General features: G+C 40.7%; 2 protein-coding genes across 5 annotated transcripts; one reads left to right on the top strand and one right to left on the bottom strand.

Moving 5' to 3' along the window:
* Positions 1 to 22,525: 22,525 nt before the first annotated feature.
* KLHDC10 (kelch domain containing 10) lies at positions 22,526 to 79,883 on the bottom strand. Of its 3 annotated transcripts, XM_061198717.1 has the most exons (10): positions 79,585 to 79,883; positions 52,284 to 52,370; positions 37,497 to 37,718; positions 35,962 to 36,116; positions 34,663 to 34,811; positions 32,999 to 33,083; positions 32,088 to 32,154; positions 30,986 to 31,033; positions 29,036 to 29,175; positions 22,526 to 28,404 (listed from the first exon to the last, which is right to left on the bottom strand). In XM_061198717.1, exons 1-10 carry the CDS (start codon positions 79,760 to 79,762, stop codon positions 28,195 to 28,197), a joined length of 1,341 nt encoding a protein of 446 aa, XP_061054700.1. In that variant the 5' UTR covers positions 79,763 to 79,883; the 3' UTR covers positions 22,526 to 28,194. The 3 variants fall into 3 exon arrangements, with proteins under 3 accessions (XP_061054700.1, XP_061054701.1, XP_061054702.1); XM_061198718.1 differs by lacking the exon at positions 52,284 to 52,370; XM_061198719.1 differs by lacking the exon at positions 52,284 to 52,370 and having other exon boundaries at positions 79,681 to 79,883.
* Positions 79,884 to 99,412: 19,529 nt separating this feature from the next.
* On the top strand, positions 99,413 to 117,052 carry ZC3HC1 (zinc finger C3HC-type containing 1). 2 transcript variants are annotated; one of them, XM_061198050.1, is made up of 10 exons: positions 99,413 to 99,577; positions 101,091 to 101,202; positions 104,076 to 104,226; positions 104,783 to 104,866; positions 110,568 to 110,695; positions 111,700 to 111,857; positions 112,620 to 112,863; positions 113,479 to 113,691; positions 114,155 to 114,361; positions 116,601 to 117,052. In XM_061198050.1, the coding sequence occupies exons 1-10, from the start codon at positions 99,432 to 99,434 to the stop codon at positions 116,667 to 116,669; spliced, it is 1,512 nt and encodes a 503-aa protein (XP_061054033.1). In that variant the 5' UTR covers positions 99,413 to 99,431; the 3' UTR covers positions 116,670 to 117,052. The 2 variants fall into 2 exon arrangements, with proteins under 2 accessions (XP_061054033.1, XP_061054034.1); XM_061198051.1 differs by lacking the exon at positions 114,155 to 114,361.
* Positions 117,053 to 139,732: the final 22,680 nt, after the last annotated feature.

Below are 139,732 nucleotides of genomic sequence, written 5' to 3'. Positions count from 1 at the left end.
GGGTCCACTGTGAGGGGCCAGGAGAGTCTAGCTGGCCCACCCATCCATCCAGGTGGCTTCAGTGACAGCACTCCCCTGCTCGTAGGTAGGGCCAACGATACCTGAGGATAAGCAGCAGAGGGCTGGAGTCTCTGGCAAGAAGGCCTTGGGGAAGAATCCTTGGGGGGGTGGGGGGGGGCGGTAATCTGCCCACTTAGAGTGAGAGGGGTTTGCACATCAGCACCTGTGCTTCTTAGGCCCCAGTGACATTGCCACATCTCACTTTGTATGCCAGTGGCTCTGTGCTGAGCCTGCTGGATTGTTAGGCATTACCTCTGAGCCACATCTCTAATTTGACCCCTGAATGGTCATCAGTAATTCCATTTCCACACTGAATGAGCTGCACTGACCTGGAGGACAGGTTATGGATTCTACAGAGGGTGGCACCTCAGTTGGGGTTAGGGAGAAGAGTCCAATACAGCACGATGGGTATGAAGAACAGCCTCATGGGTGCCCAGAATTCTGTCCACCTAGGACAACAGTGACCCCAAAGATATTCCCTAGCAAAGTCACATGCAAACAATCCCAGGCACTGCTGTGGATGAAATGTAAAGCTATAACTAAATCCTTTCATGCCCCCGAAACAAATATTCCACAGTCAGTCTGGCTAGACGAGCCACTGGCCTGAATGGGCTGAGACTTTGGAGGACTGAGCTCTGTCACTCTTGGGGCAGGGCAATTAACATTTTACACTGTGATTTCTGGGTATAAAAAAGATACTATTCATACCTCAGAGATCATTGAGAAGCTGAATGAAAATAACAGATGACAGTGCTTTTGGGTAAGGAAAAAATGGCTTTAAAAAGTCTTTCAGAATAACATTAGGATAAAACCAGGAAATGACCCTTTTTAGCATTGTAAAGCAACTCTGTCATTCCTGGATCATGCTGAGATGTATACAGATCTTCATGCCTTGACACACTCACACCCGCCCCAACTGTCCTAGCCCAGCTGTATCTGCCTCTTGCTCCCTCTTTCCTTCCCCCACCCCAGACCTGGCCATTTCCCAATTAGAGACAGTACCGTCCTTGTATCTTGAAGGCTGGGCTTTCTGGTCTACCAAGAAAACACTGTCTCCTTCCTTTCCCATTTCTAAACTAGAAGGAAAAAAAATAACAATCCTGAATCAGACTGCTTTCATGAACTGCATCCCATAGGAGGAAAGTCAGAAGGTGGTGATCGGCTCTGTTGGGGGCAAAACTTGTTTTTTCAGGAGCTGCAGCCAGGCATGATTCTTCCTCAAACACATGGTACGTAGACTGGAATCAGGCAACTCTGTGATAGTTTTGGCCCAGAATACAGGCATTAGCTTACTGAGCTCCAACTCCAAAGAAAGGCCCCTTTTGTTCCTAATGGGGAGGGTATCATCCACTGGACAGCCTGAGGAGCAGACGAGTAGTCCTGCTAACTCGTGAAAGTGAGACTTGGCAGAATGAAGTCTGAACTAAAGCCATCAGCCCCAAAACCTGGTGGTTTGAAAAGGTGTTATATGGCTTCCATCTCAAGTTAGCTAACCACCCTTAAGAATAAATTAAGGGGCTTCCCTGGTGGTGCAGCGGTTGAGAGTCCGCCTGCCAATGCAGGGGACACGGGTTCGAGCCCTGGTCTGGGAAGATCCCACATGCCCGGAGCAACTGGGCCCGTGAGCCACAGCTGCTGAGCCTGCGCATCTGGAGCCCGTGATCCGCAACAAGAGAGGCCGCGATACTGAGAGGCCCGCGCACCGCGATGAAGAGAGGCCCCCGCTCGGCGCAACTAGAGAGGGCCCTCGCAGAGAAACGAGGACCCAACACAGCCAAAAATAAATAAATTTATAAAAAAATAAACTTTGCACTAAAAAATAAGCAATTTGGTTTAAAAATAAATAAATAAATTCAGTACAATGCTCTGCTTCCAGTTAAATGTTCTGCATGCACTCTTTAAAGTTTTTTTAATGCCATCTTGAAAATTCCTGGAGTTAACTACCTTAAAGCGGTGGTTAGACTCCACTTAGACCAAGTGCCTTGGATAGAACCCGGAGGCAAAGTCCATATCCTAGAATACAGTGTCTCTTAAATAAAACACATATTTTTTCTGTGTAGCCAGAGAAATGATCTTTCATTTAAACTACTGTATCTCTCTGAGTAAGTTGCTACTTTCTCCCACCACAACTCTATTTCACCACACATACCCCTCTCCACTCAACCACCCCGAGGCTGGCTTGCCCTCCTGACCCTATCCTGGCAGGGCCATGCTAGAACAAATACCCAAGGAAAACTGCAGGCCTCTCAGATGAACAGAACTCCTGTAAATGATGGAGCTTCCGTTAGACTGCGGCTTCCTTAAGGTCCTTGAGGGCAGGTGCATGTTAGGTATTCAGTAAATATTTGTTAAATTAATAATTGGGTTAAGTAGACAGAATTCACTTGAAAAGCAATCCTTTTCTTTTTTTGGACTGTAATTTTCGACGAGTGTGCTTTCCATGCTGAAGACCATGGAGAGCTCTCTGGCCGGTGAGTGGAAGCGTGGCAGAGAAGAAAAGAAGCAAGGAGCTGGCAACTGGCAGTGGATCTAAACTTGTAGAAGGAAAGGCCAGAGGGCCCGCTCTACATTTCCATGCATTCCTCTTTGTTGGGCTGTATGAAAATTGATTCAATAGTAAAGAGTGTGTACATGGCTGGGGGAGAAAACCCATCTAGATACGTATCTGCCATAGTTTCTCGGTAGAATGCAAAATTGGAGGCATCTTGCAATCTCTCACAGCTGGAGCTGTATTGGGGGTGGATGCAAGGTATAAGGGCTGGGAACACTCTGATCCAGTTATAGGATACCATTATCCTGTTTCCTAACACACTGTACAGTTTCTTCCAAGTTTATGTATAATCGGACTAGAGGGTGTGTTTTCTGAGCTGCTTCTCTGAAATCTGCTTTCTCTGATGAGGAAACCAAGATAGCTTCAATCTACTACACGGTCAGAGTCTGTGCTTCCTGGCCAGGACAATGTATACCCTAGTTATGTACACTTTTAACAAATGTACAAATGCACAAGCATTTACCAAGTGACAGCTAAGAACTGTGAACAAAAATGCAGTGATGTATCCCCTCAAGGAGCTTACAGGTGAGAAGCAGAGATGAGATTTGAAGACTTTGGGGTAAATGCCCACAAAGAGGCCACACTCCAGGGCTCATGAGGTTGTGGTGAATCTGCCATAGTCCTCCACTGCTGATGGCAGTGCAAATTGGTACAACCCTTTCGGAACACAACATGGGACTGACTACGTGTGTGTTTCAGTCACTCCTGCTGCACAAGTTGCCCCCAAAACAATAATCATTTAGTATCTCTCTCCATGGGTCAGGAATTCAGATAGGGTACAATGGGGATGGCTTCTCTCTGCTCCACAATGTGTGGGGCTGAACGACTGAATAATTTTAAGGCTGTTCATTCCCATGTCTAGTGGTTGATGCTGGCTATTGACTGGGGACCTAACTGGGAATGTGGGCAGAAGGCCCACATTTGGCCTCCACATGTGGCCTGGGCTTCCTCATAATATAGTGGCTGAATTCCAAGGGCAAGTATCTTGAGAAAGAGGGGGAGGTGGAGACAGAGCATATTACCTTTTATAACCTGGGCTTGAAAGTTCCATGTTTCTTCCACTGCATTCTGTTGAGCAGGACAGCTACAAAGAATTGACCAGGGGCTTCCCTGATGGCACAGTGGTTAAGAATCTGCCTGCCAATGCAGGAGACACGGGTTCGATCCCTGGTCCGGGAAGATCCCACATGCCGCGGACCAACTAAGCCCGTGCACCACAACTACTGAGCCTGCGCTCTAGAGCTCGTGAGCCACAACTACTGAAGCCCACGTGCCACAACTACTGAAGCCCACGCACCTAGAGCCTGTGCTCCACAACGAGAAGCCCGCGCAATGAGAAGCCTGCGCACCGCAACGAAGAGTAGCCCCCGCTTGCTGCAACTAGAGAAAGCCCAAGCACAGCAACGAAGACCCAACGGAGCCATAAATAAATAAATAAATAGATAAATAAATAAATAAATAATAAATAAAATTAAAAAAAAAAAAGAATTGACCAGTTTCAAAGGGAGAGAACATAGACCCCACCTCTCAATGGAGGGATGTCCCACATCACAGCACGTGGGATGGGACATATATTGATGTGGCCATTTTTGAAAAATACAATCTGCCACAATGTGCAAAGCCCACCAAAATGCTAATTTTTATATTAAAATATTAATATTTTATATAAAATATTAATGCTCTTTTAATACTCTTTGGCTAGGAAAATATTCATCAGGAAAAACGTTATGTCTAAGGATGTTCATTATGTGCATTTGTTCATTTATGTATCCATCCATCCAATAAATATTGATTGAAGTGTTTGCTAGGTGCTAGGAATACAGAGAAGGCTTAAGATATCCTTTTTTCTCTCAAATAACTTCTAGTCTATAATAGCTAGACTATAACAAAACCCATCAAATGTTCAGTGATAGATGGTCTAATAAATTATAGTACATCAACTCTGTGAGATACATCCTTGAATGAGACACTTATAGACTTATTTTGACCTTTTTAAAAAACTCCTACAACTTTGAAAAGACTGTGGAAAGATGGGGGAAATGTTGGGTGGAAGTAAAAACAAATCAAAGTTGTATGTCTACTATGATTACAGTTATGTAAAAATATGCATGAAGATCGCCAAGGACTAGAAAAACTATCAAATGGGAACTCACTTGTTGAAATAGGAATATGGATTGTTTTTCCATTTTCAACTCTTCTCAATGCTGTATTCCTTTTACACTTGAAAAGGTCCAGAAAGAAAAGTGATGCAAATAGGATTTTATAGGTTAAAGGACAGAAAGCTCTGCTGAGACGTAGAGAATGGACTTGAGGACACGGGGAGGGGGAAGGGTAAGCTGGGACGAAGTGAGAGAGTGGCGTGGACTTACATATAAATGTAAAATAGACAGCCAAATGTAAAATAGATAGCTAGTGGAAAGCAGCCGCATAGCACAGGGAGATCAGCTCGGTGCTTTGTGACCACCTAGAGGGGTGGGATAGGGAGGGTGGGAGGGAGACGCAAGAGGGAGGAGATATGGGGATATATGTATATATATAGCTGATTTACTTTGTTATAAAGCAGAAACTAATACACCACTGTAGAGCAATTATACTCCAATAAAGATGTTAAAAACAAAAAACAAAAAACTCTGCTGAGCAAGAAGCTGAGGAGAGACTTCATGGGAGAGGTGGCAATCAAATTTCAGTAGGAGGAGGAAGCAGCAGGAATCGACATGAAGACAGAAGAGGAAGAGCTGTCTTTGGAAAACTGCAAAGAATCCAAACCAAGATGTACTTGGAAGAGCATGGGAAGATGGGACCAGAAGGAAAGGTGGACCTTAGTTACTGGGCTAAGGATTGCAGACTTTATTTGTAGAGACTCTGAAGCTTTTTGAGCAGAGGAAGTCAAAGCAGTGCTTAAGGAAGATGACCGACCACAGTCCTGAAGACAGACAGAAGCTGGAGCAGCTGCAGGCATGGAGACCTGTGAGAAGGTTGCTGCAGTAATCCAGGGCCTGGACTCCAGAGGTGGCAGAAAAGACTGGAGAGCATTTGTAGAAGAAAAATGGTCATAACTTGGTAATTTGGTGCACACGACTCCAATGTTTCAGTCTAGGTCATTATGATATGAAGATAGTGGCACTAACAGAAATAGAGGAAGAGGAACTGGTTTGGAGCAGAAGAGAAATTTTAAACACGTTAGGTTTGAGCTCCTGTTGGGACATCCAGATGGAGATGACAACAGATAGTTGGAAATAAAAGTCTGAATCATAAGAGATCCCCACTTTTGGCAAAACAATTTGACTGTATCCCTCTTCCCTGAATGTTCTTCCCCCAGCTATCTGTAACAGGTCCTTCCTGTCTTCACCAAGCTCTCTGCTCAAACATCACCTCCTCGGACCCTTTCATGCTACCCTTAAAATGGCACCCCTGTCACTCACCATCCCCCATACCCCACCTGCTCAGTTCTTCTTCATTGCTCATGCCTGAGATTTTACTTATTACCTGCTCCCCTCACCAGCATCCCCTTTAGAGATGGGATGCTAGCCTCATCTTCCTGTTTGAAGAACTAAACATTAAAGGGTACCTATGTGTCAATTCACTCTTAAATAAATCTCTACAGTGAAATGGTAACAATAGCATATGTTTTTCTGACTCCATCAGATCCTAGTCTGAAGGTTTAAAACTCTTCTGCTATGTTATAGATCAAAAATACAACTCAGAAGAAAGGGCACACACCAATGGGGTGGTGGCAGACACTTCCAGGTACATCCCACTGGCCAGCAATTAATCACAAGGACACATCTAGCTGCAAAGGAACCTGGGAAAAGTTGTTTTCTGGGCCATGGCCAGCTAATAACCCTAGTACTACAGAAGAAGCAGAGAATGGATATTAGGCAACAGCAGTAGTATTTCCCTGCAGGACATGTCTGAATCAATCCGCAGAGCCCTGGATGTGCTTGACTCCAAGAGCAGTAACTGTGCACATAGGACTCCTAGTCCCCTTGAACAATTTAACTTTCACCAAGTGCTTCCATAATTGGCTCACCTTCTCCCCCTTCCCCAGGCACTGAAAATGAGGAAATGTTCAACATTTCTGTATTCCAGATGTCAAAATTCTATAGAGCAAAACACTGCAGACACATCCATGCTGCTTCTCCTTGACCAACATCCTAAGTACCTGTGGCCGGCACCAGCTTCACATCTGCAGGACCCAGTGCAAAATGAAGGTGTGGGGCCCTTGTGCAAAAATTATCAAGACTTTTAAGGCAGCCACAGCAGAGCAGTAAACCCAACACAGGGCCCTTCTAACCGTGGGGTTCTGTACGACTACCCAGCTCACAGGCCTGGGAAGCCCTTTCTGTATTTAGCCTTAAAAAAAAAAAAAAAAAAAGAAGGGAGCTGTTACATACCGTGAAACCCACAGGCAAGTAATGTTGGCTTTTCAGCCTGCTTCAGCTTCTAGGTGTGATCTTTTTTTTTCCTCGTCATGGCTCAGAAAACATAGAAGTGGTCTTGGGGATCAAACAGCTGGACTGTCTCATTTTACAGAAGACCTGGAAGCCCAGAGTGGGCCTGTGAGTGCCCAGGGTCTGGCTTGGTGCTGGTACCAGAGCCCACTCTAGAAGTCTGGCCTCTACACTGTGCCCCCTGGGAGCCCTGGCTGCACTGCAGGAGGGGGTCATTTTCCCCATCAGACAGGCTCCGTGATGTCAGGTCACAGTCATCCTAGACAGTCTTGGGACCTCCCATTGCTTACTCTGTCTAGACTCTTCTTCGGGCCTCTAGTCAAAGAAGAGACAAAACCAGAAGTCACCCTTTTCTTGGCTCCCTTTGGGGGAGGTGCCACTGGTCACGGAAAGGCTGAGTGGTGGCCTGAGAAGGAAGAGCTTGGCCACTGCGCTCTGATGCTCCCTCGTCCGATGCCTCCAGGCTACGGGTCTGTGCCCCTCTGTGTGCAGGTGAGCAGAGAGGTTACAGGACGGCTGCTGGACACAGCCTGCCTGCCAGGTGCCTGAGGCTCACCATGAGGAACACTTGCCGGAGTGAGGGATGGGCACACAGACAGTCATCCTGGCGGAGGTTGGAGCAGGAGGCAGCAGGCTGGGGAGTGCGGTGTGGGGCTTGCACAGAGCAGGGGCAGCGGCAAGGACAGGTAAATGCATCACCGGGAGCAGGCAGGCGAGGTGTCAGATGGGCACGCTTTTCCCCAGGGGAGGGAAGGCTGTGTGAGACGCGAGGCAGAGGAGAAGGGAGTGATTAGCAAGCAAGGAGTGAGTCGCATCCAGTCCCCAGGGCAGCGCGCGAGCGCGGGCTGCGGGCTCTCCTGGGTGCAGACGTGGTGGCAGGTGGCACAGCCGGCACCAGGAAAGGTGCCAGGCTTCCTGCGGGGGCCTCAGGAGGTGGGGTCGGGAGCCTGGGGTCTGATGGCCGCCTGCTCCCGGCTGGAATCCAGAGTTTGCGGGCATCTCTGCCTCTGGACCTCGCTGGCCTCAGACACCTTCCCGGCGAGCAGGCCTGACGTCCCCACCGCCCCGTGCCCTCCAGCCCTCCCCCCGTCCCCTCCCCCTCTCCCACCACACACGGAGGACTTAGGGTTTCTGAAGCGCCGGAGGGAAGCACAAGGCCCCCCAGTCTCCCTCCCAGCACCGCTCTCGCCCGGAGGACAGAACAGGGGCCCCGCAGGGAAGGAAAGGGCCCTGAGGCGCGGGCGGTCACGGCCACACCGCCGCGGGCTGTCCCTTCCTCTCCAGGACTCCTAGGCTGCTGCCCACTAGTTTTCTGGCGCCCTGGGGAGTTGTGGGCAAAAGAAACCCGACTGTTTCTCCTCCCCCGCCGTAGGCTGGAGAGCTGTGCGCGGCTCCCCGCGCCGCCGGGCCCTCGTCCCTCAGGCTCCTGGGTCCCCGCATCCCCGGAAGATGCACACCCTGCGGCCCCGTTTCTAGAAGACCCTTTTCAGAGCCGACGGCCCCGCGCTGTCCCTTCCCCTCGTGGCACCTCGTTGGCACCTCTTCCCTGGGCTCTGCTTCTCGGTGGCTCGTCAGCGCTGTGGCGGTGGGAGGCGGGACGGAGGGCCGAGGCCGGGGATGACCGGGAGCCCGCGGGAGGGACTGTTCAGAAAAGCAGGCCGGCGCCGCCCTTCTGCGGCCGCGGGAGGCCCAGCTCGAGCTGGGGCCCGGGGAGCTTCTGTCCCTGCATTCTGCCCTCCACTCGGGCCGTCGCTGCCGCCCGGCCCGGGCAGGGGGAGGGGGGAGGTCGGCAGCGGCCTCTCCCCCTCTCGGGGCCTGGAGTTATTCAAGCACCAGCTCCTCCCTGGATCCAGGAGGTCACCCGGCGGCCACGCGCCAGATGTTAGCCTTCCCACAGCTGTGCCAATGGCTCCCGAGGACGAGGGAGTTTTTCACACCCTGTGCTGGTCACTGATGCTTGCCCCTCTCCTGCCAGAAGCTTCTCTGCCCTAGCCGGGGGGTGGCGCGGACAGGCGTCCAGGAGGGGGAGGCCGCTCGGCTCCGGCCCTGGGCCGGACGAGGCCCAGGCTTGCCGGCCTCTGTCCCCCGCCCGACCCCGCACAAGGCCGTCAATGTCCTCTCCCTCCTCCCGTACCTCCGCGGAGGTATGGACGCTTCAGAGGCTCAGGGCCTCGCTGCTTTCGCCTTCCGATCACTTTCCTTCCCCGCCTCCATCTTCTCCGTCTGCAAAATGAGACCAATACCTCTCGGCGCTGAGGTAAGAGGCTCTCTCACCGCAGAGCTGGGGAGGGAACAATAGCCGGGACCTTCGCACCACCTCGAAGCCTGGTGAGGCGGTGACGCATTTTCTCTCGTCCTGCCGCCTCCCTGCGTCACCGCGTGGGCGGCCAACTCACCGTACCTCGCGTCACAGATTAGAGGCGCGTCACAGATTAGAGGCGCGGGACAGGGGTGAATGGCCCCTGGTATATTTTCCGGGTGTGCGTGCGTGCGTGTGGTATTTTGTGTGGTGTATGTGGGTGTGTGTGGTGTCTATGGGTGTGTGAGGTGTGTATTTTGTGTGGTGTATGTGTGTGTGGTGCATGTGTGTGTGGTGTATGTGTGTGTGGTGTGTATTTTGTGTGGTGTGTGTGTGGTGTGTATTTTGTGTGGTGTATGTGGGTGTGTGTGGTGTGTATTTTGTGTGGTGTGTGTGGGTGTGTGTGGTGTGTGGTATTTTGTGTGGTGTGTGTGTGGTGTATGTGGGTGTGTGTGGTGTGTATTTTGTGTGGTGTGGGTGTGTGTGTGTGGTGTATGTGGGTGTGTGAGGTGTGTATTTTGTGTGGTGTATGTGGGTGAGTGGTGTATGTGGGCATGTGTGGTGTGTATTTTGTGTGGTGTATGTGGGTGTGTGTGGTATTTTGTGTGATGTGTGTGGCTGTGGTGTATGTGGGTGTGTGTGGTGTGTATTTTGTGTGGTGTGTGTGGGTGTGTGTGTGGTGTATGTGGGTGTGTGTGGTGTGTATTTCGTGTGGTGTGTGGGTGTGTGTGGGTGGTGTGTGTGGGTGTGTGTGTGGTGTATGTGGGTGTGTGTGGTGTGTGTGGTGTGGTGTGTGACTTGTCTGTGATGTGGCGTGTGTGGCTTGTGTGCAGGGGGGGCGCAGCACTGGGGGTGAAGGCGCTGCGTGCAGAGGAGGCTTGAACAGAGGACAGGCCCTTAATGTTTCCTTCCACAGGCTGTTACAGGGAAGGGCCTCGGTTTGAGCTCCTAAAAGAGTGATTCTCAAAGTGTGGTTCACAGTGGATCCTACAGCGGACCCCCAATTTACTGAAGCAGAACCTCTAGGGTTGAGGCCTCATAATCTTCACTTTTTCACCAATCCTCAAATAATCCTTCAGGCCCGTCAAGCCTAAAAGCCGCTGATCCGGCCAGGAGGGGGCGCAGAACCCCAGCCTGCAGGCGGCGCTGGTGCGCAGGTTTCGTCCACGCCTGCGGGGCGCTGGCAGGTGTGGCCCATCCTTAGCATGGTAGCAAACATCTCCCTGGGTCGCAGTCATTCCCTGCGCACAAGCGTTCTTCAACTTTTTAAAAAGTCCTTCCGACTAGCCCCCTTGCCCCATCTTTTGAAACCTCCTGGTTTCGTAAGTATGCACTGCCCGTGGTTTGGTTTTGTTCTCAGGCCCTTCGGTGGGTAGATTTGTGTTTCTTGACCTAAATTAAAATATCCTTGAAAGCAGAGGCGTTTCTGTTTCTTTTGTTTCCTTTTTGCTCCCTGGGGTCTAATGTGGGGTTCTGTACACAGCTGGTGCTAAAAACCGTTTGTAAAATAAAATGGTGACAATGTAGAGAGGGTAGGAGAGACTCTAAGAGGCCGGTGGGAGTTACTGGGGTTTGGCAGGCACCTCTCTGCAAAGCCCTCTTCCCTGCAGCTGCCTCCTCAGCACCCTGGCCTGGCCGGCCCTCCCCCACCCGCTTCATTAGATGAACGTGGGGATGAGGCAACTCTTGGCAGACATAGAGCAGATATGGGTGCAGCTGGGACAGCGCAGCAGGTGGCCGTCCTTATCCAGCATCCTCTCAGTTGAGAGCTGGGTTGGGTGGGCTCGGGCCCTTCCAGCCCAGCAGGACTGGGAGTGCCCCGCTGCTGGTGGGCTGCTTCAAGCTCTTCTGCGGGGAGCAGGACCTGAAGCTGCACCCCACCATTAGTCCCCAGGCAGCAGGATCTGGGGGAGGGCGCAGCACATCCTCAATGCCCCCCTCCACGATTATATGCCAAGCAGCCCGGGGGTGGAGCAGGAGGAATTCCGGGCTTTCAGGGTCAAGTGTCTTGACAGACCTCTAAGCCTCCCACTCCCCAACGTGAGTCAAATTTTAATTGAAGCCTGTGAAGCGCAAAGTCCTACAGACACTATTGTGAGAGTTTTCTGGAAAATAGAGACTGACAACACTCCCTATAGGGAAGAAGATGAAAGTAATTCACGGCTCACCAAGCCCTCTGGGCAACGAGCCCCAGGGCACCCAGCAGACGGCTTCTCCATTTCTGTCCTATCCCAGTCCTCTCCCAGTCCTGATCTCATTAAAAGGAAACCAAAAGGGCAATATTACTTGGCTTCCATCTGGACTCTTGAGATTTAAGGACTTTAATCAGTAGAACGTTAAAGGATAAAATAACTCTACAATAACAAGAAAGCTGCCAGCTGGCCCTTCCAGTGACCTTGCCAGAGTGCATGGGAAATGGATCGCACCATCTGGGCTTGACTTCCCTCCGGGGGAAGAGTGAGTGATTACAACACTTTAGGATCCAAGTTTACCCAAATTAAGAAAAGCTGTGCCTGGAAACAGCTTATATCTAAAGTATCATCTGCTTCCTGCATCCCACTGCCTTCACCCCAACCCAGCCCTCCTCTGTGCCCTATTCCAGGTCCACAGTTCCAACACGGCATTTTCGGGAAGGGTTAACAGCACCACAGAAAGCTCCCAGGGAAGAAATGTGGAAAAGACTTAAAAAGCAGGAAATAAATGACACTGGTTGAAGAGACAAGAAAAGGTGTGGAATTCTTCCCTCAAGTCCAAGTCTAGGATTTCCCAGTCCTCTTCCCGAGGCCATCCGGCTCTCACCGGGGGAACTTACACCTCAATCTGGGAAGGAAAGCCAGAGCAAGCAAACTGCCCAGTGGTGACCGTCGAGGAGGGAGGGTGGAGGAGTATTGGCGGTTCATGCTGACCTTCCCTTTTTCGAGGAGACATTGAGAGGAAGCCTGAGTTTCTAGACTGGGAGGCAGCCCCTAAATTCCCACACACACCCCTCTGGCAATAGCTGACTAGCCCCACCTGATGTGTCCCTGGGAAAAAGAGGCTAAGAGAGCAGGAAGACTCCTCAGGAGGCAGGATTGAAAACTGGGGCTGAGGCTCGGGCTCTGCTCTCTGAAGTGCCACCATGAGGAAGGGGCTGGGCTCTTCTTCCCCAAAAGGGCTGTAGCAGATGAGGCCGTTCGGGGTAAATCTCCCCACTGAAGGACACACTGCAGCCCTGAGCCACTTGGCCAGCTCCCCCTCTCACCTCGCTGCCCCTCAGACTCCTTTCCACAACCTGTGGAAGCTTTGCCCCCCTTTGGCGGGTAGGACACCACAGGCAGGCCCCAGAGGTCATCGGCGTCTTGGCCACGGGTGCCCTTTCTGAAGGAATTGGCTGTCCGTCATCCTCCCAGGGAGCCCCCTGGGCTACAAAGGTTAGGGTGGCCAGACCATGGTGGGAAGAAGTGGTGGTGAAGAAGAGCTCACTTCCTGAAGCACGAGAAGCAAACCCTGGAGAGAGATCCTCGTGAGGTCAGCAAGGGCTTGAGGTGGGAATAGGGGCTGGTGGGTGGCACCTGGGTGGCTGGTGTGGATCCCAAGGCTGGGACCAGAGCTTCTCCCAGGCTGTAAAGTGTGACATCAATCACCCAGTAAGTATCGAATCAGACACCTACTGACATTCTGGCACTTTACAGGTCAGTCTGTTTTTCTTCTTGTGCTTGATCCTCACAACCTTCTGAGGGCAGTTTTTCTCATTTTAGAGAGGAGGAAAGCAAGGTCCAGAAGATCACATTCTAAATAGAATCACTGAGACTCAAAGCTATGTATTGTTTAAAGCTCATGTAACTAAACCTCCCGGCCTGGCCAGCTGAGTGCAGGTGCTTACAGGGCATCAGAGCCCACCCGCTCGCTGCCTTGTCCTGGGGCAGGCTCTCCCCAGACAGAAGTCACACGGCCCCAGGCTCAGAGCCACCAACCCCAGTAAAGAGAAGCTGAGTCTTATTTTTTAATCCTTCAAGCAAAAGTATAGAGAATATTCATACCTACTACTCAGATTTGTCTTATATCTACTACTCAGCCCTGAGCTGGTGTTAAAAAAAGGGATTTTTTTAAGAAAAAAATTAGAAATAGATAAACTGTAGTATATCCAGACAGTGGAATATTATTCAGCACTTAAAAGAAATGAACTGTCAAACCATGAAAAGACGTGGAGGAAACTAAGTGAAAGAAGCCAATCTGAAAAGGCCACATACTGCATGATCCCAACTATGACATTCTGGAAAAGGCAAAACCATGTAGACAGTAAAAAGATGAGTGGTTGCCAGGAGTCGAGGGGAGGAGAGATGAAAAGGCAAAGCACAGAGGATTTTTAGGACAGTGAAATTCTTCTGTATGATACCATAATGGTAGATACAGGTCATTAAACATTTGTCCAAAGTGTGAACCCTAAGGAAAAGTAGACTCTGCCTGCTTATGATGTGTCATCCATTGCAACAGATGTACCCCTCTGGTGGGGGACGCTGACAGTGGGAAGCTGTGCCTGTGTGGGAGCCAGGGGTACATGGAAACGCTGTCTGCCTGCCTCTCAATTTTGCTATGAACCTTAAACTGCTCTAAAAAAGACAATCTTGTAAAAAACAAAAAGTACAGGATCATTAAGAACAGTAACACCCAAGTCTCCATGATACCCCACAGAAATAGTTTCATAGGTCAGTCATAACAATGTACCTCAAACCACGTGGCTTGAACAACAGAAATATATTGTCACACAGCTCTGGAGGCTAAACATTCGAGATCAGGGTGTTGACTGGGTTCCATGCCTCTCTCCTAGCTCTGGTGGTTGGCTGGCAATCTTTGGTGTTCCTTAGCTTGCAGACGTATTGCCCTGATTGCTGCGTTCAGGTTCACATGCCGTTCTCTGTGTGTCCATGTGTGTGTTTGAATTTCCCCTTTTTATAAGCACACCAGTCATATTGGGTTAGGTAGGACCCATCCTAATGACCTCATTTTAATTTACCTCTGTAAAGGCCCTATCTCTGAATGAGGTCACCTTCTGAGGTACTAGAGGTTAGGACTGCAACATATCTTTTTTTCAGGAACACAGTGCAACCCGTAATGCCTGCTGGGGACATAGCCTTGCCCCAGCATGTGGCAGCTGATTGAGTGCTACGTTGCTACGGAACCATTCAGACTGTTTATAACCAGCCACGGCCGAGTTGATTTTATTCCATTTCGGAGTCTCACAGGTAATTTCACAAACGGACTACAACTCACCCCTGGCTCTCCCATCAGAGCAGCCTGTCAACCCGCAGCGCGGCTAGACACATTTTCCAGGTGTCACAGGACAGTTCAACGCGTGGCAGGCCAGCAGGCACTCAGCAGGTACAGACAGGTCTCCACCAGTCACATCCAAAGGATCTCAGGGAGACCTGGGCACTCCCAGAGCTTTTCTCTTTCTTATTTGTCTCTGTGCCACAGAACCCATGCCAGACATTCCACCAGCGAGAATTTTCTCAAGATCTGGTGCCCAAAACATACTTACTGTCTGACACAAGTCATTTTTGTACCTTTTAGAGTCCCTTTTCGCACTGCTGACTGCAAGAAAGCTAATTAATTATTTTAGACACCACCATTAAATTGACAAAGTGATTAATCTGATAATCCTTTTTATGAAATTACCTCTGAAACGCTAACTTCTCATCTTCTGAAACTCACTGTGTAAAGTACTCTGAAGATTACATTGTACCGGATTTTGGCTCTGTAAATCTTAATGGCAGGGGGTTTTTTTGCCAAAAGCAATAAAAGCTGTCCTGAATTTATCAGGTCAATCAGGAAAGAGGCAGGCAGCAGGAAATTGAAGGTGACTCACACTGCAAGTGGGGTTTGACTGACATTGTTAGACCCTGCTGTTGCCAGTTAGCTACAGGGGACTTTGCGTCAGTGAGCGGTACAGTGGTAGCCTTATGAAGCAGAGGGGCATGCGGAGCCTGCAGTTGCAGGTGTCAGGGCTCCCTGCCTGAGAGAAGAACTAGTGTGGTTCTGAGTGGTCCCTCCCCCCACCCCTTCCACCGCCTTTCCTGCATCTTCTCTCTGGTAGAGACCTCCCAGCGTGTCCCATTTGGGCTCAAAGCCCACAGAGAGCTGCTTCATGGCTGCCCACCCTGAGCAATCCCCAAAAGTCCTTGGCATGGGGTAGGGGCAGGGAGCACACCTTGGCTATTGCCCTCCACTACACTTTACTCCACCCAGTGGGCAGGCTCCTGGACTCCAGTCTCAGGCTCTACCCATGCTATCATCGCTGTCCCACAGAAGGAATCTTAAAGCCTGCAGAGGCTACCAGGTCTGGTAGAAATAGCAGAGTCCATCTTCATTCTTTTTTTTTTAAAGCTAGTTTTCTTTCTTTTTCTTTTTAACAGTAAGTCCTGTGCATCCCACGTGTGCCTTACCAAGAGAGTGTTAGGTCACTTTGCCAGCATCTTCTTAGGCTGCATGCAGAACACCTTTTACTTGTTTTGAGAACAGGTGAAAGACAAAACCTATTGAACCCGTGGCCTCATTTATCCATCCACCAGCCCATCCATCCATCTATCCCTCCACGCCTCCACCCATCCATCCATCCATCCATTCAGCAGTGTATATTGAGCAACCTACTGTGTGTCAGGCTCTGTTCTAGGCTCTGGGGGAAAACAGAACAAGAACATGGCAGAGATGATTCCTGCCCTCGTGATACTGCCATTCTAATAGAGAAGTTGGACAATAAATAGGATAAATACTAAATGAGATGGTGTTCCATGCTTTGGGAAGAGGATAGGGACGCCTAGTGGGGGTGGCAGTCTACAGTTGTAAATAGAGGGGTCAGGGAAGGCTGAGTTGCCTCACTCACCGCACTCTATCCCTGGCTCTGCCTCATGGAGAAGATGACATTTGAATAAAGAACAGAAGGAGGTGAGAGATTGAGCCGTGTGGATGCTGGAGGAAGAGCCTTCCAGGCAGAGGGAACAGCCAGTGCCAAGGCCCTGACACAGGAGCATGACTGACTGGTCAAGGAACAGCGAGGAGGTGCTGTGGCCGGAAGAGAGTGGCGGGAGTTGAGGTCAAAGAAGTTTGGAATCCACGGGCCATGGAAAGAGCTGAGTAAACTTGACACTTCTGGGTGCTCTGCAAGGGAAGAGAGCATCTCTGTGCCTTGTTCCTGTGCTCCCCTGGCGTTCCCTTGTACCCCAGTTCTGTCCTGAAGGTGTCTATCCCCCAAGGCAGACCACAGCCTGAGGGCCCAGGCTAAGAGAAGGGTGTGGGCTGGCGAGCATGTGGGTGAGCATTTCCTGGGCTCTGAAGCCCCACTGCCAGGATTCTCTACACGGCCTGGGGAAACTGAGGTTAGAGGGCACCTCCCTCCAGCTTCCCCTGTAGTGTCACTGCAGCCGCTTCTCCTCTGAGCAGGTTCCTTCTGCTTCGCTGGGGCAGGAAGTTTACCGCCTACAAGCTCCCTCTGTTCCAGATTTTCTCCCCTCCCTGCGCACACAGGTGAGATAAACGAGAGAAAGGCCCTTCCCAGGAGCTGCTGGGCCGATTCCTCCGGTGGAACGAGTTTCTGATGAATCTAACATGAAGCCTTGAAACCAGAAGCGGTTAATGATGCCCTCACGTCGCTCCTGAGGGAAGACCGCAGTGCGAAAGAGGGCTCCAGTCAGCAGCTGGAGAGTGGCACGGTGAAAAAGAGACAGTCCTTGTCCTCTGGAGGACTGAGGGGGACACTCCTCTGTGACCCTACACCCAAAATCCTGTGTGGAAGTTAGTCTATTTCATCACACTCCCCCCTTCAGCAAAAGGATGACTTTTCCATAGTCATGATGCCACATTGAGGTGTCAGCCTTCCAGGGGTCTAAAGGAGGTACAGGAAGAGCCCAGGAGGCCCCTGAGGGGAGCATAGACGGGACAGCGGTGTCCCCTAGCTCACCCGCAGTTGTTTGTTTCAGACAAACCCTGTGTTTGGGCCTGGGGCTCTGGATCTAATCTGTGACTGCCCCTCCGCTGAGCTGCCCCACGAAAAAATTTTCTGTAAAGGGACAGCCAGGTGTGAGTTTGGGGAGGCTCTGAGAGCTCTGGCATCTCTGTTTTTTGCTTCCTGGGTGTGAGGATGAGTGACAGGTCGATAGATGTCACAATAGCACTTTGGTGTGTCCCCAGCCCTCCGGCTCATCTGCCACTCCACCGCGAGTGCCTGACTCCTGCCTCCTCTCCTCCCCTCCTCCAGGCCCACATCATGTTCCAGAACAACCCCCCACCGTGTGCGTGGGGAGCGGCCTTACTCCCTGTTGCTTTTGTAATGAGCCTTTTCTTCCTCCTGAAGCCATACTCACACACCCGAGAGCGCCATATCGACTGCCCTCTGGGTTGCCATGGAAACAGAGCATTCTTCCCTCCTCCCTCCTCTCTGTTTACCTTGGTCAGGGACTGCGGCAAAACCCAGCCTGTCGCGGAAGGAGAGGAAGGACGGAAAGCCATCCGCTCTAAACCAGATCATTCCGGTTCAGAGTGGTGCCCCCGCCCCTTTCCAATCCTGAGAGCCGCTCCGCTAGGCGTGGTGGGCTGCACTGGGCGGCTCTGGGCCCTGGGGCGGACAGGGTCCGGGGCTCCTCTCTCCGGCCTACCCCTCCTCTTCCCTGCGGGGCTGAGTGTTAGCAAAGTCTTTGCGGTGCTGGCCCAGGTTGCTGGGCCTCTGCCCAGAGTTGGGCAGTTGTTCACTGCACAAGGGCGCCCTGCTGGGGGTGAAGAGGAATGAGAGCTGAAATCCAGCCCTGCCCGCTGCCCCGGCCCAAAGCATCCTCACCCTGCCTGGACCACTGCCATGTCCTCCTAACAGAGTCCTGCTTCCTCTTGCACCCTCCCTGCGGCAGCCAGAAGCATCCTTTTGTGTTCTCCTTGCCTTAAAGCTTCCTACTGCTCTTAAAATAAAAGCCGAACTATCTGCCCAGCTCGTCATGAGCTGCCTGGCCTGCCTCTCCTTTCTCGCCTCCAGCACCTCTTCTTCCGGGTTCCCCTTTCTCCTTCCTTCTAGAAGACTCCAGGAGGTGGGTTTGGTCCGTTACAATAACATTCTTCCTCATGGCGCTTTCTAGCTCTTCCTGCACATTCACTGGGTTCTTAAAAGGGCTTTATCTAACTTTTCTGTGTAAAACGTAAAATAGTTCGTATTCACATTAGCCCCCCACCCCGACCCCCAGATGGAAGCTCCCTGAAGGCAGGGCCATATTCCCTGCTGCATCCCCAGCACCCGGCACTGCGCTCGGCACGTAGTAGGTAGGTGCTCAGTTAGGAACCGACCCAGAGGTAGTGAGCGCCGGACCCCCTCCACCACCACCACTTCTTTCCGGGTCCGGCTGGGTGGCGGTTGCCCGCTCCGGGCGGAGCTCCGCCGGCTCTATTCCTGCTAGGGGGAGGCAGGGGAGCCACCGGGACGGCTCTTCGCGACGCTTGACTGCAGCACCGGGCAATCTTGCTGCGGACGGAGAAACTCGACTCTTGACTGCCCCGCCGTGTGTCCACGGCCCAACCGGGCAAAAGCCGGGGCGGCAGGGCGGCGGGGGTCTCACTGCAGGAGTGGAGGTGGCGCGTCGGGGATCCGGCGTCCCTGAAGCCGTAACCCCAGCGCACCCCGAAGTCCTGACAGCACGGCCCTCCCTGCCCCAGCCCAGGGCTTCACAGCCCGGAACAGCCCACCCCCGGTAGGCTGGGGTGGGCGGATGTGGTTCTCCAGACGCCCTTCGATAAGGGTTTTTTCGGTAACGACTTGCTGCCTGCAGCCAGGCCCCGCCCGGCGGGTGACAGTTATTACAGAAAACCTCTCGGAATTGCAGGCAGGGCGCCCCTTTTCTGGGCTTTGCGGGTCAGGCTAGCTCTCGTGGCAAATCACCTGACTTGGCTTGTCTTGGCTTCGCAATCTGTGAAATGGGGTAAGACCTCCCCATCCTTTGAACCACCCAATCATTTACAGCCAGACTTGGTCAGAAGGGACCCAGATTTACGGTATCCTGAAGAAGAACTAAATTGAAAGAGCTGTGAAATTCTGCTTTATAAAGGAGAAAAAAGGAAAAAAACAAAAACCAAGAACACACTTGAAAAAACAGCAGCCCCTGCTGCAGCTCTTCTTACCTCCCAACCTTACAACTGTCAGCTCTTTTGTTTTTCCTTGGATACCTTTACATCTCTAATTAATGTGCTTTCCTGGTTATTTGAGACATTCTGTATTTTTCCTTCCTGGTATGGAAGATGAGGATTTATCTCACTTCCATCACTCCATCTCTCCTGCCTCATCCTCTTATATTTAGTTTCTTTATTGGTTATTTTTATAATTTTAGTAAGTAAAAGTACTTCACCTTTATTTCTTGTTCCATCAACTCCAGAGAGCAACCTAATAATGCTTACTATGTGCCAAACATCGTTCTGAGCACTTTACATGTATCTACTCATTTAAGGCACACAATAATGTCAAGAGACAGGTTATAGTTATTAGCCCCATTTTAGGGAAAAGAAAACTAAGGCCATTTTACTATTATTACTAGTGGTTTTCCAAGGGGGAGAGGAGGGGAACGTGGGTGGCCAGTCTGCCATCTTCACACTGAGTTCTAACAGAGCAAGTTTTGGGAAGCACTTATTCTGGCCTTTGCTCTAGTTCCCTGTTGGGCAATGAAGTGTGACAGTGACAAGTAAGGTAGGGAGGTCTCCTGGTCATCTCAGCCAGTACCAGACAGTTAGCTCAGATGTGGGACAAGGATTCCCAAATGTTGCAAACCAGCTAAATTATAATCAACTTAAGAGTATGTTAAAATAACTCACCTACAAGAACAGAATCTTTGGGATTTGGGCCCGGGAATCTGTTTTTCACAAGCATGCCTCGTGCTTGGAAACCAGTGGGTCATAGGTGAGTCTGGCAGCTGGCCTTGTTCTATTCCATACTCCATTTTCAGCACTCTTCCTCGGAGCCTGCAATGAGCAAGTGGGTACCCTTTACTGTGGCACTCACTAAGGAACTACCTGGCTTTTGCAGTAGACCTCCTATCAAAGCAGGATCAACGATTTTAATATGAAGATCAAGGTGAAGAGCTAATGCAAGTCCAGTCTTAGTGTTGATGCTCACGTATGATGTTCACCATTATGCTCCAGGCCTTTGGTCACAATCACAGAATATTAGATCTGAAAGGGACCTTGGAAATTATCTAGCCAAACTCCTCATTTGACAGATGAGTAAACCAAGGCCCAAAGGAAAGCAAATTGCATACAGAACTATTATGGACTGAGCCAAGAGTCAAGCCCTGGTCTCCCAACTCTCCAGGTTGTCTCTTTCTAGAACTGTACTGTCTAGGTAGCCACTAGCCACGTGTGACTATTTACATTTAAATAAATTTAAATCAAAAATTTAAAAAAAAAATTTTTTTTTTTAATTTGTTTTGTTTTTTTATTTTATTTTTGGCTTCATTGGGTCTTCGTTGCTGCGTGCGGGCTTCCTCTAGTTGTGGCGAGCAGGGGCTACTCTTTGTTGCGGTGCGTGGGCTTCTCATTGCAGTGGCTTCTCGTTGCAGAGCACGGCTCTAGGCGCGTGGGCTTCAGTAGTTGCAGCACGTGGGCTCAGTAGTTGTGGCTCGCGGGCTGTAGAGTGCAGGCTCAGTAGTTGTGGTGCACGGGCTTAGTTGCTCTGTGGCATGTGGGATCTTCCCGGACCAGGGCTCGAACCCGTGTCCCCTGCATCGGCAGGCAGATTCTCAACCACTGCGCCACCAGGGATGCCCTAAATCAAATTTAATATTCAGTTTCTCAGTCACAAAAACCACATCTGAAGTGCTCAAGAGCCAGCAGCTAGTGGCTACTACATATTGGACAGTGCAAACACAGAACATTTCCATCCTCATGGAAAATTCTATAGTCTAGGGCTGGTCTGGAACCTGGGCCTTTCATCTGAAGGTAATATGGGAACTGGATAGTTTTATCAATGTCTTCTCCCCTCAAACAATTACTGCAGAAGAGTAACTCAAGAGAATGTGGTTGTACTATTCAGTGAACAGTAGTTTAGTGATAGCATTTTGACAAACTAGAATTTTATGCATGAAACTGGCAGAACAAACCCACCCAAACCAACTAAGCCACTGAAAACTCTCCTCCTAAGCTAAGATGGGTCTCATCTAAGAACCAAATCAGATACTAACATGAGTTCATTTCGAAGCTCTGGCTGGTTTAAAAGGTGTAAGGTCCATTTCTTATTCCTGGTAGGTCTGAGGGGAGTATACTTTAGAAGAGACAGGAAAAATAAACCAAAGGAAATAAAATTGCTCTGCATAATAACTGTAAAATGTTAACTGTAAGGTGGGCTGGGAAGGCTTATGAATTAATTAAGGGGTAGAAATTGTATCTTTTCCTCCTTGTGGATTTATAATATCTAAGATTATTCATCCCGGGAAGGTGTATTTGATCCAAAAGTTTGTCAGTGGAAACACTGGAAAACAAAAGGTGCACATGCAATTCTGGATGGGAGACCTTAAAAGTGACCAGACTTGGGAGTGCCCACACCTACTTCACACTTCAGAGACATGAAGAAAAGTACTACTGGGAGAGGGGATCTCATTAGAAGTGAAGCTACACAAAGCAGAGGTCTTGGAGAAGGAAGCATCTGGAAGACCAGTTCCAGAACTAGGAACTGTGGTTTCATTCCCAAAGGACCCTGGCGAAGGGCTCAGATCCTCCTGGGGCTTTTCCCTTGAATCATACAGATAGTCGTGACTCTGTATGTAAAGGTTCACATTCTTCCTCTGAATTCCCTGTAGCTCCTCCAACCCTTCAGAAGTCTTGATACATCCATATAAACTTGTGTGGAGGTGGTTTGGGGAATATATGGGAGGGGGCAGTAAAAGGGAGTATGCCTTGCCCCACAGTTACTCCCTTGCTGATGTCCTGGAGGGAGCCGCGTTGCGTTGAGTGGACTACGTGTGTCCAGGAGTTCTACAGGGGGAGCAGAGAGAAGGCGCCCACAGTGGGTGGCTGTGAAAGGTAGACGACACAGAGAGAAAACTGGACCCTGTGGGGTGGTAAAGGGAGTGGTGGAGGTAGGCTGGACTGATGCTTGGGTCATATAGGTGAGCTCACATACACAAATTACTGTCAGACAATCAAGGTGGCCTTGAACCAAATAGATCTGGATAAGATTTATTGATCAGATTGTTTTAGAAAACCAACAGCAAAACACTGACAAGATACATAAATACAGATTGGACATTTTAGGGTAAATTCACTATATTTCCTACCTGCCTGTAGGAAACCAGGTAAGGTGGGAAAAGCTGTCCTGATCATATGGCATGCACACCAGACTGCAAAAGGACTTCCACACTATTTAACAGGACTGTGGCAAACAGCTTTAAAGTAAGGCAAGCATCGTGTGTGGCCTAAGCATACCCTGTACCAAGAGCCAAGCCCAGGCTCGCCTCAGAGACTGCATGTGAGTGAGGTTTCCCTTTCTTGCCTAGTTCTTCCAGAAAAATCCTCATTGGCAGGTGCCTTTACAGGGAGATGCCTGGCGCTGTCCCTGCTCAGACTCTGTGTACAAGGAAGTGGCTTTAGAGAAAGTGTGTTTCTGATGCCTCCTTTGTATTCTAAATGTGCAACTAGTAAAACAGCAATTACTACAGCTTGGTGAAACTGCCTCTGACTCACCCTGTACAGTGACTAAGCAGGGCCTTTTAAAAACTTCTAAAGAGTGAAAAAAATAAAAGATAAAAACATGAAAATTATGTTAAAAAGATAGTACCACTTTTGAAGCACAACTCAAAACTTCTTTCCGTAACACCAGATGAGGGAAGAGGTCGCTTTCCACCAAATCTAACGACCTTAGAAGGGAAACGCCACTGCTGGGCATGATCTGGTGGCGATGCACACAGAGGTTACAGAACTCTACCAAGCCTACCTCAGGCCCTGCCAACGCTCTTAGAGCCCCGAGGCATTTGGGGAACCTAAGCAATTTAAGCAAATGGTGACCAGTTTTGGAAGCTTATGATCATAGGACCATAAACCCTCATCCATCCTGGAGCTCAATGCTAGAACAATGAAGAATGAGGAAATTGACTTTTTGTGCTATATCAGAGTGCTGGCAGGTGGACAATTCAGTAACCTATGCCACCTTCTAAACATCTTTAAGACCACATAAAAACAAACTGGTTTTACAGGATTAAGACCAACGTAGTCTTAGAGGATAATTCAACCTTTCCTACAAGCCAAGCTATATGGGTTGTAGGAAAGGTTGAGGTTCCTTCAAGAATAGTGGAAAAGCAAGTATTTGCAAAGATCCAAAGAAATGTATTCAAATGATGGGATTTCCTCTGCATCATACACAGCTTTTTTCTTCCAATATGTGCTAAGAGTTCTTTGGTGGTTATAGGAGAGACAGCCTAGAACTCAGGGCAGGAGACTATGCCAAAGCAGAAGAGTGAAGAGTGACATCTAAACTCACCATTAACCGCTGTCATCAGGTTGACCACCTACAGCTAACTGGGCTGCTTATATGTTTGCTGGTTTCTAGCCCCTCCGTGATTCCTGCTTTTCAATTTCTAACTACACATTAGCCCCACTCCATTGAAAAGGAGGTGCTTGTGGGAAAGGGTAGGGAGAAGGAAGAACTATAAATCAATCGTTTGATAGAAAAGTTGAAACACTGATTATCTATGGATTTCAATTATCTGTGCTTTACTCTGGGTAATGAAAGGTCACTGTTAATATACCTTTTGCTTAGAAATGTTAATGTTTATTATTATATTTTTAAATCTAGCTATGTAATGGACATGAATAGCTTAGAGCAAATTTTTACATCATGTCACCAGGGCCCTGAAAAAAGAAGATTTGCCAGTAGAAAGGGTTTCAGTTTGGCCCCTGAACAGTTAAAATTTCAATCTATTCTATATTGGTTTATAGATTTTTCAGAATATGGAAAATACCTTATTAAATGAAGAAAGCATCATTTTCTTCATTTAATAAAGTATTACTTTCACAGATAAATTAGTATATACATGGGAGAACTCATAGTATTAAATATTAGGTTTTAATTCTCCATTTAGAAAACTCCTTACAGGTAGACTTCCTTGTTCCTAGGCAAAGAAATGTAAGAAGATATGCAAACATGAGATAGTACAAAGATGACTGGGGAAAAGTCTCAATTCTAACAAACCCAAGAAACAACAAGTCTCTGAGTTGGAGTAAGGAAACACTGGACTTGAAAGTCCAGCTTTACCAAGAGTTGGCCTAAGCCAGCCAATCACATCTTAAATTTTTGGTATAATTTGACTCTAAAGTAATGAGCTGGCTTCCCCAAGACAGATACAAAATAGTAGTCTACCTGCTTTATAGTCACACCTTATATATAATCTGTATATATCCGTATGTGTTTCTATATATTGCACTTAAACTTACAGGACTGCAGTAAGATAGCTGGGAGTACCTCAAAGAGGCAGAGAAGCAGCAGGCATAAACTTTCCTAAATCAAGTAACAGTGTCAGGAATTCAGAGTGCTGGTTTTGGATATACTAAAATGCCTGGTGACTCCCTATATAAAGTTCTAGTCATCTACATTTAAGTCATCATACACACAGTCTCATTTGGCATTCAGAACACGTGCACATGTGTGGTTCTATAGCACTCAGAACCGATCATACTACATCATTTTCACTAGTGTTATATTAAAAGAAGACACTTTAGACCAAAGATATGTACTTTTATGAAAACGTCACACACAAGGTCTTGGATGTCAGGCCTCCAAAGTCTACCTCAAAGAAGACCGCCTTCAGAAGGTTTTAAAAAGGATGCTAGCAAGTGTGGATTGAACCAGTCGCTCTTTCAGCTCTCTGGTGTCACAGAACTAGAGACCTGCTTATATCCCAAGGACTATGGAAGGATAAGCACAAAGGCTGAGCATTCAGTCTTTGGTCCCTATAAATCCAGGACATTGTAAATAGAGCTGCAATGAACATTTTGGTGCATGACTCTTTTTGAATTATGGTTTTCTCAGGGTATATGCCCAGTAGTGGGATTGCTGGGACATGGAAGCAACCTAAGTGTCCATCAACAGATGAATGGATAAAGAAGATGTGGCACATATATACAATGGAATATTACTCAGCCATAAAAAGAAACGAAACTGAGTTATTTGTAGTGAGGTGGATGGACCTAGAGTCTGTCATACAGAGTGAAGTAAGTCAGAAAGAGAAAAACAAATACCGTATGCTAACACATATATATGGAATCTAAGAGAAAAAAAAAAAAGGTCATGAAGAACCTAGGGGTAAGACGGGAATAAAGACACAGACCTACTAGAGAATGGACTTGAGGATACGGGGAGGGGGAAGGGGAAGCTGTGACAAAGTAAGAGAGTGGCATGGACATATATACACTACCAAACGTAAAATAGATAGCTAGTGGGAAGCAGCCGCATAGCACAGGGAGATCAGCTCGGTGCTTTGTGACCACCTAGAGGGGTGGGATAGGGAGGGTGGGAGGGAGGAAGACACAAGAGGGAGGAGATATAGGGATATATGTATATGTATAGCTGATTCACTTTGTTATAAAGCAGAAACTAACACACCATTGTAAAGCAATTATACTCCAATAAAGATGTTAAAAAAAAAAAAAAAAATCCAGGACAAAGATCCTTTTGCCACCCTGGGTAATGTGACTTGTTTAATTATGGATAGTTTCCGCCCAAACATCCAGAGACTAGATTGGAGTCATGCAGTAAAGCTTTGTTTTGAACTAATGGAGCTGCTCAGACTGACCTGCTCTGGAGAGAGCTCCTCACTGGAACAAGCCTAGCAGTGGGTGGTAAGAAGTTAAAGGCCAGACTGGTCATGGCAAGAGGGGGGTGGGGCCTCTGGAGTAGTTGCTCCTTTCCCTGCCTCCCCCCTACCCCCTCACTCCCCCAGAAGGACCCAAACTCACAGATGAAAGGTTGTTACGAGACCTTGCAGAACACAGGCTCTATGAACTCAACCCCACATGGATGGGAGGTTATAATAAGGCCTGGAGGTTAGGAGTCCAAGTCTAGAGGCCACATTTTTCTCTTCCCCAGAACAGAACACTAGATGGTAACTTTTTAGCCATAACTCAAAGGTGATTTTAAATCCACACATGAGCCTAAGAGATTCCCTTCTGGGACGAAGGAAGAAGAAGAAGAATTTTAAAAGCTAAGCGAAAAAGAGGCACTTAAAGCAAAAACATGTCCCTAGTCTCCCCTCTGAGTCTCCTGTTATGACGTAACCAACGGAATGATCAGCACTGTGCCCTCTTGCACACCTTTAGCACCTTTCATACACCGAAGGACTTCCAACTGCTCATGTCTCAGTGACCACTCTAGCAGCCTGATGGCAAAGCAAGTAAAAATTTAGGTCATTTCTTTTTTAGAATTAAAATACAACACAAAACAAACCAGAACTAAAATTTCACACCAAAAAGTGAATGATCCTCAGTTTCATTCCTTCCTCATGCTAGTTTTAAAAATGATACTTAGTCCTTCAGGGAGAATGACCTGTGGCTTTTCCCCAAGACCTTTTATCCAGTTACTAGGCAATTACTCACAGCACCATGCACATTAAAGCAGACACATTAAAGAGAAAAATCAAGGGCCAACTGGCCTTCTAGAGATAAAACACATTGCCTGAGAATACAGCAGGTGCATGGCCCAGAGTGAGAAAAGAAACAGTTCTGGAAGTGATATGGGAACATATGTATATGTATAACTGATTCACTTTGTTATAAAGCAGAAACTAACACACCATTGTAAAGCAATTATACTCCAATAAAGAAAAAAAAAAAAAAAAAAAAAAAGAAACAGTTCTGAAAGGAAATGGCCAGTGTGACAGTCAAAGCTCACAGCCCAGAGCAGAAGCCCTCCCTGCCCTGCTCTACTCCGGCCTCTCATGAACTTACATTTATGTCCCACAGCATTTATGCCACACACTTAGGGTCTGCAATCCCCCACAATGAAGTCAAAAAGATACTTGAAACCATTAATAAGCATAGGAGAATTTCAAAACTGCCCAGAATGAAGAACTTTGACCACCATAAATTTCTTGATTTGAAATGTTCTTGGTGCCATAATTTCTAAGAGCAACAACAAACAGCACAACTACAACACACAATAAAGTCTTTAGACAAGTCAACTCGAACCACTGCTGGCACCATAAGGATGAGAAAAGAAATCACTAATCAAGAGCTGCTGAGCTGCTGAACTTTTCTCCAAAGTCAAAGGGTCGGTGTGGGCACCTAGGCAGCAAGACATCAACCACCGCTGCCGTTAGATCCAGCTGCTCAGTTAGATGTACCTTTGAAAACAGGAAGTTAAACATCTAGCTTTCCCTATAATCTGCAAGAGTCTCAAGGTTAGCCTTCTTGTTCTATCCCCAAAACTTCTTGTTGTTGTTGCTGGATTTAATTTTTTTAATTTTATTTTTGTTTTTATTGATGATGTTGCTTTAATTTATAGAGCACTGCCTGACAGGGTCATATGTTTAGAGTTCCTTTAAAATTTTCTTTATCTTATCTTGATTCATAACATTATTAAGGTACTTTCAGACTCTCCCTCAACTCCATCAAGGAAGAGGGAGTATGTGAGTATGTGTGTGTGTATTGGGGCAGAAGGGAGAGAAAAAAGCACGAGGGAAAGTGAGATTCCATAAACTTAAAACAATTTACAGAAAGGCATCTGATGTATTTTCTGAATAAGGCCTTGATCAGGGTAACCAATCCTCTCTGTAGCACATTCTACACTGCCCATAAATAAAGGAGTCTCTTTAAATTAACATTTCCAGTATCAATGAACAGTCCAGAAATCCTCATTTCAAGCGCTCGATGAGTCCCTGTGTGAGTCCAAGGTGCAGAAGCTGTGTCCGGGAGAGGTTTGCTAGGTTGGGGAAGGCCGCAAGCAGCTTCTCCCACGCCAGTTCCAGCAGGCTAGGAACCACCAGCCAGATCTTAAACAACGACCCAGTCCGTTTATTTTCGTGGATGTTCACCACTCCTCCATGAATGTACATGCAACCAGCCTATGAACAAATGGCAGTCAAAAGAGGATAAATTCACATGGGAGAGAAACAGGTACTTACGCTGAAGATTCAGCCAAAAAGTTCATAGTAGGCTGAATTAGACGACAGGAAACAGAAAAGTTTCTCACTGATCCCAACACAGTGCAGAGATCAAGAAAGGCTTAGATACTGAACGAGTTACTAAGGGAAAAGCCAGAGGCTGGTTTTACTTCAACAACAACTCCAACAACGGTAAACTAAGACTATATTAGGTATCCACTGTGCCCAGTACTAGGGTACAAGGTGAAAATAAAGGTCTTTGCATTCAAGAAACTAGTAGAATCTTCAATAACATGGCATCTTGGGGGTAAAACTATTCTGCCCTCCCAGGAAACACCTTTGATATCACTGTCAGGGCCTGAATGCCACATGTAGCATTTCTTTTACATTTATGTTGCTCTTTTAAGCTTGTATGTGATGGTTTTTCTCCCCTTTTCTCAGAGGAAGAGCTAGCTTTGGAAGAAAAGGTTTTAAAAACACATTCTCAATCCAAGCTTTGCTAATATCAGAATCTTTTTTTCTTGCTATATCTCTAAAAATATCTCCTTATCATCTGCAACTACATAAAAAAGATACGAAAATGAAAGCTTACTGGTGTAACAGCTGCACAGTGAAAATAAACTGGCTCTGGCATGGTAGCTGGGAGCTTTACCCATTGAAAAGTCTGCAGATTCAGCTTCCAGATATCTCCCAGGATCACTTCTCCATTATAGCCCCCGCAAATAAACACATCTATCAGGAAAAGAGAAAGCCAAAATCACACGAAGGAAAAGGGTCACAGTGACAGCATGTCCTGTAGTAGCTCTCACGGCTAGATGACACGGGACCAGTTCAGTCCCCATACCATAAAGGACTCCAGTTGGCAGGCCGCTCATGCTGCTGTCCTGTCCCTCACTAGAGTTCGGACACTATGTTGGGATCTTTGCTAGGGCTAAGGATGCAAGCCTCTGAGGAAGCTTCATGTCTAGGTTCTCAAATTCAAATACCTACAGGTGCCAGGCATAGGAAGTGAATGAGCAAGAAGGTTCAGGGAAAATAAACAAATAGGTCCAGGGAACAAACAGGAGTGCACATGCTCTAATGAGGAAGATGGCGATGCAGCTCCAGCTCATCGATGCCATGTAGGACTTAGGGTCAGCAATTGCCAGATCTTCCAATTTTTTAAAAGACGCTGGAAATCCAGATTTTTTGAAAAGTGAAACATTTTGGTTTTTAAGTATTGGCCACTAATTCAAAAACTGTAATACACACATGAGCCAAACAGAACACATCTGCAGGCCACCAGGTTGCAAACTCTTCTTTTAAATAACATCCTGAAAAGGATAGACATTTTTCTGCCCATAGAGACAATCATTCTCTACTTAGACAATTAACCTGCAATGTTCAGTGTGGGGGCACAAAAGAGGTTTTTCCAAGCTTTCTTCAGCCCAAAGAGAACAGTTTGAAGTCCCATTTGATCTGTACCAGTTATTTACGTCAGGAACAAAACCTTCCCAAAATCAAAGGTTTTTTTATTATTGTTCTTGTTGTTCTTTTTGTTTTTATAAAATCAGTTAGTTATAACTAAGTAGACAACATGTAACAAAGGCTATGTGAACCTTCAAGCTAAATGCCCACAACTATAGCTGAATTCCATTTGTATGGTGCCTGGACTCAAAGAACCAAACGAATACATGTCTTAACTCAGATCTAGATCAAGTTTAAGTCAATACAATTAAACTATAAAATACACTGGAAACTTTTCTGGCTAGGATTTTTTAAAAGTATGGCTCCGTTCTTAGAGAGGTAAAGCTGAACAACGCCACTATCTATAAATCTTGTCCAAAGAGCAGAAGCAAAATAAAAAGCGCCTCTGTACTAGAGATGGCAGCATAATCCTAGTAAAATCTGAACTAAGCTGCTGAAAGGATACAGGCTATCTAACTCATTTACACACACCTTCCTCCCCTCCAAAAATTTAAGGTGGTATATCCAACTATAAAATAAGCTGTAAATTAAAAGACAGGACGGTTGTCCAAAGAGGAGTCATTTATTACACTCAGATAAAGTAGCTGCAGCTGCTTTCTGAAGCCATACAATGCTTGTGTTGTAATATGGCCAAAGAATGAGCTAAGAGTTCTATCTGGCATCAGATAGAGAAGAGAATAAACTTTATGAAATTACACTCTGAAGGAGCTATTACAATTTTAATACAATGTCTACCAAGGTCTCTACTGTATGTCAGGATTATTAGTGTTACCCACCAAAACCAGAGACATCTGTTGAGGTGGGGTGCCGAACGATTAGGTGGTAGAGTAAAAGCTTATTTATCACTTATTTTTGAGTTCTGTGATAACTGAGGGAACCCAAACAACACATTAGTTTACTTTATGAAAACTGCTGAGAGACGCAGAACTTTATGGATTTCCCTTTAAGTATAAACTAAAAGAAATAGACTCTCCCCGAAGTTATGCCTCTTTTAGAGAGTTATCATTAAGAAATAAAATAATCTCAGTATGTACAATTACAAAAATGGAACCAGCCTGTTATTTGAAATCCTTACCATTTTTTATCTGAACACAACTGTGACATCTTCGGGCTGCAGGAAAACCTGCCAAACACATAAATACAGAAATTCCATTATTCACAGAAAGACTGGGAATAATGGTGATCCGACACAGCAAAAGACATACTATGAATAACTTGCTTAAAACAATCCCTTTGTTGCATTAAAGCAAACATTGACTAGTCCTTCCATCCTGCCTTATTTCACACTAGAATAAAGCCATCATAAGTTTCATCATAATGATATAACGTTAAGGTGTCAGGAAAACAAAATGAGGTGGCAGTAGGCAGGGGTTACTAGTGGCTTTCCCAAGCCCTTTTACCCACAAAGAGACAGGTAGATCTTGATTTAAGTGCCTACTTTTATCCTACCCAGATTTCCCCTCTTCCACAGAATTCACCAATCCCCATCAAAAGTCTACGCTCATGGGCTTCACTGGCGGTGCAGTGGTTAAGAATCCGCCTACCAATGCAGGGGACACGGGTTCAAGCCCTGGTCCGGGAAGATCCCACATGCCGAGGAACAACTAAGCCTGTGCGCCACAACTACTGAGCCTGCGCTCTAGAACCCGCGAGCCACAACTACTGAGCCCACGTGCCTAGAGCCTGTGCTCCGCAACAAGAGAAGCCACTGCAGTGAGAAGTCCGCACACCGCAACGAAGAGTAGCCCCGGCTCGCTGCAACTAGAGAAAGCCTGCGCCCAGCAACGAAGACCCAATGCAGCCAAAGATAAATAAATAAATAAATAAATTTTTAAAAAATGAAATAAAAAAAATAAAAGTCTCTGCTCAGTTGCTGAGGAAGAATAATAATTGGGCTAAGGAATACAAGTAATTTCTTTTCTTTTTTTTTTGGCCACGCCGCACGGCATGCGGGATCCTAGTTCCCAGACCAGAGATCGAACCCGTGTCCCCTGCAGTGGAAGCTTGGAGTCTTAACCACTGGATCGCCAGGGAAGTCCCACAAGTAATTTCTAATACCAATTCAACAGATATTTTTCTTCTCATATAATGCAATAAAATTACTTTTTCTCTTTCAGAACAAGTAAAACTATAAAATACATTTATTAAAGATAAATGAATCAATATTTTAAATTTACCTATTTTTTCATGGGGTTTTGTTGCAATTTCCTCCCATGCATTCGTTTCAAGGTTATATGCATGAATCTTGGAGAGAAAAAAAAAAAGAGGATACACAAAAAATTTTAGCTAGCCTGAAAACTGGATTTTTCATAACAGCCTATACAAACATATTCCTGGTTGAAAAGCCTTCTTTTCCTTTGCTATTCTCTGATCTTTCCTAATTCTAATATAAGGCAAAACATTAAATGAAGCAACTGAAAATTAAGCACATACATAATTTTATTATTTTTAAATCATAGAAAAGAATGAAGAAAAAAGGTGGAATTCTGCAACTTGCACATTTTCTACAATGAACATGTATCATTTTTATAACAGAAAACACGGAACTGCAGTTTTGACAAAACTTGAAAAAGACCATTAAGGTTCCAAATCAGGAGCTCTGAGGCCTACAGATTTCCCCTGGGACATATGGATTTAGAAATGCCACAGAGACGGATGAATAAAAGCCCTTCAGAACTCAGCTTTCTAAAGTTAGTGATGTGCAGTCCTAAACGTGCCTGTTCTTTTTAGATACACAGCACTGACAATGAGAGGGATGTGACATTCTGAGAATCCTGGTTCCAAATCTAATTAGTTGCTCCATTTAAGCTACTATATCTTTCTTTTAATGTCTTTTCTCATCTAGCATAAAGGGATAGTTCTAATAAAGTATTTTCAGTGTGTGATTATGCAACTGTCAGCTGGAAAGCATATCAGGGGCACAGAGTTCAACCTTATATTATAAAGAGCATCTAACACAAAATAGGTGTTGATGAAGAAACTGCTTGAAAATTACAATATCTACAGTAACAGAATTGTTACTTATTATGCTTAGTATAACACATGCCTCTCTCTAGCCTTCTTCCTCTCTCTCTCTTTTTTAATATACCTTGTTTAAGGAATAAGCTGTCCAAGAAGTACCACCTCCCAAGATGTAAATCCTCTGCCCATCATGTGCAATTTCATGTCTGTATCTGAAAATATACAATAAAATACATTTATAATTATGGGAAAAATGATCTACCTAAGATTTGGCTGCAAGACTTTTTATTGCATCATTATTTATAATAATAAATTATTGGAAATAACCCAAATGTTTAATAATAGTGAATTGGTTAAATAAATTATACAATATATAAAAAATGGATTAGCATGCAACCAATAAGAATGTAGGAACAGAGGATGGTTAATATACTGAGAACTTCTTTTCATGTCATTAACTGAAAAAAAAAATCAGTTATATAAGAGCAGATAGGCTATAATCCTACTAAGAATTTATAGATATACAAATATGCAAAGAAAATGACTATAAGGATACATGCAAAATGTTAACCCTGGTTATCCCTGAGTTTAGATTTTGCTTTTTATTTTCTTTATTTTGCTTATTGGTATTTTCTAGATTTTCTATAATCTTTTTGTGATAACTTTGTATAAGGGGGGAAATTATTACAGTTTTAAAAAGTGATCTGCCTACATTTAATTAGAAAGCTTAGACTATGGGCTTTCAAATTAAGACACTTATTTAACAGATACAAAAATATCAGAAAAATTATGCTACATAAAACTGTGAATATAATGTGAAACACCTACCAGAACTTTTATCCAAGTAGTCTAGCTAAAAGCTGAAACAAGTTATAGTATGTCCATAAAATGATTCAAAGAAGGCAACCATATGAAAATGCTTTGAAAACTTAATCTATTTCCTCCTTTCCCTGGAGGCCCTGGTGCTGATAAAATAAATTACATCAAAATTGCTCCCCATACCAAGCCATCTCCCAAGTCCTCTCATGGTAGTTCTGCAATAATCAGCCCACTAAGATACTACAATAGAAATAAGTCTTCCTTGGCACCCATATGTCATTTTTTTAAAGGCAACAAAGACATAATAGTCTAAACAGTGAATAAAAAATTATTTACTGTCTTTGCTTTTAAACTAGAGGGCAAAAAAACCTCTTTAAGTTTTCCAGTGAGTTTAATTCTAAGAAGAGGCAACTGCTATTAGGAAAAAAAAAAAGTGAAAGATCTACAACTGCTACTAGAAGGCAACTAAAGAGAATCATGTGATGTTTGAGTGTTTAACAGAGCACTTAAAATAAATGACCTTCCCTTCCTTTCTTCCATCCATCCAACCAACACTCACTGAGTACCACTATGGGCAAGGCACTGTGTTCTTACTGGGGATACAGTTGTGAGCAAATGAGCCAAAGAATCCTAATATGCAAGTTAAGAAGGGAAATCAAAAAGTAACTAGAATGTAATTATTTTGCCTGTAATATGAAATTTAGTTACAATTGTTACCATTGGTTTCACTACTTTCCTAATGCAGGAAAACTGAAGTACAAAAGGAAATAACAGGAAAAAAATTCTTTAATTCAGAGGGAGATATCATCCCCTCACCAGAAGACCCTTCTTTAATGTTGAACTGGGATCTAATAGCCAGTTAGCTATTTTAACCAGGCCAAAGGGTCTTCTTCAAAGCATACTGCCAATATTCTGAAAAAAAGTAAAATCTTAGCAAGAAAGAATAAATATGCTTTAATCCTAGAATCTCACCTCTCTTCTGGTAGATCACAGGATAGGTTGTTTGGTTTCAGTTGTGTCCACTCTCTGGTATTGAGATCTAATTTGTGCAGGTCTGTGCTGTAAATATAGCCAGTTGTGCCTCCAAAGACATAAAGGGAGCCATTGATGATAGCCATGGCCTGGATAATGAGGAAAGGTGAACGAGACTTCCTCGTTAACACTTGATTGAAGAATGTAACCTTATTAGATATCCCCAAATCAGGTTTTATTTAAAACCTGGGGGGTCTAAAAATCAGACCCTTAAAAAGGACTAAAGATTTTAGAGAAACAGAGATCATTTTTAGAAAAGTTAACTTTGCTCAACTGGAAAGAAAGTTCTATCTAGATAGGCAAAGGGCGTCAGATGATCCTTAGGGGTCCTAGCCAACCAAAGAATTTATAGATCATGGACATGAGCATTTCCACTGAAAGCTGCTTCACTTTCTAAGCAGTCTGAAGAAAAATGCCCTTAAGGAGAAGGAGCAAATATGAAAATAAGGCACCAGAATCCCTTAAGAAGTCTAGAGTTGGCAGTCCCCAAAACTTGACATTTTCCACCAGACTCTTCTCAATGTAAGTTTTGCTATTGTTATGGTAATTTCTTAGAGTTTAAATGCCTCCTGCGGTGGGATACGGTCATCCAGTATGTGCCTCACACATAGTTCAGAAGCTACGTATCAGTACCAGTGCCAGCCAGTGCTAGTTAAGAAAGAAGCCACAGCTTTGGTTGTTTTAAGCTTAGCCCATTACTCTCAAAGGGTCCCTGAAGTATGGTGAGTTGCTTTCCTACCTTTTTAGATATAACTTTTCAAACCTAAGGTTTGAAGCACTAGAACCTAACTGGAAACTAATTTCTATATAATCTGTGTTTTAGCTCAGATCTGTATAAAAGTCTCTTAACCAAGTACAGGGATCATCTACTCTATTACTTAGGTGAGAAAGCTCTTCAAAGCATCATAACACTCTGAAGACTATAGGACCTGGGCCATAAATAGCCAAATCTCTCATTGGGGGTGGGTGAGGTCCTGACATATATAGAAACCTCCATACAGGTCTAGATCATTGGTCTTAATCAGAAACAAAGAGTAAGGGGAAAAAAAGGAAAGAAGAAGGCAAGCAACCAGATTTACAAAAGACAATTTCACATCAGAACTGAAAAATCAAATAGTAACCACAATGAATTTATTCTCCATTAAAAAAAATTGGTGGCAATATAAATATTCTGACATTGTTCCTGGAACTAGAAAATCTGAACAAATACATCCACAATGACTGGCCATAGATTGGTACCTGTCCATATATACGACTGGGTTTCTTCCCCCGACAGCTGAGTAAAGCCCATCTCTTATACTTCACGTTACAGACATGGACGTCATTGCCGTTGCTCTCACCAAATGGGATGCCTGTTCCTCCAAACACCAACAGGTTGTTTCCATGCAGCACAACTGGGAAAGGAGAAGCATAAATTTCATTTTCGTACTGGCTACCTGCAATGTGTTCCCACATTAACCCAGAAAATCTGAGAAACTCAAAAATGTCCGCTTTGATACTTTCAGAAGATAGCTCAAACCACTGACATATAACTACTACAAAGTTTTACAGAAAAAGATCTAATTCACACTATTTCACTTAGCTCACTGTTTGATATGTGACATGTACTGTGAAATTCATGAAACACTGTATATAACAATACAGAATGATATGAACTACAATCCACCGCTGCTGCTTAACACAGTTCAAGTACACAGTAAAGCAAAAGAAAATGAAGGATCATCATTGCCTTAGCAAAGACCCAGTGGGACTCAGGATGAAGGGATAAAAGGATCATTCGGTTTTTGCCAGGGGAATGATCTCTACATTTTAAATTATAGTTTCTGTCATCTTAATCCTCCACCAGATAAAAAGAACACGAATATCCTGCTGGTAACTTTCTGTTCCTGTCATCACACACACTTGTATATACTTTTTCTCTCTCTGATGGCAAATATTCTGAAAATACTGCTACTGTATTATTTCAATGACTTTTTTTTTTTTAACCGATTATTCAATTGATGTAGTGTAAGAGTCAACAGCATGAGCTCTGGTGCCCGTGAGAGCTGGGTTTAAAGTCTCGTGTGACCTCAGGAAAGTTATTTAATCTCTCTAAATTAATCTTCCCAACGACCCTATGAGGTAGGAACCATTATTATCTTTTCCATTTTTATAGATGATAAAATAGAAGTGGTGAGAGGTTTAAATAATTTGTTGAAGGTTTCCTAAAAAGAACCTTGCCAAGCTAGGGTTCAATCCCAGGCAGTCTGGCTCCAGAGCCTGCACTCACAGCCACTGCCCTTCGGGCCTCTCTAAAGCCTCAGTTACCTCATCTGTACAATGGCGATAATTCCAGTGTTGGCATCATAGAGATGTTGTGAGGATTAAACAGATACCACGTGTGAAGTACTTTGCTCAAGAGCTGTAAGCCCCATTTGTTGATCTTCTACTACATTTTGCCTAGCATATATATGATACTTTATGTTGAACCCTCTGAGATATTATTAATTCCATTTTATAGGTAAGGAACTAGAAGCTAAAAATCATCTGTCAAGTAAATGACATACAGCTAAGTTCAAACTCAGGACTACCCAGCTCACAATTGATTTTGAATCACCATGCTATAGTATTGGTACAGTATTATCACAGTAAGAGTCTATCCATTAACAGGGTTTAATCATATTACTATTATGATTTAGTATTATTAAACATTATTAACAAGGAAAACATGTGACACTGAGCCAGACCTCTCAGACATTTCATAAAGTCAAAAGTTCAGAACTGCTGGCACTCACGTGACATAGATGCCAATTCTCGGGGCATGTAGCCATCTGTGCCCATCTGGTGCCATACTCCTGTAGCAAAATGATACCTCCAAAGCTCCCTGAAGAGAGGATAGTCTTCATTATCTGGCCCTCCTGATTCATCATAATCTGGGTTATAACCTCCAAACACATATAGATTGGTATTATCTGCCACACAACGATGTCCGCTTCGTGCTGGTGGAGGTCTGTGGCCTAGGAGAGAAGAGGACAGTTTTCCACAGATGACCCAGCAGATTAAAAGCACAAACAAAATTTGGCAACAAACATTTTATCTTTAAAAGGAAATCAGGGAAAATTTATAATGTGGATGTACTTTTTATTTACTCAGGTTATTTTATACATTCACACATACTACTTAGGATTTTAAGGAGCTAGTCTCCATTTCTATTTCATAGGACTATTTTCAGATTTTGATAACTGTAAAAAGATTTTTCCCAAGGGAGGCAAAATAACATCATAAACTTGAGAAAATGGCTGGTAACTTGGAGTTTTCAAGAAAAGAAGGAGGAGGGGTTTAATAATCCAAAAGCTAAAAGGACAGATTTTCTATTTTCTTAGAGGAGAAAAAAACACAGGCCAACGAAATTAAACTGAAAATATTAGAGAACTACATAAATATAATCACAAATGTGAATGAGTCATGTATAAATAAAAATATACATACATAAAACCTGTGATTTTTCCACAATATATAATTGTACACTTAAAAAGAAAACTGGCTTTCAAAGAGTTATAGCAAAGTCTGGAATTTAAATACCACTCCAGACATTATGGTAGTTAACAAAGAATATCCCTGTATTTATCTCAAAGAGCATCTTTCATCCTATTAAGAGCTTTACTGAGAAAAGCTATTTCAGGCAATTTCCTGCTGGTCCAGTGGTTAGGACTTGGTGCTTCCAATGCTGGGGCCCCGGGTTCGATCCCTGGTCGGGCAACTAAAGATCCCACAAGCTGCACAGCCAAAAGAAAAGAAAAAAAAAAGCTATTTCTACAATTTGTATTTGCAAGCTTTCTGAAGTTTAAATTATGTCAACTAGTTTACTAAAAGTTACTTCAAGATTATTTTAGAGTAAAAAACCCCAAAATTTATATTACTTCTATTATCCTTACAATTTTTACACCAGTCTACACAAACCCTTACATAGCTACAGAACCAAAGATGCTTAAATACACACTGGACAGAATAAGGTACTATGGTCGTCTGTTATCCTACAGATTTATCTACCTTCATATATTAGGAATAGATACTAGTATAATATTAATATTTATGACAATGCTGGACACCTAATAAACATTTGTTATATAAACATTTATTACCAGCCTAATATAGGCCTCACATATTTATATTTTTAAATCAAAATCCCACTTCCTATGGTATGCTTTTAAACAAGAACTGAAAAGAAATTGCACAGAGCTAGAAAAACTAAAAACCAAACGAACAAACCACAAATCACCCAATCACTCAAGTCCAACCTGTTGGTCCTGAGAATCTTTGATGGCTCCTTAGTGCTCAAGCTTGAAGCCCTCAAACAGCAATTCAGAGCCTTTCCTGATCCCTCACACTCCTGCCTGTTTAAGTCTGTCTCTCTGCTTAGAAAGCCGAGTCCTTCCCTTAGCTCTTGGCCTGGTCTACCTAGTGTTCAATGCCTGGAAGTTCCCTGGTGGCCTAGTGGTTAGGATTCTGGGCTTTAACTGCCATGGCCTGGGTTCAATCCCTGGTCAGGAAGCTGAGATCCTGCAAGCTGTGCAGTGCGGCCAAGAAAAGAAAAAACCTACAGCCCTTACAATTCAGTACCATACCACTCAAATAATAGGACAGACATGGACAATTAATAAGATGATTACACCATAACTATGTAAATACATAATAAATATAATTTTAGGCAAACTATAATCACTTAGGAAATTTACTCACACGCTGTGATTTACCTCAAGTGAACTCAATTTCTCTTTCTAAAAATCTTGAAACACAGAAAATGTGGTGTGGAAAAAAGAGCAATAACTTCTACAAATATCTAGATTTGAATCCAGGTTCCTTCTTACTGCTTCCTTGAGCAAGTCACTGACCCTCACTGAGTCTCAGCTTCTTCATTTGTATGAATGGATTATTATTCCTGTACTTTACAGATTTATTATACTTGCTATTATGTTAAAATGTTTATTGGTTAATAATATATGTATCTTCCCAGGAGGCTATAAGCTATTTGAGGGAAGAGGAATTATTTGCATTCACCTTTCTATTACCAAACCTAAGGCACACAGAAAACACTGAACAAATTTACAAATTTAATTTTTCTCTACTCATTTTGTTAATATTTATTTTTCTTCTCCAAATAATTGTAAGTTTCTAAAGGGCAAAAATCATGTATAGCAATTAGCCTGCATCACCCACAACACCTAAAACAGTTAGAGATATATAACAGACACTAGAAGTTTCACTGATACTAACTTCAGGTCAAAGTTAACAGTAACAGGGATGATCAAAACAGTGTAGAGCTCTCAGTGGACTTTGATATTGTGCTTAAGAGAGATACAATTTTGGGGACAGGGGTTGGATTATGCAATGGTCTTCTCAAAACACAAATGCTTCTAAGAATTAGCAAGACAAATTTTAAGAAAAAAACTTAACAGAGTTGCTATGGTCAACAGACAGGAACTCTAAGAATCTCTATAATGTCATTTGCTTTATTACCTGGAGCCAAAAGATACTTTTTGAAACTGCTTTTGGGCAAATATGAAAAGACATACAGTATATTCCAGGATTTTCTCTAAATGACTGTACAACGGAGAAGACATTCCATTCTAAGTTTACTGCCAACTATTTTTGAGACAAATGTAACTCACATGGATTAAAGGTTGAGGAGTCAATGAAAGATGATTTTATATTTACCCACTCATTCATTCATTCATTAAGCCAAAAATATTACTGGACGCCTGCTACATACCAGGTACTGTACTAGTTGCTGAGGATACAATGGTAAGACCATTACTCTTTCTGTCCTCTGGAGCTTACAGTCTAGTCCTGTGCTGTCCAACACAGTGGCCACTAGCCACATATGACTCCTGAGCATCTGAAATAATGCTGGTTCAAACTGAGCTATGCTTTAAATGTAAAATACCCCCTGGATTTCAAACACTTAGTATCCAAAAATAAATGTAAAGTTACTAATTTTTATATCTGAATATAGGTTGAAATGACATTTTTGATCTCGAGTCAAATAAAAATTAAGATTAATGTCACCTATTTTTTACTTTTTTCACGTGGCTACTAGAAAATTTAAAGTTTTGTGACTCACGTAATATGTCTATCAAAAGCGCTTGTCTAGCTCAATTGCTGGCTTCTGTAAATAATGCCATTATCTATGCAAATTAAACTGCTGGGTAAAGAGCATCTGATCAACGTTTGATAAATATTAAACATCCTGTCAAGAAGTCTTATAGCTAGGAGTGAAGAGGTAACTATTCTTTCTCTTTAGTCAGTAACTAAAGATTTCTTTGTACATATTTATAGCCCAAGAGTGACTAACATATTAGAAAGCCATATTTTATTTTGAATAAATCATGGGGAGTTATCAGGGTTAATGTCATGGAGACTACACATTAATTTTCATTATGAAGAATATAGCATGGGCTCCTCAACCTTGACCAAAACTTAACTGGGTTTTAGATTCTTAAAGTAGTTCTCTGAATCTTGTCCCAAATTCTCCATGTGCAAACCCCACTTTCCTAAAAAGTATTTGCTACTAATAAAATCAGCCACAGAATTAGGTTACCTGATTGAGGAACTCCAATTAGAAAATGCAGAAGTCAAAAATTAAAACTGAACCTGTATGCAGAGGTGAACTCAATACCCAGAAGGGAACATGCAGCTGAGGGAGTATGTACCTGTGGTAACTGAGCCATCTTTTTGCTTCAGTGTGCCCATCATGTCACAATGATGAGCACACTTGCTCTTTACCCCAGGGAGTAAGCCAGAGCTTACTGTAACCAGGGACATGGGCTTTAGTTTGCAGCCCAAAGGAAGAAAGAAGCTAGCTGTCAGAGATAAGGCAATGATGAGGTTGTGCCAATGTTATTACCGTTAACAAATAATTTGGTAACAAAGCTTTCTTTACGTAGATTTATATGCAAATGTCTAAAAATTTCTGGAAACAGAATTTCTGGGGTCAAAGGAATATACACTTAAAACTGACACAGATAGGGGACTTCCCCGGTGGCGCAGCGGTTAAGAATCTGCCTGCCAATGCAGGGGACACGGGTTCGATCCCTGGTCCAGGAAGATCCCACATGCCGCGGAGCAACTAAGCCCGTGCGCCACAACGACTGAGCCTGCGCTCTAGGGCCCACGTGCTGCAACTACTGAGCCCACGCGCCTAGAGCCCGTGCTCTGCAACAAGGGAAGCCACCGCAATGAGAAACCTTTGCACCACAACGAAGAGTGGCCCCCGCTCACCGCAACTAGAGAAAGCCCGTGCGCAGCAATGAAGACCCAACGCAGACCCCCCCCCCAAAATTGTTATAGATATAATACTGTTATAGACCCATATTGCTTTCCGAAAAGACTGCAACAATTTATACCCCCAGCAATAGTGTACAGTAGTGCCTATTCCTTTATGCCCTCTTCAACCTTTTTAGTTTGTGCCAATCTGATGGGTGTCAGGTTACTTTGTATTTCTCTGATTTTTACTAGTTCACGTATTTATTGGCCCATTTGTATTTCTTCTTTGGGGAATTGCCTGATCATATCCCCTGTCCACTTTCCTATCTATTGTGTTGTCTTCTCACAGATTTGTAGAAATTATTTATTTATTCTATTTCTTTCTTCCAGCCTGCTATTGGGCTTTTAATTTTGTTTATGGTACCTTATACTATATGGAAGTTTTTGTGTAATTGAATCTCTCAATCTTTTCTTTTAAGGCTCCTTTGCAACAACAACAAAAGGCTCATTTGCTTTACATCTCATTTAGCTCTGCATCATTATAAAATTACTATTCTTATTTATTTCTAACAATTTTTTAGTTTTGATTTTTAATATTCAGAACCTGAATACATTCAGAACATACTTTTGTGTATTTTATGAGGTACGGCTCTAATATTTCCTGCAAAATGGATAGGCTACTGTCCCTAAACCCCTTATGGAAAGTCATCCCTTCTACACTGAACTGAAATGCCATCTTTATCGTATACTAAATTGACATGTTCTACAGTAGAATTAGTAAAATCCCAATATCCAGGTCTAATCACCTTGGACACAAAATCTATTGCTCTTTAAGAACGCACACAATCAAGACACATCACACAATCTTAAATGCGAAAGCTTGCAAATAAAGTAGCATATAACATTTTTGCTTAATAAGCCTATCACAAGATGTAGCCACCTCTAGATGTGCTATCAAACATTTGTGATAAGGCCATTGTAAAAAAAAAAAAAAATTAAAACCTTTATTGCTAAAAGTATTAACTAGTTACAAATATCATACAGCCTAAATGATAAATTCAGTTTAACTTAACTGGTCCTTTCTTTCCAAATATAAAGCCCAGCATTACCTCTACCTGAGAAGACACATCTTCTATTGTACACCTGGAAGCCTGGACAAGGAAGCCAGGGAAGACTGGGCCAGCTGGTTCCCATCCCTGACTGGTACGCAGACCGTTTTACTACTCCCAGAGCCCAAGCTGCTCAGGCAAAGGCCATCCATCCACAGCAGCACACAATATTCTTGGTTATGTAAGCATCTCCTACCACAGAGACTCCATACACTGTATGAGATTCATATATAAAGATCTGGCTTCTTAGGGCAGAGTAATCTTAAGTCTAAGTTGGCAGCAGTAAAAGAAACTTGCTTTGACAGACTTTGGTGTTACCATGAGTTAGTTTCAAGTGCTGAGCAAAGCATACTTGAGACAGCTGTCACTACATATGGGGCTGGGCTTCTGGGCTCTGTTCAGTCCCACTGTTTATTTATTGATTCCTGTACCATTACCACACCGTTTTAATTACAACAGCTCTGAAGTATCTATCAACATCTAGTAGGGCAAATTCCCCTTTGTTACTCTTTTACAAAAACGTCTTAGCTATTTTTCCCCATTTACTCTTCCATTGGGTTTTAGAATCAGTTTGTTAAAATCTGTTAAGAGGCCCCTTGGGCAGACACCATCTTATCCAGGTGATCAAAGTTAACATCACCAGTAATGGGACAAATCAACATCATGTGCAGTGAAATGAACACAGCATTACTTCCGCAGTATTCCAGCCAAAAATGTATAAGCTGAACGTAATCATGAAAAAACACAAGACAAACCCAAACTAAAAGAAATTCTACAATATGACTAGTCCCTACTGTTCAAAAATATCAAGGCTAAAGATACATAAGAACTGAATGCAACACATGATTCCGGGACTTTATTATGGACATTATTGGAATAATTGGCAAAATCTGAAATGAGGTCTGTAAATCTGATGATAATGTTAATTTAATCCATTATTTATAGTGTTAATAGTGTTAATTTCTCAATTTTGGTACTTGCTCTGCAGTTACATAAGAGAATATCTGTTCTCCAGGAACAAACACCAAAATATTTAGGGGTAAAGGAGCATAGTGTCTGCCGCTTAATCTCAAGTGGTTCAAACAGAAAAACAATATGTATATGCATATGTATTACAGATAGCGAGGGGAGAAAGGGAAGAGGAGAGGAGAGGAGAGAGAGAGGGAGCAGGATAAAGCAAATGTGATCAAATGTTAACATCTGGGGGACCTGGGTGAATACAGGACAATTTTTTTACCATTCTTGTAACTTCTCTGTAAGTCTGAAATTATGTCAGACTAAAATTTAAAACTAAATTTTAAGCAAGTCCCTTGAGGATTTTACTTGAGATGACCCATGAAGGAATATAGTCTCTAGCCATTTATCCTCATCTTTTTGATATCATCAGTATAGTTTCATTATTTTCTTCTTGTTTTTTATTCCTAAGTACCTTATCATTTTCTATATAATTGTGAATAGATATCTCTTTTATTTTTTAATTGCTTATTGTTAATATACAGGAAAGTAATTTATCTTTGCAAGTTTAAATTTTATCCAGCCAATTTTCTAAACTCTAATATTAGTTATCATTAGTTAATTATCTTGAATTTTACATTAAGACAATCATATCATCCTGTTATTAAAGACAACTTTCAGCTCTTTCTTTCCAATATATGTACCTTTTATTTTTTTCTTCATTGTATTGGCTGAAACCTCCAGAACAAGGTTGAATAGTGGAGATGATAATGGGCATTTTTGTCTTGTTTTTTACATTTTTAATGAGGATATTGGTAATGTTTCACTATTATATATGATATTTGCTATTGGTTTCTTGTAGATAGTCTATCAGTAAAATAAAATTTCTTTCATTCCTGGATGCCTACAAATTTTTTTCTTAACCAGGAATGGTTTAAAATAAAGTCTTTATTAAAACGTATGTATAGAGAAGTACATGTATCATAAGAGTATAGCTTGATGCATTTTAATAAAATGAACACACTGAGTATCAAATTTTATTAAATGCTTTTGGTAACAGAAAAATCAAACTGTTTCTTTTAACCTTTTAAAGTACTAAATACATTCCACAGATAAACCCAATTTGATCTTAATTTCTATTTTTATTTAGATTTATCCCTGCCATCATATATATATATTTTTTTAACCATTCTTTCTTATTATTTCATTTTCCCACTTTTCTAATTTTACTGAAATAATCAAGCTTTCTTTTTTCCTTTCCTTTTTCCCTAGGGAGATCTACATACTATTACCCCTAATATTTTTTAAAAACCCATAAATTTGTATTTCTCTAACAACAGTAAGAGTAAACCACGTCTGGAAAGAAATTTGGCTATTAACAGTGGTTACTTCTGGAAAGGGGAATAAGGTGAGGAGTAAAGATGCGAAATGGGACCTTGCTTTTTTAATTTAACCTCTTTTATTATGAAATATAACACATGTATAGGAACATACATAATTTTAAATGTATAGTTTAATAAATTATCAGAAAGGTAACATGTCATCATCATCCAGGTCAAAAAATAGAATACTGCCAGCACACAGATGCCCTCTTACCTGCCCCTTTTGATCACAACCCTCTCCATCCCACTGCCTTCACTTCCAGAGGAAACCTATTTCCTGATTTTTATGGTAATCATAAAACCTGCTTTCTTTTAATAGCTTTATTATACCTAAGTATGCATCCTTAAACAATATTGTTTATTTGGGCCTAGTTTTGAAGTGTATTTGTATAGAATGATATAGTATGTTTCCTTTATGGGATCTTTCATTCAAAATCATGTTTCTGAGATTCATCCACGTTGCTGGGGTTAGAGGCAGTCTGTCCATTTCCATTGCCAAATAGTATTTCTTTGTATGAATATATACCACAATTTATCCAGTCTATGTTGCGTGAATGGACATTTGGGTTGTTCAAATTAGTGGCTCTTAATGCTGCTATAAACGTTTTTGTACATGTTTTCAGGTGTACAGGGGCCCATATTTGTTGGCTATAAATGTAGAAATGGAATTTCTGAGTCATAATGTATGGAAATCTTTACCTTTACTAGATAAAGGCCAAACTGGTTACAAAATATTTAGTATTAGTATCATCAGTCTTTTTAATTTAGCAATTCCTGTGAGTTTGTAGACCTAGCTCACTGTGGTTTTAACATGCATCTATCTCATTACTAATGAGGTTGAGCACCTTTTCATGTTTGTTGGCCAACTGGATTGATCCTTTTGGGAAGTGCCTGCTCAAGCCTTTTATACATTCTTGTACTGAGATGTCTTTTTCTTATTGATTTATACAAATTTGTTATATATGCTTAAGATAAGGACGTTCATTTTTCACCCTATATATTTCCATATTATTTGAATTTTAATAAGCATATATTACACCTAGAAATTCTAAAATGAAAAATTAAAAGATCTTTAGCAGAGTTTTACTTTCTTCCTATCCCCAGTTTGTTTAAATCATCTGAAATGTTAGTTACAGAATGTTATATATATATACATACACACACATACACATATACTAGATTTACATTATTCTTCTATATATTTAGAAAACTTTTCTTATCAATTATACCAGGCTTCACAGTCCCTGTATTTAGACACAACTCTAAGTTTTTCTGCTTTTTTTGTACACTACTGCTTCTTGTGCCCAAACCTTCCTCTTTCTTGGATTTGTTTTTCATTTTACTGGGAACACCTCTTCAAGTAATTTTCTCAAAAAGGGTGTGTTCATAAACTTTCAGAGTTCTTATTTATTTTGACCTCCATTTAAACATTTAAATATTAGTGAGGCTGGGTACAGTTCTGTGTTCAAAATAATTTTCCCTCAGAACACTGAAGGCACTTATCTTCTAGCAAACTATGTTGCAGGTGAGCAATCTCAGTCTTGAGTCTTTCTATGTAGCCTGTTTTCTATCTCTGGAATCATAGGTACTTCAGTAATGTACAGATAGATGCTTTTTGCTTTTACATTTTTCTAGCTTGTTCCTTGGTGGGCCCTTTATACTTGAAAACTCGAGAGTCTTTCTTCAGCATAGGGAAATATTCTTTATTTCTTTATTTTCTCTCTTCCACTGTCTTTCCTTATGTAACTCTATAAAATGGATACTGGATCACTTAGATCTACCCTCAAAGTATAATTTTCCTCATGTACTTTCTCTTTTTTGTCCTCTTGCTTTACGGTCTGTAAATCTCCTCTACTTTATTTTTGTAAAATTTGGTCTTAAGCCTGTGTATCATTTAATCCTCCAACTGCATCTTTATCTCAGCAAGTTTCAATATGGAACTAATTCCTTAACCATTCCTTTTTTTTGCACGGCAGTTGTCTTTTTATTTGTGGACCCAATTCTCTCTTGACTCTGACGAAACCTGCTGTGATCAGAACAAGTTTAGTTTCCCTCAAATGTCTGGTAAGCCTTGATCACTGATTCATATTAATAAATGAAGGACTACATTGATTAGTATTCTAAGAGATAATGAATTTCCTCCACAGTTGTATTACTCTGTCTCCAAACCTCCAAATGGGAGATGTGTTTGATTATGGGTGTCTGCAGGTAAGTGGTACACTCACAGACAGGTTTCTCTTCAGAAGTGGAGAAAAAGCAGTTTTTCTAAAATAAGGAAGGCTGCATTTTGCTAGCATGGTCATTTAACGTACATCAGTCCTCGGTGGAGTTTGCTTTCTTCTCCTCCCCCTATTCCACCCTCCTCATCCAATCTATTGTGGAGGTCCATTACCTAAAGCTCTGCTTTGTGCGCACACTCTTTCCAATCCCAGTCCATGAAAGCACTGCCTGTTCAACACCCCCTAAACAAATCCGCTACTTTGCTTGAAGAGCTGTTCTTAGAGCTTTATCTTAGAACTAATGCCATTGCCAGGGAGGGAGGGAGAGAAGTAGGAGAAATGACAGTTCTGAAGGCAGTCCCTTAATTATTTGCCCTGATGTTCCATCTTCCCCCTACCTGCTCCCTCCTCCTACACTTGCTGATTCTAGGCTTGAGTTTCAGGAAAGGAGCTCTTTAAGAAATTAACTGATTTCCAGCATGCAGCAGGAGTACCTATTTGGGGTTGCATTTTATTCTGTTCTGGTTTCTCAATCATTAGAATTCCAACTGCTTTCTGTTACCCTGAAATTCCTCAAATTTTCTGGTATTATAACAATAGCAAGAATGACAGCAGCTAACATTAAGTCAACATTGGCTAAACAGACTGTCAGTATAAATATTTGTTATCCTGGTCTTTAGCTAGTTGACAAGCTAGAGTTAAGGCAATTAATTTGGCTTGTTATGCTGACTTTGTTTCTGATAAATAAAAGTTTTCAATTACGGAAAAAAACACATTGGCTAGACGTAAAAACTCTTCTAAGTGCTTTGCACATATTACCTCTCGATACTCACAACAAACCTAGGAGGTTGGTACTATTATCATCATCCTAATTTTACAGATGAGGAAACTGAGGCAAAAAAAAAAAAAAAAGAACAAGCAACTTGTCTAAAGTCACACAGTTGGTAAATGGCACAGCCTGGATTCAGACATAGGTAATCTGGCTTCAAAGCCTCCCTTTTCTGTTTTTCAATATAATTATGATTCATTCTTTTTTGTAGGTCTGCTTTGTCATTTTCAGTAATAAGTGAGAAGTATGGGAGGGTAAATGGGTGTAATTGGTCTATCATTTTGTAATGAAAACACACTGTTTTCACTATACTGATATTGTTTTCACACCACTTATAATGGGTAGCAACATCTTTTAGAGAATATGCAGGATCTAGCGAAGGAATCTAGCGACAGAAAATGAGCCCTATGAAACTGTTTAATCAGAATCAAAAGAGATAATGTGTAGGAGTCCCAAAATGAGAGGCTTGAAAGTGGCAATTTCAAAAGTATAGATAAGTTGTTTTAAAAATCTAAGTAAACACTAAATAGCATTTTCGTATTCTCAGCAACTTATTAGTTTACTGTCACCACCACCAGAGAGAAGTTGAGAATGTACTAAAATTTTAGTCCCATCCTATTCCCTGACAGCAGCCTTACAAATAATTCAGTTCAACTCAAATACATATGATATACCTACTACATGCACTGTGCTACAAACTGGAGATAAATAAATGAAAGGCACTGTTCCACTGTCCCTGCCCTTACAGAGCTTACAGTCTATGGCAGGCAGGAACAAGTAAACAAATGACTATAATTCAGTGTGGTAAGTGTTATGATACAGGCAGATACACAGAGGGTGCAATCAAAACAAAGAGACAAGCCTTCTAAGGAGGTTTCTCTAGAAATAACTCATAGACTGAGTGTTCAAGGATATGCTATTATTGGCTTGGGGAGATTAAACTGAATTTATCATTTTTTCCCTCAATCTGCTCTTCCATCCATCTATATAATACCTGGTAAAGAGAAAATGGTCCACACAGAAAGCTGGAAGCTTTCTTGACTTTTCCCTCCTCTTGAATTGGTCATCAAGTCTCATCTAATTCCACCTCCTTATATTTCAAATCAATTACCTACTCTCTATTCCTACTAAATATAACTACCTCAGTTGCAGCCTCTATCATTTCTCACCTTGATAACTCTAATAACCCTAACTGGTCTTCCAATTAAATCTCTTCATTAATTAAATAAACTGATCCTAAAAACTCCCCTTGGGTGGTGCTCCACTTGATCTGGGCCCTCTCCAGCTTCTTCTTTCCACACTCTTTCCCACTCTGCCGAACTTCCTACAGTTCTCTGAAAGACCGTGCTCTGTTTTGCCTAACTGCCTTTATTTAAGCTGTTTGGTCCTTGTGGTTTGAGATGTTCCAACCTTCCCCTGTTAACACATACTCAGACTACTCAATACATTTCTTCTGAAAAGTCATCCTGATGGCTACTTATCTTCCCCTGTCCTTCCCACATGCTGAGTCAGGTACCTCTTCTGTGTGCTCCTATACCACACTACCTCATCAGGACACTTATCACAAAGAATTACACTCAAATTATTCTGTAATTGTTTCTTTACTGGATTCTCTATAATCTAGATGATTGAACTAGCACAAAGCCTGTTACACAGGAGGCAATCAAAAAATACTGAAAGAATGAAAGCGTGAACGAACGAACGAACGAGGTTAGTTAAGTCTGTGAAATCTGATGAGATAACCAAAGGAGATAATGGAGAGGACAGAACGTTGGAGCAATACCCATCTTTAGTGAGTAGGAAGAAAGAAGCCAGTAAAGGAAACAGAATGAACAATCAAAGAGGCAGGAAGAAAACATCTCAGATTGTACAGCAAAGTATAACCCAAAAGAAGAGAAAACTTTAAGAAGGTACAGGTGGTCAACAGATCAGACATTACAAACAGGTCAAAGAAGGTGAGGACTAAGACAAGGCCACTGATTCAGAAGCGGTCACTGGTGATCTTGCTGTTGCTAATGCTGAGTTTACTCCCGCCTCACTCTTCTCAGCACTGTCAGAGACCATCTTCCTCAGCAATTTTTGGAGGCAATTTAGGGCTTATGAAAATAACCAAAGATATGAAACTTACCTGTGCTAATCTCTTTTTTCCATGATTAAAATATTGAAAAACAGAGAATATAAAGAAAATAAAATCCCACCATCCAGATATAATGTTATTTCACTATTTCCTTTGTTTTTTATGTTTATATTTGTACAAAACTGGTATTATACTGAATTTTACATCCTAATTAAACAATTTCTTAATTATACTTAAATTTAGTCAGCCCCCAAGTTAGCCTTCTCATTGTAAATCAAAAAATTAGCATTCTAATTTTTAAATAGAAAAAAGAAAAAACTTTATCAAATTAGATGTACTGCTTGGCTACGTGTGCACAATGGTTTTTTTGTCACATAACACTAAAATTACCTATTAGTTTCTATCAATAAAATTATTTATGCTAAAAGGTAGCATAGCAGGAATTCCCTGGCGGTCTAGTGGTTAGTACTTGGTCTCTTCACTTCCATGGCCCGGGTTCAATCCCTGGTCAGGGAACTAAGATCCCACAAGCCACACGGCGCGGTCAAATGATAAAATAAAATAAAATAAAATGAAATAAAATAAAAGGTAGCATAGCACCCTAAGTATCTTATCTTGACCCATTTAGGCTAGATTTTATTTTTTTCACGATCTGGACCTTGGCCGCTAAAAATAGGTTAGGCACTAGATATAGAAACATCTTTAGCAGCTGCAGGTCTTTTTTCTAGTCTTTTCGTTTTTTTTTAAAATAATCTCTTCAGTCAAAATTAGATACACTGGCTTATAAATAATAAGGTCTAAACTATAACATTAAAAACGCTTGTCTGACAATTTATTATATCTAGAAAAATAGTATGAACCAGAGTGTTCAACCCTCTTCTGAGATTTTCTTTTTTCAGTAGGGAGTATGTTTTACTAGAAGAAGTAAAAAATAGAAAGAATGAAACATTTCTAAAAGTAAGAATTACTAGGTCAAAGGATGTGAACATTTTCAAGGCTTTTGATACATATTGCCAAATTAAATCCAGAAAGGCTGTGTCAAATTTACACTTCCTCCAATATATGAGCTTCATTTCCCCATACCCTTGCAACACTGAGTATTCTTATTTTTAGTCTTTGCCAATCTAATAGGTAAAAATGATAACATTATTTTAATTATGTTTATAACAATAGTGAAAATAAACATTTGTTCATATTTATTGATCTTTCTTTTTTACAAATTGATTATTCATGTTCTTTTACCTATTTTTCTAGTGGGTATTTGTTTTTAAACTATTGATTTACAAGAGCTCTTTATATATTCATGATATTAACCATTTGTTACAAATATTTCCCCCTTTTATCTTTTTATTTATGGTTTCTGACATGAGGTTTTTAGTTTTATAGTCACATAAATTTTATTTATTTCTTAAAATCATATTTAGAAAATTATTTCCCATACCCCATATTTTATAAATTTTTCAAAGTTCTTTTTAATATGTTTACAGTGGAATAATACTGACATCAACGAGATGATTTATTTCTACCACCTAATACACATTAAGTGATTCTAACTTCCTAAAACTTATAATTACAATTCCAACAGTGGTCACTATGAAACACAGGTTTAAAATTAAATTATAGATTTTCTTTCATCCAATTTTAGCTGTTTAGACAATTTTTAAAAACCAGAGTTTTGAGTTTAGAAAATTCATTCAAAGTTCCCTTTAACCCATATGAAGCACAGATCTCTTGCTAGTTATCACCCACCTCTCAAAAACCTGTTAGGGATCCTTATGATGGGACAGGACTGAATGAAGCGCCTCCTAACTGGGTCCCATCGTATTTTCTTCTTACCTGTTACCACAATTATCAGCAATAAGTCAGACACATACAACACATGGTAAATAATACATAGTAACTGTAGTTATAAAGACAGAAAAACAGGAAACAAAACAATACTTGAATACAGAAAGAAGTGATGTAAAGTAGTATTTAACCCTGTTTTGGAAGTCAAAACAAAATTTAATTAATATATAAGCAGTGATGAAGGTTTTCAACTCATCCCCAAAAGAATAAGAACAATTATGTGCACCATTTTTCGGAATTCTGGTTCAACAGACATGCATTCAATAATCACCAATGCCATCTTGTGGCAAAAATTCACCAGGAGCTTTATAAACAGATTAGAAACGATGACATTTTTACAAGTCGGTGAATGTTAAAAAGGGAGCTCTGACTAAAATTAATTTGGCATAACGTAGGCTCCTGTTCTCTTCCAGGTTTGGTATTCTTTTATCAGTTATATGGTTAAGAGGATAAAGCAATGGGCACCATTCTTTAAATATGAAATAAGCTGATCGTGCTATAATTAAAATTTTGTGGTAGCAACCAAGTAAAACAAACATTTAATATCGTGACACTTCCACTGTGGGGGGAGAAAAAAAAGGAAATTCCTCTGCCTTCACAGGAAGCAAATTAACTGCACAATAACCCCAATTAAAACTTGTTTTCTTATAACATAGAAGAAAAATGCAAAGCATAGTAGAAGTGTTAAATGGGATAATTTTGTCTCTTCCCAAAGGTTTGATAGCTCCCAAAGACAGCTCTTACAAGCAATAAAAACAATTAACACCGGTACAGAATTTAAAGTTTACAAAGAGCTTCTACAAGTATTATCTCATTTGATCCTCACAACAACCCTGTATGGATTCAACAGTCATTTCATTAAGCACCTGCTATGCTTTGAGCCCTAGACTAGGCTCCACAGTAGCCAAAGGAGGATATGACTCCTAGCCTCAAGAACTCATGGTCTTGTGAGGAAGGCAGATGCCTAAACTAATAATTACATTACAGTGAAGTAATTGCTATAACAGGGGCTATAAAAACACTTTGAGGAAGATATTATCATCTTAATTTTACAAGTAAGGAAGCTAAAAAAAAATTAAGTGACTTAATGCCAAAGCCAGGAGTCAAGCCTGGGCAGTTTGACTCTAACACCTGCCTTCTTTCTACTATACCACACTTAACCTGTCTCAGATTCCTTGGAAAGCATATATAGTTTTTGGTTTTGGCAATTGGAAATATCTGAGATGTTCATCAGCAAGGTCTGGTCTGTTTACTATAGCACTTGTACATAGAGATACATAAATTCAGTGTAATGAAATAGCATTACCTGCACATGTATACTTAATATTGTGGCGGAGACAGACTTGTGAGCAAGGGAAAGAATTATTTTGCAGAAGGGTTGCAAAAGGGTTTATCTATTAATCCTCCAAGTCTTTTAAATCAGTAGTTCCCAAATGCTGGTCTACAGACCACTGGTGGGCTAAGGTGACGATTCACCAGTCCAACACAAAATGAGAAAAATATGGACAAGCCAATGAGTTTTTTAAAATGCTAAAATGTTCCATTTAAAAGTCTGTCCTTTTTTCAGAAATTAGAAACTTTTGTTATTAAATCTTCTTTTAAGAGATGAAGGTGATAGAATATGGTACTTGATTTTGTTTTTTAATATACTTTCTTGGAAAAATAAAAAATTTGCAAGCCTATGTGTATCCCCAAAATATACATATATTTAAATTTATAGGTTTATGGCATCCAAAGACTGGAGAAGCACAGCTTTAAATCAATACAATATTTGTCGATCACTCATAAGTCCAACATTGTCCACCACACTATCAAAGGATACATAGGATGTATAAGAAACTTCCCTTGCCCTCAAGAAGTTTATATTCTAATTAGGGAGACAAGACAAACACATAAAACAATTAGATAGCAATACAAGACAGAATATAACAAGTGATTAGCTTAAAATTTGACATTTTTATGTATCAAAAGCATTAAAATGTACATACCCTTTGACCCAGCTATTCCACTTCTAGGAATTTATTCCTAAAGAAATAATCATAGATGCATGGAAAGATGTATGGACAAAGATACACACTACGATATTATTTATAATGGCAGAAAATTAGAAACACTTTCAGTGTCCAATGATAGGGAGATGGTTAAGTATGCTAAATAAACATATTTAAATATATTCATATTCTACGCACCACTAAAAAAAGTACATACAAGAATATTTACTAACATGAGAAAACATTCACAATATATTGCAAATGAAAGGTGCAAGGTACAAAATAGTAGCAGCGCATGATACCATATCAACAAAGAAAAAAGTATATATTCATGAAAAATACAGGCAGGATGTACATCAAATTTTAATTGTGGATATCTTTGGGCAGTTATTATGAGTGATTTTGTTTTTTTCTCCTTAGTGCTGGTGTTTATTTTCCAAGCTTTCTCATTGAGTAGGCATTACTTTTGGACTGGAAAAAAAAACAATACCATATTACTTTAATTTTTTTTGAAGCTATGATAAGAAAATACTGTAAAGAAACATACCAAGGTATTAACAATGGTTATGATTCAGGTTGAGGATTATCACCCCTTTTATATTATCCAAAAATTCTAAGATATATATTGTTTTATAATGGAAAAATATAAAACAAATTTAGATAACAGTGAGGGAGTAATACTGAAAATTACTGAACCAAAGTTGTAATCAAAAATCCTTTTTGATGTTTTCTCAGAGCTCTGTCAAACATCTTTGGCCTACTTTTCTCTCAGCAACCAACGTTAAGTCTGTCACAGGCATAGGCTAATGTTGACTCTACAGAGGTTATTCACGCAAAGTAGGCACTAACTTCAGAATCCATGTTTTCTTCCTTCAGCCAAAGAGCAGAAAAAAAAGAGAAACCAGCAACATAGCATATATATGCCTCTCCAATTTCATGTAAATATATTCCTGAAGTTTTGTTCTTGAAGCTTTAATTTTTATATATTTGAATGCCAATGTTCATTTGTGATTGCTTATACTCTTCAAAACCATAATTTTTTCAATCATTTCATCAATATTTTATTTTTTGCTAGCTTTTCAATTTTTCCTTTTTATTTATTTCACTATAAATATGACATAGTCATTGACAGTCAAGATGGGAGGCTGAGCACACTGCAAGCAAGCTCCCCTCTCCCCAAAGCCCCACAAGTAACACAAAAGCCATTTAAAAAAAAAAAAAAACTATAATCAAAAGAAAGCAAGAAATGGTCTTAGTCAATCACTGAAAGATGTAAGGCTGACAGAATCAGCTTAAAGAAGGAAACCACAGTGCTATACACCCAGAGCAGAGGGCTACTGCAAGTGATCTGAACAGCCCTCAGAGTAAACTAAGCCCACAGGTGGAAGACAGCAGAAAGAACTGAAATAATTTATAGAATTTACAGCATAACTGGTTAGGGGGTGGCATGGAAGTTACAAAGCAGGTCAACCTCTCCCACCATCTACCATTTTGGTTCAAGCATTATAGAATAGAGGTACATAATTTGCTCCTAGATGGGAACAGTGGCATCAAACAAGAAAGGCGTCACTCCCCAGGTAGGAACAATGAGTATAAACCCTTGGATCAGAAAGACAGGACAGAGCCCTGGGTGGATATTAAATCCCAGGAAAAAGAGGGGACAGACACTAAAGAAGTCTGGCAATTGGTACACTCTATCTCATTGCACATTCCATCTCTACCCACAGTCAGTGGAGACCTGCTGCAATAAACATATGTAACATTCACAGGAAGGCTAACAAGGACTCTCAAATAAAGGTGAATGACCACAAAACCAAGACTCAAACATGAAAAAGTTATTAATGTGACAAGCAGAACTCACACCCAAAGAAAGAGAGTTGACAAATTAAATAGAATAAAACCTTAGATTAGGTACAATTACTGTCCTGAGATATGCAAGATGATAATACATTTATTTTAAAAGAAATAAATTGGAACTCTTAGAAGTTAAATTTTGATCATTTAAATAAAAAAACTAATTAAGGACTGAAAAAAATAAGGAACAAATTAAATTAGTAATCTAACAAATGGAGCCAAGAAATTCACCAGAATATAGTATAGAAGGAAAAAGAGGTGGGAAGCATTTTAAGAAGTTAAGATATAAAAGGGGATTGAGCAATTACTATCAAAACGCCACCTGCCTTTTTTGTAGAAACGGACAAGCTAATCTGAAACTTCATGCAGAAACACAAGGAAACCAGAAAACCAAAACAATCTTGAAAAAGAACTAAATTGGAAGACTCACATTTCCTGGTGTCAAAACTTACTAAAAAGATAACAGTATTCAAAACTGTAGTCCTGACATAAGGATAGACATGTATATTAATGGGACAGAAATTGAAGGGTCTACAAGTAAACCCATGTATCTATGGTCAATTGATTTTTTTTTAACATCTTTATTGGAGTATAATTGCTTTACAATGGTGTGTTAGCTTCTGCTTTATAACATAGTGAATCAGCTATTCATATACATATATCCCCATAGAATAGACTTATGGTCAATTGATTTTTGACAAGGGTGACAAGATTACTCAACGGGGAAAGCATAGTCTTTTCAACAGATGGCCCTGGGACAACTAGATATACTTTTAAACCTAGAATTCTATATCTACTCAAACTCTCAGTCAATTGTGGGAGTGAAATTAAGACTTTCTTTTTTTTTTTGGCCATGCTACATGGCTTGCAGGATCTTAGTTCCCCGACCAGGGATCAAATCTGTGCCCCCTGCAGTGGAAGTGCAGAGTCCTAATCACTGGATGGCCAGGGAATTCCCAAGACATTTTTGAATGTACAAGGACACAAAATTTTTGCTTCCCTCAGAGTTCTAGTGAACAAATTACTCAAAGATATACATCTGGAATTTAAAAAAATAATCCAAGAATAATAATCAAGGTATAAGAAAAGAGTAAGCAGAGAAATCAGTAAAGTAAGTTTAAATAAGTGCTGACTGGAAAACAAAACAAAACACAAAAGCTTATTAACATTCAAAACCGTAATCTCAGTGATACCGACAGGAATAATTATGAGGGTAAGAAGAAGGGCTGGAGAAGGGAAAGCAGGTGAATGGTAAAGTCCTTGTCTTGTTCAGAAGAAAGATACAGAAGGTGATTAATACAGATACTGATAGAAAATATAAATTTAAGTATTATGTAAAAAATTTAAGATGGCTTCACTCCAAACATTTAAAGAAGACACAAATGCTTTCAGAGAATAGAGAAACGCATTTATGAAACTAGTAGAACCCTGATATCAAAATCTGATAAAGACATTAAAGATCACTACAGGTCAACATCCTTTATAAACATAGGCACAGAAATTCTAAACAAAATATTATCAAATCAAAGTTACATAAAAAGAATAATACATCATGGCCAAGTGAAATTTGTTCCAAAAATGTGAGGCTGATATAACATTCAAAAATCAGTATAATTCACCACAAAAACAGAATGAAGAGAAAAACTATGCAATCATCTCAATAAATGCAGAAAAAGCATTTGATAAAATTCAACACCAAGCCAACTGGGGGAAAAAAGAAACCTTTTTTTACGTACAAAACCTTGTACGTAAATGTTCATAGAGGGACTTGCCTGGTGGCGCAGTGGTTAAGAATCCGCCTGCCAGTGCAGGGGACACAGGTTCGAGCCCTGGTCCGGGAAGATTCCACATGCCGCAGAGCACCTAAGCCCGTGCGCCACAACTACTGAGCCCGCGAGCCACAATTACTGAGCCCGTGTGCCACAACTACTGAAGCCTGTGCGCCCAGAGCCCGTGCTCCACAAGAGAAGCCACAGCAATGAGAAGCCTACGCACCGCAACAAAGAGTAGCCCCCACTCACCGCAACTAGAGAAAGACCGCGTGCAGCAACGAAGACACAACACATCCAAAAATAAATAAATTAATTTTTTAAAAAAGATTAAAAAAATAATAAATAAATAAATAAATAAATAAATGTTCATAGAAAGTTCATTCATAATAGCCAAAACCTGGCAACAACCTTCCAATGAATCAGAATGGGTAAATGAACTGTGGTTCATCCATACCATGGCAGACTACTCAGTTATCAATGAACTAACAATTGATGGGGGCAATAACTTGAATGGCTCTCAAGGGAATTATGCTGAATAAAGAAAGCCAATGTCAAAAGGTTACATGATTCCACTTATATAACATTATTGAAATCACAAAATTATAGAGATGGAAAACAGATTAGTGGTTGCCAGGGGCTTGCCAGGGGGAGGTGGCTGTGCCTAAACAAGGGCACATGAGGGGCCCTTGTAAATGGGTCTGTTCCATAACTTGTCTAGGTGGCCATGCAAATCTATACATGTCATAAAATTACACAGAACTCAATACAAACACATGCACAGACACACACACAAATTAATGCATGTAAAACTAATGAAATCTGAGTAAAGTAAGTTGATGGTATCAATGTCAATTTCCTGGTTGTGTTACTGTGCAGTAGTAACAAGATATTATCATCTGGGAAACTGGATGAAGGGTGTATGAATCTCTCTGTATTATTTCTTACAATTGCATTATAAATCTACAATACCTCAAAGTGAAAAGTATGAAAAATTAAATAAATAAAAACCAAAATGCAGAGAAAAAAAAACCTGACTATGTTGATACGGGGCAGATTGCATTCAAAATGATATATCTGAAACAATTATGAATATTTTAACAATTAGAACTATTGATAGAGAACATGATCTAAGAATTCTGGTTTAGGTGATATGGTCCTATTGCATTATACAATTCAGTATCTATAAAGAATTTCAAAAGAGAAGCAAATTAACACTGTATTCAGAATCACTGCACGGTTGTGCAGACTGCTTACTGCACGAGAGCTCCATGCCAAGTGGCTAAATGGGGACTAAAATCCAGCCTGCACTCTGCTGCCCAATGTACTCACAGAACTATGTCTACATGCACCATGGCACACTTTGGGCTGGCAGTGACCAACTTGTTAAGTGAATGACTTTCTTTTAAACATAAGAGAAATAACATTTATTGAGTATCTATTCCTAGCACTTATATACACTCATTTTAAAATTTCTGCCTTTGCCTTTCAAAATAAGATCTGAACCCATATCTTAGTTCTGCTGTGCTGCTCGGGTATAGAGTATTCCTCAGGAGGCTTCGGTTCTGTCTCAAATCCTTTTTGAAACAAAGTGGTGTATAAATTAATACAAACCAAAATATGAATTACAGTGCAATATTGTACTGTGTTATGGTTTAATTAGTCATGGCATTATATATATGTATGTTTATGTGTGTGAAAACAGCTGCATTCCTTAATAAAAATACTGTTCTAAGAACTCATTTAAATCCTCACCACAACTCTTAGATAAAATTATGATCCCCAATTTACAGATGAGAAAACTAAGACATAGAGAGATTAAGTAATTTGACCAAGGTCACTTAGCTAAGTAAGCAAGTAAAAACTCTGGGATTCAAACCCATGCAGTCTGGATCCAAATCACTCTTAACCACTCACAATAATGCTCATAGTCACAATTCAGTTTGGGACCTGAAAAAGTATGTCTAACAGAGGCACTTGATAAATACTTGTTAAATGAATGAATACTATGGCAGTAATTCTCAACCAAAGGTACACTCTCCCAGCTCCCTAAAGAAGTTGCTCTCCTCTCCCAAGATTCTGGTATTATTCTCCATTATACAGTCATCCCTTGGTATCCACTGGGGATTGGTTCCAGGACCCCCGAGGATACCAAAATCCGAGGATGCTCAAGTCCCTTCTTCTAAAACATAGCTAAGTGTTTCCATACAACCTACTCGCACATCCTCCAGTATACTTTAAATCCTCGCTAGATTACTTATAATACCTAATACAATGTAAATGCTATGTAAGTGTTGTAAATACAATGTAAATGGTCTGTAAATAACTGCTGGAGTGCAGCAAATTCAATTTTTGCTATTTGGAACTTTTATTTTCCCCAAATATTTTTGATCCGAGGTTGGCTGAATCCATGAATACGGAACCCGCCGATACAAAGAGCCAAAGGTATCATTATACTGCCACTTAATTAAGAATACAAACCAGGGCTTCCCTGGTGGCGCAGTGGTTGAGAATCTGCCTGCCAATGCAGGGGACACGGGTTCGAGCCCTGGTCTGCGAGGATCCCACATGCCGCGGAGCAACTGGGCCCATGAGCCACTACTGAGCCTGCGCGTCTGGAGCCTGTGCTCGGCAACAAGAGAGGCTGCGATAGTGAGAGGCCCGCGCACCGCGATGAAGAGTGGCCCTCGCTTGCCGCAACTAGAGAAAGCCCTCGCGCGGAAACGAAGACCCAACACAGCCAAAAATAAATACAAAAATAAATTAAAAAAAAAAAAAAAAAGAATAAAAACCAGGGACTTCCCTGGTGGCACAGTGGATAGGACTCCACGCTCCCAATGCAGGGGCCCCGGGTTCGATCCCTGGTCAGGGAACTAGATCCCACATGCATGCCACAACTAAGAGTTTGCATGCTATAAGGAGCCTGTGTGCTGTGACTAAGGAGCTGGTGAGCTGCAACTAAGGAGCTGACAAGCCTCAACTAAGGAGCCCATGTGCCACAACTAAGGAGCCAGCGAGCTGCAACTAAGGAGCCCGTGAGCCACAACTAGGACCTGGTGCAACCAAATAAATAAATAAATATTTAAAAAAAGAATAAAAACCATAGTAAGTCATAGCCTATCATAGACTTCTTTCCTCCTATAAAAATGAAGTAATCACAGCACATTGAGAGACATCTTCAAACCTTAAGATATTCTTTGTCATTTTGGTTTGTATCGTTAGTTATTCAAGTATGACTTTACTGAAAAAAAACAGCCTTGTAGGGTGAGTAGTTTTGTCTTTGGGGGAGGGAGAAAGCACAGGAGGAATTGTATCAGGCTCAAACTGTTCCAAAAGGCAGACGTGATACTGAAACCACTGTTCATAAATGACTGAATTCTAAGTTATACTATCCTTCCTTAGAAATAGTAAAAATGAAAGAGGCTAAAAATTTTACAAATTAAAAATTAATCAAAAAGTATTATAATTCATAAACCTGTGTTAGATTAAAATATTAAATCGGGACTAACAAACAAAAATTCTAGGAATACTCCTGACTTAAAATAGCACCATCACATTCCTAATGTTTATGAATGGCTGCCAAGACTTTGAAATAAAGTTTTAAATAAAAACCCCACCCTTTGGGACCAGTTTAATCTTTTGATAGGAAAAATTAACTATAAGCACACCACAAACTATATGTATACTAGATGGTCTCTAAAGCTCTAAAAATTCTACAATTTTCAGTGGAATCCGAAATGCTCTAAGAATCTTAGAACTTACCCAGTGCAATGGTTCCTGGGATGCTGACTAGACGGCTCGTTGCAAGCTTATTAAAAAATATAAAAATAAAAACAAAAACAAAAAAAAGCAGATTACCAGGTCCATCCCAGTAGGTCTGGTATATTAACTTTGGTAGGGAATTGGGTTCTATTGAGACTAATAAGAATTATTGGCTCTCTTCCCAGAAAAATGCACATATATGCTCACAATTTTACATATGATATAATCCTCTGAAGACTATTCACAGACTTGTGAATTGAGGGACTCCAAGTTAAAAAATTAAAAGAATTTAGACCCAGAATGTTATAATTGTTTTCAAAGGGTAGTTAAATGGAAGAAGGAATAACCTTATTCCATATTCTACCAGAAGACACAACTGGGAGAAACTCATGAAGTTGCAGCTGAATTTAAGGCAACAATTAGAGGCAACAATCTGACAGCTCTCTCCACAAATAGGCAGCCCATTAATTTAAGAGGTCAAAATAAGTAGACCTCTTTAAAATAGAGGTTAAAAAAAAAAGATTAGAGCTATTGTGGAAAGGATTCCCACATTGGCTAGAAGATAAGGCAAGATGACTTACAATGTCTTTTTCAATTTTAGTATTTTATGATTCTAAAGAATTTTAGAAGAGGGGAAAAGGGAAAAATAAAAAGTCAATCTTAAAACTTTTTTTTACTTATAGGTTGTTTTCCATATTTAAGATTAAAAGAAAAAGTCTGCATTTGTGCTCTATGTTACCTGTGTCAATGTGCCTGTCTTCTTTTTTTTTAATTGAAGTATAGTTGATTTACAATGTTGTGTTAATGTGTGCCTGTCTTGAAATGTAAACCATAGCCAAAGGATCTGTTTTTCTTAATTCAATATTGCCTCCTTCCTTTTTATCTCAAGCAGAACTTCATTAACAAGCAAACAAAAAAAGCGTATAGAATATATCCTACAACCCTAGAAAATAACCCAATCAGTTTCGTTACTAACAACTATGTATTTGAATCTTAATTATACTGAAATAAAAATTTATAGTAATAATTCACTCAAAGAGCCAGACTACATTATTTGACCTTTTCTTGCTCCTGGATTTCTTGTACTCTATAACTTGAGTTTCCAGAGAATAACCTCTCTCCCCAAAAACATCCCTGAGAGAGAAAAAAAAAAAAGACTATATACTGGGTGAGTATAGATGTAGGAGATTAAATATGAAAAACAGATTTTTAAATCAATACATTTTGACAAAGCCTGCTGATCTAAAATTTTGCAACCTGCCTCCTTTAAGGAGCACCAAAGATGGGTAGCTCTTTAGAGGCACAGAGTCCACCCTATTTCTGCAAGTGAAACTGAGAAACTAAAGAGAAGGAAATCCGCAAATTCTAATAGTTAAATGACTGTATCCAGAAATGTCATTTATTACTTTTGCTATTCATTCTGTTCCTTGATTAAAACTAGAAAAGTGATCAGTTTTGAACGTGAAGACACAGCTGTTCTGTATGAACTCACTTTCCCTTCTCTCAGGTAGCCATTTTCTGTTGGCAACTGCAGTGTCTTCCAAAAAAAATACCTAGACTTGACCAAAGGCAATGAGAACTTGTGTTGGACTAAATCTGGCAAAAAGCAACAAAACATTCACTAAATAACAAATTTTTAATACCAGATATTTTAAGAACTGTTTTAAAAAGTCTAATATTTAGAAACAAGCTATCCTGAGAAACTGATAATAATCCTGTTATGTAAAAAGCAGAGAGCCAATAAGAACATCTTAAATGCAAAACTAAAAAATGCCAGATATGAATACAGCCAAAGTACACATGATTTCTAGTAAGACATTTGCATGAAGCATTATATTCAGAAATAACAGCTATTCTTTAATCAGAAACAAAAATTTCAAAAGATAACATTTCACAAGAACATTTGCATTGAAACATTTTTTCTGTAAGTGCACAGATCAGTTTTGGACTTAAAATCATAACTGAATAGAAGATTTTGATGTAGCTTTAAGTAGTTATTTCTCTCTCTGAATGGTTTTCTCAGTGTTTTCTTTTGTATATGCACGTTATTAAAGCTAAATACATTACCCCTTTCTAAGGTACACAGTTCACATTATAAAATTCATATTCCTGCATCAAGTTTGTGTGTCTGTGTGTGTTTTAAGGAATTTATTTTATGTGACACCAAGATGTTTGCGGTTGGCTTTGGTTTGATCAATTACACATCTGATTCAAATTAACTGAGTTGACAGCTTGCTGATGAAACCATATGGCAAGAACTACTGTGGGTAAAAAGGGAAACAACTTTTTCAAAAAGCACCATTCAACTCCAATGACTATCTACCTCATTTTTTTATTTTTTTGGCTTAATTACTTCTAATTTCACTATCTAGTCTTATAGACAAACTCAATGATCACACTTTAGATAAAGCTTGGAGCAAATTCACTGACAGTATAGCATATATAAAAAGGAAGAGTATTAGATCGAGCTGAATTCTAAATGCAACAGGAAGCCACTAAGGATTCTGATCCTGGAAGCAATAATCATAGTTACGCTTTGGGAAGATTAATCTTCTTTCAGTATATAGAATGAAATAGGAAGACTGAGAATGACAAAAACATTACAGGTTTCCCGTTATCCTAAAGTAGAGTGTTCCTAATGAAACCTTTCCTAAGTCGAAATGGTGTAATGCGCAGAAGCAATTACCTTAATTACCTTTGTGCTAACCGATGCACAAAATAAACCCTGAAAAAGCACAGATGCTCGCAGACACAGTGCAAAGCTATACGGCTCGATGCTGAGATGATGAGTACAGTTCCCAGGCAAGGAGCTTGGTGAGGCCACTCATGCTGCTTGGGGTGTGCCCTGCCTCTATAACAGCTAGCTGCAAAACAAACGCTGAACCAATTTTTGCTTTTCACCTTTTTTTATAAAAGTGAAAATCCTCTTCAGATTTCTTTCAGTTAGTGAAAACAGATACTTTCTTAAAAATGAAGTGGCGTAAAGCAAACTTTGTAAAAGCAGGGGATACCTGTATTAATATAGTCCAATTAGAGGCAGTGAAGGCCTGAATTACAGCAGAACTGGGAAGGACAGGCAACAGAGACGAGGACAGCACAGTGGTTAAAAGCATGGACTTTGGAACCACACTGCTGTATCCAAATCCTGGATCCAAATCCTGGCTCTGTCCCTTGCTAGCTATATGGCCTTGGACAACGTCTTATCCTCTGGGCCTCAGCTTCTTTCTCTATGAAAAGGGGACGATAACATTACCTACTCCTCATTAGGTTATGAATAAATGTTTATAAAATGCTTAGCTAAGAATATTATTTGGGGATAAAACACAAGGACTTAAAGACTAGCTGGATGGGAAAGCTGAGTAAGAAAGAGATAAACTATAAGCATGAGTTTTAAAATTCTGTAACTTGAAGAAAACTTTAAAAACACAGATACTAAAGGGTAAGTTGGCAATATTTATCACTATGCATTGCACAATGTTTTTAAAGACCAGAGACAATTTAAATATCTATCAATTGTGTGGCTGGCACCTTGCTGTACACCTGAAACTAAAACATCATTGTAAATCAACTATACACCAATAAAAATTATTTTTTAAATTTGTGTGGCTGGTAAATTAGTGTACATCCATACAATGCAATACTTTCAGCCATTAAGAAGAATCAGATCAACCTAAATGCACTAATATAGAACAGTCCCCAGAATATATTTTCAGTAAAAAGAAGAAAAAGAAGAAAAAAGGGCAGGTGCAGAAAGAATACTTTATGTTCTACTCTAATTCGTTTAAAAATAACGTTAACATACACCTATATGCATATATATGCGAATTCTAATTCTGGAAAGATACACCAGAAACTAACAGATGATACCTCTGGGGAGAGACTAGAGAATCAAGGATCTAGGGAGAAAAGAGATTTTGTCTCCCTTGTATACTATTTGATTTTATCATGTTTATGCAGTGTTTTTTAGTTTAAAAAAAATAATGAAAAAAAAATGACAGGCAGGGAAGGTTGAGTTCAATAGTAAGAAATCATATTTACATATTTAAGTGAACATAACTTTTATGTGTTCTACAAGTTTGCCCAGTATAGATTCTGGTAACAGTCTAATGATCTGGGGGTTCAAAAACACTAAAGACTTTTTTTAAAAAAGATGGTCTTAAAAATAGCTCAGGGAGAATAAACAAAATGAACCTTAAAAAGTATACAGGCTATTAAAAACTAGGCTGCAAAAAAAAAACAAACAAAAAAAAAAAAACAAAAAACTAGGCTGCATTTCAAAATTCTAAATTTATATGTCAGTTTGTGATTTGAAATTCTGAATATGGTTCCCCATGTTACATATAGTTAATAAGTCCCTAGGCCACCCCACAAAAGCCTACTACACCCACAATGATAACTACAGTACTGCAGTGATAGCAGTACAGAGTCCACCATTTTAGAACCTTATCTTACTCAAGTTCTCAGGCACATCTGACAAGGTGAGCTCTCCCTCCTTGAAACAATTTCTTCTCTTGGCCTTTGTGAAACCAAGCAGCCCTGCTTTTCCTCCTATTTTACTGACCTTCCTCAGTTGCTTCTCCTTTCCTTCTCACCTTCAAGAGTTATAGTCTTCTGCCGCTATTTCTATTTAATCTTTCTTGGTGATCTCACCTAAGTCAGTGACTTTAAATACCATCTGTATGCTAAGAATTCCAAACTTTATATCCTGAGCCTCCACCTCTCCCTTGAGTTTGATTCATATATGAAGACTGCCTCCCTATATCCTCTACTTGCAGGTCAAACAGGCATCTCAAGCTTAACACAGCCAAAACAGAACTCTTGATTGACCCCTCACAATCCTGCTTCTCTCAGTCTGCTCCATCACATTTAATGACACTATCATCCATCAAGTTGCTCAAGACAAAAACTTTGAAGTCATCCTGATTCCTCTCTTTCCTTCATATTTCACAGTAAATCCTGTTAATGCTACTTTCAAAATATATCTCATACTCAATGACTTCTCACCACCTATACCACTGTACCCTACTCCAAACCACCATCATCTTTTTAGGAGACTACTGCAATACTTTTCTAAATGGCCTTGATGCTTCACTTTTACCAATTCCCACAATCCATTCTCCACCCGGCAATTAGAGAGAGCTTTAAAAAATGTAAATCACATCACATACTCCCCTGTTTAAAACTGTCCAATAGCTCCCCTTCTTAGAATAAAGAAAGGTCACAAATTCAGTTTTAGACATGATAAACTTGAGGGGTAAAAGCCATATAAGTGGAGACATGGAGAAAGCAAGTATTTGGCCCTCAAGAGAGATTTGGGCAGAAGTTACAAAGTGGCCTTGCTTATTAGCATATGAATGAAAAATGAAAACCATGGATTTGGAAGAGAATACCTAAAATAAGTTGAAAAAGAAGGGCAGAGGCAAGGGACCAAGACTTGAGAACTCCATTAACTTAAAGCTCTGGTAACAGAAGAAGGATCAACAAAGAAGACTAAGTATGAGAGGCCAGACACATAAAAAGAAAACCAGACCTGATGCCAAGGAAGCCAAGGAAAAAGGACGTTTCAAAATGAAGAGAGATGAGGTAAGATGGAGACTGAAAATCAACCACTTGATTTGACAACACATAAGTCATTTGCAACTTTAGCAAGAGCTACTTCAAAGACAATGAGGAGATATGGCAATGAAGACAGCAACTCTAGTCAATGCTTTCACGAACTTGATTATGAAAGAAAAGGGAGAGACCAGAGATATAAAGCTTGAGCAAGCTCAAATGCTATAGGGATGATTTAATGGAGAGAATGAGGTTGAAGACACAGATAAGTGACAAAAATGTAAAATTTCTGAAAAGGCAGGAAGGGATGGAATCAAGGCACAGATGGAAGGATGCAACAACTATTTCTGATAATACTAAACGTAAAATTGTACTTGGAAAAAAAGTATTTGGAAAAACCACACAAAAATTGTATGTGCTAAATTCCTAGGTTAAAAAAGTGTATTTAGACTTATGTAATGTAAAATAATCTAAACTTAACTCTTTCGCATGAATAACTATAGACACTGACAATTACTAACTCATTCAATAAACATTTAGTAAGTCTGCTATAAGCGGGGCAGTGTTCTAGTCTCTGTGGAAGGTGACAGAGAATAAGACATTATTTTTGTCTTTAAGAAGCCCATTGTTAGTAAGCAGATAAGTGTGAAAACAAATACTTGCAATTCAGTATAATTACTGTGATCCTTTGTATATAGAAAGGAAGGTGGTGACACAAAGAAGAGGCACAATAGCATGGACTGTGAAGTCTAACAGACTGGGTTTGAATCCTAACTCTGACATCTATTAGCTGTATAAACTTCGTGCAAGTTCTGTAGCTTCTCTCTAAGCCTCAGTTCCTCATCACAGAAGGGGATGAGAAAGTTAATTACCTCACAAAGTTATGAGGATTAAATAAATTAATACCTGCAAAACACCTTGAACAGAGGCAGACACACAGTAACTACTCAGTACAAGTAACTTATTTGTATCAAAAGAGAGAATAGAAAAAAAGCTGTATAAGGTATACTCGGGTGGGTCTTAGAAGACAGTAGGAGAATGGCAATCTAGGAAGAAAAACTGTTATGTGCAGAATCATGACACAGTGTGGTACTGCAGGAAACTGCAACTTAAAAAAAAATCTCTCCCAACCTAACTTCTTCCAAGAATTTAAGGCAACTAACGGCAAATAGATCTATAGCTGAAATATAAAATGAAAGACATAAATGGCGAGGCTGGAGAGGTAGAACAGGACAGACAGAAAAGTTAGAGTAAAGAGGAAAAACTGACACGACTTTATGACCAATTGGATAAGGGGTGAACAAAAGAAAGGAATCTAATGTGATTCTCAGATTTCTGGCTTGATTCACTAAATTGATGAGGTAGCCATTAAATTAGAATAAGGAGCATAAAGGGAAGAACAGGTTTGGCAGGAAAGATAATGAAATTGTTTTCAGACATGCTGAATTTAAGGCACTCGTCAGTCACTTGGGTGGCAATGGCAAACAGGCTAGGAAAAGAGGTCTGGATTGGAGACAGATTTGGATATTGTCAGGATAGTAATGATATCACCCAGGGGAAAACATAAGAATAAGGAGGGAAACAAACAAACTAACATATACTCTTGGATATCAATACTAAGGGGCAGATAAAGAAAAACTTATGAGAAATTCAAGCGATAAAAAGGATAACTAAGAGCTCTTTAGTAACTAAGAGCTCTTTAGGAATACAGACTGTGTCTAGTTATGTATTCCCAGGCTTTAGTACAGGAGGTAGTCAAAATCAAAATCTAGAGAAACTGGGTAGGATGAAGACTAAGAGATACTAACGGATTTGTCAATTAGGAAGTTATTACCTTACCAAGAGCACTTGAGTAGAATGATGGAGGTAGAAGTGAGACTGCAATAGACTGAAGAGGAAAAAAAGAAATTAAACAAGAGAGTCTATTCTTTCTGAAAGCTTGGCTGTGAAGGAAAGAAGTAAAATAGCACATCAGCTAGAAAAAAAGCCTAAAAGGTTATTAATATGATAAATTGAGAAGAAACAGATTCTACTTGATAAAATAACAGAAAACATAAATAAGTGTTTATGAGTAAAACATTTAAATATAGAACAGCTTTAGGAGAATCCCAAGTTGCTACTAGTAATATGTACTTATTTATATTGTATTAAATAAAACATAATTCACTGATAAAGAACTAAAAGGAAAGCAAAATATCAAAATGTTGACACAGTTGTCTTTATGTGGAATTACTATAGATGATTTTCCCCTTGTTTCAAGTTTTCAATATTTTCCAAATTTTAATAATGAGCTTGTATTCCTTTTTTTAAATCAAAGTATAGTTGATATACAATACTATATATTTTACAGATATACAACATAGTGATTCACAATTTTTAAAGATTATACTCCATTTATAATTGTTATAAAATATTTGCTATATTCCCCATGTTGTACTATATATCCTTGTAGCTTATTTTCTACCTAATAGTTTCTTAATCTCCTACCCCTATATTGCCCCTCCCCACTTCCTTCTCCCCACTGGTACCCACTAGTTTGTTCTCTGTATCTGTGTCTGCTTCTTTTTTTGCTTTATTCACTAGTTTGAGGTGTTTTTTTTAGATTCCACATATAAGTGATATCATACAGTATTTGCCTTTCTCTGTCTGACTTATTTCACCTAGCACAGTGCCCTCCAAGTCCATCCATGTTGCTGCAAATGGCCAAATTTCATTCTTTTTTATGGCTGAGTAGTAATCCATTTCATATATAAGCCACAACTTCTTTATCCATTCATCTGTTGATGGACACTTGGGTTGTTTCCTTATCTTGGGTATTGTAAATAGTGCTGCTATGAGAGCTTGTATTCCTTTTATAGTGGTGGTGGTAGGAGGTGGAAGACAATAAGCTTTACCAAAATTAATGATACTTCAGGGGCAGAAAATACTTAAGTGATTCTAACTTGAGGAAGATAGATAATAGAGAAAGATGAAATATTAGCAGGCAGAGAGCAGAAAAGAAATGGAAGGAAAAAAATAAAACCAATGCAGAAATGAAATGTTCATTGTAAGTAAGACAAAGGAGTACAGACACTGCTGAAAACACAGTAAAGGACCTGGACAACAGGACTGAGAAAAGCAAGCAAGATATAACCTAAATGGGAAGGAAATCCAAAAAAGAGGGGATATATGTATAAGTATAGCCAATTCCCTTTGCTGTACAGTAGAAACTAACACAACATTGTAAAACAACTATACTCCAATAAAAAAATTTTTTTAAAATACTGTTTTCACCCCCCACCAAAAAAAAGATATAAACAAACTCTGAAAACCATAAAACATTGTTGAAAGAATTAAAGAAGATCCAAATAAATGGAAAAACATCCCATGTTCAGGGATTAAAGGACTTAACATTATTAAGATGGTGGTATCTCCAAACTGATGTACAGATTCAACACAATCCCTATGAGAACCCCAGCTGAGTTCTTCATACAAATTGACAAGCTGATTCTCAAATTTATATGGAACTGCAAGGGACCCAAAATAGCCAAAACAAACCTGAAAAAGAATAAAGTAGCAGAGGGACTTCCCTGGTGGTGCAGTGGATAAGACTCTGCGCTCCCAATGCAGGGGGCTGGGGTTCAATCCCTGGTCAGGGAACTAGGTCCCACATGCATGCTGCAACTAAGAATTCACATGCCACAACTAAGGAGCCAGCGAGCCGCAACTAAGACCCGGTGCAACCAAATAAAAAATAAATAAATATTACAAAAAAAAAAAAGAATAAAGTAGGAGAACTCACACTTTCTGGTTTCAAAACTTGTTCCAAAGCAACAGTAACAGAGGCAGTGTGGTACTGGCACATGGACAGATATTATAGATTAATGGAATCAAGAATTCAGAAATAAACTTATACATGTTTAAAGTCAACTGATTTTCAACAAGAATACCAAGACCATTCAATGGGGGAAAGAACAGTCTTTTCAACAATGGTGCTGGCACACAGGACAGTCAGTTAAGATAACCTTTACCACAAACCAAACATAAAAACTAACTCAAAATGAATCAAAACATAAATGTTAGAGCAAAACTTTAAAACTCTTAGAAAAAAACACAGGGGTGAGTTCTTCATGACCCTGGATTTGGCAAAGGATTCTTAGATATGACACCAAAAGCAAGAGCAACAAAAGAAAAAAAATAAGATAAATTGGACTTCATCAAAATTTAAAACTTTTATGCTTCAAAGAACACAATTAAGAAGGTGAAAAGACAACCACAGAACAGGAAATATATTTGCAAATCATATATCTGATAAGGGACTTGTACCTAAAATATACAAAGAGCTCTTACAATTCAATTATTATTGTCTTTATTAAGACAAATAATCCAATTAAAAATTGAGCAAAGGATCTAATAGACATTTCTCCAAAGAAGACACACAATTAGTCAACAAGCACATGAAAAGATACTCAATGTCAATTATACCTCAAAAAAAAAAAAAAAACCAGAAAGAAAGGAAGAAAGCAGGAAAGGAAAGAAAAGAAAAAGGAAGTGCTTGACATCATTAGACATCAGGGAAATGCAAATCAAAAACTACAATGGGATGCCACTTCATTCCCACTAGGATGACTGAAATCAAAAAGTCAGATAACAACAAGTGTTGACAAGGATGTGAAGAAACTGGAACCCTCTTATACCACTGGTAGGAATGTAAAATTCCAGCCACTTTGGAAAACAGTTTGACAGTCCCTGAAATGATTAAACATAGAGCACAGAGTTACTAAATGACCCAACAATTCTATACCTCGGTATATACCTCAGAGAAACGAAAACGTATGTCCACACACAGATCTGTACACAAATGTTTACAGCAGCATTATTCATAATAGACAAAAAGTGAAAACAATCTATATTTCCATCAATGGATAAACAAAATGTGGTATATATCCATACAATGGAATATTATTTAACCAGAAAAAGGAATGAAGTACTGATACCTGCATCAAATGAATAAACTTGGAAAATAGTATGGAAAGGGAAAGAAGGCAGTCACAAAAGACTCTATGATTCCATTTATATGAAAAAGTCCCTAATAGGGAAATCTATACAGACAGTAGATTATGGTTGCTTAGAGCTGGGATAGTGGGTAGGGGAGGATGGGAATAGGAGGATAAGGGAGTGACAGCTTAAAGGACATGGGGCTTCTTCTTGAAGTGATGAAAATGTTCTAAAATTCACTGTGGTAATAATTCCACAAATCTGAATATACTAAAACACACTGAATTGAACACTTTAAATGGTGAATTGTATAGTATGTGAAGTGTATCTCAATAGAGCTACTAAAACCACAGGAATGGAAATGTTAAAGTTTAAAAGGATTAACCACTATTGTGCCAAAGAAAATAAATAAATAATTGAACTGCAAAATATTTAGAAAATAACTACAAGAAGCCTACAACCTACAAGACACAACTCAAGTAGTATTCAGAAGAAAACTCATAATTTAAACACTTAGAAAGAATGAAAAGAACATTAAGCATCTAACATAAGAAGAGAGAAAAACAACCACAAAATAAACCAAAGGAAACCTAAAGGAAGGATTTAAAACATGAAAGAAAAAAATAATAAGTAAGAAAAGAGAGAAAAATAATAGAACTAATTTTTTTAAAAATCCAAGAGTGGGCTTCCCTGGTGGCGCAGTGGTTAAGAATCTGCCTGCCAATGCAGGAGACACGGGTTCGAGCCCCAGTCTGGGAAGATCCCACATGCCATGGAGCAACTAAGCCTGTGCACCACAACTACTGAGCCTGCGCTCTAGAGCTCGCAAGCCACAACTACTGAGCCCGCAAGCCACAGCTACTGAAGCCTGCGCGCCTAAAGCCCGTGCTCTGCAATAAGAGAAGCCCCTGCAATGAGAAGCCTGTGCACCACAACCAAGAGTAGCCCCCACGCACCGCAACTAGAGAAAGCCCGTGCACAGCAACGAAGACCCAACACAGCCAAAAGTAAATAAATAAATAAATAAATAAATTTATTTTTTAAAAAAATCTAAGAGCTGGTTCTAAACAAAAACAAACGAACAAAAAAAAGGGCAAGGCCTCACACGTACAAAATAAGAAGTGATAATGAGTAAAGTGATAATGTAGTCACAGACACAGGAAATTTTTTTTTTAATCGTTAAAGAGTATCTTGCTCACTTCACACAAATAATTTTGAAAACTTAGATGAAACGGATTATTTTCTAGGACAATATAAGTTAGCAAATCTTCCTCTCAAAGATATAAACTATAAGCAGTCGAATTATCATAGAAGTAAAGAGATAATTGTCAAAGAGCTATTCTCCCCCCAAAATACTCAAGGTCCAAGTAATTTCACAGGCAATTCAACCAAATCTTTAACTTCAATGCCATTTAACTGGACAGGGAAAGAAAAAGAAAAAAGCATAGAAAAATAAAGAAAAGTTTGAAATTATTTTTATGAAAGTGGCATAATCTAACAAAGATAAAATACATAAAAGAAAACTACAAAGCAATTTAGCTTAAGAAGAATGATGCAAAATTTCTAGATAAAGTTTAGCAAATAGAACCCAGCAGCACATTTTAAAATAATAATACATAATAACAAAGTGAATTGATTCAGGAAAGCAAGGATGGTCCAGTAATAGTAAATCTATTAGTACAATTCACCACAATAGTAACCAAAGGAAAAAAATTACATAATTCCCACAGAGGCTAAATTTCACTTCCATATTTTAAAAAATCTTAATAAAATGGTAAGAGCTGACTACTTTAACATAATATGTGTACTTCAACCTAAAGTCAGGTCTAATCTTAATAGGAAAGCACTAAAAAAAAACTCGAATTGATGTCAGGAATAAGGCAAAGATCCACTACTATCTTATCGTTTAATATTTTTGGAAAGTACTAGCCAAATCAATTTGACAAAAGAAAGAAATAAGTATAAAAACTGGAAAGGAGGAGATAAAATTATCTTTACTTGGTAATGATATGATTATTTAACTGCAAAACCATTACAGATAGTATGAGAATTCCAAAGGTGGCCAGGTACAAAATTAATACTCAGAAATTAATAGCATTACCATATTCAAACAACAAGATAAAAGATATAATAGTAATAGAAACCCCATTTACAATAGCAACAAAAAAGATAAAACACCAGGAATAAACATAAAAGAAATGTGAAAGGTCTACATGAAAAAAACTTTAAAATGTTATGAGGGCTACAAAAGAACTCTTGGACAACAAGAAATGAATGTACACCCTGTTCCTGAACAGCAGACTGAACCTCAAAAAGACGTCAATGATCTCTAAATCAATCTACAAATATAATGCAGTATCAATAAAAATACCAAAAGATGGGGAAGGGGAGCTCGATAAACTAATTCTAAGTTTTACAGAACAAGCAAAGAATATTCAGGAAAACTCCAAGAAGTAGAATGAGAGAGGACCATAATCAAAGAATGGGGTCACTAGGTATAAACAGGTAAACTGATCAATGAAACACAATAAAAAGTCCAGTAAGAATGCCAAATTATATGTAGGAACTAAGTACACCTATAGATAATATTTCAATACTGTGATAACTGGGTAGCCACCTAGAAGAATAGTAAATTCCTACCTGAATACTTTACATAACTTAAATTTTGTATGAATAACTTAACTTAAAAATAAATGATAGGGCTTCCCTGGTGGCGCAGTGGTTGAGAATCTGCCTGCCAATGCAGGGGACACGGGTTCGAGCCCTGGTCTGGGAAGATCCCACATGCCGCAGAGCGACTAGGCCCATGAGCCACAATTGCTGGAGCCTGTGCTCCGCAACAAGAGAGGCCGCGACAGTGAGAGGCCCGCGCACTGCGATGAAGAGTGGCCCCCACTTGCCACAACTAGAGAAAGCCCTCGCACAGAAACGAAGACCCAACACAGCTATAAATAAATAATTAATTAAAAAAAAAAAAAAAAAGATAAAATTACCAGGAAAAACACAAGAATTTTAATTTTAATTAGAAATAATATTGAAATAGGAAAGGCCTTTCTTATGACAAAAAAACCTAAAATCCAAAAAAAGATTAATAATTACAACTACAAAAAAACTTTAATTTCTGCTGAAAAAATATACCATAAACAAGGTTAAAAGCTAAATGAAACTGTGACAAATATCTGCAACACATAACCAAGGCAACTAATTTCCGTAAAACAGAGCTCCTATAAACAGTATTAAACATCCCAGTAGAAAAATGAACTAAAAATATAACCAGATGAATAAGAATGATAAACAGATGTTTTAAATAAAGGAAACAAATATGGCTGTATGGTTCTTATACCTATTGAAAAGATGAAGAAAAATATACCTTTTAAATTGGCAATGTAAAAAAAGTTTAATAACCCACTCCGTTACCAAAGGTATGGAAAGCCAGAACTCCAGCACTAATAGTGGAACACAAACTGGTACAACGTCTATGAAGGGCAATTTGACAATATCTATCAAAATTTAAATAGCACATATCCTTTGACCCACCAATTGTACGTCTAGCAATTTACTCTAAAGGGATGTTAACTGTATCATCCCTTGCTTTAGCAAGACTGTAAACGTTTTAAATGCCCATCCAAACAAAGAAATGCTACCATTTTTCTCCCCTCCTACACACACACACACACACACACACACCTTTCTGAAAGATACACAAGAAATTAGTTGCTTCTAGGGAAGGAAGCCAATTAGCTTGGGTCAAAGGAAGAAGGAAAATCTGCCTTTTACCATTTGTACCATTTGTATCTTATATCATGAACATATATCACATTGAAAATTTTTAAGATTTTCAGTATTATTTTTACCCAGCTTTACCAATTGTTATATTTTCCCTCCTCTTTGTCAGTTTTCCAGTTCCTACATTAGCAACAGTGTTTAACTGTTTCCCCAAGCAACACATGGCATTTACTCAAATTCACACAGTTAAATCACAATAGTAATGTGGGTTCATTGTCCCCATGATCTCCTTGCCCCTGAGCTGTACACCTGCATACTTATTCTACAGAGAGCACTGTCCCTGTTCTTTACTGCGTATACAGAGATTATGAGTTAGGAGAAATCCAGGACTAAGAAGCTATGAATTTCTTGGCCTATGGGGCAAACACATAATCACTACTGTATTTTAGGAGACAGAAAAAAGGTAAGAAGCTGCTCAAACAAGGTTTCACGAAACATTACTTGTGCTGCCACCGTGGATGCAGAGTCTAGTCCACTATTTTTATGTCTAAGAAATTGATTGTATCCATTTTTCCAGTCAATGGGGCTACAGGGAATTGAACCACACTAACCAATCACATTCACAAGAACTTAACTGCTTACACATAATACCAATGTATTAATTTAGAATTTAAGAATATATATGTGTGTGTATGTATACATGTATATATATATATATATATTTGATGTATATGTGTATAAAGAGTAGCAAATCATGCATATCAAGGAATCACACACAAATGGTAATATATGCCCAAGGAGAGCCACATGATAGCATGAGTGTGTACAGGGAGGAGAACAAATAGAAGGTCAGAGAAGACTTCCCTGAAAAACACAGTGTGATCAAGCTGAGATCCAATGGAAAATAAGTTTAAAAAAAGAACAGAAGGAGGAGTAAGAGGGTTGCTGGATGATGGAATAGTAAGTACAATGGCACTGTGGCAGAAGGGAGCATGATCTAAGGAGGTAGAAAAAGATCAAAGAGCAAGACAACAAGATGTAGGGTTATCTGGAGAGCTAGAGAGGGGCCAGACCATGCGGTGGCTTTTAGGCCATGTTAAGGATTTTTGCCTCATCTTAAGAGCGATGAAAAGCTAGTAAAGGGTTGTAAGCTGAGATGAGAAAAGACTTGTGCTTGCAAAAGATTAGTGTGCTGTACAAACTGGAGGGCAAGAGTAGAAGCAGGAAGACTGCTTAGAAAGCTGGTGCAGGAGACCTAAATCAGGGATGATGGCAGCATGGACTGGAGTTATGGCACAAATAAAATAAATAGGACTTGGTGATTGATTACACCTGAAATGCAAGGAAGAGGAAACCCTTAAGGAGGATGCCCAAGTTTCAGGTTTGTATAACTGCAGGAATGAAGATGCTATCCCTGAAAGAGAGAACACTCCAAGACCAGGTTGTTTTGATTTTGTTGTTTTGTTTCTTTGGGGGCTAGAGAGAGGGTAGATGTGCAAAAAAGTAAGAAAGGGTTCTGAGTGCCCAGTATCTGAAAATCTTGCTAGAGAAGGATCAAAAATGGAAAATGGGATTAGAATTCAAAGGTGGGAGAAAGTTAGCTCAAAAACTTATTATTTTTTAACCTCCATGGTCAGCCATAAAACAGGCCTAGAGATTTCTACCCCTCCCCATCACCTAAAATCTTTTTAAACATATCAAAATAAAATCTTTCAATCAAGGGGAGAGGTAAGGCTTAAAATGCAATACTTGTAAAAATAAAGAATTGGTGTGAAAGAATTTCAAAGTATATACTGAAATATCAGATGTTCTTAATTCTGAGAGTGAAGAGAAGACAGAGGCTTCCTACTTGGGGAAGGAAGAATTAAGTGCCAGTCAAGGATAAAAGAAAGCAGAAAAGAAGAGCTGATGGCCCCACTGCATGAATTTTCACAGTTTAAACACATTTATCTTTACCTCTGGACAAATGGGTGTTCTTGGCCTTGTGTGCTAAGAGAATGCAGAAATAGCTCCACACCTAACCCCCTTTTCAGAAATTATGGCCTCCACTGCCATCAGGTGGTGGCAGTGAGGAAGTGCACCAACCAGTTTCTTCGAGCCTGGGAATGCCTATAGTATAATTAATCTAAGATCAAAGACCTAAGATTGCAGTAGTAGAGGAAAAACTAGTTATAGTCTTTGGTAACAGATTTATCTTCTAACCTGTCAATACACAAAAATGAAATATTTTGCTATTAATTTGGGGCAAGAAAAAAAGATTTCTCCTTTTTTTCTTTTTCATGTTAAAGAGCATATATTTAGCAATTTTAAGAATACCCAGTCTGATACTATCATCTCAAACCCAACTTTTGGTGTATTATATATTTGACTAAAACTGCTTCACTGTTAATTTTAATGGCGCATATAAATGAACTCGTGCATTTCTAGCATACATCAATAACCTTATCACAAACACAAGCAATTGTCTCATTGAATATGCAAAATTCCCTTTATCTTCAAATTAATCAAATAATTTTTGACTACTTAGAAGTACAAGGCATGGTAGTAAACACAATTCAAAAACCCTCATATTCTCAAAACTCATCAGCTAAACAAATATATCACTGATAAAATCAACTTCAATCTTATTCACAAAAAACATGGTGAAGGATTAACACACATTCTTGATAGTTCTTGTCATGGTAAAAATAAGCTTGCCCAATATAATATTTGACATTCTGGGCAGTACACCTTCATTCTACTATACTGAATATTCACTTACAAATGTAGTTCTTTAAATTTGCTGCACACACACATCGATTTGATTTGTCTGTCTTTCAAGGCATCTGAACACAAGGACACAAGGATAGGAAATTGTAGGCAAAAACGTGAAATTATCACATTGGGTACATTTTTCCAGTTCTCAATCAGCTGTTTTCATATGGTAGACACAGCATAATTTTGTCACTGAGGATATTCCTGATCTTCATTTTCTCCCGTTAAAATCCATACACACTATCTATTCTGTCTCTGTACCTTCCAGAATATTAATAATTCAACTAGTTTTCCCTAATTCTCTTGGTTCTGTTTCCCACCTACCTCCCACCCACCCCACTTCCTCCTCCTTTCTTGTTTCAGAATGCCTAACTCTTACACACTCGAGGTGGTTTTTTTACAAAAATCACTCTTTGGGATGCTCTTCCCTTTTCTCTCCTTAAAAATAATTTCCCACAGCTAGGCGCCAATGTCTTTCTTTTACAAGATCAAACTGCGGAAGAGGACGAGACTGGGAACCGAGTAAGCGAACATTTGAGAATGTCAATGAGACAGCGGCCTCTCCTTTGAAAAGAAAACACAACTCTCAGCACAGAGCTTTCAACAGAGCAAAAATACTTTTTTTTTCCCGCTGTGCTCCTGTTCCCTCCCCGACCTCAAAGACACCTTTCCTTTTCTCTAAGCCCCAGTCGCTTTGCTATGCGTGGGGCCTGCCTTTCCTCCTCCCAAGGAAAAGAAAGACAGGGAGAAAAGAAAAGGTAGCAGTCACCTTCCCGCCGCGCCCGCGAGCTGTCAGGACCGTGCCCTACGACTCACCTGGCAGGTGCGGCCGCCCGGAGAGTTGCACGAAGCGGTTGAGCTGGCCGGTCCCCCGACCCCCGCTGCCCCCACTGCCCCCGCCGGCCCCGCTACCTCCGCCGCCGCCGCCGCCGCCACCGCCTGCGGCGCCTCCTCCCCTCCGGCGGTTCCTGTCCCAGCCCTGGGCGGCCGACATGACTCGCTAACGACGGCTGCAATCCGATCGCGGCAGCCCGTGGCCCGGCGGCACTACCCGAGCCTCCTTCCTGGGCTCCTCAAGAGACCCGGGAGACAGGGGAAGGGGGAGCGCCCGGTCTCACCAGCGGCCAATGACTGACGGACTTGGTGACAGAGAACCAATGGCCAGTCGTCTTCTTGGTAGGTGGAGGGAGGCGGGGAGAGACGTGGTAACCATAGCTATGGCTAAAAAAAAAAAGTCGGGGGAGAGAAAGGCAGAAGCAGCCACTCATCACTCGCATCCACCGCGCTAAGCAAGCCCGCGTCGCGGTGACTCCTGCGGGATCAGGCGAGCCAATCGAAGACCGAGTGAGAGAGACCACGCCTGCAGAAGGAGTACCAGTGGCGACTCCAGGCGTGTCAGGATTCAGGAACGGGACGCGCACATAATACAGATATTTTGAGGCAGTACTGTGTTCTGCCAGCTTTACAGGCTGAGATCCCTTTCCCACACTACACAAAGAGCTCTCTTCGAGGGGAAAAAAAACGGGGCGGAGTCAAAGCTTAACTGTAAGAATGAGGTTTCATTTGTCTTGTCTTTCAGTCGACTGGCGGAACTCCTCCCTAATTCAATATAAGCCACGTCCCAAGCAAAGAAACAGTTTTAAACCTGGTTAACAAACATGGGAAGATGTTCAAGCTCACCAGTAATCACAGAATACAAATTAAGACCCCAATGAGAAGCCGTTTCAGGCTTATTACGTTAGAAGGATTGTTAAAATAACACCCAGCAGTGAATTAAGAGTCCCAAGAAAATTGTTCTTTCATAGATGACTGATGGCTATGTAAATGTTTTTGTTCAAATTCCTTTTTGCTCATAGAAAATTTGAATCAGCTGGAAGACAGGAACAGGTACGGAGGATCAAGATCAAAGAAAAATGTAGATGTACAGATCAGGAATTCCTATTGTTCCAAAATTAAACAGAAAATTTGGCTTTGAACTTACTGGGCACAGTGCAAAGTGGGAAAATAGATTGTTCACTGACGTTTATGAGTGGTAAGGGAAAACCATATTAATTCCTCAAGGGAAACAAAACTTTTCAAGATTCTTAGATCTGGTGCCTTTTTTTTTTTTTTTCGTGACGTTTCATGTAGGAGAACCTTATGTGATGCAAAGAAAAAAGAAAATCTGCTGGGGCTGAGGATGCTATCCTGTTGGTGCAAATTTCATGTCCCACTGGCCCCGCCTCCTTATTTTGTTACTTTCAGGCCCTGTGGGCAGGTATTTTACCCATGAAGCATTAGAAAGCACTGCTTACAAAAATGTTTGAGACCTGAAAAAAAAAAGTCTATGGCTCTAAAATATGAAAATCAAAATTAATCAATATTAATTTTTATAAAGAAACTGCAGCATTGAGTAACCAAATAGTAGATGAAGAAAATTTTCTTTTTATAGGAGTATTCCAAGTAATAAATAATGAGTGATAGACTATCACCATTTTGCAACCTCTAATGAATTCAGAGATCAACCCACTGAGCATCAACCAGTGCTGTTATCACAAAAAGAAAGTTGAAACATACATGCCTCTAGAATGTAAACATGACTATGAAGTAGTCTTGTAGGAAAAAATTGAACCTGAATCCCATTAGAGTTCTATATCTAACCACCAATTTATAGGAAATATGGAGGACAGAAGAACATTAAAAAATACTACAGGGCTTCCCTGGTGGCGCAGTGGTTGAGAATCTGCCTGCCAATGCAGGGGACACAGGTTCGAGCCCTGGTCTGGGAAGATCCCACATGCCGTGGAGCAACTGGGCCCGTGAGCCACAATTACGGAGCCTGCACGTCTGGAGCCTGTGCTCCGCAACAAGAGAGGCCGCAATAGTGAGAGGCCCGCGTACCACGATGAAGAGTGGCCCCCGCTTGCCACAACTGGAGAAAGCCCTCGCACAGAAACGAAGACCCAACACAGCCATAAATAAATAAAAATTAAAAAAAAATTAAAAAAAAATACTACAGAGATGCAGAAAGCAAAATCCAGACTATTGATATTCTACAGGATAAACAAGCAAATTTCTTCAACAAAAATTCCAGAGGAAAAAGATTTGAAGGGAAATAAAGTCTATAGATTAAAAAGAGACTTGTGATGATTGTATAACTCTGTGAATATATTAAAAATCTTGACTGGCATTGGTTGCACAACTTTGTTAACATATTAAAAACCACTGAATTGTACACTTGAAAAGGGAGAATTTTATGTTATGTGAATTATATCTCAAAAAAATTTTAAATAACATGGGAGGAGTGGATGGTGAGATAGATGAAACAACATTGACTTCATTTTAAATCAGTGAATTATATCTCAATAAAGCTGTTTTAAAAGAGAGCAACTTAAGAGGTATATCAATGAATTGCAATAACATTCACCCTTTAGTAGCATTACCAAACCAAACGTGGGTCCACTCACCCATGCACAGTAAAGCCAAGGAAGGAACGTGCAGCGTTTACTGCAGGCGCCAAACAAGGAGTAGGGGCAGCTAATGCTCAGAAGACCTGAACTCCCAGATGGATTTTAGATAAGGGTTTTTAAAGGCAAGGTGAGGGAGAGTCACAGGGTGTGTGATCAGCTTGTGCATAATTCTCTGATTGGTTGATGGTGAGGTAACAGGGTGATGTCACAGGGGTTAACATCATCAGTCTTCAGGCTCCAGCCTGTCTGGGGGCTAAGTGTTCATGGTCATCAGGCAGTTAGCTTCTTCCATCTGGTGGGGGTTTCAGTATCTGTAAAACAACTCAGGAATGCACATCAGACACTGTCGTCTATGTCCTTCAGGGAGGAACTAAAGGTTCTGTAACTATACTATATGGCCGATCTATTGTTTAAATTGTCACCAGTTCTCCTGGCCCAACTGCTATCTTTTGTTACATGTTCACATTCTTCCAGACATTAACTCTTGAGCCAGCCTTTTGTGACTTAGGGGAGGCCTGAGAGACTAAAGCTTTTCTACAAACAAGCAGCAGGCAGAGGACATGGGGTGGGTGGGGGGATCTGTCCTGGGAAGACCCCTAGGGTGCAATAGTAAGCCTTATGTGAATACTGATTCATAAAAACTGGGGCAAAAAGCATTGATGAGACCACTAGAAATCTGAACACTGAATATTTTACGACATTAAAGAATTGTTAATTTTTAGGTGGAATAATATTATTGTGGCTATGCTAACAAGAATCCTTTTCTTTTCGGTTTTTTTTTTGGCCGTGCCACATGGCTTGTGGGATCTTAGTTCCCCAACCAGGGATTGAACCCCGGCCATGACAGTGAAAGCACCAAGTCCTAACCACTGGACCACCAGGGAACTCCCCAAGAGTCCTTATCTTTTAGATATACATACTGAAATACGTGTGGATAAAATTATATAAGTCACTTATTTGCTTCAAAATAATATAGGAACCAGCAATTCCACTCCTAAGTGTATACCCAAGAGAAATGAAAACATACGTCCACACAAAGATGTGTACATTGCTGCTTATAGCAGTATTATTCACAACAGCCCAAAAGTAGAAAAAACCCAAATGTCCATGGACTGACGAATAAACAAAATATGGTATATCCATACAATGGAATATTATTTGGCAATAAAAAAGTGGAATACTGATACATGGATAAATGTTGGAAAATTATGCTACGTGAAGGAAGCCAATCACAAAAGACCACATATTATATGATTCTGTTTATTCAAAAATGTCCAGAATAGGCAAATCCATAGAGAAGGAGATTGGTGGTTGCCAGGAGCTGGGGGAGAGGAGAAGGAGTACAGGGATTCTTTTTAGGGTGACGAAAATGTTCTGAAATTAGATAGTGGTGATGGTTACACAATTTTGTGAATATACTAAAAACCACTGAATTGTACACTTGGAAAAGTGAATTTTATGGTACATGAATTATATCTCATTAAAAACAATTTTTGATGACACAATCCTTATCAATCCTTTTGATAAGGAGGGAGAAGTGGATGGGGAGCTAGCCCACCTTTGTATATGTTAAAAATTCTTCATAATAAGAAGGAAAAAAATCTACAAAAATAAGATGATATTAACCAATCAACTGAAAACCATCTCATATAGTTATATAAATATATAACCAATTTAAATTCCAAGAACAAAATGAAAGATTTATTCTGAACTAAATTTAAAATTATTAAATTATTTTAAAAGCCTTTTAGGACTTCCCTGGTGGCTCAGTGGTTAAGAATCTGCCTGCCAATGCAGGGGACACGGGTTCGAGCCCTGGTCCAGGAAGATTCCACATGCTGCAGAGCAACTAAGCCCATGCGCCACAACTACTGAGCCTGCACTCTAGAGCCCGCAAGCCACAACTACTGAAGCCCACGTGCCTAAAGGCCGTGCTCCACAACAAGAGAAGACACCGCAATGAGAAGACTGCGCACCACAACGAAGAGTAGCCCCCGCTTGACGCAACTAGAGAAAGCCCTCGTGCAGCAATGAAGACCCAATGCAGCCAAAAATAAATAAATAAATAAAATTAAAAAAAAAAAAAAAAGCCTTTTAAAAAGGTTACAGCTGATTTTTAATGTGGAGTGTGGGTACACTGATGGGTATCGACATGATTTGGAGAGGGGCCTTCAAAATAAGTGCATGCAGACAATATGTACCCACTAACATGATGTAATATGAAGTACACAATATCACCTATGAAGTAATTATGCCAAAAACATTAACTTGAATTAATGAAGATATAAATGCTAATGTCCAGTTTATAGGAACTTTCAGGGGACAAATGAACAAGTTAAATGGCATGTGAAATGATCTAACAAATCCAGAGGGACAGTCTCCATAATAGCTAGACTGATCTTGCCAATAAGTCAATGTCATAAAAAACAAAATGAAATAACACAAAAACAAAATGGGAGGGTGGTAACCCCTAATGACATAATAGATCTAAGCAATGATAATCAATGGCTGCTAGCACAGCAAAAAGAAACCAGCAGACATTATGTTGATGAAGTATTCTTACCAAAAAAATAAAACCAGAATCTGAATAAAGTCAAAGTTTTAGCTCTAACTACCAGTTCACAGGAAATAAAAGGACAGAGAATATGTTAAATGATATCTTAGGGATGTAACCTGGAAAATATATAATGTGGAAAACTCTATAGAACAAAGAGCCTGTTTTCTTCAACATTACATTTCAAGGAGAAGGAGGAAAAGGAAACCTACAGATTAATAGAGTTTTAAGAGACATATCAACCAAACGTAGTGTTTGAGCCTTGTTTGCATTTTGATTAGAATAAACCAAATTTTTTTTTTATTGGAGTATAATTGCTTTACAATGTTGTGTTAGTTTCTGCTGTACAATGAAGTGAATCAGCTATATGTATACCTATATCCCCTCCCTCTTGGACCTCCCCACCCCACATCCCCCATCCCACCTATCTAGGTCGAAGCAGAGCACCGAGCTGAGCTTCCTGTGCTTTATAGCATGCCAACTATTTTTTTAATGGGAAAATTTGATTGGACATTGGATTATATTCAGAAATCATTGTTAAAATTTTTTTAGGTACTGTCGATTTTTTAAAGAGCTCTTATCTTTTGAAGAAGCAGACTGAAATATGTACAGGAAGAATGTTATGATGTCTAGGATTTGCTTCAAAATAACCCAGGAAGTTGGGCATGGGATACAGGATGAGAATGTAGATTAAACAAGGATGTCCATGAGTTGATGCTTAATGTTGCTAGGTGATGGGTACTTGGCGTTCATCACACTATTATCTTCTTTTTTGAATATCTGAATTTTTCCCTCGTAGAAAGGTTTTTTAAAAAATAGTTCTTAAGGGAACTCCCTGGCCATCCAGTGGTTAGGACTCCGGGCTTCTACTCCAGGGGGCACGGGGTCCATCCCTGGTTGGGGAAGTAAGATTCTGCATGCTGTGCCACGCGGCCAAAAAAAAAATTCTTAAAAGAACAATTTCAGATTAAAGGAAATTTACAACAGAATGTATGTGGTCCTCTTGAACAAATCAACCTTAAAAAAAATCGGGGGAAACAACTGGAAAAACTGGAATTTGGAAAGGGTATTAGAGGATATTAGGGTATTAATGTTATATTTGTTAGGTGTGATAGTGATATCATGGTTATATAAGAAAATCTACTTTTTAGACATGCATAATAAAATATTTAAGAATGGACTATCATTACGCCTTGAGACAGCAGGACCATGTCTACCCTCCTGAGGCTTACCTACGAAGATAGCATGATAAGCAGTTAGAACTCGCAGTTGATACTAACTCAGAAAGCAAGTCATTTGGAATTACCAAGAAGTCTGCATTGAGAATATTTTCCAGGAAATTCTGTTTTGTAAATGTTAAATACACACAGTGATTCAAACAAATGTCCAATTGTTTTCCAAAAGAGATTCTGTAATTACAACATTTGATGTAGTGAGGAAGTAGAGGATTGGGGAAGTGGTGAAAAGCACTATTTATATTATGAAAGCTAGTTTTATTTATCATACTGGTGTCTTAAACTCAACACTGCACTGTGTAACCCAGTGACTCCCAATCCTGACTGCAATTTGGACTAACCTTAGGCCATTTTGGAAAATATTGATGTTCGGACTCTATTCAGGCTAATTAGATCAGAATCTCTGGAGCACAGATGTTGGCCATACTTTTAAATTTCCCCAAATTATACTAATCTATAGCCAGAGTTGAGAAAAAAATGCAATCCTCTGAACCCCAGTTTTATCACATGCAAAATGAGAGTAATATCTTCTGTTTTAGCAACATCTGAGCGTTATTGTGAGAGACCAATGAAACAGGATATGTGAAAGTACATGGAAAAGTATAATGTTTCACCTAAATGTAAGGTCATAGTCTCACGTTAGCAATCAATGTATACAATCCTTTAAAAATGTATACTTCTTGGATTGTTGGTTATTGTTGTAGATTAAATATAACCCAGGATCATATAAATTCCTTGGTGAGTAGTCAGAGGTGACTAACTGCTCGTCATCAGCCCAGATCAAATGAGCATTGATATTTAGAAGCCCAAAGTAATATCTTAGTTTACTTATTTACAAAAATTATAAGCATTACACATACAAGCATTACACACATATGCATCATACATATAGATGTCATAGAAACGCAAAGTACAAATTGTAGCTAAGGCCGCTGAAGGGAAGGAAGGAAGAGGGCTCCCATTTATTGGCCACCTTTTGTGAACTAGGTACTTTTATGTATATTATCACTATGGTATTTTTTGAAACATTAAGTCATGAAATTAGTTTGGTGGGTTATGACCAGTAACTTTTTTTTTTACCACTATAAGTCTAGTTATGATATGTCACCATTCAAAGATTTACAGTTATTGACTATATTCTCCACACTCTACATTCCATACTCATGACCGGTGACCAGAATTTCTTAAATGAAATACAGTGGAAAAAGAAGAATAAAAATATGAGCATGAGAAAAGGACCGAGAAGGTTTTGGGTTTTTTTTTTAAATAAATTTATTTATTTATTTATTTATTTTTGGCTGTGTTGGGTCTTCGTTGCTGTGCGCGGGCTTTCTGTAGTTGCGGTGAGCGGGGGTTACTCTTCGTTGCGGTGTGCGGGCTTCTCATTGTCGTGGCTTCTCTTGTTGTGGAGCACGGGCTCTAGGAGTGCAGGCTTCAGTAGTTGTGGCACGTGGTTTCAGCAGTTGTGGCTTGCGGGCTCTAGAGCTCAGGCTCAGTATTTGTGGTGCACGGGCTTAGTTGCTCCACGCATGTGGGATCTTCCCAGGCCAGGGCTCGAACCCGTGTCCCTTGCATTGGCAGGCAAATTCTTAACCACTGCGCCACCAGGGAAGCCCAGACGTGGGAGGTCTTAAAACATGTTGCCTATAGGTATTCAAGTTGGAAGGGCCTGCCAGGGAAGAACGGGTGGACTCTACCACCCTTAAGCTCCCCTGTCATGATTCTCAGGCAGGTATTTGATCAACGGTAGAGCAGGCAACTAATATGTTTAGCATTGTTTTAGGTTCCCAGAAGCCCAGTAACGTGAGCCCTGTTTCAGAAATGAATCTGCTAATTGTGAAGGCAACTGCTTGTCTTTCTCCTACCACTGCTTAAAACAAAACATTGAAACAAAACGAATTTCAAAGCTTTCATGTTTCTTTGTGTAGTCTGGACGTAAAGGCCTGAATTTGCTGTTGAGGTTTGGAAAAATGACCTTGGGCTTTGCAAAGATAAAACTAAGATGTTATTCTGGAGTGGGGAAGGAATTAAACAATTCTGCTTGAGATGACATTGGAAAGGTAAGCCTCATCAAGGAGCTTAGATTGAATCCTAATGGAGCGAGAAGCCATTGAAGGCTTTAAGCAGAGAGGTGACATGATCAGATTTATGTTTTCAAAGATTACTCCAGTGAATTGGGTTGAGGATTTATCCTAGAGGCTGTCCACCACCACAGGTCCGCCTGCCTATAGGCAGCAGCCTCAGGGAAAAGACCTCTGATCCCAAATACCTTCTATCTGCCGCACTAAAGATCTATCAGGTCACATTATGCGTGTTTGCAAGCAATGTAACTACAGATTGGAATTCTTGTTTAGGCTATGATTTAAATGCAATACTGTTCTAGCACTAAGCTGTGCGGTCTTATAACCATCAATTATGAAGACAACGTTCTTGTAGTGGTGTTCTGTAACTGAAAGACTGAACAGAATTAAACTTTAGTTTATTGTTATTTAATGTTTAGTTTTTTACTTGACATCAGGAAAATGACGTAATGTAATGCAGTAATATATTACTTTAGTTGTTGCAGGCTAATGAGAAGAGGACAAGGGCTGCCATATAGCATATAAATGTGCACTCTTAACAAATGAAGGACTGCATGACATCACAGAAGGCAGCCCAAAAGCAAGTTTCACAGTGGTCTTAATGTTCCAAGTCCAATAAAAAGTAGAAGTTCATAAAGAAAACTGAATAAGGGTCAACCATTTTTAAAGTTATATGAATGAGTCATTTGAGTGTTTACTTATTTCCTTCAATAATCTAAAAGAAAGTTCTGGGCTAAAACTAGACAATTTTTTCCAACGTCTGCAATATTGAACCTGAAGTCCAGATATTATTTCTTGTTCCCAGTTCCAGAATAATTGGCTTATATACTCATTTAATGCAGACTTAAAAAACACTAACTTAACTACAAGGGAACGAGACAGTTTTATGAAGATATCAACTGACATCTCATTAAATTGACATTAGAGGAATGCTGTCTGGCATAGATTTGTGAAGTATTAAGTTGGATGATCCTGAACAAGTAAACAAAGCCTTGAAATTATTAATATCATTTTGTATTTTTGGTGTGACAGGCTTATGTGAACAAGCACTCTCTGCATGTGTTAATATCAGTGAAACTGAATTACCCAAGCAAATTAAATAGAGAACCTAAACTAGGACATATTTTTCTACTTTTCTCCAACGCTGGTGATTGTAGTTCGGCAAAGCAACATCATTCATCAGAGTAATGTTGTTAATGTGAACTGTTTTGAGTTTATGGCTATTTAATTTACAAGTGTATTCTGATTTTATGTTTTATAAGCACTATAAGCATAAGGAGCTTTAAATAATTTATGCATTTAAGTAACATTTTGATAAAAATAACTTGTCAACATTGAGGAGGGGACTTTTTCTCTGTTTGAAAGAGGATGAACAAAATTAAAACATGGAATGAACATTACTCAATTTTTTCAATTTAAATTTTTATTTTTTCCAGTTTTATTGAGATATAATTGACATACAGCACTGTATAACTTTAAGGTGTACAGCATAATGATCTGACTGACATACATGGTGAAATGATTATCACAGTAAATTTAGTTAACATTCATCATCTCATATAGATACAAAAAAAGTTTTTTTCCTTGTAATGAGAACTCTTAGGATCCACTCTCTTAACAAGTTTCATATATACTAATGGCAGTGTTAACTATAGCTGTCATGTTGTATATTATCTATCCTTAGCACTTATTTATCTTATAACTGGAAGTTTGTACCTTTGACGACCTTCATCCAGTTTCCTCTCCCCCCTAAGAACATTACTCAATTTTAAGAAATACTGTTCTACCAAATTCTCCTTCTTAAGTTAAACAAACTGGGTTGGTTACCTGAAGCCAATAAAATCCTAATTAATACACTACCTCTAGAGTTGTGAGAAATAGATGCAAACCATAAAGTAAATGACAAATGTGAGATATTTACTACACAAAGTAGATTCTTTTTTTTTTTAACATCTTTATTGGAGTATAATTGCTTTACATTGTTGTGTTAGTTGTTGCTATATAACAAAGTGAATCAGCTATATACAAAGTAGATTCTTAAGAAATACTTTCTAATTGGTCACATGAGATAGGCAAAATAAGATAATAATATATGAAGTTGTAATAGTCCTAAAATAGCTATATGGCTCAAGAGGTATATGGATAACTATACTGTTTGAATTAAACTTGAATTTTAAAAACAATAAATACAAACTTCTTGTATAATCTTCAATAAGTGGAAGAATATATATAAAAAGTAAAACTCCCCCCTTCACCCTCCACTCAATCCTACTCCCCACTCCAAAAGACTGTTAACAGTTTGAAGTCTATCCTTCAAGATGGTTTCTATGTACTGACATAAGCATGTGCGGACCCTTGAAGCTATTCTATTTTAGTTCGTTACAAAAATGGGACTGTACAATTTTTTCTTCTTATCTCATTTTCAATATTTTCTATTTTTTCATGGCTCCTGCATGGCTTTTGTTCTTTTATACAATATGTCTTAGGTACAGTAAATACATTGGTATTCATTCTTTAAAAGGTCATTCTTTTTTTAACCTGCAGCCATTTTTCTGTCCCCTTCGGTGGAAACAATAAGAGTGAAGGCCTCTTAGCCCCAAATCAGCACACTGTCTTTTGGAATGTAAGTTTATAAACACAGCAAAAACAAACAAAAAGGTGTTAAAGAAATCCAAGGACTCCAAACAAATTCAAGCAAAGTTAGAGTTGCCTTCAGCACCTGAACAATCTTTTGCTTCCAAAAAAAAAAAAAAAAGTAGGGGTTGGGAGGGGGAATTTCTCCAAATGAGAAATATAATTTGTCAAGGTCTCAGTGGATCTGGGAATACCTTTGTTGACTGCACTGCTTAGTAGGTTGAAAAAGCCCCACTGACTTTCATCTCCCTGAGAGATTTGTTCACAGGACAATATTCTGGTTTCTCCATGCGAATTTCACTTAAATTGGGGGGTTTGAACCTCTTTCAGTCTGGTGATGCCTATGGATATTTTTTCAGAATAATGTTTTCAATGCATAAAACAAAATGTTTGACCAGGGAAACCAATTATACTAAAATGTAGCTATCAAAATATTAAAAGAATTAAATTTGTGATATAGTAATTCATGTGCCTCCCTATTAACATATTATGACAAGGTCAAATGGGAATCTAATAACTACTATAGTTTAAAATAGGGCATAAACAATATTTCAAGGTATTTGCAGTAACTGTAATGGGATATGAAAATATCTGGATTTCTACTGGTGACAAAGTCACAGTACAGTTAATACCACTGTAGTTTGTTGCCTACATTTATAACTGATGGAAATGCTGAATTTCAGTTAGAGAATTTTTTTAAATAATAGTATTTTTTCCCTATATATATTAGTTTCCTTGGTGTATTAGTTTGCTAAGTCTGCCATAACAAAATAACACATACTAGGTGACTTACACAACTGAAATTTATTTTCTCACAGTTCTGGAGGCTAGAAGTCTAATATCAAGGTATCAACAGGATTGGTTCCTTCTGGAGATTCTGAAGGAGAATCTGTTCTGAGCCCCTTTTCTAGATTCTGGTGGTTGCTGGCAATCCTTGGCATTCCTTGGCTTGCAGCGGCATCACTCCAAGCTCTGCCTCCATCACCATATGATGCTCTCTGCCTGTGTATCTCTGTGTCCAAATTTCCCTCTTCTTATAAGGACACCAGTCATATTGGATTGAGGGCACACCCAAATCTAGTATGACATCATCTTTACTTATTACGTCTGCAAAAATTCCATTTCCAAATAAGGTCACATTCAGAAGTTACAGGTGGACATATATTTTGGGGGCGGGGGGAACACTATTCAACCCAGTATACCATTCAAGTTCACAGACTCCCTAGCTTAAATGGAATCAGTACTAAGTCTGAAAGAGAGAAATGATGAAAAATGCTTATGATTACTGTGTTGGAGAGTGAAATTATGTAATTTTTTTCTTATCTCTATTTTCAGAATGTTCTAGAATATGATTATATTACTTTTAGAATAAAAAAATTAATAAAGAAATGATCATGGTATTGATTCTAAGCACTGGCAACTTTTTAGATAATAATTTCTTTTGAATGTGACCTTGGATAATTTCACCAACATAAAGGCAAAGGGATCTGGGCAGGTAAGCGGAGTCAGGCTCCTGGTTTTATACATCTGTGAAGTTGCAGATTGACCTGAAAAATCTGTCTCAAAGAAAAATGTAGAGTCATGTTTAATTCTTTTAGTATAAGAGGAATGTGATCAAAGTCTCCTAGACTTAAGGCATCCTTGGATAAACACAAACTACAATTGCCACGTAACAATGAAATTAAAAACACTAGTCAACATTCCTCATTAAAAAGAGGCAGGGAACCATACATTTATGGCCAATGAACTTTTGACATGTGTGTCAAGTACATTCAATAGGGAAATAATCTCTTCAACAAATGGTGCTGCAATAACTGGATTTCCAGAAAAAAGCTAGACCCCTAACTCACACCATATATAAAAATTAGTCCTCAGTGTATCAATGACCTACACATAAGTGCTAAAACCATAAAACTATTAGAAGAAAACATAGAGGTGAATCTTCATTATCTTGGATTTGGCAATAGATTCTCAGATATGACACCAAAAGCATGAGCAACAAAAGAAAAAATAGATAAATAGGATTTCATCAAAATTTTAAAATTTTATGAATCAAAGGACATTATCAGAAAAGTGAAAAGACAACCTACAGAAGAAAATATTTGCAAACCCTACATTTGATAAGGGTTTAATATCAAGAATACATAAAGAACTCCTAAAACTCAGCAACAACAACAAAAAGCCCCAATTTAAAAATGGGCAAAGGATTTGAATAGACATTTCTCCAAAGGAGGTATACAAATGGCCAATAAGCACATGAAAAGACGTTCAACATCATTAGTCATTAGGGAAATGCAAATCAAAACCACCTGAGGGGCTTCCCTGGTGGCACAGTGGTTAAGAATCCGCCTGCCAATGCAGGGGACACGGGTTCGAGCCCTGGTCTGGGAAGATCCCACATGCCGCAGAGCTACTAAGCCCATGCACCACAACTACTGAGCCTGCGCTCTAGAACCCGCGCACCACAACTACTGAGTCCACGTGCCACAACTACTGAAGCCCTCACGCCTAGAGCCCGTGTTCTGCAACAAGAGAAGCCACCTCAATGAGAAGCCCACGCACAACAACGAAGAGTAGCCCCCGCTCGCCGCAACTAGAGAAAGCCCACGGGCAGCAACAAAGACCCAACACAGCCAAAAATAAATAAATAAATTTAAAAAAAAAAAAACACACCTGAGATACCACTCCACATTCCCTAGGATATCTAAAATCAGAAAGATAGACAATAATAAATATCAGCGAGGATGCAGAGAGTTTAGAACACTCATATATTGCTAATGGGATTGTAAAATGGTACAGCCACTTTGGAAAATAGTTTGAGAGTTAAATATAGAGTTACTGGACTTCCCTGGTGGTCCAGTGGTTAAGACTCCACACCTCCAATGCACGGGGCACGGGTTCAACCCCTGGTCTGGGAACTATGATTCCACATGCCACACAGCACGGTCAAAAAAACCCAAAAACCAAAAAAAAACATAGTTACCATATGACCCAGAAATTTTACTCCTTGATTTATATGTAAGAGAACTGAAAACATATGTCTGCACAAAAAACTTGTACACATTCATAGCAGCGTTATTCACAATAGCCCAAAAGTGTAAACAACCCAAATGTCCATCAACAGATGAAAAGATAAACAAAATATGATGTATCCATACAATGCGATATTATTCAGTCATAAAAAATAATGAAGTACAAATACATGCTACAACATAGATGAACCTTGAAAACATCATGCTCACTGAAAGAAGCCAGACACAAAAAGCCACATATTGTATGACCCCATTTATATGAAATGTTCAGAACAGGCAAATCCATAGTGATTAAAAGATTAGTGGTTGCCAAGGGCTAGGGGAAGGGAGGAATGGAGAGTGACTGCTAATGGGTACAGACAGGGTTTCTTTTTGAAGTGATGAAATGTCCTGGAAGCGGATAGTGATAATGGTTGCACAAACCTGTGAATATCCTAAAAGTCACTGACAGGTACACTTTATTAAAGGGTGAATTTTATGTTATGTTAGTTATATATCAATAAAAAGTAGCCTATAAGAATTCAAAATGTTTGATAAATGTGTGCCCAATTAAAAGCCTATTAAGTATCACGTTTTATAGAAACTAAATTTTCACTACAAATATAAATTTTGCTGTTTGATACATTTTTCTACTTCATGAAGGAATTATATTAGCAAACATCGTATGTTTGACTTAAGAAGAGAGGTCTTACATAGCATAAAAAGCTTATCCACATACATTTTTTGTATATTCTCACCTGAAATAAAACACAATAAAGACAGTCTGACAGCTGGAGCTATCAGCAGAGCTGTCTGCTTCACAGGGACAAACAAAATGGATAAGGTGACTCTGAGAGGGCGATTAACATGATCAAAGTTTGGGGGGAGGGCACATGGGACCAAGACCATGGAAAGGAGGGGAAGGAAGCAGGATTGGGCAGGTGGAGAGGCTGTACTGTGATGCAGTCTCAAGGAAGGGCCCAGGGGACCCTACTGGAAACTCTAAAGCTAATGGCCCTTTAGCATTGTCCAGAGTTGGGGCAAGGGGCTAGGCCTTTTATATCTCTGTCTTGATTAATCACTGGATGAAGGATGCCCTTGAGAAAGGGCGGTGGCGACCTCAGGCAAAATGGCCCTCTCCAGTCAATAACTCCTAAGGGAACTGACAGCCGAGGGTTTCCTGTTGGTGGTACTCCCAGTGGCGGGAGGAAATAGCTCCTCATTCCTGAAGGGGGATCTGGGTGGTGCATCACTGCCTCCACCACCTATACTAAAATGCTTGGGAAGAAAACTAGCACTTACCAAGAACCTACTGCTATGTGCCAACCACTTTCATAGACGTTATCCCATTTAATCTCATAACCAGAGGTCCCTCAAACACAAGGTCACAAGGTGAGTGATGGAAGTGGGAAGAGGGGCCATCTCTGATTCTAAAACTCTTTCTTCCACATCACATTTGCCAAGTGACTCTTTGACAATTGTAAGTTTCAAAAGTATTTATTGACTCATGACTTAAAATTGGCATTTTCTGAGCATCTATTATGTCCAGGCACTGGGAAATTATAGAAAAAAGACAAAATGTCTGCCATACACAAACATGCACACAAATATACATATATATGTATGTGTGGAAATACACATGTATGTAAATATGTAAACATCTATGTGTGTGTGTATATATATGTGTGTGTGTGTGTGTATATATATATATATATATATATATATATACACACACATATGTATATATATGCATACGTAGTTGTTCAGGCCAAAATCTTGGAGTCCTCCTTGAAATCTATTTCCTCACATGCTATGTATAACCCATCACCACGTCCTGTTGTTTCTAGCTCCAAAATGTATCTTGAATCTGCCCACTTTCAGCTATCTTTGCCTATCATCATCTTTTGCTGGGGTTTCTTTAGCAACACCCTAATGGTCATTCTGTATCCTCTCTTGGCTCCAATCCATTCATCACCTAGTCTTCAGAGTGATTTTTCCCAAAATGCACAACTGTGCATGCTACTGTCTTGCTTAAAGTCTTTCAATGGCTACATTTGGCTTTTAGGATAAAGTCTAAATCCTTTAGAAGGTTAACATACATTTATTTAACAATTCTTAATTGAGTATCTACTCTGGTCCAGGCACTGTTGTAAACAATGGGAATACAGCAATGAACAACAACAACAAAAACCCACAAAAACTCCTACTCTTGTGAAAATTATAAAGATTATACTCTAGTGGGGATGGGGAGAGACAGAAGTAAACATAATAAGAAAATTACATATGCTATAAGAAGATAAGCACTATAGAGAAGAACAGAGCAGGGTAAGTGGAAGAGGAATTCCAGGTGTCTGTGTGGGGTGGGGAGGAGTTGCAAGTTTCTATAGAGTGATGTGGGTAGGTCTCACTGAGAAGGTGACATTTGAATAAAGAAGTCACAAAGAATTGAAGGAGGTAAGGGAGAAAGTCACGTGGGTGTCTGGAAGAGCCTTCCAGACAGAGGCAACAGGGAGTGCAAATGTCTCAAGGCAGGACTACATCTGTTAAATTCAAGGTCTAGTAAGGAGGCCAGTGTAGCTGAAGCAGAGGGAATGAGGGGGAGAATGGAAGATATTGGAATCAGTGAGAATAGGTAATTTTTTTCAAGGAGTTTTGCTGTAAAGAAGAGCAGAACAATGGAGTGGTATCTGGACGAGGAACTGCAATCAGAGAAGGTTTTTGTTTTGTCTCATTTTGAAGACGGGAGAAATAATATCTTAATGCTGATGTGAATGTTCAGTAGAGGGGAGAATCACTGGGCAATGTCCTTGAGTAGGCAAGAGGGGACTAGGCCGAGTGTACAAGGTTGGCCTTAAGTAGGAGCACAGACTACAGCAAGTTTTCTCAATCTCTACACGTCTGACATTTTTGGGTGAGCTAATTCTTTGTTGTGAGGGGCTGTCCTGTGCACTGTAAGATGTTTAGCAGCAACACCAGCCTCTACCATCACCCCATCTGTAATAACCAAAAATGTCTCTAGAAATTGCCAAATGTCCCCTGGGAGGCAAAACTGCACCCATTTGAGAGCCACTGATCTATAGTAACAGGAGGAAAGGTAAAGTACTATCAGAGGATAAGACAACCACTCAGTATATGAAATGAAAAGACAAAGCTGCATTTATTGCTTACTATAGGCAGTGAGAGTCATGCTTGTCAGGCACAGGTTTAGAGAAGACCAAACTGCTAATCTTATATTGGATTTACAGAAAGTGGGGAGTTCAGGGATTGGTGACCTTTCAGAGGTCTAAGTGTGTTGACATTCTCTGCAGAAGTGATAACTTGCGTGAGAATATTGTTGATTGGTTGGCACTTGGAGGTGTGTGTAGTGAAGTGAGTCTGTGATTGGCTGATTTTCAGAATCAATGGGTTGTCTTCGGGCTTGCAAAAGCATGTTCACTGGGGTGAGTTATCAATAGACTGAACTTAAAACTGGCTCTGATTTCTGGCTACTACCATGGGAATGTGGGAACTTAAAAAATTCTCAGTATTCCACATGCTAGTGGGTAGATGCGGTGGTGGTAATTTGTGGAAGTTTTCTTCTGATTGCTTAAATTTTTTAAGTGAAATAGGAAACAAGGACATCAGCAGACAGGGAGGATGGATTCGAAGAGACACTGAAGATTTGAGGAGAGAAATATGAAAGTCATCTATGAAAGTAGGAGAGGAGGTACACTAGGGAAATGTAGTATGATTACTGGGCAGAATTAAGGGCCCACTTGAGGTCGACAATACAGAGAGACAAGTCAGCATGCCATGCATTTTTCTTTAACCGTATTCAGCTGACAGGGTGCAGGAGCAGAGTGGTGGAACGCTGAACTCTACTGTGATTGAGGTTTTGCCAAACGAGTACTACAAAGCAAGAAAGGTCCAAAGAAATTGAGAGTACATTCTAGAGAATGTATTATTTTCAGTTATATATTTTGCTTTATTATGACATTGTCAAAAATACTCAATAATAGAAAGAATAATATAATGAACCCCCATGAGTCTATCACCCAAACCCAACAATTAAAAACATTTTTCATCATGGGATGTCCCCTGTGGTCCAATGGTTAAGACTCCACTTTCCCAATGCAGGGGGCACAGGTTGGATCCCCGTTCAGGGAACTAGATCCTGCATGCATGCCGCAACTACAGATCCTGAGTGCTGCAACTAAGACCTGGAGCAGCCAAATAAGTAAATAAATAAACATTAAAAAAAATTTTTTTTCATCTATTCTCCTCACATTTTCTTTTCCTCCAGAACTTTAAAGCAAATCCCAGACATCATACTAGTTGACCCATAAACACCTCAAGACGTATCTCTCATAAGTAAGGATTTTTTTTGGCCACAATGCGAGGCTTGTGGGATCTTACTTACACGACCAGGGATGGAACCTGGGTCCTCAGCAGTGAGAGCACTGAGTCCTAACCCATGGACCACCAGGGAATTCTCAGTAAGGACTTTTAAAAACCATAATCACAGTGCCATTATCACATATAACAAAACTAAATAAGTCTTTAATATTAACTAATTCTCTGTCCATTTTGCAAAGCAATGATGATAATGATTGGCAACGAACTGAAGTGGCTAAGGAGAGAAGAAATAAGGTGGTGTTGTTCGGAACAATGGAAAGGCTGAGATCAATAGTTTGAAAGTCCTGGTGGGCGGGAAAAACTACTGGAGTTAGGAGCCCACAGAAAGTGAGCTGGCAGGGGGGTGGGGTGGTCCCACTTTTATCTTTGCCCATTGCTCAGTCACATCAGTCTCCTTTTTCTGTTTATTATATGAGGCAAACTCCTTCCAGTTTGGGATGCTGGAAGAGTCTCTGTAGATCTCTTTCCCACAATCTCATCTATTTTAACTCCAGCACTGATGCTCTCAGGAGAATCTGTAGACTGAATTAGGTCCTCCTTTACTCTAACCCTAACTCTTGGGATTTCTTTGGAGCACTTGTAATTTCAAAAGTTCAGGAAAACGTATTTTTTTAATGTCTAACTCCACTAAAAATTACGTCTCCTTTATTCACTGCTGTCATTGCCAGCGCCGAGGACAGCGTCAGTAGGACACCCTCAACAAACAGTTTTTGGACAAAGCAGGGAAGAAGTGTTCGATAACGGCAAACGCCAGACTTCTAAACCCACCCGTAACAGGGTTTCTAAGGATTTTAAATTATTTACTCTCAAGTGACGGTCGCCATTCCCTCACATGTAAAAAGATAAACTTAGGAGAGTCTTATCAGTTAACTACCTTAAGACTAAATTGGGCCCCTCAGCCCTGCTGAACTCGGAGAGACAGCGCTCTAAAAACCTCTTATCAACCCAAGTATGCTCGTACATAAAGGAAACGACTAATCTTGGTGTTTAACCAGAGCCCTCCCGCGAGGGTCTACCTCGGTTTTGTTTGTTTGGGCCACGCCGCAGGGCATGCGGGATCTAAGCTCCCCGACCAGGGGATGGAACCCACACCCCCTGCAATGGAAGCGCGTAGTCTTAATCACTGGACCGCCACGGAAGTCCCTACCTCGTTCTAAAATGGCCAGGAAGGGCTGGGCCCGGCGGTGAGACCCGGCAGGTTGCTTGGGCCAACGCGTGGGAAGCCAAAAGAGGATCCTAACCGCTCAGAACGGAAGTTCCTTAGCCTTCAGACGCGCGGGGAAGCAACTCGGAAACGGACCAAGATGGCGGCGCCCAGTGAGGGGCTAACGTTTGCTGCGGGGGTCGAAAAGAATTGTAGTGCGGTTGTTCGCTCCCCAGAAGGGACTCCCCAGAAAGTCCGGCAGCTGATAGACGAGGGGATTGCCCCGGAAGAGGGAGGCGCCGAAGCGTGAGTCCGCGAGTCCACCCTGGGTCTGGCGACGGCTGATTGGAGAGGGTTTGGGGGACTCAGGCCAGGGTAGGATACCCTGGGTCTGTAACTCGGGCGGTGGGAATGGCTGCGACTCGGGATCTTGAAGAGACTCGGGTTACTTCGCTTAGTCGGCTTTAATCTTCTACTCGGGAGGCACTGGGCGCAATTTTGCCTTAAGACAGGTTTGGGGAGGAAGGAAAAAGACAGGACCGCTAACTGAATATGCGCACCTGATTTCTCTTAGACTTCTTAACCTTTTTAAGTCCTAGACACCTTTGGCAGCCTGGTGAAGCTTATGAACACCTTCTCAGAATTATATTTTTAAATGCATAAAGTAAATTACATAGGATTATAAAGATACCAATTACGTTGGAATGCAGTTATCAAGAAGTAAAAGAAAAAAAGTGATGCAGTAAAACGCTTCATTATTTGAGTTAAATAATATCTAGTAATAGGTCTGTTATCTACCATAATTTTGAAGTAGCGAGAGCATAAACGGTATTTCAAAACATGTGCAACAACCATAATGTGGTGACAAATACCTGTGATTTCCATTGATGACAAATTTACAGGTACTGCTGATGCTACTGTGGGTTTTTAAATTATCTTCATTCATAATGGAAGGAAATGCTACATTTCAGTTAGAGGTTACCAAAGTAAATGTCATTTTTTTCTATCCAAGTTTATGGAAGTTCTGAATTTTTTCCAAGATCCACACCTCCCTGAGGCTCTCTGTCACTCTCAGAAGGATTCTTAGAATAAATTACTTTATTTTGAGTTATAATAGTTGGTGTAATCTTACTTTCATTAAAATTACTTTTGTCTTCAGCAGTTCCTCCCTCTACACTTCCCAGGTGCTGTTGAAATGCCTTTCACTGAATATAAAAGAATTGTTTTGCTGGGTTTTTTCTCCTTGAATTTTTTCATGAAATAGCTAAAATTCTTTACTTTGATTTAAATTTTCAAATTAGTTCCTTTGGGGAAGAAGTGCATATCAAGGATCAATCCAGGTAGAAATATCAAAATTGTCATTTTCTGCTGTTAAAATAGTTAAATTTCTAAGGTGGTTCAAATTGGATAATGCACAGAAGCCTTGAGTCTTATTTTGTGTTTACAAAAATTATGCAAAATACTGTTGGAGAGCAGTGAGTGAGGTAGCATAGTTTGCCAGTATAGGATTAGTGGAGCATGGTCAAGGTAGAAATTGCTTGAAACTTAGTTATGGCCAAACTGTAGAGATTTGAACGCCAGTCTGAAGAATTTGGATTCTGCTTAGTAAGTATTGTGAAACTATTGACAATGTTAAACAGAAAAATTACCTGACTGAAATGATAATTAGAAAGGTTAAAATCCAGAGTGGCGTGATTGATGATACAATGTGCAGAGAAGCTAGATAAAAAACGTTTAGGCAAAAAAAACAAACAAAAAAAAAGTTTAGGCAAAGTGATGCCTTGAAAGGATTACCAATAGTTCTGCCACTTTATTTTAGGAAGGACACATCTGCCACATTCCAGTCAGTTAATGGGTCACCCCGAGCAGAAGAGCCTCCATTGGAATCTACAAGCAAAGAAGCCTTCTTTAGCAGAGTGGAAACCTTTTCTATATCCTTTTTGGTTCGAGTGAGTTGCACTTTCTGCCTGCTTCTGGAATTATTCTTCTAGGAGTAACACCACTTACTCTGATGTTTTTAATTTTTAGAATTAAACTTGGTAAGAAATTTTTTAGGAAAATTAGCATCATAAAATGTCATCCCTCAAAGGGATATTTGAGATCTAACCTTTCTTTTTTACAGAAGAAAAACTAAGGACCTGAGAGAAGAAGGAATAATAACTAACATTTGTATATAGTATTTCCACGTATATTATCAGTTTCAAGTTGGTTATGTGACTTACCCAGGGTCAACTTGCTAGCAAATGGCAGAGCTGGAATTATAGTGTAAGGCAGCGGTCCCCAACCTTTTTGGCACCAGGGACCCGTTTCGTGGAAGACAGTTTTTCCACAGACAAGGGTGGGTGATGGTGAGGGGGGTTCAGGCGGTAATTTGAGCAAGATGAAGCTTCACTTGCTCGTCCGCCGCTCACCTCCTGCTGTGCGGCCCAGTTCCTAACAGGCCGAGGCCTGGGGGTTGGGTTGGGGGTCCCCTGGTTGTAAGGCTTTTAGCACCAAACCTAATGTTTTTTAACATTATACTACATTTCCTATCTCTTTCAAGGTTTTCCTTTGTAAATTATCTATGGTTGCACAACAACTTACCCTAAAACTTAGTGGCTTAAAATGACAAGCACTTATTATCTCACAATTTCTGTGGATCAGGAATCTAGGCACAGCTTAGCTGAGTCCTTTGGTTCAGGATCTCTCTCAGACTGTAATCAAGGTGTTGGCCAGGGCTGCAGTCATCTCAGGGCTAGACTAGGAAAGGATCCAGTTCCAAGCTCACTCACGTGCTTGTTGGCAGGATTAATTCCCTCATGGCTGGATTGAGGGTTTCAGTTCTATACTCGCTTTTGGCTGGAGCTCCGTGGGCTCTCCACAGGGATGGTTCACGACATGGCAGCGGGCTTCAGTCAGAGTGAGCAAGCAAGAGAGAGCAAGATAGAAGCTAGATCTCAACTGACATCACATCACTTTTGCCATTTTCTATTTGCTAGAGTGTTTTTAATTTAAAGCAATTACAGACTTAATAGAAAGGTTGCACAGGTTACAAAGAACTTCCTTGTGAGTACTTGAAAGTAAGTTGCCAAAGTGACACCTCGTTACCCCCAAATATTTCCCACAAACAAGGACTTTCTCTTACATAACCACAATGAAACCATCAAAATTGGGAAATTCACATAATAAATTACTACCATATAACCCTTACATCATAATCATTCCATCAATTGTAGTAATAATTTTCTTTATAGCAAAAGGATCCAGTTGAGAATCCTCAGTTTTTCCTTGAATTTCATGACCTTGATAATTTTGAATCTTATAGGCCAGTTATTTTATAGAGTGTATCTCAACTTGCATTTGTCTGATGTTTCATTATGATTAGATTCAGGTTATGTAGGAATATCACAGAAGTAATGCTGTGTTCTTATTGCATCCTGTCAGGTGGCACATGATTTTGATCTGTCCCTTTACCAGCGATCATCATTTTGATCAATTGATTAAGGGAGTGTCTTTCGGTGTTTTCCATTGTAAAGTAGCTTTTTCCTCCTTTGTAATTAAACTGTTTTGTGGGGATGTGCTTTGAAACCATGTAAATATCACATTCCTCATCAAACTTTATGTAACTTATTGTAGCAGCATGGGCTCATGATTTCCTTTTTTATTCAATGGGTTATAATCCGTTACTATTATATATTTTGAGATTCCAGTTGCCCCTGATTTGGTGAGTGGGAGCCCCATGTAGATGCTCTTTACACCCCACTTGGCTACAGCACCCCAAGGTAGGTCCCCCTCTGTATGGACTCCCTCTTTACCCGACTTGGCTTTTGACACCATGCGATGAGCTGCCTCCCCTACCCTCCTGGCTTAGTCCTCCACCTTGCCCACCACCTGGTGGCTTTAGGACTAAATTGTTCAGGAAGGGGAAAGTGTTTTAACCATGCTTCTACTGCTGTTCCTTGGATTAATTCATGATATTGATACAGCATTTAAAATCATTTTCTTTTGTTATTTTTTTGTTCCCATTGGATATAAATTGATTGCCACTTTGATATGATAATTATTTATTTAACTTAAGCTAGTTAAGTGATTCTATTACTTTTATTCTACATAATCCAAACTCCTTTAACATTTATATCTAGATTCTGTTTCTAGCCTTCAGTCCTCCTTTTGCTGCTATTAGAATGTTTTCAAGTTCCTATATCCCTTGTAAAAATATAGAACTTTCCTGCATCTTTTATGTTTTATCCTTTTTTTTTTCCTGTGCTCTGTAAAACAAGAGCTCTATAGGTAAAATAGAAAAAGCTGAGTGTTGAATATTAAAGATCAATAAATATTTTAGGACATATTTCCCATGCACATACTTACAGATGCTCTTGATGCTCTCAGCTTACTTAAAACACACATACCACACACACATTAGTATGTAACAGTCAAATTTGGGGCAGGGAAGAATAATGAATATTATTAATTTTACTGACTTTATTCTTCAGAAGGCAAAAGTGGATGTGATACAATAGGAGAGCAGAGATGAGTGATAAAATATTTCAGCTTGTTTGACCTTCACCATCCCTTACTGCTTAGGCAAATCCTAGTGCTTTCACTAGTGTTTGCAAATCCCTAGTATTTCATATTAAGCAAAAGTGAATGGCTTTTCTACTGTACCCCACAACCAATAATAAACATTTTAAACATATAAAATACATAGGGCTTCCTGTTGCTTTTCCTCTTAATGTGTTTATTCCTATATACATTGAGTTAAAGTTTTCATTTCTGACTTGTTCATTTTAATGCACATGCATGTTGTTTTTCTTAATGTGAATACTCTTTGAAATGGGCAGGTAAGCCCCCTGAGCTGTCTCCACTGGTCTGTGCAAAATACGGCTGGGTCACAGTTGAATGTGATATGCTGAAGTGCTCCAGCTGTCAAGCTTTTCTCTGTGCCACTTTACAACCAGCTTTTGATTTTGACAGATGTAAGTATAAAGTACAAATTACGTTTTTCTCCATATTCAAAAGATATCTATACTAGTTTTTCTGAAACGACCAGTCACTTGTGTTTGATCAAAGAATGTGTACCTCTGTATATAACAAGGTGAATTTGTGATTGTCTTCACCCTAATTACTAGCTTTAGTCATTACTTTTTTTTTTTTTTTTTTAAAGCTCAGCTACTTTAGAGTGAACCTGACTTTGTGTATTCTGGGAAACTAACAGCAGTATGTTTATTTTATAGTTCCGAAATTTATACTTAGGCTAAGAGACACAGGACTTTTATGAAGGCTCACATTTTGGAATGCCTGCCTTATAAGATACATGATATCTCCTTTGTTATTGCTTTTAGAATCTTCATTTAGAACTTGTTTTGTGAAAAATATTAAGATGATTCAGTTGCTAATATTTCATATCTTTAAAATTTTTCTGAGTTATTTTAATTCTTAGTTGTATCTATACTCTTAAAGGCTTTTGGCCATTGGATTTTGAATCTATATAAGGCATTGTTTTTAAGGCATTGTTACCTATGTGGGTTTCAGATAAGGAACGATGTGCTGAGCTGAAGAAAGCCTTGTGTACTGCCCATGAGAAGTTCTGTTTCTGGCCAGACAGCCCCTCTCCAGGTACTTATTTACAAAATTTCCCATTTCCCATCTCTTCTTGGTCAATGCGGGGTTTTTTTGTTTTGTTTTTTTGCTTGTTTGTTTATTTGTTTTTAATTGGGGTATAGTTGCTTTACAATGTTGTGTTAGTTTCTGCTGTACAGCGACGTGAATCAGCTATATGTATAAATATATCCCCTCTTGGATTTCCTTCCCATTTAGGTCACCACAGAGCATTGGGTAGAGTTCCCTGTGCTATACAGCAGGTTTTCATTAGTTATCTATTTTATACATATTAGTGTATATATGTCAATCCCAATCTCCCAGTTCATCCCCACCCCCGGTCATTGCGTTTCTCATATTGTCTATTTCTTTGCGAAAATCTAGCCTTTGAAGTTTCTTTTTCCTCCTGTCTATTTGCGCTTTACAAGAGAACTAATATTCATTCACTTATTGTGTTATTTATTAAGTGCATTTGACATGCCAAAGGTTTAATCATGCATATTATCCCATTTAATCCTCTCAGGGGCCCTGGGAGGTAGATATCAATCTGATTTTTAGGTGAGGAAACTGAGAATCAGAAATCTTTTTTTTTTTTTTTACTATTTTATTTATTTATTTATTTATTTATTTATTTATTTATTTATTTATTTATTTATTTATTTATTTATTTATGGCTGCATTGGGTCTTTGTTGCTGTGCACGGGCTTTCTCTAGTTGTGGCAAGCGGGGGCTACTCTGCGTTGTGGTGCGCAGTCTTCTCACTGCGGTGGCTTCTCTTGTGGAGCACGGGCTCTAGGCGCGCAGGCTCAGTAGTTGTGGCTCGCAGGTTCTAGAGCGCAGGCTCAGTAGCTGTGGCGCACGGGCTTAGTTGCTCTGCGGCATGTGGGATCTTCCCGGACCAGGGCTCGAACCTGTGTCCCCTGCATTGACTGGCGGATTCTTAACCACTGTGCCACCAGGGAAGTCCCGAGAATCAGAAGTCTTAAAACCAGCTAGTGAGGAGCCATGACCATGGTTTTGTCTGATTTCAGACTCTCTGCTTTTCCCACCAGAGCAAACAGCCCCATGTTCTACCCAGGCTTCCTGGCACTAATGGTGGCAGTTAAATATGGTTCAGTTGCTAAAGAAGACTCACAGGACCCCACATGAGAGTGATTACAAATCTACAGTTTATTACAGTAAAACAGCGCAATATATCAGTAGCATTGAAGTAAGGATATCATCACAGCCAAAGACTGCCCCATGGTAAGGGGTCTGGAGAGGCCAGGTGCAGGTTACTCTTGTCCTCGTATAAGGGCTGTGGCAGTACGCACTCTCTCTCGAATCAGATACCACTGATGTGTGCACAAAATGCTTCAGAACAAGGGAGACCAAGATGTAGCCTCAAGTGGGATTTGCTTTTATTTTGCTGGTCGTGTTGGCATATTCCTGCTGAGTAACCAGCCTCAACAGCCGAGCCCGCCAGGGGGCTCACCAAGACCAGGGGCAAAACTCTTTGGACCCGTGGTTACAGTGCAGCACTATTAATCCATATATTTCATGCTTGACCAGAAATCAGCGCCATGTAGGTGTGTTTTTATTTCAGTAGGACAGCTCCGGCTAATTCCAGGGTCACTGATGCCCAGGAATATTCCATGAGTGACCACTAAGAGGAAAAAATAGTTGGAAAGTGACCGTAGAGTGCCATCTACTGATATATGAAGAGGTGATAGAAAAGGAATTATTAAGAAATAAAATTTTTAAAGTGAAAATGACTGTATAACAAGGATTTCCTGCTGTTGGCCTAGCTGTTTCACTGTGTAGTATAACAAAACTCAGTCCTATGCATATTTGAATCTTCTCTGTCCAGTACACCCAGGGCAGAGATAGATTCTCTATCTGCTAAGGCCTATGTTGGTGGTTGCAAACTCTTGCTACCATGCACTCTACTTTCTTTCTTTCTCTTTTTTTTTTTGCATTTTAATTTTTTTGTACAATTTTTAAAGGTTACTTTCCAGTTACAGTTATTACAAAATATTGGCTGTATTTCCCATGTTGTACAATACACTCTACTTTCTTGGTCCCATTTGTGACTTCAGCTACCACCTACTTGAAGACTTCTGACTTCTATTCAGATCTCTCTTTTGAACTTGACTCATATTTTCAACTACCTTCTAAACATTTCCACTTAAAATCTTACAGGTACCTAGAACTCAAAATATACAAAACTGATTTCTTCATCTTATACTTAAAACTTTATTCACTTCTTACGTTGTCTCCATCTTGGTAGATGTTACTTACTTCCCCCTCCAGTTATGCTACCCAAAAACCTGAAAGTCACCTTAGATGCCCCTCCTTATCATCACCAGCTGGTCCTATCCATTCTACCTCCTAAATAGATCTCAAATATGACCTTCCAATTATATCATCCCTTGATTTGGTTTTTTAACATTCAAGAGACTTTTGTGTGGAGAGAGGAACACCTCAACTATTTATACTTTAATGCTTGCATTTATTAAGCATATCTAATAAAATTGTGAAGGTAATTTTCTTCTAACATTTACCAGTAATTACAAACTAAATTAAATCCCTGTAAACATTTTAAATTACAGTTACTAATTTATTAGGACTGATTATTTTGAGCATATCATATACGTTAAAGTAGACAAAATATACACCTACATTAATTGTAAAACACATATTTAAACTTATGTGAAGACATTTTCATGATGGGATTAATTTCTTCTCTGTTCACTCATTTCCCTTCATAGGTTTTTACTGGTACTTTCTTAGGGTTGTAACAATCAGACCAAATCCTGAATTAGAAGATGATCAGATAGGTGTTGGGACCTGGTTTCTTCTTCCAAGTTTTGTTAAACCAAAGCCACTGGTCATCAGGACATGTTTCCTTTTTATTATTAAACCTCACTTTTTTAAAGTCCACACCTTTCTCATTGATTTCGGTTTTTTATTATCTGACTTTTCTAGTAAAATGATGCATCTTTTAAAATTAATGACGTTTTTTGACCTATTTGGTTGCCTGCAACAACTTTAAATAATTTTATTTTATTTGTTTATTTTTGGCTGCGTTTGGTCTTCATTGCTGTGTGCAGGCGTTCTCTAGTTGCGGCGAGCGGGGGCTACTCTCCATTGTGGTGCGCGGGCTTCTCATCGCGGTGTCTTGTCTTGTTGCAGAGCACGGGATCTAGGCACGCGGGCTTCAGGAGTTGTGGCACGAGGGCTCAGTAGTTGTGGCACACGGGCTCTAAAGCGCAGGCTCAGTAGTTGTGGCACACGGGCTTAGTTGCTCTGCGGCATGTGGGATCTTCCCGGACCAGGGATCGAACCCGTGTCCCCTGCATTGGCAGGCGGATTCTTATACTGCGCCACCAGGGACGTCCCAACTTTAAATAATTTGATAAACTCTTAAGGAATATTTTGTTGCCCTTGAATATAGAAAGTGTCTCTTTGTTTCATTTTTAACCTTTTGAGTAATTTCTAAAATTGTGGAGTGTTTCAAGTATAGAAAAAATTGTAGATAATAATAATATAAGAAACATCTCTGTATCTACCACCCAACCCCACCTAATACTAACATTTTGCTATCCTTGCAAAACCACCCCACCCTGCTTTCTTTCTGTTAATCAGGAAGAATTACAGATACAGCTGTGTAGTCTTCCCCAATCTCATTCCCTGCCTCCCTGTCCTGTAATAACTACTATCCTGAATTTGGTGTCCATGATTTGCTTACATGGTTTCTATGTCTACAACATTTACATGTATCTAGAAGCAATATATATGGCACTATTTATTTGTTTTAGAATTTTCTATAAATGTTATCATTCTGTATATATTCTGCAACCTACTTTTGTAGGGGGAGTCAACTTTTTTTTAATTAATCCATGTTGTCACATGTAGCATGTTTGAAGCTTTATAATAAGTAGGGCCATCTAAAATTTTAGTCTTCTAGGAGATGAGGGATAGTGTTTATCTAGTTAACTTTCCGTTTGGGAAAACCAGCTTATTCATTTTAGAACCTCCTGTGAAACCCTCTTTCTACATGATCGTTGTGTGTGACTATAACTTGAATGCCCTTTTTACCAAGTTATGTGTCATCACAAGCGCTAATCAATCCTTCCTGTACTTGGTACACTTCCTACCTACTCTGATTCTATTTAGCATATTCGCTCTTCCCTTCTCTGCTTACACAGATTTTGAGCTTTTAGATGTATAGATTACTGTTTTTCATAAAATTTGGGAAGTTTTCAGTTAGTATGTCTTCAGATACTCTTTCTGCCCCTTTTCCTGTCTTTCTTCTGTGTCTCCCATTATGCAGATGTTGGTGTGCTTGATAGTGTTCCTTCATTCAACATTGATACTCCTTCTCTCCATCCTTATGCCACTCATATCTTAGAGGGATTACTACTTTAAATCACCTTAATGCCTGCTAAGCTTATTTCTTTGCATCCAGGCTGACCCCTTAGTCTCTGCTCTAAACTAATGCATATTGTCTATAATATCACTTTCACTTCTTTCTTTTAAAAAATCTTCCAGTAGTTTCTCATCACATACATTAATAAAATCATGGTCTGGCTGCTGTCTATACTTTAACCTTCTCTCTGACTAGTCTCCCCACAGGAATACTGTGTTCCAACCCTGTGAGACTATTTAGAATTCCCCACATGTGCTATCCTCTAGGGCTTTACTTTTACACACTGTTGTTGGTCTTTCCAATTCAGCTTAGACCTGACTTCTTCTGAGAAACCTTTCCTGAGACTCTGCTTTTTAAACATAATCACAGGGACTTTCCTGGTGGTCCAGTGATTAAGACTCCATGCTCCCAATGCAGGGGACACGGGTTTGATCCCTGGTCTGGGAACTAAGATCCCGCATGCTGCACAGTGTGGCCAAAAAATAAACATAATCACAAAAGTACTATCACAGCTCTATCCAAAAAAATCAGTAATTTCTTTTTCTTTTATTGTTTATTTTTCCAGCTTTATTGAAGTATAATTGACAAAATTGTAAGATATTTAAAGTATGCAATGTGATGATCTGATATACATATACACTGTGAAAGGATTTCCCTGCCCCCATCAAGTAAATTAATTCTTTTTTGAAAATTGCATTATGGGGTTTCTAGGAACCAAAGTATAGTATTAGAGTGAGATGATAAGGATTTTAAATATTAGGGCATTTGATTCTGGGACTCAAGAAATTGTAATCATTTTAAGACCCAAAGTACTAGAAGTTTAGCTCTATCAAATGATATTAAAAACCATACTGTAATCATTTTGTTGTTGAGAAATAAAAATCAGTACTCTGATAACTGATCTTTTAGCATCAGAAAATTAATATTATTTGATAATAGCAAATATCTATTGGTAGGAGTAATGAGAAATCTGTAAATTATGTGAGATATTGTCTCTGCCCTTAAGGAAAATAAAACATTATTGAGATTAAACCTAAAAACAATACCTAAAACAATCCTAAAAAACAAGTGATAAATAATGATGATAATGATGAAGTAACTGTGATACACAGCACTTACTGTGCACTGGGAACTATTTTTAGCACTTCAGTTACATTATTTTAATTGATTATCACAAGTCTAGGTGTTATTGTTAATTTCTTAATATCATCGAATATCATCAATTTACATTTCCCCTGTTGTTCTGTACATGCTTTTTATTTTTTATAATTTGTACCAATATAATCTCCCAGTTTACTTTTTCCACAGATCGATTTGGGATGTTGCCATTGGATGAACCTGCGGTTCTTGTTAGTGAATTCGTAGATCGTTTTCAAAGCCTTTGTCACTTGGACTTCCAGCTTCCTTCCCTGAGGCCAGAGGACTTAAAAACTATGGTGAGTTTTTCTTGGCTAGCATACAGTGGCCTTCAGTTGTCGCCAGCATGAAGCATTTCTTTTAATGACAAGAGGCTGCAGATAGCTAAGAAGAGAACTACTTGTTTGTCTCTTAACTGACCTTTTTCAATCTCTACCGTAAAGAGGACTTGAGGGTTTAAATAAGTGAGTTCCATTTAAACTTTTAGATATGATTCTTTAAGTGGCGTAAATTCAATTTTATCTCAATTTGTTACTTAAACTATTTAACAGAAGATACTGAAATGTGGCTTCATATGGTTAATCGCATACCATTTTCCCAAAGAAAGTGCTGGAGAAGTTATAAACTCCCTTTTCCCTTGTAAATAGAAATTTTGAAATGCTCTGTCCTATCTGCACTTTGAAACTGAATATTTACTGTCCCATTTCATCATCCTGTGGGTATTCTGTCCAGACAAACTTTACTGTAGGAAATAGAAGCTATGATTTTGCTTCTTCAAGTTGAGAAGCTATTATGGATTTTAGCACCAAACTGTTAGCCTCTGATGCCTGTTATAAATATCCTTCTGTCTCTAGCCAATGAAAGTTTTTTCACCCTATCATAGTGCTTTCTTATTCTTAGAACAAAAGTAAAGACTGTGGCAAGCTCTTTTGTGGTGTCAAAAGTAAATTCATTGCCAGGCCAAGAAATTAGTAGTAGCCTGTTGTGATTATTTGGGTTTGAAGTTTACAGGTTTCAGGGAAAATATGCAATTGGTAATTTGAAAACAAGTTAGTACTAAGAAAAGATGTGGTAGTTCCAGGAACACTGCTCCCTTTCTCAATCAGCAGATCCAGGGCAGTTCAGAAAGCTTCTGTGTGATACCTTAGCCTGTGCTGGAAGTAAGTCTTCTCCAGTGAAGAGAATTGTCTTCGTGTTTGTCATTTTTTTCATGATTTTTGCCTTGTACCACCTAGGTACATCATTATCTATGACTTTTCATGGTGGTTGAAACTTTAAGTCTTTTCTCTTGGTTCCTTTGTAGTGCTTGACAGAAGACAAGATCAGTCTTCTCCTGAACCTGCTTGAAGATGAACTTGATCACCGAACTGATGAGAGAAAAACTGCAACCAAACTAGGTTCAGACATCATCCAAATCCACGTCACTTCCTGTATTCTCTCCCTGTGTGGCTGGGCGTGTAGGTTAGTGAATTTGCCTGGGGATGTAAACTGTGACAACATTATATACCCATACACAGCACTTACTCCTAGCATTTGGAGATCACATGGTGTTTCCTGTGAGAAAAACAGTGACAAAGAAAAACTAAGGGGGTGGAGGAGGGATAGGAAGAATTAGTAACAAAACCAGAATTAGAACTCAGGAATTCTTGAACACGCCTGAACTTTGTTTCTTTTACTATCACTTCCCAGCTGGGAATTCGTGTTCCTATAAACAGTGAAGCTCCTTTCTAGTTTTAGAAAGGAAAAATCAGTTTAATTGATAAAAACTATGGAAGGAAGCACCAGCTGGAACCCTCTAGGCCCCAAGTTGGTGTCTGCATTCCAGCTGCTCAGTTAAGCACAGACTCCCTCTGAGACAGAAGACTGTCAGACCAATTTTGATTTACTTTAAATATGCTTTCTTTGGTAGATTAAGCAATACTTTTCATTTACACGGAAAAACTTTAAAAGGGACATGAGAAATTATAAAACTTACCTTTAAAATAGGCTTGCCATAGAGAGCATGCTAAGACCCCTAGATCTTTCTGTAGGAAATACGTGAGAGATGACGAAGCTGGGTCCTAGGATCGGAGGACGGGGCCCTGAGAAGAGGTGGTTCCCAGTCCACTGGCCTGTTGCAGAGATTTGTTTGATGAGATGAAGCATACTCACAGATCATTATGCATAGTCCCTTGAAAATGTTATCCTCTGAGAAAACGCACTTTTTTTTCTATTCCTACCTAGTTCTTCGTTGGAACCCATGCAGCTCTCCCTGATAACATGTTCACAGTGTATGAGGAAGGTGGGGCTCTGGGGCTTCCAGCAGATCGAGTCATCCATGACCGACCTGGATGCCTCCTTTGGTCTGACCAGCTCCCCCATCCCAGGCTCTGAGTGCCGGCCAGAGCGCTTCTCTCTGGTGCCTGAGTCTCCTCGGAGGATGATGACTCGGAGCCAGGATGCCACGTTTTCCCCAGGCTCAGAGCAGGTATAGACTTAGTTGGCTTGTTTGGGGTGGACTTTTTATTTATTTTTTCAAATTTTATTCTGTGTTTTAAAAAATATTTATTTATTTATTTGGCTGTGCCAGGTCTTAGTTGCAGCGCACGGGATCTTCGCTGAGGTGTGTGGGATCTTTTAGTTGCGGCATGTGGGCTCTTATTTGCGGCATGTGGGATCTAGTTCCCTGACCAGGGATCGAACCCGGGCCCCCTGCATTGGGAGCATGGAGTCTTAACCACTGGACCACCAGGGAAGTCCCAGGGTGGACTTTTTAAAAACAGCATTCTTACCAAAAGTGTTGTTGGCAGAAAAGTTGGAAATTAACTTAGGTTATGTAATTAACTTAGGTTAAGCTTCACTTATAACCGCATTGATCAGAATATTACAGAGTGGTTTTATCACCAGTTGCAATGGAGATGCTAAATTCATTATTTCATATAGAAATCTAATATTCTTTGAAGAGTTTAGTTATGCAGACAGTTCAGAAACTAAATTCTTATAGTTTTAAAAATATTAGCTTTCACATGCTTGTAGAAATATTTCTCCTGACCGTAGTCATTAATGTCATTAGGGTACTTCCATCATCTCCCCTTTCCTTCAGGCTGAAAGGAGCCCAGGTCCCATTGTCTCTAGAACTCGAAGCTGGGACTCTTCCAGTCCTGTCGACCGTCCTGAGCCAGAGGCCGCTAGCCCCACCACCAGAACCCGCCCAGTGACCCGAAGCATGGGAACAGGAGACACCACTGGCCTGGAAGTGCCATCTAGTCCTCTTCGGAGAGCCAAACGGGCTCGCCTCTGCTCTTCCGGCAGCTCGGTGAGTCCACCTGCGTGTGTGGAGGTCCCTGAGCACAGAAGCGCCCAAACCCTCACTGTGCAGCACAGAGAAGCAGGCATGAGCTGAGCCTCGTCCTGTGGCTATAAGGAGGCCATGAGAATAAGTTTAAAGATGGGACAGTTGGGTGACCAGAGGGAAAAAAAATTTAAGGGTTTTGCCATTTGTTTCTTTGGGACGTCTTCTGGCAACGTAATAAATTTGTCTTGCCCAAGGGACAGTAGTGAGAAAAGAGGATAGACCTGGTAAGGGATGGTTTAACACGAAGGGAGTAAAAGAATTTTAAAAGTGAGAGGGAAATACATAGGCGAAGTTTAAAGGAGAACGTAAAACTAGAAATGTGGGCATTGTGAGATTCTGGATTTGACAATTTATAGCAATGCCTCCCTGAACTTACATAGTATCTGCCCTTCATTAGCACGGATTCCTCTTCCTCCTCTCTCAGGACACATCTTCCCGAAGCTTCTTTGATCCCACTTCTCAGCATCGAGACTGGTGTCCTTGGGTGAATATCACATTTGGAAAAGAAACCAGGGAGAATGGTGGAACTGAGGTAGATGCCAGCACCCCGGCAGAGCCAGGCTGGAAGGCAGTGCTGAACATCCTCTTGGCCCACAAAGAGTCTAACCAGCCAGCTGAAACCGACTCCATGGTGAGATAAGCCATTGCCCTGATCATGTGCAGCACTTCCTGTTTATGGGATGAGGAGAAGAGGCTGGTCCTATAATTAGCACCCTGCTTGCCCACAGCTTTCAGAAGTCAAGGTAGACTCAGTCTGGGTTCATCCTAGAGAACAGGCATGGGACTGGTTCATTCTTTCTGCAGTTTAGCATATGGCATTCCACCAAATTCTGATAAATTCTTTGTCTTCTCCACTCAAATGACTCGAAGTAGAAAAGGAATACAGAAACAGAAAGAGATAACAGGCTGCTGCCAGTGTTGCAGAGCAGCTGCTTTTTCCATCTGAGTCACTGTCACTTGCACTTGGAGCCTGGCCGTTAACTTAGCTGTCAGGACGGAGCACTGTGCTCTGCCACCACGACCTCGATTTCATTCCTCATGGTGGGCACGTTACTTTGCTGTGTTCCGCGGCCCCAGCCTTGTGCACTGACCCTCAGCTGCCATCACAGTAATGACTGCTGCTGGTGACACTTGTGGTTAAATGCAAACCCGTCATGACAGCTGAGAAAACAACTCAAGTGTTTGTGCGAAGGACGGAAGTGAGAGGAGGGTGGGCATTAAGGAATCGCAAAAACTGCATTCTCTTTCCTTTACTATCTCATTCCCAAATTTGCCATGTAACCTGCTTAGTGTAAATATAATAATTTCTGACCTCTGTTCCCTCCAAGGACAGAGTAAAATAATACTTGCCAGCAGATGTTTATCAGAAGCATTCCCAGATTCATGGTTTTGTAGGGTCACAGAATTCCACTGGAGGGAGCTATAGTGATGCTAGAAGCCGAAGAATGTGCATTCAGGGGCTTCCCTGGTGGCGCAGTGGTTAAGAATCTGCCTGCCAATGCAGGGAACATGGGTTCGAGCCCTGGTCTGGGAAGATCCCACATGCCGCAGAGCAACTAAGGCCGTGCGCCACAACTACTGAGCCTGTGCTCTAGAGCCTGCGAGCCACAACTACTGAAGCCCGCATGCCTAGAGCCCGTGCGCTGCAACAAGAGAAGCCACTGCAATGAGAAGCCCGCACACTGCAACGAAGAGTAGCCCCCGCTCGCCGCAACTAGAGAAAGCCCACATGCAGCAACGAAGACCCATTGCAGCCAAAAATAAATTAATTAATTAATTTAATTTAATTAAATTAATTTTTTTTTGGGAGGGCTGTACTGCGTGGCATGCGGGACCTTTGAAGGTCCGTTTTAGCAACTTGTCTTTTAAGATTCCCCACAGCTGCTGTGACTGGGAAGTACAAAACTTAGAGGCTCTGCAGTAAAGGATCTTGAAGTTAGAAAAAAATTTATACTATTTTTCAACTTAAATCTCTTTCAGTTGTGTCACTGTATTAACTAAATCGCCCTCAGTCACAAGTAAGAGTTCAAACTTTTCCCTCCTGGAACTTTATTTTATTGAGACATTCAGCCGCAAAGAGTATAAGAAAACAGTGAAAATGTCGTCTTCTGTCAGAAATTGGAGTGAACTTTATGGATTATCTTGCTAGATATGTTTGTGCTCTCACTGAGACCCTGTGCTTTTCACTATGACTCTCAAAGGCAGAGAGAACCAAGTGTTCTGCTTCACTGAGAACTTTTATCTTTTAGTGAACTGTTTTGTCTCCCTGTAACACCATTTCTCAGAATCTCAGGTCACTTCACAGGCGTGATCAAGTGGCAGTGAGAGTCTTCCTATTATTAGCTCTGCTGGCTAAATCATGAATCTGAGAAGGCCAAGGTCATAGTTTAAACTCTTAAGGGTCATTTAACTTTGTTTCATTCCTTGGCCTGAGATTATACTGTTAGCACCAGCTAGGCATCTTGTAAATATGAATCCTTGTTCACAAGAGATGACGAATAGGGCCAGTTCAGCATCACAGATGTGAAATCAGTGCAAAATGTGTGCTGCACTGATGCTGGGTCACAAGTGTCATCCTCACATTCAAAGATTAGGACACATACGGATGCTTGGAGGGGGACGTAAGCCGTATTTTAGAGGCTCCGAGTATGTTAGCAGTAATCTAACAGTAGACTCAAGCTTCTTGATTTTTAGTCTGGCTTTAGGTGTATATTATATGTAGCACAATATAAGATTAACTGGTTTTACTCACTGCTAGACATACGTAGATCATTGTGGGAGAAATTTACAGACCACGCCTTTAAGCTATTACCCATCCTTTGTCTCTATAAAAGAATTTAATCTCTAATAATGAGCTTTTCTATTTATAGAGTCTCTCTGAGAAATCAAGGAAGGTATTCCGAATATTCCGGCAGTGGGAATCTTTATGCTCATCCTGAAGATATTCCAGCCCTTCCTGCAGAGAAGTGGAATGAGTGGCTTTGAAAAATGAAGCCTGAATTCCCTTTTGAGCAGCTGATGCTAAGTTTTTCTCCGTTCTGGTTTAATCATAAGGAGCCCCTGCCCTTGCAAAGGCATGCATGTCATCATCTGCATCTGACTGAGGGGAAAACCTGTTTGCAACACAGGGATGTGGGCTGGGAGAGGTAGGGCGACCCTGGCTCTGTTAAAGGGGTGTGTGGTTCCAAAGCTCAACGGAGGACCCAGGGCTCCTTACGAAACTCGACGGAGGACCCAGGACTTGAGCATTTTTAGTGTCTTTAGTGGGGGCAGTGTTTTGAGGACTCATATCCCAGGAATACGTCAGTATGTGTTAATAAAATATTTGTTAAGATTCTTACAGCTGGAGAACTGTTTTCCTCCTTGTCTAATGGGCTGACATAAAGGAAGTTGAGACTGAGAAAACTACAGTGGAGCAGTAAACAAAGGCAAAATTTCAGTTTTCAGATTGGCTGCAAAGCCTAGAATTTATTTGTGATTCTAGTCAAAGAAGTATTCCTAAACCAGAGACAAGACATTGTTCATTATATCACCAGGAGATCTCCTGATGTGTTATAGTGAATGGTAAGCTGATAATTTTCTCTCTTCACTTTGATAATAACAGAATAAGAGACTATAACAAAGGGAGGAAGGCTCTTCAGAAGAGACCCCTCTCCATGCGCCTTCTAATGCAAGGCTCACCTGAGTGGGGCTCCCCAAGGCTCTTTCACTGCTGGTGGAGAGCATTGGTGTCCATGGTGGAGAAGCTGACCCTGACCTGCCCCAACTAAATAGACTACCCACTGAGAAAGTGACCATGAAGGAAACTAGCTATTCTCCAGAATGTCGTACTTTCTTTTAGTGACTGTGGTTGGTTGGTTTTATAACTCACTTCTTTTATACTGAAGTATTTTAAAGAACATATGTAATATAATATTCCACCCATGCTAAACTTCAGGTTATATCTCTAAAAAACAGAACATTTTTTCTATGTACTACAGCCAACAAAAATTAATAATCCCTTAATATCATCTAATACCCAGTCCATATACAAAATTCCCAATTGTTCCAAAAATGTCCTTTACATTTGATTTGTCCAAACCAGGATCCAATTCAAGATCATGGGTTGCATAAATCTCTTTAGTCTAAAGGACAGTCCCTTTTTCTCATATATGTCAGATTTTAAATTTGTCATTTTTCAATCCTGACTTTTTAAAAGGGTAAATAGTGTTGATATCTTTCCTAAATCAAGCCTCCATCCGTGGATAAGCCTGTTAGAGGCTGCTTCCAAGTTATTTTTCTACGGGTGCTCTTTTGCCTTTGGCACTAATGAAAGGCTTGACTGTTCATTCTCCAGTCTCCATAGTCCCCTTAGAGGCTGATTAGTGGGCAGCTTTCTAATGTTACAGGAATGAGACTTCTGGCCCAGGGTAGGAAGCCATTTGCTGACAAGTGACTATGTAGAAGTCTGCTCACTAGAAGCTCATAGCCTCTAGATCACAATTTCTTAAGGAGTAGTGTAGAATCATTAACACAAGGTATTCAAATGGACTACAAGCCTAAGTTTCAGTTTATAATTATGTGGGGGTTTTTTTTTTTGTCTTTCCATTACAATTTTTGATTTTGACCTCCCTCCAAAAAATGTTTTTACTTTTCTTTAAAATAGGCAAAGTTCCACACTTTTTTTGGTTTTGTGTTTTTTCAATCATAAATGGAAGCAGATTGGGATAGACTTGATGTGACTCAAGAAACATTAAGTTTCTTCCATGTGTGTGGCACTGTCCAAGCCCTTATATAATGCAAAGGTGAGTGACCACCTGGTTTCCACCCTCAAGAAGTTTATAGTCCAGGGACTTCCCTGGTGGTGCAGTGGTTAAGAATCCATCTGCCAATGCAGGGGACACGGGTTCGACCCCTGGTCCGGGAAGATCCCACATGCCGCAGAGCAACTAAGCCCACATTCCACAGCTAGTGAAGCCTAGAGGCCGTGCTCCGCAATGAGAAGCCCGTGCACCGCAACAAAGAGTAGCCCCCGCTCGCCGCAACTAGAGAAAGCCCGGTGCAGCAACGAAGACCCAACACAGCCAAAAATAAGTTTAAAAAAAAAATGTTTACAGTCCAGCCTGGAAGATACGTTTGTACATAAATGTTACACAAGACAAACTGTGCTAAATACTCCAGGAGTATAAAAGAATTCTCATCTTTTGAATATATGGAATTGTAGAGAACTGGGGGGAAGGTGTGGATTTGGCCTGGGCCTTGGAGATGAGCTGGAGATGTATGCTCCATGAGAACAGGGACCTTGTCTGTCTTGTTCATCATCTCAACACTTAAAACTGCCCTGCACATGGTAGACTCTAAATACAAGAAGGATATTTGAGGCTGAAGGAACATTGAGCAAATGAGCAGAATTTCATATGTTCTTGAAAGAGCGGGTATTCTGCTGTGGCTAGAGCTTTCCACTGAGTAGAAGAGAAAGGATAAAAGAATACAAGTTGGGCCACTTTGGAGTCTGAGGACTTTGGTCTTGAATCTGTGGGAAAAGGGAAGCCGTTGAAGAATTTTTGAGCAGGGAAATGACGTTCAGGCTCAGGAAGATAATGCTGGTGTCTATATAGCGCGCAGTAGGGGAGACAGGAGTCTGAGTGAGGTGTGATGGCAGGGAAAATGGATGCCTTGATAGAAATGTCAGTGGTGACTTCAACGTCAGTTTGGGCGTGAGGAAGAAGGGAGGAGTCATGGATGGCCTTGAGGTTTGTGGCCTACCCAATCAAGATAGAGAACTCAGGTGGGGAGGGAAGATAGTTGTTTTATTTTTACCATTTTGAGTTCAGTTATGTAAAAATATCTGTCTAGAAATGGTGTTTTAGAGGTCAGGAGAAGAGGGTTCATTGCATTAAAGTCAAGGATCATTGTTTCAAATGCTCAGAACCTATAGAATCTAAAGCCACATAGAGTGATGCTGTCAACCTCATGATCTCACAAGGATCTTAATGCCAGCCTGTTTAACAGTGTACCTGAGGGCTCCACACTACCTGTCAAGTTTATGGTGAATATACTACGAGGACGGACTGAGTATACTTTCAAATAGTAATGGGTGGTCTCAGATGGGGTGATGATTAATTTTATGTGTCAGTTTAACTGGGTTAAATATGCCCGGATAGCTGGTAAAACATTATTTCTGGATATGTCTGTGAGCATGTTTCCAGAAGAGATTAGCATTTGAGTTGGTAAACTTAGTAAAGAAGATCACCCTTGGACTTCCCTGGTGGCACAGTGGTTAAGAATCCGCCTGTCAATGCAGGAGACGTGGGTTCGAGCCCTGGTCCAGGAAGATCCCACATGCTGTGGAGCAACTAAGCACATGTGCCAAAACTACTGAGCCTGCACTCTAGAGCCCGCGAGCCACAACTACTGAACCTGTGTGCCACAACTACTGAAGCCTCCGTGCCTAGAGCCTGTGCTCTGCAAGGAGAGAAGCCACCAAAATGAGGAGCCCTCGCACCGCAATGAAGAGCAGCCCCCGCTCGCTGCGACTAGAGAAAGCCTGTGTGCAGCAACGAAGACCCAATGCAGACCAAAAAAAAAAAAAAAAAAGATCACCCTCAACAATGCAAGTGGGCATCATCCAATCCACTGAGAGCCTGAATAGAACAAAAAGGCTGAGGAAGGGCAAATTTGCTCTCTTCTTGAGCTGGGACCTCCATCTTCTCCTGCCCTGGGACATCGGAGCTCCTGGTTTTTGGGCCTTTGGAGTTGGACTGGGACTGAACCATTGGTTTCCTGGGCCTCCAAGCTTGCATATGGTGGATAATGGGACTTCTCAGCCTCTGTAATCACTTGAGCCAATTCACATAATAAACCTTTCTTTATATCTATATGTATCCTACTGGTTCTATTTCTCTGGAGAATCCTGACTAATACAGATGGGATTGAGCTCATGAGCGTCATTTCCCAAAGTGTTTGTTCTCTTCCACACACTAGGACATCACTTCAACCCCAGGCTCTTATTCATTCTTCTTGTGGGTTGTTCCTCTAGAAGTGTTTGGTTTGACCTTTCTGGTAACCCACTTTTCCTGATTTGATTCTTTATTTGAAAAATAATTTTTTTCTTTTGGCAGACTCTTTTAAAGAAGGAAATTGCCTAAACTTTTAATTTTGCTACTTTACTATCTTAAAGATAACATTATAAATCATCATTATAAGGAATTTTCCCACTTGTACCTAGCCAGACCAGGTAGCTTATGGGGATACTGTGTAATCTCTGTGTTAACTGTCTCCTGCTGTCTCTCTCGCTGGTAAATAGAATTTCCAATACCTTCCTTTCTACCTCCCAGGTCAGAACCTTCTTTTGCAGTCTTGGTCCCGGGGATCAAGGCAGATGGTGCCTTGAAGACCCCCAGCTGTTCAAGGCTATTCAGACTGCCTAGTTTGGCCAGCCCTGCCAACCTTCAGATTCTCCATGTATTATTTTTCTTCACTGAGACCTCTAGGATTCTATGTTTTGTTTTCACAAAAGTTGCATTTCCCATCCAAGCAGACTATGTTTTCTCAGAGGTTAAGACTGGAGCTCAAAGATATTTAATAACAAGCTCTGTCATACAGCTAGAATGTGGCAGAGCCACACTTAAACCCATGTTCCCCAGCCTTCTGTTCCTTCCATTATAATACAGCTTGGAATACCTTTCAGCACAGTGAGTCTACGGTTTTCCTTTCCTGAACATAAAGTCGAGATCTGCCTCTCACAGCGGAAAGGAATATCTTACAACCATTCATGGGACACCAGTATCCAGAATGAGTTTCTCACCTGGCTCTTTTTACATTTTAGCCAACTTGAATAGACTTACCAGGGGGAACATTCTCTTTGGGGGCTTTCCTCATTTACTCATCAAACTCCTAGACCAGCTGTGGCTGCTTCAGAGCCAGCTTTTAAATCCCTTGCACCCTTTTCCATCTTTGGAACAGAAACAACTGCATGTACAGCTTGACCAAGAGCAAAAGTACAAACACTTCTTCCTCCTCAGTTTTCCTTGCTATTTTTAGTTTTATTCCTATTCTGGGTTTTCTTTGGCTTTATATAGCTGTTATCTGGGTCGGGTGACCCATGCCCTTGGAAGTGAATGCATCACCCGAGCCCTTTAATTAGAGACCATCAGTCTATCTTTATCCCACGCTCTCTTTTCTCTCATTGCTTCGTGGCTGAAGTGTTGGTGGTGGTTACTGTTTTTCTCTCCACAGAGCCTCTCTGGTTGACTCGACTGTCGTGTTGCTGAAGCCAGTTAGGAAGAGAGGGAAAGGGGAACTTGTATGAGGGCCTCTGGGGAGGGCTGGTAGGCCATGGAGATTGGTCATGTATCCGAAGATTATCCAAAGATTCAGACCACCTTAATATACTTTTCAGCTTTTTGTCCTTACGTCTGTCAGCTACCTAGCAATATGCTAGGATGAGATATGGAAAAAAAATGGACTATTTCCCAGGTAGGTCAATAAAAGCCCTCAAAAGGGTTGAAGTAAGGACATAAAATGTTAGACCTGGAAGGAATTCTAAGTTTACCTCCAGGTCCCTCACTGTTCTTATGAGGAAGCCAAGGTCACAGAGGCAAAATCATTTTTAGCCTCCCCATCCATTTCCTAGCTGGTCTTGTCCAGCCTAACAAAACCAAAGGAGGAGAAAGAAATCTTGGGTGGCAGGATGGATTTTGAGCCGTTTTGAAATGATAGGCAAATACTGCAGGTGGAGTCTGCGTCTTAGACCTGAGAGAGGAGAGAGAAACAGTCTAGAACAGGAGAACCTCTGAAAATTGATTTTACTACTACGACAAAGAGCTGTCACTCCAAGTACATATTAAACACTGCTTAGTGTTTAACCAAGCACTGTTCTAACACTGCCTCCAAAGCCTCTGTTCCCAACACTGTACTGTCTGTCTCCTAACCAGGAACCTAGTTCAAAAGAGGGAAAGTTGGACTTCCCTGGTGGCACAGTGTTTAAGAATCTGCCTGCCAATGCAGGGGACACAGGTTCAATCCCTGGTCCGGGAAGATCCCACATGCTGCGGAGCAGCTAAGCCCATGCGCCACAACTACTGAGCCCACGTGCTGCAACTGCTGAAGCCTACACGCCTAGAGCCCGTGCTCCGCAACAAGAGAAGCCACCACAATGAGAAGCCTGTGCACTGCAATGAAGTGTAGCCCCCGCTCGCCATAACTAGAGAAAGCCTGCGTGCAGCAACGAAGACCCAACACAGCCAAAAAAAAAAAAAAGAAAGTTACATACATGAAAGATGTTTGATACATGGTTACTTATAATAAGTTGACAATAACCTAAACATCTAACAATTGGAGGGTGATTAACTACATAGAGTTTAAATTGGTGGAATATAATTTAAACTATTAAAATGGTAATTGTAATGATTCCGTTGGTGTGGAAAGTTGTTTGCAATACACATGAAAAACAATGCCAGAGCATATATCTCCACTGTGATTTATATACCCATGACTAGAAGAAAACTTGAGAAAATGAAAAGCCAAATTATTAAAATGGGGTTATATAATTTTCTTTGGATTTTTTGGTCATACATACTGTTTGTGCAATGAAAATTTTTTTGATCCCTTAATCTTTATAATTCGATAACCAGTAGTCTGTGGCCTAGCAAAGATTTCTGGTAAATTTTTTGTTCCCTCCTTAATCCATATCTAAAAGTTTTTATATTTTATTGTTTCTCCTGTACTTTTTGTGTGCATTTGATATAGGGTAGGTGAGAAACAATAGAAGTAATTAATAGCTTGAATTTAGCTTGAAAGCTGCAAAATATATTGCCTAGTTTTGGTAAATGTTTTTATGCAAACAAGTAAAAAAAAAAAACCATTCTTGGTAATTAACTAGCTCATACTAAATATCATTTTACACAGTTTATAGACTGGGCAGGAAAGCTACCTGCTACCTGTTCTATATCATATAGAGTAAGTCCCCTACATACGAACGAGTTCAGTTCTGAGAGCGTGTTCGTAAGTCCAATTTGTTCGTACGTCCAACAAAGTTAGCCTACGTACCCAACTAACACGATTGGCTATATAATACTGTACTGTCATAGGTTTATAATACTTTTCACACAAATAATACATAAAAAACAAACACAAAAAATAAAACATTTTTAATCTTACAATACAGTACCTTGAAAAGTACAGTAGTACAGTACAACAGCTGGCATACAGGGACTGGCATCAAGTGAACAGCAAGACAAGTTACTGACTGGAGGAGGGAGAGGAGGGGGGAGATGGTAGAGCTGAAGGACCGTCAGCAATAGGAGATGGAGGGCAAGCTGCAATTTCAGTCACGCCTGACACTGATGGCACAGGTTCTGGTTCCTTGCTAGATTCAATTCTATCTACCCTCTTGAAAAAAACAATCCAATGATATCTGGGTAGTAGGTCTTTTTTTCTCACCATAGATGACACGGTAGCACTGTATTGCATTCTGAACGGCTGCTGCAACCTTCGTGTTCCATTCTACGTTCTGGTCCTGTGCCTCAAAAACTAACAGTGCCTCCTCAAATAAAGAAAATCTTCTTGCCATTTCCTGCATCATGAATCTCTTTGGCTCTTCAGTTACTTCTTCTTCCTCTTGTCTCTCTTTGTCCTTTCTCTGGGCCTCCAATTCCATTTTTTTGCTTCGATCCACTCTCTCAATTATTTTCACTTATGTTTCCATCGTTATTGCTTGGCGCTCCTTAGCAGTACCAGCTACATCACTGCTGCTTTTACACTTGCTTCTGGACATCCTGGGCTTGAAATAAAGAAGAGTACTACTGTACTCTATACAGTACTGTACAGTAAAGTACACAAAAGCACAACCGCTTGTAGAGGATGCACGCATGTGACAATGTACGCCAGACACGTGAACTAACTTATGTGATTGGACATGCAAATGCACATTCGCATCTTTGAAAGTTTGCAGCTTGAAGGTTTGTATGTAGGGGACTTACTGTAGTCATAGAGGAGACATGCCCTCCTTTCCTCCCTTCCTCTATTCACCTTCAATCCACCTTCACTCGAGTGCAGAATCTAGTTAATCCTTTCTGAGCTGAGTATCTTCATAGCTGTTAAAAAAGAAATGGGTGCACACCCATGTTCAATGCAGCATTATTCACTGTAGCAAAGAGGTGGCAGCCTAAGTGTCCATGGAGGATGAATCGATAAAGAAAATGTGGGGCTTCCCACAGTGGATAAGAATCCGCCTGCCAATGCAGGGGACACGGGTTCGAGCCCTGGTCCGGGAAGATCCCACATGCCGCGGAGCAACTAAGCCCGTGCGCCACAACTACTGAGCCTGTGCTCTAGAGCTCGCGAGCCACAACTACTGAGCCTGCGTGCCACAACTACTGAAGCCCACGTACCTAGAGCCCATGCTCTGCAACAAGAGAAGCCACCACAATGAGAAGTCCAAGCACCACGATGAAGAGCAGCCCCTGCTCGCCACAACTAGAGAACGCCTGCGCGCAGCAACAAAGACCCAACGCAGCCAAAAATAAATAAATAAATTTATAAAAAAAAAAAGAAAGAAAGAAAATGTGGAAAATATATAATGGAACATTCAGCACGAATAAAAATTTAAAAGAAGGAAATCCTGTCATACGCTACAGCATGGATGAGCCTTGAGGACATTCTCCTAAGTGAAATAAGCCAGTCGAGAAAAGACGAATACTGCAAGGTTCCACTTACATCTAAAAGTGGTATCTAAAGGAGTCGGACTCCTAGAAACACAAAGTGGAATGTGGTTACCAGGTGCTGGGAGGGAAGGGGAAACGGAGAGTTGTCCATTGGGTTTAGAGTTTTAGTTTTGCAAGAAGAAAAAGTTCTAAAGATCTGTGCACAACAATATGCATGTAGTTAACACTACTTACTCTCAAAAATGGCTCAGATGGTAAATTTTGTTATGTGTTTTTTTAACCACATTAAAAAGAAATGGCCACTTCTACTGCCACCAACCTTTTATATGCACAGAGCAGGATCACAACTTGAACTCTGTCCCCTTCATCCTCCCAGTCTAGGTGTGGGCAGCATTGTTCATCATCCCTTTTCCTTCTGTTGACATGTTTGGGTATGTCTTTGCTCTGAGGCTCTCCAGCTGTGCCATGGCCCTGGTTTTCCATGAGCTTGAAGTTGCTCTTTCTCTAATATGGGAAGAAAATGGATGTGAAACCAGATGTGAGAGCTTTCTTCTGTAGATCCAAACAAATGAGATGTCAAGCAAAAGGCAACTTATCAGATACTAAGTGACTAGGAGCCATCTCCCCTCCCTAATTATCATGCCACATCAGGAAGAGTAAGTCACACAGAGTAAGTAGCTACACAGAGTCAAGATCAGGTATGCTGAGCAGTAATGCAGCAGTACCTACTAGAGCCACTAGGTGGCTGCCATGCTCCACACCTGACTTCCCTACTGAGTGACATTGCAGAGACAGGACCCATGGCCTCCGCACTTTGTTGCTAATCACTAGCAGATCAACAGCGGGGGACAGTACAGCACTTACTTTTTCAAATGGCTTATTCTCATTTTCAGCATCATTCCTACTTTGTCCTTATTTTGTTACAGGTCTTCTCCTAACCAAACTTCCTTGAAGGCTGAAGCTGCCTTATTTCTACCGTAGGCTTATACAGTGCGGAGCGAGAGAGACAGACTGAAAGCACTGAGATGGGTAGGGACAGAGATAAAGGGAGAAAATGGAGCCACAGAAGGAAAAAAGTTCCAAGGTCAGGGTTAGGACCCTGTGTCCAGGATTAGGGGAACAAGTAGCAAGGACAAGAAGCTGATTGAATGGGAATTCAGCTGCAAGAGGAAACCCAGGGCAAGATAAGCCATTGGCAGGGCACATTGGCACACATGAGGCAGCCCTTCTGAGATGGCATCTTTGTGCCCCATCTCAGCACTGGGACTCGGGGCTGGGTCACCCCAGGGCCAACCCACAAAGTTAGGCAAGCCACTAATGAAGCTTTGAGGACATGTTCTTCGAAGCACGGGCCAGAGTGGTGTGTCACCAAGGCCACAGAACAGCCGGGCTCAGGAGATGACCCTTTCCTTGTGAGGATTCCAAAGGCTGTGACTCATGCTAATTAACCCTGACTCACTGTAGCACTGAGCACAACGAGGTCATTGTCTCCACTGAATTGAGTGGGGAAACTGAGGTGTGGAGTGGGGAAGCAGCTTTGCTCCATTACTGGCACCAGGCCCTGATCAAACGCCCATGAAGCTGCCCTTGAAAATCAGGAGAAAATACTTCCCAGAGGGCGGTACAGAGGAGGAGGAGGAGAGAGGGACATTTTGTTCGAGCTAGTTCCATGTGGGGTAGAGCCATACAACTCTACAGTGCTATGTAAAACAACAAGGAGTTGCAAAGACTACTTGGCCTCACCTGCTGCTTCTACAGTGGGGAATTTGAAAGCCAGAGTTGGGGAGTGAGGGCCAAGGTCGCACACTGGGTGTTGTGGCTGCACCAGGCCTGGAATCCTGAGGATCCATGCTCAGTCCTTTTGCACTACAGCCCCACTGTCAGCAGAAGAGGCAGTAACATGGGGTGTAAGAGCACTGGCTCCAGATCCAGTAGCCTGGGTTCAAATCCTGGATCCCCCAGGTTACCTGTGTGCTTCTGCGCCAGTGACTCCGTGCTTCGGTTTCTTCATCTGTAAAAAGGTAATAATGCTAGTTGCTATGTCATAGGGATGTTTGAGAATTAAGTGAGATATGTGAAGTGCTTAGAATAGTGTCTGGCATATAGTAAGTGCTCAGTAAATACTAGCTTTTTAAAAAAATATTATTTCGATAAGGCAGGCATGACAATCCTCAGCTGCACACCTGGCCACTCAGCCACCCTATTGGCTTCAGCTCAGTGCTCTCTCTGGCCAAGTTTCTCCAGTTCGACTGGTCTCTTGGGTCTCCTGAGGGAAGAGAGCACTGAAACAACAGGTGTTGGGGTCAAGAGGACGAGACATACCGGAGCCTCTGCACCACACGGTCCTTGCTCTGAGTAGGGCTCTTAGCCCAGAAGCCTCTGTGACATCATCAGACAATGCAGATGCTGGTGACTCAGCCCCAAGCCCAGCTCTAGAAGCATCAGGAAGCATCTCGGGCAAGAAGACACAGACCAAGAAAACCACATTCCTGCCAGTCTCCTCAGGTCCTAGCTCCGGGCCTGGCAAGCCCACCCTCAGAAAGTGGTGGTGCAATGACGACAGGAGAGCTAATTACAGTCATCACCGTGCTGGGGTAAGAATACTGGCTTGTTGGTCCAGCACAGCTTACCTGAGTCATCCGTCCTGTAGCCTGTAGCCACCTGGGCCTGGAGCTGGACCAGCAGGCTGCCGGGAGGCTGGGACACCTTCTGCCTCCTGCACTGGCGAGTGCCAGCACTTTCTGCTTGTTCTCCCTTCAGAAAGCAAGTCAAGGCAGTTTGGCCTCAGAGACATAGCTCCAAACTGAGTGAAGAGCCTAGAGGGTCCTTGACAACAGGCCAAAGGCCCCAGGACCCATCCTGGGAAGAGCAGAACCAGACCTGAGGCCTCAGAGCCTTCGGAAAATCACTTCCAGGGATCAGAGATGAAACCAAAAAGTAGAAAACGGATGGGGCGGCAGCTTCCTCCTCCCTGCATGCCACCCTTTACACCACTGAGCCACTTCTGTGTTCCACTGGCCCTGGTGGGGGGAGCGGGGCGGGCAGGCACTCTTGCCAAGCCCCAGCACTCCCCAGGCCAACCCCACAGATCCACAGTGATCTGAGTCACCTCCCACTAGCTCAATCTGGGGTTTTTGCAAAGTAAAATGAGGAAGAAAATAGGAACTATATTCCACACACACACACACAAACTTAATTACAATAGAAGTAGATAATACTTTTTCAAAAGGTAAAATAAATGAGAATGAAAGTCCCCTGTTCTCTCTCTGACTCAATGGGTGAGGGAGACAAGAAGGACATGACAGAGGAGAAAAGGTGTGGGCCCCTTCTGTGGGACCAGGAGGAAGAAGTTTACAGCCTTGAGGTGATCTCCACGGTGGGGACCATCTGTGGTACAGCTGGTGAAGGGAAACCTGAAAAGGCCTAGCGAAGACACATATGGATGGGACAGGAGTCACAGGAAATAATGCGTGAAGGCAGTAATCCCATGGGCCTAGGTATGCGGCTCTCCTCCAGGAAGGAGAGCTAAAAACCCCATAAAACAAAGCACTGGTCAAGAGGTCAGCTTCCCTGGGCCCTGGGGGACCTGAGATGGGGACTGCGTCAGGCTCGTGCCCCACAGCTGTGGCTATTGCTGGGCTCCTTCTCCCCAAGAAACTGGAGGCTTGGTGGTGGCACCCCCTGCTGTGCAATCCGTGAGCACTTAAAGCCTCAGCATTTCCATTGCTACCCATTGCCCCTCAGCTTTCTAGTTTGGCAGGAAGTGAGGCTGACAGACTGTCCCCTGAGGGAAGGGAGAGGCAGGAGGGAGGGGGAAGACCTAGTTCTGACCTGGCGGGCTAGAACATGACCTCAGTCTCCTAATAACTGGCTTTCTGGTTAACCTGCCAACCTAGGGTAACTCCCAGCCCTGACCTTTTCGACAGCCTTATAAAGAATATTGTGGCCTTCCCCAGAGCAAGCTTGCCATGAACACCAAGTGGAAGCTGCATGGTCTTTTCTGAACCAGCCTCAGAAATTACATAGAATCACTTCCTCTGTATTGTATTGGCTACAAGCAAGTCATGAAGGTCAACTCAAATCCAAAGACAAGGATCCCCCCCCTTTCAAAGAGAGAAATGTCACACAATTTGAGGACATCTTTTAAAACACTACACCTCCCTTGTCAACTTCTCTGGGATGAAAACCTTAAAGGTTAAGGGTGTAAGTGAATCCTTCAATTAGAACAAAGGTATGAGAGAGAGAGGCCAACTTCCTGAAGGTAGAGGGATATGCGAAGTCTTGGAATGCAGTGGGATCATCTATGTGAGTTCAAACAGGACATCTAAGGAGCTCAAGGATAGAACTCAGGCTTGAATACCATCAACTAAGTCAAGATTCATCCAAGGCAACCTACTGAATGGGAGAGAATATTTGCAAATCATATATCTGATAAGGGATTAATATTTAAAACATATAAAGAACCTATACAACTCAATAGCAAAAAACCAAATAATCCAATTAAAAAATAGCCAGTAAATCTGAATAGACATTTTTCCAAAGAAGACATACAGATGGCCAACAAGTACATGAAAAGATGCTCAACATCATTAATCATCAGGGAAATGCAAATCAAAACCACAGTGAGGTATCACCTCACACCTGTCAGAATGGTCATCATCAAAAAGACAAGAAATAGCAAGTGATGGCAAGGATGTGGAGAAAAGGGAACCCTTGTGCACTGTTGGTGGGAATGTAAATTGGTGCAGCCACTATGGAAAATATGGAAATTAGTACGGAGTTTCCTCAAAAAATAAAAAATAGGACTACTATATTATCCAGCAATTCCACTTCTGGATATTTATCCAAAGAAAACAAACACTAATTTGAAAAGGTATATGCACCCCCATGTTCATTGCAGCATTATTTACAATAGTCAAGATATGGAAACAACCTGTGTCCATAGATGGATGAATGGATATATATAAAATAGAATCTTATTCAGCCATTAAAAATAATGAAATCTTGCCATTTGTGACAACATGGATGGATCTTGAGGGCCTTATGCTAAGTGAAATAAGTCAGACAGTGAAAGACAAATACCATATTATCACTCTTACATGTGGAATATAAATAAATAAATAAATAAAATTTAAAAAACGAAGTTCATAGACACAGAGAACAGATTGGTGGTTGCCAGAGGTGGGGCTTGGGGGATGGGAGAAACAGGTGAACTGTTTCTGTTTTGTTTTTTATTTCAAATAGGATTTTTTTTTTTTTTAAAAAAGCAGATGAGTCTCTTATTCTACATATATCACCATAGAACAAGCACTGAACTCATGGCTCACTCACGAGCTTTTTAAAGATCAGATGCCAAACAGGACATCTATGATTTAAGAAACTGGGTCTGGAGTTGTCTACTCAAAATTAGAGTTGGAGCCAGTAACAGTTTATGTCCAAAGGAAACAAAATTGAGTCAACAACTAAAAATAAAAATTGTTCCCAGAGACTTTGGCCTCAGGACCTTGGGAAAGGTAATACATCTGGCTCAGAATAATGTACACAAAGGAGTTTTCTAGCCATGATATGACATTCTTACCATTTCTTTCATAGCCCCATGTCTTTGGGGGATGGGTAACATTGTCAATTGACTTAAATTTATTTAATACTCTTTGTGCTGTTGTGGTTATCCTGTTATATTTCCTGAATCTTGAGAAAAGTTCATACATGTTTGTGCATGTTAAAAGAAGTGTCGCTATAGCTATATATGGGACCCCAGATGCATCAGGTCATTGTACCCTTTCCCATAAATAAATATATATATATATATATACATATAGATAGATAAATACCAAACCAACACCAACCTCCACTTCTTTTTCTTTTTTTTCTTTTTTAGCTTCAAATGATAGCTGTTTTATTTTTTTTATTAACAATTCAACTTGCAATCTCAGAATACACTTCAATTTAACGAAGGTATGCAGAGAGATTTTATTACAAGGTGTCCTCCCCAAAAAATTAAATCAGTAGCTCATAGTACTGCAGCAATTTTCTCCAGCAGATTTAAATTGGGGAACATACCTTGACATGTCTTTTGATATTTTAAATTTTTTGTAATATTGTTTTTATTATAGCTTTTTAGATAATTAAAACTTATAAAAATTAAAACTGTAATTAAACATTTGAAATGCTAAGGGCTGTGTAGAATATACTTTAAACTCCTCCTCTCCCCATTCTATGTGTGGGTGCGTCTGCAGTGTGTGTGCGCATTCCACTTCTTTTTCAAATTGAGACTTGTATCCTACACTGAAACCAACTTCTCTTGTCCAACTCAGGTTCAAATATTGTTATTTTGTTGTTCAAAACTATCTCCTCCACATAGATCCTTGAGTTCCTCTGATATCTCATTAAATAACTTTTCTATTTCTTCTCCCTGATATGTCCAAAATTTTAATCTATATTAACTCTTCTAAAGAATTATGAATTTTTTAAAATAGATTTGTTTATTTTATTTATTTATTTTTGGCTGCGTTGGGTCTTTGTTGCTGTGCGCGAGCTTTCCCTAGTTGCGATGAGCGGGGGCTACTCTTCGTTGCGGTGCGTGGGCTTCTTATTGCGGTGGCTTCTCTTGTTGCGGAGCACGGGCTCTAGGAGTGCAGGCTTCAGTAGTTGTGGCACATGGGCTCTAGAGCGCAGGCTCAGTAGTCGTGGTGCACGGGCTTAGTTGCTCTGCAGCACGTGCGATCTTCCCGGACCAGGGCTCGAACCCGTGTCCCCTGCATTGGCAGGTGGATTCTTAACCACTGAGCCACCAAGGAAGCCCCATGAATTCTTAAGAATTAAAGAATTAGAGAATTATGAAATATGTCTTAATCCTCAGAAAAATTTGATCTGTATATTTTTTCTTTTCTTCATACTATATTTCTGCCAAATCTTAGTCAATAATTATCAACTTTATCAAAACCAATGTACTTTTAAAATTGATATATAATTGACATAACATTGTGTAAGTTTAAGCAGTAGAATGTGTTGATTTGATAACATTTATATATTGCAATACAATTACCACCTTTGAGTTTGCTAACACCTCGATCACTTCACGTAATTATCTAATTATCATTTCTTTGCCCTTTTTTTTTTGTGGTGATAATAATTAAGATCTAGTCTCTCAGCAATTTTGAAGTATATAATACAGTATTGTTGACTATAATCATTACACTGTGCATTAGATCTCCAGAATTTTTATATCTAGTAGTTGCAAGTTTGTTAAAAAATGAAGATTAAAAAATAGGGACTTATTTTGGGCATGGGAAGTGCTACCATGGGAGGGGGTAGGGGACAGCAGCTGGGGGACAGCTGTGTCAAGAACAGGAAAAGAGCAGAAGTGAGAGATGGGGGTGGAAAGTCAAGGACCAGGGAGAAAGCCCTGAGAAACGAGACCGAGCAGCCCTGGGGCTATGGGTTGAAAGAAAGAAGCGAATGAGGTGGTGACCTGGGCAGAGGACGTTCTTTCCCTGCACCTTCTGGGATGCCTGCAGGCCTGCAGTCAGTGCCCCACCTGCCAACTGAGGAACAAGATATTTGGGCTCCCAGGCTGTGCGGGCCTCAGAGTTGCTGCCTGCTGAGCCAGAAGCAAGCAGCAGAGGCCAACAGACTGCCCTGAATGCCAGAACTGACACCATCTCTGCGGAACAGCTCACAAAGCCCAGGTTTTGGGCCCATCCTAGGCAAGTAAGACAAGCCTTTGAGAAAATTCTGACTTTTGCCCCCTCGACTGCCCAAGCCAGAAATTAGTGCCACCCAGAATCCTCAGATCTTTTGGGGAGTCCCGAAGGGGTGCTTCACACGTGTCCACAAGCCAGTCTGTCACGGGGCATCTTCCGTCAAGATCTTTGTCTCTGGCTTCGGCTCCCACTGGCCAACCTCACACACCCTTAAGCCACTTGAGGGAGCCAAAGCTGCCATGCTTTGGGGACCCCAAGAAGTTGAGTTCCCTGTCTTTGTGGGGACGATAACCCCCTCCCCAATTCAGCGCCAACGTTGTCAGTGCACCCCAAAGCTGCAGTGCACGGTCCAGTCTCAAAGCCCTTTGTTGTCGGTTTGGTTAGCTTCTGGCTCTTACCCCTCGACCATGAGGGCCTAATCCGAGACCAAGGGTCTGACGGGGAGGGGACACCTACCTGGTCAGCCCCCCTTCTCTCCACCGAGATCCTCCCTCTGCCCTCTTCCTTTGGCACCCCAAGGCTGTTGTCGCTTCTTAGAGCCAGGACACACAAAGAGCTCCATTTCAGAAGAAGCTGTTCTTTATGTTTCTGTATCTACAAGATTGATTTTAGTGCTTTTTCCTGAAACAAAAAACTGGATGCCCTCAACGTATACAAGAAGAGCTTTCCAATGAGAAATTGGTTCGGATTGTTCCCCTGGGCTCTGAAAATCTCAGGACTGAGTTTCAGCAGGGCACAACATTACATAATGGTAGGAGGAACAAACAAGACGAGGCACGCATTGAGTGTTGAAAGATGTGAAACCATGCGTAAGATCACGCTGATCTCTCAGAGATTCTCAGCTGCTTCATCTACCGTCTGCCACGTGGATCTTCCCCAGTGCTATATTCCCAGTGATTGGCACAGAGAAAGCGCTCAGGAAGGATTTTTTGCATAAATGAACGTTTATAGTTGGTGTAGGTGTTTGAAGGCAGAACTTTGTATTGCAACCCTGGTGTGGGGTTGAGGGGTCCCATTCTGGTCCCTCGAAGAAGCTACTTTGAAAGGGGTCTGGAAGACGTGATTTGCTCTCCTCCTGATGAGAAGAAGTCAGACTGGTCTAAGAAGTGGGAGGGGAAATTACCCAAGGGCTGGAAAGGGGAAATTCAGGGCTATGTTTAGGCTGAGAAATGAAGAGGGGAACCATGTGCACCACCAAGTATGCAGCCTGACTTTGATAACATTAGGAAAAATTTGACGCAACATGCACTTCTAAAGCTCCTCACCGTCTCATTTAATAGGTTCAAAATGGCACAGGTAAATGAGAGAACTGACGTGCAAGTGCTTGGGTTTTTGTTTGTTTGTTTGTTTTAATTAAAATAAGGGTAACTAACCTTGCAATGAACTTTACCATTCACAAAACCCTAACCCATACAATTGTCTCATCTGACCCTACAAAAACTTCATAGAATTAGGTAAGCAGATATTAGTCTCACCTTCCTTTTACAGATGAGAAAAGTGAGAATTGCAGAGTCAGTAAAGGGAATAAAGACTCCAACCAGGGTCTATCGAACTCAGAGCCCTGTCCTCTTTCTACTCTATGTATTTTACTTTGTACTGATTGCATTACAACTCTACAACAGGGAATTAAACAAAAAGATCTTTTTGAAAACTCCTTGCAAAACAAAGCTTTATGTATACACAAAATGTTTTTTTAGTTGTAATACAGCATATGATCAGGGCTACTGCTGGTCCATATGAAGTCTTTCTAGCAGAGTATGAGCTGTTTGTATGGCGAACAACCTGCCCAGCAGTACATGGTGTATCTTTGGGGTATGGGGGAAGGTAGCAACGGATGTGAAGTCGCAGACCCTGGGGGTTTAGTTCCAATTCTTCCCCTATTAGCTTTGCAACAGTAAACAGGTCATTTTGCCTCACTGAACTTCAGTTTCCACATCTATAAAACTTAGATATTAATTATGCTGTTACCTTTATCACAGTATTATGAGAATTAAGTGAGTCAAGATACTACAGGAATGTTGTTTTACAGATGAGGAAAGACTTGTCCCAGTATGTATGTATGTATGTATGTTTGTATATGTATGTATATATCTATATATCTATAGATATAGATAGATATAAAAACTATAACTGTTTTTTTGCCTTTTGTTCTTATTTTGTTTTATGGGGGAGGGGGTGCTGGGGATGTGCATATTTCCCCTTAGTTTTCCAGGATAGTGGACTAGTCGTCATCCACCCAGAACACATTTCTCTTTCTTCCTTCCTAAAAGGACTCAGCTTTTCTTGGATCCAGGGGTTGGCTTGTGTATCTACCCCCCAGCATTGGAAGGTAAGGGCTCTACAGGCTCATATCTATTGAGGGTGTGTACTTACCCTGTGGGCAGAGCTGAATGTGCAGCCCTTGCTGGCTTCAGGGCTGGGATTTTGCAAGGTGGGTATCTGAGGATCTTTATGGTCTGGGCCTTGTTTACCCTTCATTCAACAAAGATGACAATCAGAGTTTGGGTCTGAGCTCAGAGAGGAGAAGACTGAGAAAGGAGCATATCTGAGGGGGAGTCGAGAGTTTTAATTTGACCATAGATGACTTTGAGATGCTCATTAGAAATCCATGGCGAGACAGCATGAGAGCACTTAGGACCATGGGGTTCACCATTCTGTTCTCCTTACTTTTCTATATATTTGCATTTTTCCATAACAATAAAAAAAGAAAACAGTTCAGCATATGAGTCTGGAACTCCAGGAAGAGCTGGAAACTTCCTACAAGATGATGTAAACTTGGAGGTCATCTGAATACACTTAGTATTTAATCATGGGCCTGGAGGAAGACACCTAGAAGAATTAAGGAATCAAGCCCTGGGAACTCTGATATTTAAAAGTCAAGAAGATAAGAGATGGACGGACACAGACATGAAGAGGGTGTGTCCTGAAAGACAGGTGATGAAGGAGTCTTAAGGAGGGAATGATCAACAATATCGAATGCTCCTGACCATTTGAATAAGATGAGGACTGAGAACTGGCCACGGCCTAGGCAAGCGGAGTGATGGGGGCAAAGTCCTGACTGGAAAGGATTAGGAAGACCAATGGGGGGAGGTGAGAAATGGAGACAGGCATAGGTAACACCATGATGGGGTTTTGCTGTAAAGAGAATTGGAGTGGTAGCCAGAAGAGGACTCTGCTTGTTTTTTGTTGCAAGATGAAGACATTACCGAATGTCTTTATGCTGATAGGAATGATCCAGTAGGGGTGGAAAAACTGACGACGAAAAGTGCTGCTACAAAAGGGAGAGAGTTAAGTGCCGGAGCAAAAGGTGTTTGAGTAGAAAGGAGGGAACAGCATCCAAGCAAAAGAGAGCAGCGGGAGGCAACTGGCTCCCTCCTTCCTTCACAGAGCTCGGGTCTGCATGTGAGCCTTACGGTTGCTGGGACCATTTGCGGCTGCCTGAGGATGAAGTCCGTGCTGAAGACTGTAGACCGGAGAGATAAAAAGAACCGAAATGCTCTGATGTGGAGGGGTCCCTGGGCCACTAACCTGCAGCTTGCCCTGCCCCAGGACCTGCTGTCACGTGAGATGGTAAACGACCTCATTGTTTAAGCCGGCTCGAGTCAGGTGGTGGTTGTTGTTTTAACTTTATTTTGTGATAATATTACTTAGAGAAAAGTTGCAATATTAGTACAGAAAACACCCATATACTTTCCCCAGAGTCACCAGTTTTTAATATTGTGTGTGTGTGTGTGTACACACACACTTTTTTTCTGAACTATACTAGAGTGAACTACGTGTCTTGTGTCCCTTTATACATTAGACCTGTACTTCTTCAGTGTATTTCCTAAGAGCAAGGATATTCTCTCACATAGCCACGGTCCAGTTATCAAATTCAGGAAAGTTTACATTGATGCAATACTTTTATTTAAGCTACAGTCCATATCCTACTTTTGTCAATAGTCTCAATGATGTCCTTTATTTATTTCTTTTTATAAATTTATTTTATTTATTTATTTTTGGCTGCATTGGGTCTTTGTTGCTGCGCGCGGGCTTTCTCTAGTTGCGGCGAGCTGGGGCTACTCTTCATTGCAGTGCACGGGCTTCTCATCACGGTGGCTTCTCTTGTTGCAGAGCATGGGCTCTAGGTGCGTGGGCTTCAGTAGCTGTGGCACGCGGGCTCAGTAGTTGTGGCTTGCGGGCTCTAGAGTGCAGGCTCAGTAGTTGTGGTGCTCGGGCTTAGTTGCTCCGTGGCATGTGGGATCTTCCTGGACCAGGGCTCGAACCCACGTCCCCTGCACTGGCAGATGGATTCTTAACCACTGCGCCACCAGGGAAGTCCCGGAAAATTTTATGTTATGTATATTTTACCACAATTTAACCCCTCCCACAAAGTGCTTAGAACAATACTTGGCATATATAAGTGTTTAATAGTTGTAAGCTATTATTATCATCTCTCATATTACTGCCTTTGTTAAAGCTTAATAGATGTCAAAGAGAGTGGTTTGGAGATCACGGTCGTCCAAGGCTGGACCACACAGATCCAAAAGCATGACATTGTCAGTGCCTCTGGGGTTGATGAGGCTGAGGAAAATTGACTCGTTAAGTCAATTCCCTAGAAACTGATCAACTAGATCTTCAGACGCACATTCTCGGAAAGCCTCCTAGAAAAACAATCTGTTGTCTAAAAATTCCTTACCGTGTGGAATCAGAGATCAGGGGTCAGGAGCATTTAACCACTGGTGGCATTAGAGACTGGTTGCTTAGGGTTCCATCACCCTCTGCAGGGATGGCTTTTGCTGCCAGTTATATTGCTCAGGGCACCCTCTCCCTGCGACCTGTCACTAGAGATCACACCAACTAGTTTTTTGCCCTTCAACTTCTTTTTTTCCAAACTGCAGGTAGATTTCCCCACACCTACACCCTGATAGGACAGTCTGTCTTTAGCCAAGTTTACAAAACCATTAATTCACTTATAAGCCCTTTTAGTTCTAGATCTGACACCTTTGAATGGCCTTGAGGGTTTCCCAAGTCTTCATCAGCAACACAACCCATTTCGAAGGGAAATACTTTTGCATCTGGCGAATGTGTTCATTTTCATTTCTCTGGGAAGGTAACCATCTCCAAATTCTGAGGATACCCCACAGACATACACTGCCTACAGTCTTCCTTTACTGGTTACAGCTCCTATTATTACTTGGTGTATCATTTCATTCATTCATTTAACAAGCATTTATTGAGCATCTACTGTGCGTCAGGCATTGTGCTAGGTGCTGGAAATACAATAGTTGGCAAAACGGACATGTGCTCTCCAGAGCAGACAACCTACTGGACAAAAGATGACCATAAGGCTGTGAGATTGACTTTCTAACCAACATGCAGAATTGAGACATCAGCTCTCTTCCAACTGCCCCAACAGGAGATGAGCCCCCTCCCGCCCACCTCTAACAAAGCTGCCGCTGCTCAGAAGGGTTGTTTTGTTTTGTTTTGTTTTTTCTAGCTTTTCCCATGAAATAGCTTTTAGAGCCTCTGGTGTATTCTTTTGAATAACCTCAGTGGTGGCAAAGGCCTAAATGGTTTACAGCAGATCTGACTTTCAGAAGTAGTTAAAAGGCATTAAGAGTTACGTCTGGCAAATAATTTGTGTGATAAAGTAGGTAATAACATTGTGGGTAGAAAAAAAATTTGTTTTAAATGTAACTCTCTGGTGACTGATTCTTGTCATGCTCAAAAACTGCCTCTGGAAGCATCTCCAAAGCTGGAAAGCCAAGAATGTTTGGAGCCACAATGGCATCACTGTTCAGCCCTCCAAAGGTGAAAAGGGCGACAGTTATTTGGATGTGAAGTTCCAGAGAATGGCTGGGTTGTTCACTCCACAACCTTTGAGTTCCTTTTAAACTTGAGTGCCTATGGCTCTATTTTTGTATCAAAAACAATCTCATTATTTCGTTGTTATGAACTCCCAGGAGGAGAAAGGGGACTTAAGCAGCATCTTTCCAGCCCCCAGTCTGTGCCAAGCACATTAAGGACAGTTTAGTGTCAGGGTGATGGCCCAGCCTCAGGTGCCAGATTCAGATCTCAGCTCAGTCCCTTGCTAGTTGAGACCTAAGGCAAATAGCTTAGCCTCTCTCTGCCCCAGCGTCATCTTTAGAATAGGAATAATAATAATTGGGACCGGGCTTCCCTGGTGGCTCAGTGGTTAAGAATCTGCCTGCCAATTCAGGGGACACGGGTTCAATCCCTGGTCGGGGACGATCCCACATGCCACGGAGCAACTAAACCCATGGGCCACAACTACTGAGCTGGCACTCTACAGCCCACGAGCCACAACTACTGAAGCCCACGTGCCACAACTACTGAAGCCCACGCACCCTAGAGCCTGTGCTCCACAACAAGAGAAGCCACCGCAGTGAGAAGCCTGTGCACTGCAACGAAGAGTAGCCCCTGCTCGCCTCAACTAGAGAAAGCCCGTGCACAGCAATGAAGACCCAGCACAGCCAAAAATAAATAAAATTTTAAAAAAATTTGGGACTGCCTTGTAACCATTGCATAAGATAGTTGTGAAAATGAAATGAGTTAGGACATTGTATGGCATTGAGAACAGTGCTTGGCACACGGTCAGGCTCAGTAAGTGAATGAGTGATTTCCAATGATGTTAGTTCTTCGGGAGCAGGG

This window comes from Eubalaena glacialis, chromosome 8, assembly GCF_028564815.1.
Source record: "Eubalaena glacialis isolate mEubGla1 chromosome 8, mEubGla1.1.hap2.+ XY, whole genome shotgun sequence".
In the NCBI taxonomy this organism is placed as follows: domain Eukaryota; kingdom Metazoa; phylum Chordata; class Mammalia; order Artiodactyla; family Balaenidae; genus Eubalaena; species Eubalaena glacialis.
Note: the sequence above shows the minus strand (reverse complement) of the source record. Positions and strands in the feature narration are given on the sequence as shown.

Bases quoted from the DNA above. Each gene is read 5' to 3' on its own strand.
- ZC3HC1 (XM_061198050.1), top strand. From the start codon at position 99,432: ATGGCGGCGCCCAGTGAGGGGCTAACGTTTGCTGCGGGGGTCGAAAAG. The intron at 111,858-112,619 runs GTTAGTGAATTT...ATTCCTACCTAG, and splicing joins CTGTGTGGCTGGGCGTGTAG to TTCTTCGTTGGAACCCATGC. The intron at 113,692-114,154 runs GTGAGTCCACCT...CTCCTCTCTCAG, and splicing joins TCTGCTCTTCCGGCAGCTCG to GACACATCTTCCCGAAGCTT.
- KLHDC10 (XM_061198717.1), bottom strand. From the start codon at position 79,762: ATGTCGGCCGCCCAGGGCTGGGACAGGAACCGCCGGAGGGGAGGAGGC. The intron at 36,117-37,496 runs GTGAGTGCCAGC...CTCCTTTCCCAG, and splicing joins AGAATTGGCATCTATGTCAC to TTGTGCTGCATGGAAACAAC. The intron at 28,405-29,035 runs GTAAGCTTTCAT...ATTTGTTCATAG, and splicing joins ACTGTGCAGCTGTTACACCA to GCTGGTTGCATGTACATTCA.